Genomic DNA, 136,410 nt, shown 5'->3' with positions numbered 1-136,410 from the left:
GTTGCAATGGGCCAAGATCATGCCACTGCACTCCAACCTGGGTGATAAAGTGAGAATTCAGTCTCCAAAAGAAAAAAGGAAGTAACTATACACAGCCCACACTTCAGAGGTGGGAAGTTACTCGTTGCCTCCTTGACAGCAGAGCATTTACATAAGTTATTTGCAATTCACTTGTATAAAAGAAAATAGGTTTCTGAATGATCAGATAATGAAAATTAAAATTATCTGTTTGAGACACTTACATTAGACATTATTGGTGTTTACTAATATTTCCAGTTTTCTTATTGTCTTCAGGAACATGAGATGATTACACATGCCCAGCCCCTTGTCGTTAGACATGGCCATGTGACTTGCAGCAAATAAAAAGATTTGTATTAATTTTTGAAGGAAAAAAAAAAGTTTGTATACTCTCCCTCATTTTATTCAATCATTTCTTTTTAATGATATGGTCTCATAGATATCTATTGTATAGTTTGGATTATAATCCAATACTACGTTATTTCATTACACATACTGTTTCAGTTTTAGCCATTGGGAGTTCTTTCAGTTGGCCCCAGTGTCCCTTTGATATACCCCATTGTGTGGTTTTTATTTCTTTAAGCACTTCCTTGCCTTCTGGCACTACAGGATGCTACAGGATCATCCTATATATTTCCAGATCCAGCTTTAGAATAATCTGTTGCACTAAGGAGCTGGTTCCTTCATGGAAGAACGGTATTAGAAGCCAAGATCTGGGTGCTGGGTGTGTTAATGGCTACCAGGGCATAATTGCTTTTGCGCCCTCTTAGCTGACAGAGCAATGGAAAATATGTGTGTATACTAAACCACTTATATACATACATTTATAAATATTTCCTTATGCATCAATCTGTATGGATGCTAAGCTAAATTGAGTTTATAGATTAATCCTTGACCACATGGATCATTCCACCCTTTGCTTCCCTGCTGTCTGTAACCTTCCACTCTAAGAGTCAAAAATCTGACTCCCATCCATCATTCATTTATATAATTCCAGTATATATTTATAATGACTTCAGAATTCTTAACTCAGACCACCATGAGAAACTACCAACTAAGAGTACGATGCTCATGTACAGTTCTTTTGCCTTTAGTCTTTGTCTCCACTCATTACAAAGTTAGGTTAGTATCTCCTCCCAGTCCCTAAAATATAGTTTATTTTTTTTCTCACAGCCTGCATTCTATCCTAAGATCCCAACCACCCAAATGATTTTTTTCAATTGCTAAACTAGGGTTCAGTCTTTATGCTGTAAAGTTCTATGGGTGGGTTTTAACCTATACATAATGTCATGTATTCACTGTTATAATGCCATACATAATCATCACCACATTAAAAAAAATCCCCTCTCTTTCACCAATTCAGCCCTTCTCTCTCCAAAAAGTTTTGGCAACCACTGATCTGTTTACCACCTCTATAGGTTTGCCCATTCCAGAATATCATACAGATGGAATTACACAGTATGTTGCCTTTTTCAGACTAGCTTTTCTTCTTCTTAGCAACATGCATTTAAGATGCACCCATTTTGTGGGGGTTGATAGCTCATTCCTTTTTATAGCTGAAGAATATTTCATTTTATGAATATACTGTTTGTTTATGCACTCCCCTATTCAAGGACATATTAATTACTTCCTGTTTTTGACAATTATGAATAAACGTGCTATAAACATTTGCAGGTTTTTGTGTGGACATTGTTTTCAAATCAGTTTGGTAAATACCTAGAAGCATGACTGCTGAATCCCATGGAAAGACTACGCTTAGCTTTGTAAGAAACTGCCAATTTTCTTCCAAAGTGGCTGTATTATTTTGCATTCCTACCAACAATGAATAAGAGTTCCTGTTGCTCTGCATCCTTGCCAGCCATTGGTATTGTCATTTTTTAAAAATCTAGCCATTCTAATAACTGTATAGTGGTATCTCATTTGTTTTAATTTGCAATGATAAATGGTGTTGAGCATCTTTTTGTATACAGACGGTCTCCAACTTAGGATGGTTTGACTTATAATTTTCAACTTTACAATAGTGGGAAAGTGAAACACATTCACTGAAAACTGTACTTGGAGTACCCATACAGCCATTCTGGTTTTCATATTCAGTACATGATTTATTCAACACTTCATTATAAAATAGTTAGATAATTTTTTCCAATGTTAGGCTAACGTAGATGTTGTCAGCAGATTTAAGGTAGGCTGAGCTAATCTATGACATCCAATAGGTTAGATGTATTAAGTGAACTTTTGTTTTACTTACAGTATTTTCAACAACAGATTTATCAAGAGGTAACCCAATTGTAAGTTTAAGACATACGTATTGATTTGCCATCTATATATCTCCTTTAGTAAGGTATCTGTTTAGATATTTTGCTAATTTTTCTATTGAGGTAAAATTCACATTTAAAAATTCATTGTTATAACCATTTTAAAGTGTAGATTTTAGTGGCTTTAAGTGCATTTGTAATGTTGTACAGTCATCACCAGTGTCTAATTCCAGAAAATTTTCGTCCCACAAAAGAGACAGCATACTTATTAAGCAGTTACTCCCTAGTCTATCTTCCCCCCAGTCCCTGGCAAACTCCCCAGTCCCTGGCAAACATTAATCTATACTCTGACTCTATTTTGGATATTTACTATAAATGGAATCATACAATATGTGTCTTTTGTGTCTGGCTTTTTTCACTTAGCACGTTTTCAAAGTTCATCCATGTCAAGCATAAATCAGTAATTTTGATTTTGATTAATATTAAGAAAATTAGAGCATATTCATGCAATGCAATATTTTTCAGCCATAAAAAGCAATGAATTACTGGGTTGTTTCTACTTTTTTGGCTATTATGAATAATGCTTCTTTGAGTACTTGTGTATAATTCTTTGTAGGAATATATGTTTTCAATTTTTAGGGTATATACTTAGGAGTGAAAATGCTGAGTTATATGGTAATTCTATGCTTAACTTTTTGAAAAATTGCTAAACTGTTTTCTTCAGTAATTGTAACATTGTACACTCCCACCAGGAATGTATAAGGGTTCTAAGTTTTCTAGACTTATCCACACTTAATTTTTTCTGTTTTTGTTTTCATATAGCCATCTTAAAGTGTATGAATTGGTATATCATTATAGTTTTGACTTGCATATTTCCAATAACTAATGCAATTAAGTATCTTTTCATGTGCATCCTGGTGATTCATACGTCTCATCTGGAGAAATGTCTCTTCAGATCCTTTGCCCTTTTATGAATAAAGATGTCTTTTTGTTTAGTTCTAAGAGTTCTTTATATATTATATATAATAGATCCTTATCAGATATGATTTGCAAATATTTTGTTCCATTCTATGAGTTGTCTTTTTACTTTATTGGAGGTGCACAAAAGTTTTTAATTTTGGTAAAATTCAATTTATCTCTTCTTTTGTTTTGTTGCTTATGATTTGATGTCATGTCTAATAATTCATTGCCAAATCCAAGGTCATGAAGATTTATTCCTAGGTTTTCTTCTAAAAGTTTTATAGCATTAACTTTTATATTTAGGTCTTGGATCAATTTTGAGTTCGTTTTTGTACATGGTGTGAGGATCCACTTTTTTGCATGTGGTTATACAGTTGTCCAAGCATCATTTGTTGGAATGACTATTCTTTCCCTCATTGAATGAACCTGGCAACCTGGTCAAAAATAATTGACCATAGTTGTATGGGTTTATTTCTCGATTTAAAATTCATTAGTCCATTGGTCTCCATGTTAATCCTTATGGTAGTACTTGTAGCTTTATGCTAAGTTTGAAATGCTTAGTCCTCTACTTGTTCTTCTTTTTCTTTTTACTTTATTTATTTATTTTTAATTATACTATAGGTTCTGGAGTACATGTGCAGATCATGCAGGATTGTTGCTTAGGTACATACATGGCAAGTTGGTTTGCTGTCTCCATACCCCTGCCACCTATATCTGGCATTTCTCCCCATGTTATCTCTCCCCAACCTCCCCATCCAATGCTGTCCCTTCCCTAGTCCCACCCAACAGACCCCAGTGTGTGATGCTCCCCTCCCTGTGTCCACATGTTCTTATTGTTCAATACCCACATATGAGTGAGAATATGTGGTGCTTAAAATTCTATTCTTGTGTCAGTTTGCTGAGAATGATGGTTTCCAGATTCATCTGTGTCCCCAGAAAGGACACAAACTCATCGTTTTTTATGACTGCATAGTATTCCATGGTGTATATGTGCCACATTTTCCTTGTTCAGTCTATTATTGATGGGCATTTGGGTTGGTCCCAGGTCTTTGCTACTGTAAACGGTGCCACAGTGAACATACATTTGGATGTGTCTTTATAATAGAACAATTTATAATCCTTTAGATATATACCAAGTAATGGGATTGCTGGGTCAAATGGAATTTCTATTTCTAGATCCTTGAGGAATTGCCACACTGTCCTCCACAATGGCTGAACTAATTTACACTCCCACCAATAGTGGAAAAGTGTTCCTATTTCTCCACATCCTCTCCAGCATCTGTTGTCTCCAGATTTTTTAATGATCGCCATTCTAACTGGTATGAGATGGTATCTCAATGTGGTTTTGATTTGCATTTCTCTAATGAACAGTGATGATGAGCATTTTTTCATATGTTTGTTGGCCTCATATATGTCTTCTTTTGAAAAGTGTCTGTTCATATCCTTCACCCACTTTTGAATGGGTTTGTCTGTTTTTTTCTTATAAATCTGTTTTAGTTCTTTGTGGATTCTGGATATTAGCCCTTTGTCAGATGGGTAGATTGCAAAAATTTTTTCCCATTCTGTTGGCTGCCAGTTCACTCTAATGATTGTTTCTTTTGCTGTACAAACACTCTGGAGTTTAATTAGATCCCATTTGTCTATTTTTGATTTTGTTGCCATTGCTTTTGGTATTTTAGTCATGAAATTCTTGCCTATGCCTACGTCCTGAATGGTTTTGCCTAGGTTTTCTTCTAAGGTTTTAATGGTGTTAGGTCTTATGTTTAAGCCTTTAATCCTTCTGGAGTTAATTTTAGTGTAAGGTGTCAGGAAGGGGTCCAGTTTCTGCTTTCTGCACATGGCTAGCCAGTTTTCCCAACACCATTTATTAAACAGAAGATCCTTTCCTCGTTGCCTGTTTTTGTCAGGGTTATCAAAGATCAGATGGTTGTAGATGTGTGGCATTGCCTCTGAGGCCTCTGTTCTGTTCCATTGGTCTACATCTCTGTTTTGGTACCAGTACCATGCTGTTTTGATTACTGTAGCCTTGTAGTATAGTTTGAAGTCAGATAGCGTGATGCCTCCCACTTTGTTCTTTTTGCTTAGAACGGACTTGGTTATGCAGGCTCTCTTTTGGTACCATATGTAGCTAAAGGTGGTTTTTTTCAGTTCTGTAAAGTAGGTCATTGGTAGCTTGATGGTGATACCATTGAATCTATAAATTACTTTGGGCAGTATGGCCATTTTCATGATATTGATTCTTCCTAACGATGAGCATGGAATGTTTCTCCATCTGTTTGTGTCCTCTCTTATTTCCAAGAGTAGTGGTTTGTAGTTGCCCTTGAAGAGGTCGTTTACATCCTTTGTTACTTGTATTCCTGGGTATTTTATTCTCTTTGTAGCAATTGTGATTGGGAGTTCACTCATGATTTGGCTCTCTTTAAGTCTGTTATTGGTGTATAGGAATGCTTGTGATTTCTCCACATTGATTTTGTATCTTGAGACTGCTGAAGTTTTTTTTTTTTTATCAGTTTTGGAGATTTTGGGCTGAGACAATGGGGTCTTCTAAATATATAATCGCGTCATCAGCAAATAGAGACAATTTGACTTCCTCCTTTCCTAATTGAATACTCTTTATTTCTTTCTCTTGCCTGATTGCTCTGGCTAGAACTTCCAATACTATATTGAATAGGAGTGGTGAGAGAGGGCATCTTTGTCTAGTGCCAGATTTCAAAGGGAATGCTTTCAGTTTTTGCCCATTCACTATGATATTGGCTGCTGGTTTTTTGTGAATAACTATTATTTTGAGATATGTTCCCTCAATAGCTAGTTTATTAAGAGTTTTTAGCATAAAGGCTGTAGAATTTTGTCGAAGGCCTTCTCTGCATCTATTGAGATAATCATGTGGTTTTTGTCTTTGGTTCTGTTTATGTGATGGATTACATTTATAGACTTGTGTATGCTGAACCAGCCTTGCATCCCCAGGATGAAGCCTACTTGATTGTGATGGATAAGCTTTTTGATGTGCTGCTGCAATCAGTTTGCCAGTATTTTATTGAAAATTTTTGCATCTATGTTCATCATGGATATTGGCCTGAAGTCTTCTTTTCTTGTTGAGTGTCTGCCAGGTTTTGGTATCAGGATGATGTTGGTCTCATAGAATGATTTGAGAAGAATTCCTTCTTTTTAAATTGTTTGGCATAGTTTCAGAAGGAGTGGTACCAGCTCCTCTTTGTATGTCTGGTAGAATTCAATTATGAACCCATCTGGAACTGGACTTTTTTTGGATGGTAGGCTATTCATTGCTGTCTCAACTTCAGCCCTTGTTATTGGCCTATTCAGGGTTTCAACTTCTTCCTGGTTCAGCTTGTCAGGGTGCAAGTGTCCAGGAATTTATCAATTTCTTCCAGGTTTACTGGTTTCTGTGCATGGAGTTGTTTGTAGTAATCTCTGATGGTAGTTTATATGTCCTTGGAATCAGTGGTAATACCCCCTTTACCATTTTTTATTGCAACTATTTGATTCTTTTCTCTTTTCTTTTTTATTTGTCTGGCTAGCTGTCTATTTTGTTGGTCTTTTCAAAAAACTAGCTCCTGGGTTTATTGATTTTTTGAAGGGCTTTTTGTGGCTCTGTCTCCTTCAGTTCTGCTTTAATCTTAGTTACTTTTTGTCTTCTTCTAGCTTCTAGTTTTTTAATCTTGCTACTCTAGCTCTTTCAAGTTTGACAATAGGGTGTTGATTTTAGATCTTTCCTTGCTTCTCATGTGGCTATTTATTGTTATAAATATTCCTCTAGACACTGCTTTAAATGTGTCCCAGAGACTCTGGTATGTTGTGTCTTCGTTCTCATTGGTTTTGAAAAATATCTTTATTTCTGCCTTCATTTCATTGTTTATCCAGTCAACGTTCAGGAGCCATTTGTTCAGTTTCCATGAAGTTGTGTGGTTCTGAGTTAGTTTCTTAATCCTGAGTTCTAATTTGATTGCACTGTGGTCTGAGAGACTGTTATAATTTCTGTTCTTTTGCATTTGCTGAGGAGTGATTTACTTCCAATTATGTGGTCAATTTTAGAGTACGTGCAATGTGGTGCTGAGAAGAATGTATATTCTGTGGATTTGGGGTGGAGAGTTCTGCAGATGTCTATTAGGTTTGCCTAGCCCAGATCTGAGTTCAAGTCCTGGATAACCTTGTTAATTTTCTGTCTGGTTAATCTGTCTAATATTGACAGTGGAGTGTTAAAATCTCCCACTATCATTGTGTGGTAGTCTAAGTCTCCTTGTAGGTCATTAAGAACTTGCTTTATGTATCTGGGTGCTCCTGTATTGGGTGCATATATATTTAGGATTGTTAGTTCTTCTTGGTGCATTGATCCTTTTACCATTACGTAATGCCCTTCTTTGTCTCTTTTGATCTTTGTTGGTTTAAAGTCTATTTTAATGGAGACTAGGATTGTAACTCCTGCCTTTTTTTTTTTTTTTTTTTTTTTTTGCTCTCCATTTGATTGGTATATCTTCCTCCATCTCTTTATTTTGATTCTATGTGTGTCCTTGCACATGAAATGGATTTCCTGAATACAGCACACTGATGGTTCTTGACTTTATATCTAATTTGCCGGTCTGTGTATTTTGATTAGAGCATTAAGCCCATTTACTTTTAACGCTAATATTGTTATGTGTGAATTTCATACTGCCATTTTGATGCTAGCTGGTTGTTTTGCCCATTAGTTGATGCAGTTTCTTCATTGCGTTGATGGTCTTTACTATTTGGTATGTTTTTGGAGTGGCTGGTACTTGTTGTTCCTTTCCATGTTTAGTGCTTCCTTCAGGAGCTCTTGTAAGGCAGGCTGGGTGGTGACAAAAATCTCTGAGCAATTGCTTATCCGTAAAGGATTTTATTTCTCCTTCACTTATGAAGCTTAGTTTGGCTGGATATGAAATTCTAGGTTGAAAGTTCTTTTCTTTAAGGATGTTGAATATTGACCCCAATTCTCTTCTGGCTTGTAGGATTTCTGCCAAGAGATCTGCTGTTAGGCTGAAGGGCTTCCCTTTGTGGGTAACTCGACATTTCTCTCTGGCTGCCCTTAGCATTTTTTCCTTCATTTCAACCCTGGCGAATCTGACGATTATGTGCCTTGGGGTTGCTCTTCTTAAGGAATATCTTTGTGGTGTTCCCTGTATTTCCTGGACTTGAATATTGGCCTGCCTTGCTAGGTTGGGGAAGTTCTCCTGGATAATATCCTGAAAAGTGTTTTCCAGCTTGGATTCATTCTCTCTATCACATTCAGGTACATCGATCAAACGTAGATTAGGAATATCTTCCATATTTCTTGGAAGGTTTATTCATTTCTTTTCACTCTGTTTTCTCTAATCTTGCCTTCTTGTTTTATTTCATTGAGTTGATCTTCAGTTTCTGATATCCTTTCTTCTGCTTGGTCAATTAGGCTATTGAAACTTGTGTATGCTCACGAACTTCTTGTGCTGTGTTTTTCAGCTCCATCAAGTCATTGATGTTCTTCTCTAACCTGGTTATTCTTGTTAGTGTTTCCTCAAACCTTTTTTCAAGGTTCCTAGTTTCTTTGCATTGCATTAGAACATGTTCCTTTAGCTCAGAGAAGTTTGTTATTACTCACCTTCTGAGGCCTGCTTCTGTCAATTCATTAGACTCATTCTCCATTTAGTTTTGTTCCCTTGCTGGTGAGGAGTTGTGATCCCTTGGAGGAGGAGAGGTGTTCTGGTTTTTGGTGTTTTCATCATTTTGGCAGTGGTTTCTTCCCATCTTTGTGGATTTATCTACCTGTGGTCTTTGTAGCTGGTGACTTTCGGATGGGGTCTCTGAGTGGGCATCCTTTTTGTCAATGTTGAAGCTATTTCTTTCTGTTTTTTAGTTTTCCTTCTAACAGGCTCCTCTGCTGTAGGACTGCTGGAGGTCCACTCCAGACTCTGCTTGCCTGGGAATCACACATGGGGGCTGCAGAACAGTAAGGGTTGCTGCCAGTTTCTTCTTCTGTTATCTTCGTCCCAGAAGGGTACCTGCCAGATGTCAGTCAGAGCTCTCTTTTATGAGGTGCCTCTTTGGATATATTTGGGTCGGGGGAACCACTTGATGAGACAGTTTGTCCCTTATCAGAGCTCAAGTGCTGTGCTGGGAGCTCCATTGTTCCGTTCAGAGCTGCTGGGCAGCAGAACTTATAACCACCTCTTTTCCCAGGTGCTCTTGACCTGGGAAGGTAGAGCTTTATTTATAAGTTCCTGACGTGCTCCTGCCTTTTTTCAGAGATGTCTTGCCCAGCAAGGAGGTAGTCTAGTCACAGTCTGCCAGCAGAGGCATTGCTAAGCTGCCTCTGCCCAGCTACTGTGTAAACTTCCTTGCAGTTTTGTTTACAGAGGTACAGTTAGAACTGCCTCAGTAATGGCAGTCTGCCTCGGTAATGGCGGACTGCCTTGGTAATGGTGGACTGCCTCGGTAATGGTGGACTGCCTTGGTACTGGCAGACTGCCTCTGTAGTCGTAGACTGTCTCAGTAATGGTGGCTGCCCTTCCATCCACAGAGCTGAACCATCCTGGGTCCAGCTGTGCTTGCTGCGAACTCTCACCATAGAGTGTTTGAGATTGCTGGTCTTTGTAGGGGTGGGACCTGCTGAGCCAGATCACCTGACTCCCTGCTTTCAGTCCCCTCTTTTTCAGCTGAATGGGTGGTTCTTTGTCTCCCAGGCATTCCAGGCACCAGTTGAAATGGCCACCCAGATTTGTGTGTTTTTGTGCGGATATCCATAGCGCTGGCTGAAACAGCCCTGCTGGAAACTCATGGTGTGTTTCAGCCTGAGAATCTCCTGGTTTGTGGGCAGTGAAAACTGCAGGAGAAACACAGTATATGAACTGGACTGCTGGAGTGGATGGAAAAGCCCCTGATGGCTTCCATTGGAGGGAGGGAGGTCCTCTGGGGGCACTTCCTGGGTGAGGCAGCACCCTACCCTGCCTCTGCTCGCCCTTCTTGGGCTATACCCACTGTGCAAACAGTCCCATTGAGATGCACCTAGTACCTCATTTGGAAATGCAGTGATCACTCACTCTCTGCGTTGCTCTTGCTGGGAACTGCACTCCAGAGCTGTTCCTATTTTGCCATCTTGGATCTCCCTCCTTGCTCTTCTTTTTCAATATTGTTTCAGCTACTCAGGGTCCCTTGCAATTCCATAACTTTAGGAGCAGGTTGCTTTCCTTTGCAAAAAAAGGCAGATTCTAGAAGTATTGTATTCAATGTGCAGATTACTTTAGGAAGTGTAATGACTTTAACAATATGAAGTTTTTTGATCCAACACATAGAAGGCCTTTCTGTTTAATTTAATATTTAAATAATTAATGATACATAAGAAATTACTTTGCCATTTCATTTTGGTATTTATTTTCTATGTGTCTTATGTTTTTATTCCTCAGTTCCTCCATTACTATCACTTTTGTGTTTCTTCTTTCTTTTAAAATTTTAACGTTTTATTTTTAATTGACAATTATACATATTTATAGGGTATAATGTGATGTTATGATACATGTATACATTGTGGAATGATGAAATCAGGCTAATTAACATATTCTTCTTCATCACGTCTCACACTTGTTACTTTATAATGTGGTGAGAATATTTAAAATCTAAAATCTTAGCAATTTTGAAATATGCAATACATTATTATTAACTATACTCACCATGATATGCAATATATTACTAGAAATTATTCCTTCTATTTGAATTTTGTCCCCTTTGACTAATATCTCCTTTTTCATTGGTAGTTTTTTGGGGTTTTATTTGTTCACTTTTATTTGAGATTCAGTGGGTACATGTATAGGTTTGTCATCTGGGTATCTTGTGTGATGTTGAGGTTTGGGGTACAATTGATCCCACCACCTGGGTACTGAGCATAGCACCCAACAGTTAGTGTTTCAACGCTTGTCCCCTCCCTTACACCCCCCTCTAATAGTTCCCAGTGTCTATTGTTGCCATTTTCATGTCCATGAGTACCCAATGTTTAGCTTCCACTCATAAGTAAGAACATGCAGTATTTGGTTTTCTGTTCTTGCGTTATTTGTTTAGGATAATGGCCTCCAGCTGTATCCATGTTGCTGCAAAGGATAAGATTTCATTCTTCTTTATGGCTGTATAGTATTCCACAGAGTATATGTGTCACATTTTCTTTATCCAATCCATCATTGATGGGTACCTAGGTTGATTTTGTGTCTTTGCTCTTGTGAATAGAGCTGCAATGAGCATGTGAGTTCATGTGTCCTTTTGGTAAAAAGTATGCGAGTGCATGTGTCATTTTGGTAAAAAGATCTATTTTCTTCTGGTTATGTATTCAGTAATGGGATTACTGGGTCAAATGGTAGTTTTGTTTTAAATTCATTATCTCCAAGCTACTTTCCATAGTGACTGAATTAATTTACATCCCCACCAACAGTATATAAGCATTCCCTTTTCTCCACAGTCTTGCCAACATCTGTTGTTTTTTAACTTTTTTAGTAATAGCCATTTTGGGCATGTAATTCTCTTCCCTTTTGCGGCCATCACCTAAGCGGGGCTGCCAAAATGAAGTTCAAACCCTTTGTGACTTCCGACCGAAGCAAGAATCGCAAAAGGCATTTCAATGCACCTTCCCACATTCGCAGGAAGATTATGTCCTCCCCTCTTTCCAAAGAGCTGAGACAGAAGTACAACGTGCAATCCATGCCCATCCAAAAGGATGATGAAGTTCAGGTTGCAGGAGGACACTATAAAGGTCAGCAGATTGGCAAAGTAGTCCAGGTTTACAGGCAGAAATACGTAATCTACATTGAACGGGTGCAGCGGGAAAAGGCTAATGGCACAATTGTCCATGTAGGCATTCACCCCAGCAAGGTGGTTATCACTAGGCTAAAACTGGACAAAGACCGCAAAAAGATCCTTGAACGGAAAGCCAAATCTCGCCAAGTAGAAAAGGAAAAGGGCAAATACAAGGAAGAAACAATTGAGAAGATACAGGAATAAAGTAACCTTATATACAAGCTTTGATTAAAACTTGAAACAAGGAAAAAAAATAGCCATTTTGAGTGGTGTGGGTTTTGATTTGCTTTTCCCTCATGATTAGTCAAGTGCAGCATTTTTTCATATGTTTGTTGTATACCTTCTTTTGAGAAATGTCTGTTCATGTCTTTTGCCCATTGCATAATGGGGTTATTTGTTTTTTCTTGTGCAACTGTATAAAGTCCTTATAGATTCTGAATATAGATCTTTGTCAGATACATAGTTTGTGAATATTTTCTGCCATTCTGTAGGTGGTCTCTTCAATTTCTGGTAGTTTCTTTTGCTGTGCAGAAATTCTCTCTTTAGTTTAATTAGGTCCACTTGTGAATATGGGGGGTTTTTGCAATTGTTTCTGAGAACTTAGTCATAAATTCGTTCCAAAGTTCTATGTCCAGGATGGTGTTTCCTAGGTTGTTTTCTAGGATTCTTACAGGCTGAGGTCTTACGTTTAAATATTTAATTCATCTTGCATTAATTTTTGTGAATGTTGAAAGGTAGGGGCCCAGTTTCGTTCTTCTACATATGCCTAGCCACCTATCCCAGCACCATTAATTTAATATTTAATTTAACATTCCCATTACTTATTTTTGTCAACTTTGTCAAGGATTAGATGGCTGTCGGTGTGTGGCTTTATTTCTAGGTCTACTATTCTGTTCCACTAGCCCATGTGTCTGTTTTTGTATCAGTACTATAATGTTTTGATTATCATAGTCTTATAGTCTGAAAATTTGCCTGGGTGTGAAGCAGAGAGAGCCCCACTGCACCATGATCTCTGCATAAAAAGGGTGGAATGGGTCAGGCTGGTAATCCAGGTGACTGAGTGCTCTGAATGCCTGGAGATCTGCCTGGAATCATGGTGCAGAGAGAGCTCCACTGCATGATGACCTCTGCACAGGAAGCATGGGTCAGTCTGCTGAATCAGGTGAATTGGTGCTCCAAATGCCTGCATATCTACATGGGTATGGATCAGAGAGAGCCTGCTGCACCAAGATCTATGTCCAGGAAGGATGGGAAAATTCAGACTTCTCGTCCAGGCAAGCAGGTGCTCCAAATGCCTGGATTTCAGCCTAGGGATAGAGCAGAGAGGGCCCCGCTCCACCACTATCTCAGGGGAGCAGGATGGAGCACCCAGCAATGGCACACACAGACCAGTTCCAGGTCACCAAGCTGGCCCTGGCTGCAAGTCCTGCCACCCAGGAGAAACTGCAGCTATACTAGCTCTCCTCCCATCTTAGGCTTGCAACAGAGGAGAATATGATTCCTGAGCCTACTGCTGAGGCACTTTCCTCAGTTCTGGCTATGTAGGCTCCTACTCAGCTCCAGATCAAGTGCTGCAATCTCTGGCCTGGGACTAAAATGTCTGCCCGGCCATTGTGCTGGCTCACCCAGGCTGATTTCGTATGCACCCAGATTAAAAATGGCATCCTGCTCTCAGCCCTGGGTCTAGGAGAATGTCAGCAGCTCTTTCTGGTGTTTTTCACTCACAGTATCTCCAAGCCTCTCCCCAAGTTAGCTGTAGGGCTTGGGAGAAACAAATTGCTCTCCCACAGCCTGGGATGCTGAGATTCACAGAGGCAAGCTGAGTGCTCCACATGCTTGAACGAGGCCCTCTGCCTCTCTCACATACTGGGGCTTTACTTTTATCAGCTGGACACCATCATGGAAGCTGTTTGCTGGCATTCTCCTTTCTAGGACTCAAGCTGTCCTTCATGATTCCAGTGGATTCCCATGTTCCTTTTTAAATTAAAGCTCACAGAGTTAATCTTCATGTACTATTTTGCTATTTCCAAGTGGCTGAGGCATGCTGAAAGTCTCTAATCTGCCATCTTGGGAGAAGAAACCTTTTTTTGTTTCATAGATATTTTCTAGTGTGCTGCATCTGGCCGACACTGTCCTATTTTGATACCTACTCTAAAGCTAAAATAATCAAGCAGCATGTATTAACGAAAGAATAAACATACAGATTGATGAAATAGGATATATAAATAGAATCAGGAAATATATTGTCAGAAATATAGCAAAACAATTTTTGATAAAAATGCAAAATCAACTCAATGGAGAAAGAATAGTCTTTTCAACAAATAGTGCTGGAATAATCAGGCAACCATATGTAAAAATTTTTAAAAATGAACCTAGACATAGATCTTACTCATTACACATGTTAACTTAAAATGAATTATAGACCTACAAAATAAAAAATTATGAAGCTTAAAGAAGAAAACATATGAGAAAATCTACATGATTTTGAGTTTGGTGATGAGGTTTTAGATACAACACCAAAAGCATGATTTGCTTTCTCTCTAGCTGCCCTTCACATTTTTTTCTTCATTTCAACCTTGGTGAATCTGACAACTATGTGTCTTGGGTTGCTCTTCTTGAGGAGTATCTTCATGGTGCCCTTTGTATTTCCTGAATTTGAATGTTGGCCTGTATTGCTACGTTGGGGAAGTTCTCTTGGATAATATCCTAAAGTATGTTTTCCAACTTGGTTCCATTCTCCTGGTCACTTTTAGGTACACCAATCAAATGTAGGTTTCGTCTTTTCACATAGTCCCATATTTCTTGGAGGTTTTGTTCATTCCTTTTTATTCCTTCTCTCTAATATTGTCTTCATACTTTATTTCATTAAGTTGATCTTCAATCTCTGATATCTTTTCTTCTGCTTGATCAATCGAGCTATTGATACTTGTGTACGCTTCATGAAGTTCTTGTGCTGTGTTTTTCAGCTCCATCAAATCATTTATGTCCTTCACTAAACTGGTTATTCTACTTAGCAATTCCTCCAACCCTTTTTCAAGGTTCTTATCTTCCTTGCATTGGGTTAGAACATGCTCCTTTAGCTCAGAGGAGTTTGTTATTACCCACCTTCTGAAGCCGACTTCTGTCAATTTGTCAAACTCATTATCCATCCAGTTTTGCTTTCTTGCTGGCGAAAAGTTGTGATTTTTTGGAGGCAAGGCATTCTGAATTTTTGAATTTTGATTGAAATAATTAAATCAAACCTTGTATTTCTCATTGTATTTCTCAGTTCCAGGTTCAGGCTTCCATGAGAGGCAGAGTCACAATTCTTCTCTATGTAGAACATCAATATTCATGCAGAAGAAAAGGGGTATCTGTCTAATCTGAATAGCTGAACCACTGGGACAGGAATGAGTCTGGGTAGTAGACACCTTTCCTGCTGGTCTGTCAAAGGAACTCCCCTGTTAAGACCTCAGTGCATCTAACTGAGAGCTATCCCAGCTACCATCATCAAGGCTGGGATCTCTGCCCACCATTGGCTATTGCACTTACCCACCTGCTTTAGCTACAACCAGTTTCTACCCAGGAAAATATTTCCTACTTACCTAAGGCCTGAATCATCAACTCAGTAAATAGAATACTGGGGGATAATAAATACATACATACATGCACACCACAGGGGAATGGGATAAGTTTCATGAGACCTCTGCCATTCCAACCCCATAGGAGACAGTGAACTTAACCACACACCAAATATAGTTTCTACAGTCAGTATCTAAGGAAGCCATCATACAAAGACTCTCCATAACCAAGGATCTCATAGAGAGTCTTCACCTTAAAAGCACTAAGAACCAAATTAGGCTATAATAAACTACACACGTTAAAGGCACATCCTTAAGTGAAGAAAGAAAGAAAGAGAGAGAGAGAGACAGAGAGAGAGAGAGAGAGAGAGAGAGAGAGAGAGAGAGAAAGAGAGAAAGAAAGAAAGAAAGAAAGAAAGAAAGAAAGAAAGAAAGAAAAAATAAATCTTAAATTCAAGAATAATAAACAGCAATAGTCTACCCAAATGAGAAGAAACCAGAAAAGTAATTTTGGTGATATGAAAAAAAAAAAAAAAAAAAAAAAAAACAGAGTTCTATAACATCCCCAGAAGATCACACTAGCTCCCCAGCAATGGATCCACACCAAGAAGAAATCTTTGAAATACCAAATAAAGTTTCAGAAGGTTGTTTGTTAAGCTACTAGGAGAGATAACACAGAAAGGTAAAAACCAACATAAAGAAACTTTAAAAACAATTCAGGATATAGGCCAGGCATAGTGGCTCACACATGTAATTGCAGCACTTTGAGAGGCCAAGGCAGGTGGATTGCTTGAGCTCAGGAGTTCAAGATTAGCCTGTGCAACATGGTAAAACCCCATCTCTATAAAAATAAAAAAATATATAAAAATTAGTTGGGTGTGGTGGCACATGCCTGTAGTCCTAGCTACTCAGGAGGCTGAGAAGTCAAAGGATCAATTAAGCCTGGGTAGTTGAGGCTACAGTGAGCTGTGATCACACTGCTGTATTCCTGCCTGAGTTACAGAATGAGACCCTGTCTAGAAAGCAAACAAACAAAAAAATCAGGATATGAACAAAAAATGTTTTAGAGAGAGATATCATAAAGAAAAAACTGTCAGAACTTCTGGAAACGAAAGACACACTTAGGGAAATACAAAATGCAGTGGAAAGTTTAAGCAATAGATTAGAACAAGTAGAAGAAAGAATTTCAGAGCTCAAAGACAAGGCGTTTGAATTAACTCAATCAGAAAAAAGATAAAGGAAAAAGAATAAAAAGAAATGAACACAGTCTCCAAGAAATATGGGATTATGTAAAATGACCATACCTAAGAATAAATGGTGTTTCTGAGGGAAAAAAGAAAGCTATAAGTTTGACAACTTATTTGAGGGAATAATTGAGGAAAACATCCCTGGCCTAACTAAAGATTTAAATTTCCAAACACAAGAATCTCAAAAAAAATAAAAATAAAAAACTGAGAAATTCACTGTAAAAAGATTATCACCAAGGAACATGACCATCAGGCTACCTCAAGTCACCAAGAAGGAAAGAATTCCATGAGCTGTGAGATAAAAGCAGCACATAATTTATAAAGGAAAACATTTCGGAGTACAGTAACAGGAGACTTCTCAGCAAAAACCTTACAAACTAGACGAGATTGGAGTCCTACATTTAGCCTCCTTAAACAGAATAACTGTCAGTCACAAATTTTGTATCCAACAAAACTAAGTTTCATAAACAAACGTAAAATGAAATCATTTTGAGACACATAAATGCTGAGGAAATTTGCCACTGCCAAACCAGTACTACAGGAAATGTTAAAAGGATTTCTAAATCTTGAAACAATGCTTAATATGAACCCAAATAGAAACTCTTGAAAGCATAAAACAGGGCCTATAAAATAATAAGACAGGCTGGACGTGGTGCTCATGCCTGTAATCCCAGCACTTTGGGAGGCCAAGGCAGGTGGATCACCTGAGGTCAGGAGTTTGAGACCAGCCTTCACCAACCATGGTGAAACACCACTCTACTAAGAACACGAAAATTAGCTGGGTGTGGTGGTGGGTGCCTGTAATCCCAGCTACTCTGGAGGCTGAGGCAGGAGAATCACCTGAACCCAGGAAGCAGAGATTACCGTGAGCCAAGATAATGCCATTGCACTCCAGCCTGGGCAACAGAACAAGACTCTGTCTCAAAAACAAACAAACACAAAAACCAATAATACAACACAAAAGTACATAGGTAACATCTAACATGATGAATGGAACAGTACTTCGTATCTCAATATTAATGTTGAATATAAGTGGCCTAAATATTCCAATTAAAAGATACTGGATGGCAGAATGGATTAAAAAAATCACCAATCAAATACCTGCCATTCTCAAGAGACTCACCTAACATATAAGGACTCATATAAGCTCAAGGTAAAGGGGTGGAAAAGATATTCCATGCAAATGGAAACAAAAAGTGAGCAGGAAGAGCTATTCTTATATCAGACAAAACAGACTTTAAAGCAACAACAGCAATTTTTTAAAAAAGATCATTATGTAATAATTAAAAGATCAATCCAACAAGATTACAATCTTGAATGTATATGCACCTAACACTGGACCTTCCAGAATTATAAAACAATTACTACTAGATCTAAAAAAATGCAGACAGCAACACAATGTTAGTGGGGGACTTAAATACTCCACTGACAGGGCTAGAAAGACCATTGAGACAGAAAGTAAACAAAGAAACAATGAACTGAAACTACATTCTAGAACAAATTGACTTAACAGATATTTACAAAACATTCTATTAAAGAACTCCAGAATATACATTCTTCTCATCAGAACATGAAAAATTCTCCAAGATAGACCATAAAATAGGTCACGAAACAAGTCTCAATAAATATAAGGAAATCAAAATCATCTCAAGTATCTTTCAGACCAAAGTACAATAAAACGAAAACTCAACTGCAAAAGAATCCTCAACACTACACAAATAAATAAAAATTAATTAATCTGGTTCTACTGCCCACAGACCAGAGATTCCCAGGTGGAAAAGCACCATGAGCCTCCAGCGTGTCTATTTCAGCTGGCGCAGTGGGTCTTCACACAAAAACCTACACAAATCCAGGTGAAGTTTCAACTGGCAACTGGAAGCCTGGGAGACAAGAGTCGCCCATTCAACTGAAAAAAAGGGAGCTGAAACAGAGCCAGGTGATCTGGCTCAGCTGGTCCCATCCCCACAAAGACCAGCAATCTGAAATGCTCTGGATTGAGTTTCACAGCAAGCACAGCTGGACCTGGGATGGTCCAGCTCTGCTGGGGGAGGGGCGTCCACCATTACCGAGGCAGTCCACCACTAGCGAGGCAGTCCGCCATTATGGAGACAGTACACCATTGCTGAGGCAGACCACCATTACCGAAGCAGTTCTAATTATACAAAACAGATATAAACAAAACAGATATACACAAAACAGCAAAGAAGTTCATACAGCAGTTGGGCAGAGCCCACAGCAGCTCAGCAATGCCTCTGCTGGCAGACTGTGACTAGGCTACCTCCTAGCTGGGCAGGGCTTCTCTGAGAAAAGGCAGCAGAATGATAGGAACTTATAAATAAAGCCCCACCTTCCTGGGACAGAGCACCTGGGAAAAAAACGGCAGATATGAGTTCTGCTGCAGCAAACAAATGTACCTGGCAAGCAGCTCTGAAAAGAACAATGGAGCTCACAGATCAGCACTTCAGCTCCTATAAGAGACAGACTATCTCCTCAAGCAGCTCCCCAACCCCCATATAACCAAAGAGACACCTCATAAAGGAGAGCTCAGGCTGACATCTGGCGAGTATCCTTCTGGGACAAATATAACAGAAGAAGAAACTGGCAGCAACCCTTATTGTTCTGCAGCCACTGCAGATGATCCACAGGCAAGCAGGGTCTAGAGTGGACCTATAGCAGTCCTACAGCAAGGGGGCCTGACTGGTACAAGAAAAAGTAAGAAACAGAAAGAAATAACTTCATCAGTAAAAAAAGGGATGTCCACTCAGAGACCCCATCTGAAAATCACCAACCACAAAGACCACAGGTAGATAAATCCACAAGATGGGAAGAAACCAGCACAAAAGGATGAAAATACCCAAAATCAGAGCACCTCTCCTCCTCCAAGTGATCACAACTCCTCACCAGCAAGGGAACATGGTGGATGGAGAATAAGTCTGATGAATTGACAGAAACAGGCTTCAGAAGGTGGATAATAACAAACTCCTCTGAGATAAAAGATCATTTACTAACCCAAGGCAAATAAACTAAGAACCTTGAAAGAAGGTTTGATGAAATGCTAACAAGATTAAACAGCTTAGAGAGGAATATACATGAATTGATAGAGCTGAAAAACACAACACGAGAACTTCACGAAGCATACATGAGTTTCAATAACCGAATCGACCAAGCAGGAGAAGGGATATCATAGATTGAAGATGAACTCAATGAAATAAAATGAGAAGGCAAGATAAGAGTAAAAATAAATGAACATAGCCTCCAAGAAATATGTGATTATGTGAAAGACCTAATCTACACTTGATAGGTGTACCTGAATGTGACAGAGAGAATGAATCCAAGGCTGGAAAGCACTCTTCAGGATATTATTCAAAAGAACTTCCCCAACCTAGCAAGGCAGGCCAACATTCAAGTCCAGGAAATACAGAGAACACCACAAAGATATTCTTCAACAAGAGCAACCCCAAGGCATATAATCATCAGATTCACCAGAGTGAAATGAAGGAAAAAATGCTAAGGGCAGCCAGAGAGAAAGGTCAGGTTACCCACAAAGGGAAGACCATCAGACTCACAGTGGATGTCTCTGCAGAAACCCTACAAGCCAGAAGAGAGTGGGGGCCAATATTCAACATCCTTAAAGAAAAGAACTTTCAACCTAGAATTTCATATCCAGTCATACTAAGCTTCATAAGCGAAGAATAAATGAAATCCTTTATGAACAAGCAATTACTCAGAGTTCCTCACTACCAGGCCTGCTATACAAGAGCTCCTGAAAGAAGCACTAACCATAGAAAGGAACAACCAGTACCAGCCACTCCAAAAATGTACCAAATGGTAAAGAGCATTGACACAATGAAGAAACTGCGTCAACTAATGGGCAAAACAACTAGCTAGCATCAAAATGGCAGGATCAAATTCACACATAACAATATTAACTTTAAATTTAAATGGGCTAAATGCCCCAATCAAAAGACACAGACTGGTAAATTGGATAAAAAGTCAAGAACCATCGGTGTGCTGTATCCAGGAAACCCATCTCACATGCAAGGATACACACAGGCTGAAAATAAAAGGATAGAGGAAGATCTACCAAGCAAATGGAGAAAAAAAAAAAAAAAAAAAAAAAGCAGGAGTTGCAATCCTAGTCTCTGATAAAATAGACTTTAAACCAACAAAGATCAAGAGACAAAGAAAGGCACTACATAATGGTAAAAGGATCAATGCAACAAGTAGAGCTAATGATCATAAATATATATGCGCCCAATACAGGAGCACCCAGATACATAAAGCAAGTTCTTAATGACCTACAAAGAGACTTAGACTCCCACACATTAATAGTGGGAGACTTTAACAGGTATATTAGACAGATCAACCAGACAGAAAATTAACAAGGTTATCCAGGACTTGAACTCAAACCTGGATCAAGCAAACCTAATAGACATTTACAGAACTCACCACCCCAAATCCAAAGAATGTACATTCTTCTCAGCACCACATCACACCTACTCTAAAACTGACCACATAATTGGAAGTAAATCACTCCTCAGCAAATGCAGAAGAACAGAAATCACAACAGTCTCTCAGACCACAGTGCAATCAAATTAGAACTCAGAATTCAGAAACTAACTCAGAACGACATAACTTCATGGAACCTGAACAACTAGCTCCTGAATGTTCACTAGATAAACAATGAAATGAAGGCAGAAATAAAGATGTTCTTTGAAACCAATGAGAACGAAGACACAACATACCAGAATCATTGGGACACATTTAAAGCAGTGTCTAGAGGAAAATTTATAGCAATAAATGCCCACATGAGCTAGAAGAACAAGATAAAAAAAAAACAAAACTCAAATGCTAGCAGAAGATAAGAAATAACTAAGATCAGAGAAGAACTGAAGGAGATAGAGACACAAACAAAACCCTTCAAAAAATCAATAAATCCAGGAGCTGTTTTTTTGAAAAGATAAATAGACCACTAGCCAGATTAATAAACAAAGAAAAGAGAGAATAATCAAATAGATGCAATAAAAAACGATAAAGAAGATATCACCACAGATTCCACAGAAATACAAACCACTATCAGAGATTACTACAAACAACTCTATGCACATAAACCAGTAAACCTGGAAGAAATGGATACATTCCTGGACAATTACACCCTCCCAAGCCTAAACCAGGAAGAAGTCAAAACCTGGAGTAGACCAATAACAAGGGCTGAAGTTGAGGCAGCAATTAATGGCTTACAAGCCAAAAAAAGCCCAGGTTCAGATGGGTTCACAGCCGAATTCTACCAGATATACAAAGAGGAGCTGGTACCACTCCTTCTGAAACTATTCCAAACAATCCAAAAAGAGGGAATCCTTCCCAAATCATTTTATGAGACCAACATCATCCTGATACCAAAGCCGGCAGAGACTCAACAAGAAAAGAAAACTTCAGGCCAATATCTATGATGAACATAGATTCAAAAACCTTCAATAAAATACTGGCAAACCAATTGCAACAGCACATCAAAAAGCTTATCCATCACGATCAAGTAGGCTTCATCCTGGGGATGCAAGGCTGCTTCAACATACACAAGTCTATAAACATAATTCACCACATAAACAGAACCAAAGGCAAAAACCATGATTATTTAAATAGATGCAGAGAAGGACTTCAAAAAAATTCAACAGCGCTTTATGCTAAAAACTCTCAATAAACTAGGTATCAACGGAACGTATCCCATAATAACAAAAGCTATTTATGACAAATCCACACCAAATATCATACTCAATGGGCAAAAACTGGAAGCATTCTCCTTGAAATCTGGCACTTGACAAGGATGTCCTCTCTCACCAGTCCTGTTCAATATAGTACTGGAAGTTCTAGCCAGAGCAATCAGGCAACAAAAAGAAATAAAGAGTATTCAATTAGGAAAGGAGGAAGTCAAACTGTCTCTATTTGCAGATGACATGATTGTATATTTAGAAGACACTATCATCTCAGCACAAAATCTCCTGAAACTGACAAGCAACTTCGACAAAGTCTCAGAACACAAAATCAATGTACAAAAGTCACAAGCATTCCTATACACCAATAACAGACTTAAAAAGAGCCAAATCAAGAACCAACTGCCATTCACAATTGCTACAAAGAGAATTAAATACCTAGGAATAAATAACAAAGGATGTAAAGGACCTCTTCAAGGGCAACTACAAACCACTACTCTTGGAAATAAGAGAGGACACAAACAGATGGAGAAACATTCCATGCTCATCGTTAGGAAGAATCAATATCATGAAAATGGCCATACTGCCCAAAGTAATTTATAGATTCAATGGTATCACCATCAAGCTACCAATGACCTACTTTACAGAACTGAAAAAAACCACCTTTAGCTACATATGGTACCAAAAGAGAGCCTGCATAACCAAGTCCGTTCTAAGCAAAAAGAACAAAGTGGGAGGCATCACGCTATCTGACTTCAAACTATACTACAAGGCTACAGTAATCAAAACAGCATGGTACTGGTACCAAAACAGAGATGTAGACCAATGGAACAGAACAGAGGCCTCAGAGGCAATGCCACACATCTACAACCATCTGATCTTTGATAACCCTGACAAAAACAGGCAACGAGGAAAGGATCTTCTGTTTAATAAATGGTGTTGGGAAAACTGGCTATCCATGTGCAGAAAGCAGAAACTGGACCCCTTCCTGACATCTTACACTAAAATTAACTCCAGATGGATCAAAGGTTTAAACATAAGACCTAACACGATAAAAACCTTAGAAGAAAACTTAGGCAAAACCATTCAGGACATAGGCATAGGCAAGGACTTCATGACTAAAACACCAAAAGCATTGGCAACAAAAGCTAAAACAGACAAATGGGATCTAATTAAACTCCAGAGCTTCTGTACAGAAAAGAAACAATCATTAGAGTGAACTGGCAACCTAGAGAATGGGAAAAATTTTTGCAATCTACCCATCTAACAAAGGATTTATATGCAAAATCTACAAAGAACTAAAACAGATTTACCAGAAAAAAAAAACAAACAAGCCCAATCAAAAGTGGGCAAAGGATATGAATAGACACTTTTCAAAAGAAGACATATACGAGGCCAACAAACATATGAAAAAATGTTCATCTCATCACTGGTCATTAGAGAAATGCAAATCAAAACCACATTGTGATACCATCTCACGCCAGTTAGAATAGCGATCATTAAAAAATCTGGAGACAACAGATGCTGGAAAGGATGGAGAAATAGGAACACTTTTACACTGTTGGTGGGAGTGTAAATTAGTTCAACCATTGTGGAAGACAGTGTGGCGATTCCTCAAGGGCCTAGAAATAGAAATTCCATTTGACTCAGCAATCCCGTTACTGGATATACACCCAAAGGATTATAAATCATTCTGTTATAAGGACACATGCACACGTATGTTCACTGCAGTACTGTTTATAATAGCAAAGACTTGGAACCAACACAAATGCCCATCGATAATAGACTGGGCATTTATACACCATGGAATACTACGCAGCCATAAAAAACGATGAGTTCGTGTCCTTTGTAGGGACATGGATGAACCTGGAAACCATCATTCTCAGCAAACTGATACAGGAACGGAAAATCAAACACGACATGTTCTCACTCATAGGCGGGTGTTGAACAGTGAGAACACATGGACACAGGGCAGGGAGCATCACACACTGAGGTCTATCAGAGAAGGGAGTAGGGGAGGGACAGTGGTGGGTAGGGAGTTGGGGAGGGATAACATGGGGAGAAATGCCAGATATAGATGACGGGGACGGAGGCAGCAAACCACATTGCCATGTATGTACCTATACAACAATCCTGCATGTTCTTTACATGTACCCCAGAACCTAAAATGCAATAATATATATATTATATAATAAAGTATTGAGGAAAACAAAAAAACACAATGAAGTCAAGATGGAAATTTAAAAATTATTTGAAATGAATAACAGCCACACAAGTTATCAAAACCTCCGAGATACAGCAAAAACAATGCTAAGAAGATAGTTCATAGCATTAAATGCCTGCATCAAAAAGCCTGAAAGAGCACAAAGTGACCCTAAGGTCACACCTCAAAAAAACAGAGAAATTGGAATAAACTAAACCTAATGCCAGCATAAGAAAAGAAATAACAAAAATAAGAGAACAAATAAATGAAATTGAGATGAAAAAATAAAAGAGATAAATGCAATGAAAAGCTGTTGCTTTGAAAGAGAAAATTGATAGACCATTAGCAAGATTAATCAGGAAAATAAGAGAGAAGATCTAGATAAGCTCAATTAGAAATGAAACCAGACATATTACAACTGATACTATGGAAATATAGAAGATAATTCAAGACAACTATGAACACTTTTATGTGCACAAATTAGAAAATCTAGAGGAAATGGATAAATTCCTGGAAACATACAACCCTCCTACATTAAATCAGGAAAAAATAGAAACCCTAAACAGACCAGTAACAAGCAGCAAGATGGAATCAGTAATAAAAACAAAAAAATTGTCAACAACAACAAAAAAAGCCAAGGACCAGATGTATTCACAGCTGAAGTCTACCAGACTCTCAAAGAAGAATTGGTACCAACTTTACTTAAACTATACAAAAAGATTGAGAAAAGGGATAATAGCTAGAGACACACGCCAAATAAATACATAAAAGAGAAAGAGGGAACCATAAATCATTCTATGAAGACAGTATCACCATAATTCCAAAACCAGGAAAGGCATTTTAAAAAAGAAAACTACAGACTAATTTCCCTGATGAATATAGATGCAAAAATCCTCAACAAAATCCAGCTAATCAAATCCAACAGCACATCAAAAAGAAAATACATCATGATCAAGTGAGTTTCATCCCATCAAGGCAGAGATGATTTAACATATGCACGTCAGTAAACATGAGAGATCACATAAACAGAATTATAAAACAAAAACCATATGATCATCTCAATAGATACAGAGAAAAAATTGATAAAATCCACCCTCAATAAACAGAAGGGACTTACGTCAAAATAATAAAAGCCATATATGACAAACCCATAGCCAACATTAAACTGAATCAGGAAAAGTTGAAAACATTCCCTTTGAGAACTGAAATAAGACAAAGATGCCTACTTTTACCATTTTTTCTTAAGACAAAGTCTTGCTCTGTCACCAAGCTGAACCTCTGCCTCCTGGGTTCACACCATTCCGCTGCCTCCACCTCCCGAGTAGCTGAGACTACAGGTGCATACCACCATGCCTGGCTAAATTTTTGTATTTTTAGTAGAGACAGGGTTTCACCATGCTGGCCAGGATGGTCTCGATCTCTTGACCTTCTGATCTGCCTGCCTCAGCCTCCCAAAGTGTTGGGATTACAGGTGTGAGCCACTATGCCCAGCTTTTTTGAGAAAAAGTCTTGCTCTGTTGCTAGGCTGGTGGAGTGCAGTGGAATGATCTCGGCTCACTACAACCTCCGTCTCCTGGGTTCAAGCAATTCCTCTGCCTCAGCCTCCTGAGTAGCCAGGATTACAGGCACTCACCACCACGCCCAGCTAGTTTTTGTATTTTTAGTAGAGACGGGTTTCACCATGTTGATCAGGCTGGTCTTGAACTCCTGACTTCGTGATCTGCCCACCTCGGTCTCCCAAAGTACTGGAATTACAGGTGTGAGCCACCATACCTGGCCCACTTTTTCCACTTCTATTTCAGCATGGTACTGGATGTCCTAGCCAGAGCAATCAGGCAAAAGAAAGAAAGTACATACAAGGTGGAAAAGAGGAAATCAAACTAGCACTGTTTGTCAATGATATTATTGTATACCTAGAAAACCCTAAAAACTCATCCAAAAGATTCCTAGACCTGATAAATATTTTCAGTAAAGTCTCAGGTTACAAAATTAATGTACACAAATCAGTAGCCCTGCTATATACCAACAATGACCAATCTGAGAATAAAATCAAGAACTCAGTCCCTTTTACAATGGCTGCAAAAAGAATAATAAAAGTAAAATATCTAGAAATATCTTTAACCAAGGAGGTGAAAGATATCTACAAAGAAAGCCACAAAAATGACTGAAAGAAATAATAAATAACACAAATGAATGGAAACACATCCCATGATGATAGATGAGAAGAATCAAAAGTATGAAAATAACCAAAACTGCCCAAAGCAATCTACAGATTTAGTGCAATTTCCATCAAAATACCATCATCATTTTTCACAGAATTATAAAAAGCAATCCAAAATATCATATGGAAACAAAAAATGGGCCCAAATAGCCAAAGCAATAGTAAGCAAAAAGAACAAACCTGGAGGCATCACATTACTGGACTTCAAATTATACTACAAGATTATAGTTACCAAAACAGCATGGTACTAATATAAAAACGGGCACGTAGACCAATGGAACTTAATAGAGAACCCAAAAATAAAGTCAAATACTTACAACCAAATGATCTTTGACAAAGCATACAAAAACATAAATTGGGGAAAGGACATCCTATTCAATAACTGGTGCTAAGAAAACTGGCAAGCCACATGTAGAAGAATGAAACAGGATCCCCGTCTCCAACCTTATACAAAAATCAACTCAAGGCTGATCAAAGACTTAAATCTTAGATCTGAAACAATAAAAATTCTAAAAGATAATATTTGACAAACACTTCTGGGCATTGACCTAGGAAAAGAATTCGTGACTAAGACCCCAAAAGCAAATACAATAATAACAAAAATAAATAAATAAATAGGACCTAATTAAACAAAAAAGCTTCTGCCCAGCTATCTCTCTATCAAAAGAGATTACTCTGATGACTATCTCTCCATCAAAAGAGATAGTCATCAGAGTAACAAGATAGCCCACAGAACAGGAGAAAATATTTGCAAACTATGCCTCTGACAAAGGGCTAGTATACAGAATCTATAAGTAACTTGAATCAGAAAAGAAAATCCATCAAAAAATGGGCAAAAGACATGAGTAGACATTTCTCAAAAGAAGATATACAAACAGCCATAAAGTGTATGAAAAAATTCTCAACATCACTAATATCAGAGAAATTCAAATCAAAACCACAAGGAGATACCACCTTACTCCTTCAAGAATGGGCATAATAAAACAGTCAAAAAAAAAGCGATAGATGTTGCTGTGGATGTGGTGAAAAGGGAACACTTCTACACTGTTGGTAGGAATATAAATTAGTACAATATCTGTGGAAAACAGTATAGAGGTCCCTTAAACAACTAAAAGTAGATTTATCATTCCATCTAGCAATCTCACTACTGGTTATCTACCCAAAAGTAAAGAAGACATTATATGAAAAAGACACATGCACAAGTATGTTAACACATGCATAATTCACAATTGCAAAGATATGGAACCAACCTAAGTGTTGATTGACCAATGAGTAGATAAAGAAAATATGGCATATATATACCATGGACTAATATTCAGCCATAAAAAGGAATGAAATGATGTCTTTTGCAGTAACTGGAATGAAGCTGGAGGCCATTATTCTAAGTAAAGTAACTCAGAAATGGAAAATCAAATACCATATGTTCTCACTTATATGTGGAAGCTAAGCTATGAGGATGCAAAGACATACACAGTGATACAATGAACTTTGGGAACTCAGTGTGGAGGGGGGAAGAATAAAAGACTGCCTATTAGGTACAGCATACACCACCCAGTTGATGAGTGCACTAAAATCTCATAACTCACCACTACAGAATTCATTCTTGTAACCAAAAATAACTTGTACCTCAAAAGCTACTGAAATAAAAAATAAACAGAATTTTAAAAGAATCAATGAACTTGAAGATAGTATATTTGAAAATACATAGTCAAAGTAGAAATAATAAAAAAGAATACAAAGGAACAAAGATTGCCTTCAAGATATGGAAAATTACCTCAAAAGACCAAATGTAAGAATCATTGGTGTTCAAGAAGGAGTTGAGAAAGAGCAGGGGTGGAAACTTATTGAAAGAAATAATAACAGGAAACTCTCCACACCTTGAGAAAGAAAGAAATATCAAGGTACCAGAAGGTCAGGGAACACCAAACAGATTTGATCCAAATACAGTTACCCCAAGACATCTAATAATCAAACTCTCAAAGGTCAAGGACAAAGAGAGAATCCAAAGGTGACAAGATAAAAGAATCAAATAACATATAAAGGAGTTCCAATTTGTTTGGCAAAAGCCTTCTCTATGGAGATCATATAGGCCAGGAGAAAGTAGAATGGTAAGTTGAAAGTGCTGAAATTCTAAAAACTGCCATCAAAGAATACTGTATCCAGAAAAGCTATCTTTCAAATATAAAGGAGACATAAAGTCTTTCCCAGAAACACAAAAACAGAGAATTTAACATCACCCAACCCATCTTACAAGAAATATTATAGAGAATTATTCAGTCTGAAAGGAAAAGAAAAACACTAACATGCAAAAAGAATTATTTGAAGGTATAAAATCCAAAGTAAAATCAAGCACATAGACAAACCCAGAATACTCTAATAATGGTGTGCAATCAGTCCACTCACAACTCTAGTACAAAGCCTAAAATGTAAATCTAATTTTTAAAAAAAGGTGTAGCAACCTGTTAAGAGATAGGTAATTAAAAAATATGTACTTGAGGTAAAAATTTGTAAACATATAATATACATAATATATGTAATAATATGTTACATGATATATAATGTAAATAATTATTATATATAAATTATGTAAATTGAGACAACAAAAAGTCAAAATGTGGGATGTATGGAGCTAAAGTGTATTGCTTTCATTTTTTTTATATTTGATTGCTTCTATTGTCTTTTTGATCTAAGACAAATAGTCTTTTTAAAAACACTTGTTATGTTTTTTAAGCCTCATGATAATCACAATACAAAAACCCATAATAGATTCACTAAAAATTACAAGCAAAAGTTAGAACATACTACCAGAGAAAATCACTTACCTACAAAGGAAGGGGGCAAGAAAGGAAGAAGGAAAGAAAGATGTTACAGAACAACCAGAAAACAAGCAACAAATGGCAGTAGTAAGTCCTTACTTATCCATAATAATACACTGTAAAATGGACTCAAATCTCCAATTAAAAGGCACAGAGTTGCCGACTGGACAAAGAAACAAGATCCAACTCTATTCTACTTGCAAGAAACCCACTTCACCTATAAGGACACATATAAACTCAAAGTGAAAGGATAGAAAAAATACTCTATGCAACTGGAAGCCAAGAAAGAGCAGGAGTAGCTATACTTATTTGAAATAAAATAGACACATGAAAGACTGTAAAAAGAGACAAAGAAGGTCACCATACAATAATAATGGGGTCAATACAGCAAGAGGATCTAACAGTTATAAATATGTAAGCACCCGTTTGGGTGAAGTGGCTCAAGCCTGTAATCCTAGCACTTTGGGAGGCTGAGGCAGCAGGATCACCTGAGGTCAGGAGTTTGAGACCAGCTGACCAACATGGTGAAGCCCCATCTCTGCTAAAAGTACAAAATTAGCCAAGTGTGATGGCACATGCCTGTAATTCCAGCTACTTGGGAGGCTGAGGCAGGAGGCTTGCTTGAACCTGGGAGGCAGAGGTTGCAGTGAGCCTGGATAGAATCACTGTACTCCAGGCTAGGCAATAAGAGCAAAACTCCGTCTCAAAAATAAATAAATAAATAAATAACCATGCACCCAACACTGGAGTCCCCAAGAGTATAAAGTAAACACTAATAGATATGAAGGAGGAGATAGACTGCAATGCTATTATAGGGGACTTTCACACGCCATTGTCAGTAATGGCCAAATCATACAAACAGAAAATCAACAAAGAAACATTGAAATTAAACTGCACACAAGATCAAACTGCGTAAGTGACATGTACAGAACATTTTACCCAACTTCTGCAGATTATATATATATATATTTATCAGTACATGGACAATTCTCCAGAATAGACCATATCTCAAGTCATAAAACAAGTCTCAACAATTTCAAAAGAGCAGGCATCATATGACATGTCTTTTCTGCCCACAATGAAATAAAACAAGAAATCAGGCCAGGCACTGTGGCTCCCATCTGTAATCCCTGCACTTTGGGAGGCCAAGGTAGGCAGATTACTTGCAGTCAGGAGCTTGAAACCATCCGGACTAACATGGTGAAACCCCGTCTCTACTAAAAATATAAAAATTAGTTGACCGTGGAGGTGTATGTCTGTAGTGCCAGCTACTTGGGAGACTAAGGCAGGACAATTGCTTGAACCTGGGAGGCAGAGGTTGCAGTAAGCCGAGATCACACCACTGCACTCCAATCCGGGTGACAAAGTGAGCCTCCATATCAAAAAAAAAAGCAAATTAAACTAAAATTTTTTTATTTTTACTTTTTGTGGAGACAGGCTCCCACTATGTTGCCCAGGATGGTCTTGAACTCCTGACCTCAAGCAGTCCTCCTGCCTCAGCCTCCCAAAGTGCTGGGGTACAGGCGTGAGCCACTGTTCTTGGTCTCCCATATGTTTTAATGAAGAAAATTTTGACTATGAATATACATTTGTCTAATAAATCTCAATGTGTTTTTTGAATTATCAGTGTTTAAGAAAGTATTTCTTTTTATTTCCTAAAAGAGCTTCCAGAAAATAGCCATAATTTTTAAAGGGCAAAAAATCTCACTTAACATTAAATTTTTTAATTAAACAAAGTACCACTAATTATGCATTACTGCTTCGAGTAGAACCACCATCTTTTCTGTAGCCTATTTCCTTTAATTAGTTGTAAGACCTTAGGCAAGTCATATTACCAATCTGGACATCAGTTTTCTAATTTTTAATGACTTACAGGTGGAGAAAAAAGACAAGTAAACATTTATATGATTTTTGTGCCAAAGGCAGTGGGGACAGCTTTTCTAAAGATGACATGAAATCTAGATGTCATAAAGGAAAAGCTTGAAAGCATTTATTTCTTAGAAACAAAACCAAAAATTCTGTTTTGGTTTTTAGAAAGACAAGCAAAACTTCATCATAAACAATGTCGAATAACAACCTGGGAAATGATTTGCATTTATGTTATGTACTAATATTCCCTGTATATGAAGAGCTTAAAAGAATCTACAAAAGAATAAGAAAAAGACTAATATTCCAACATGGAAAAATGGTTAAAATCACAGGCAATTCAGAAAAGAAGAAATCCTAGTCTTCAATTCTGAAAAATCCAATAGATTGGGTGTAGTGGTTGACGCCTGTAATCTCAGCATTTTGGGAGGCTGAGGTGAACAGATCACCTGTGGTCAGGAGTTCAAGACCAGCCTGGTCAACATGGTGAAACCCTGTCTCTACTAAAATTATAAAAAAATTACCCAGGCTTGGTTGCGGGCACCTGTAATCCCAGCTACTCAGGAGGCTGAGGTGACAGAATTGCGTGAGCCCAGGAGGCAGAGGCAGCAGTGAACCAAGGTCGCTCCACTGCACTCCAGCTTGGGTGACAGAGTGAAACTCCATCCCAAAACAACAACAACAAATGCACCAAATGTGAGTTTGTATAAGTGTGGTATCTTTTGTTACCTGTCAGACTGGCAATGACAAAGCAACATGGAGTTCTAATGTGGTGGTCTGTTCTGCCACTGCTATAAAGAAATACCTGAAACTGGATAATTTATAAAGGAAAGAGGTTTAGTTGACTCACAGTTCCACATGGCTGGGGAGGCCCCAGGAAACTTACAATCATGGCAGAAGGGGAAGAGACACATCTTACACAGCACCAGGTGTGAGACAGCCAACAAGAGCAGGGAAAACTGCCTTATAAAACCATCAGATATTGTGAGAACTCACTATTACAAGAACAGCATGGGAGAAACTGCCCCATGATCCAATCACCTCCCTCAATCAACACTTGGGGATTACAAATCCTTCCCTTAACATGTGGGGATCACAATTTGAGATGAGAGTTGGGTGGGAACACAGAGCCAAACCATAACAGCTAGGATGAAAAAAAGGGGAACCATTTTGTTTTAGGAAAAGAGGTGTCTTTACTTGTGAAAAGTTCTTTAAAACTTACTTAGGATTGGCAAGAAAAAAGAGATAGATAAACTCCTTTACTTAAGAAATGATCAAGGATTTAGGGATGGAGTCAGGAGAAGAAAATGTAAAGAGAATGGAGTAAAGCACCTTGTGGAAGAAATGGACAAGTAAAGCACCTTGTTGGGAGAAATGGACAAGGCTATTCTTTTAAAAATGAAAGTCGAATATTCAATTTTAAATTATTTCCCATATGGTTCTTCATTGATATAATTTCTGACATCATCTCCTGAATTACTAGTATAAGTCAACTAATGACAATGCCATGTGCGAGTGTTTTATCTGACAAGGCTACTAGTTGCTCTTAATAAAAGTGGACCCTGGCTGAGTTAAGGCAAAAGGGGCTTATTTAAAGGAAATTGTTTGCTCATGGTGATCAAAAAGAAACACAAAAGTAAAAACATATTAAGCAGTGCCATGAATTACTAAGAAAGCTAGAGAACTAGTCTTGAGACTAAATAGTGGAGAAAAACACCCTAAATCATGCCTCAAGCCTCTGCTATGCAAACACTATCACTGTAGAAAAAAAAGAGAGACCTTACCTTAGGTGTCATTCACTCCCAAATTAAATATTAATTAATGTGTGTCTGAATGATCATATGCCTCTTCCCTAGCACTAAGGAAGATTGCAAAAGTAAATTTTTTTTTCTTTTCTTTTTTCTTTTTTTTGAGATAGGTTCTTGCTCTGTTGCCCAGGCTGGAGAGCAATGCAGTGGTGCGATCACAGCTAACTTCAGGCTTCACCTCCTAGACTCAAGTAATCCTCCCACCTCAGCCTCCTGTGTAGCTGAGACTATATGCACAAGCCATTATGCCTGGCTATTCCTTTTCTTTCTTTCTTTTTTTTTTTTTTTGATATGGGGTTTTACGTTGCCTAGGCTGGTCTTGAACTTCTGGGCTCAAGGGATCTGCCCACTTTGGCATCCAAAAGTGCTGGCATTATAGGCATGAGCCACCATGCCTAGCTTTTAATTCTTATGGTAAGAAATAATATTAAACTCGTATGATAATAAGAGAATTAAGGGTCTAGAAATAATTAATTCTTATAGTAAGAAATGGACTTTGCCCCCTAGCAAGACTTATAACGAGTTGAATTTCCAGGCACCAGAATGAGTGAAAAATGACCACAAGAGTCTTATCTGGGGAAATATCAGGAAGTGGACATGTCCCACATTTGGCCTAATATCTGGACATTGACAAAGAATCAATTGCAAAACACAGAAGAAAACTAGCAAACTGAATCCAGAAACACACACAAAAAAGAATTATATACCATGACTAAGTGGGATTTATCCCCGAAATGCAAGCTGGCCAATATCAGAAAATCAATTAATTTAATATACCTTATCATTAGAATAAAGAACAAAAATGACATAATTATATCAATACATGTGGAAAAAGCATTTGACAAAATCCCTTCAGGATGAAACATTCAACAAAGACTAGAAAGGAACTTCTTCAACCTGATAAAAGATATGTCTTTTATCAGTCATCTCCCTCCAACTTCTCCCTCCTCAACTAAAATGTTAAGATTACAAGCATGGGCATAGTGGCTCACTCCTGTAATTTCAACACTTTAAGAGGCCAAAGCGGGAGGATTGCTTGAGCCTGGTAGTTCAAAACCAGTCTAGGCAACATAGCGAGACTTCCTCTCTACCAAAAAGAAGAAGAAAAAAAAAAAAAGTCCGGCATGCTGGCACAGGCCTGTGGTCCCAGATACTCCAGAGGCTAAGGTGGGAAGATTGCTTGAGCCTGGGAGGCTGAGGCTGCAGTTAGCCAAGACTAACTTTACACTTAATGATGCATGACTGAAAGCTTTTCTCCTAAGATCAAGAAGAAGAAAAGAATGCCTGCTCTCACCACTTTTATTCAACATTGTATTGGAAGTTGTAGAAATGGAAAATAGGCAAGAAAAAGAAGTAAAAGGCATTCAGACTGGAAAGAAAGAAATAAAACTATATTTGTAGATGACATAATCTTGTATATAGAGAAGTCCTAAGGATTCCACTAAAACACTATTACAACTAATAAATAAGTTCAGCAAGGTTTCAGGCTACAAGATTTATATGCAGAATTAGTTGTATTTCTATATGCTTTAATAAACAATCTGAAAACAAAAGCAAGAAAACTGATGTAATAGCACCATAAAGCATAAAATAATGACAAAAAAATAAACCAAAAAACTTTAAAACCTATACCCTAAAAACTACAAAGCATTATTAAAATAAATTAAAGAAGACCTACATAAATGAAAAAGCATGCCGTGTGCTGAATTGAAAGACTAAAATGGCAATACTTCTTAACTGATCCACAGATTCAACCTATTATTGTCAAAATCCCAGAAATTGAGAAGCTGACCCTAAAATTTATATGGAAATTATCTTGAATTTCCTTTAGAATAAGTTTGAATTTGCTTTAGAATAAACAAAACAATCTTGAAAAGAAAAAGCATATTTGAAGGACTCATACTTCCCAATTCCAAAATTTACTACAAATCTATAGTAGTCAAAATGGTAAGGTACTGGCATTAAAAATAGATATATAGATCGATGGAAGAGAATTAAGCATCTAGAAATAAACTCTCAAATTCATGGTTAATTGATTTTTTAAAAGGATGTCATGACAATTCAACAGGGAAATGATAATCTTTCCAGCAAATGATGCTGGTACAACTGCATGTCCACATGCAAAAGAATAAAGTTGCATGTACCCAAAATTTATGCATATACATAGGCAAAAATACATGGATCAAAGACCTAACTGTATGAGCTAAAACTGTCAAATTATTGGAAGAAAACATAGGCAGAACTCTTTGTGACATTAGATTGTGACATTAGATTCTTAGATACGACAGACACCAAAGCACACGCAAGGAAAAAAAATAAAGGATAAATTGGGCATCATGAAAATTAAAAATATTTGTGCCACAAAGGACACCATCAAGAAAATGAAGAAAATCCATAGAATGGGAGAAAATACTTGCAAAGCACATATCTGATAAGAGATTTGTATCTAGAATATGTTAAGAATTATTATAACTCAATAATAGAAAACCAAATAGCTCAATTAAAAGTGGGCAAATGATCTAAGTGACATTCAAAGAAGTACACAAATGACCCATAAGCACATGAAAAGATGTTCAGCATCATTAGCTAACAGGGAAAGGCAAATTAAAACCACAATGAGATACTAATTCACACTCAACAGAACGGCAATAACCAACAACACAGACTATTACAAGCGTTGTTGAGGGCATGAGGAAATTGGAACCCTCATGCACTGCTGGCAGGAATCTCAAATAGTGCAGCTGCTTTGGAAAAGCAGTTTGGCAGTTCCTCAAAAGGTTAGACACAGAGTTACCATATGACAATTCACTCCTAGATATATACCCAAGAGAAATAAAAACGCGTCTACACAAAAACTTGTAAATGATGTTCATAACAGCATTATTCATAATAGCCAAAAAGTGGATACAACCCAAATGTTGTGGAGGTTGCAGTGAGCCAAGACTGGCCACTGCACACCAGCCTGGTCAAATGAGTGAGACCCTATCTCCAAAAACAAAAAAATAAAAGAAAAGGAGAAAATAAAAGAAAAAATGTTCTAAAATTGATTGTAGTAATGGTTGCACGTCTCTGTGAATGTACCAAAAACCACTGAAGTGTACACGTTAAATACGTGAATTGTGTAGTGTGAGAAGTATATCCCATTAAAATTGTTATTTTTACAAAACGGAAAACAGAAATCAATTAAAGTGAGAAATTAAACCCAGAAATTACTAGAAATAAACTCCTGGAACTTTCAGAATCCCATGAAGGACTCTACCCCAAGACAAAGAACAGAAATTTTAAGAAAATCTTTACTCGTTTTTAAGGGACGAGTGACGTGTATATATGCAAGAGGACTACATTTGTCATAGTCCACTTAGTGTCATAGTCCACTTTGTGTAATGGAATATCTGAAGCTGGATAATTTATACAGAAAGTAGATTTATTTGGCTTATGATTCTGGTGGCTGGAAAGTTCAAGATTGAGCAGCTATATCTAGTGAGGACCTCATATTGCTTCCTTACACTCATGGTAGAGAGTGGAAGGTGGGGCAGGTGTATGCAAAGAGGTCACATAGTGAGAGAGGAAGCAAGAGAGAGAAACCGAGGAAGGCAGGCACTATTTAGCAAGCTGCTCTCTCCAATATAAAATAATCCAATCCTGAGAAAGGAAGAGCTCACTGCAGCTGGAAGGCATTGATAACAATGTGGTCCCGTAACCCAAAATCTCCAAGTAGGTGTCACCTCTGAATGCCGCTGCCACATTGGGGATCGAATTTCAATATGAGTTTTGGGAAAATAATCACAACCAAACCATGGCAACATTATTGCTGGTGAGTATATGAGGAAACTGGCACTCTCATGTCCTGTTGGCATATGGGTGAATTGGTACAATGTGTCAAATTTCTACACACGTGTACCATTTGGCCTAAAAAACTCAGTGCAAGACATGAATATACAAAGGTGTTCATCAGAATATTTTAGCAATATTGAAAACTGAAGATACTCTGTGTCCATCTACAAGCAGTGCTTCTCAATCCTAGCTGACTTTGTGCCCTTTTCATGATAAATACTTTCTAACACTCTCTTACAGTCCTGAAAGGAAAGTCATAGGCACATACAACAAAATATACATAACTGCAATGAGAAAAAAAGTAATTTATAACAAAATATGCATTTATCATGTAAATAGTCTAGACACAAAACATACTCTAGAGGGCAGTACCACGCAATTAAGAACTCTTTACCTATAGCAAACTGGTTAATTTATGTTACATCTCCTCCCACCCAAAAAAGGAATGACATACATCTAAATTCATTGACATAGTGTTTAATCAAAAAGCAGAAATTTGGATGGGTTTAGTAGCTCATGCCTATAACCAAAGCACCTTGGGAGACTGAGGAGGGAGGAATGCTTGACGCCAGGAGTTTAAAGTCAGCTTGGGCAACATAACGAGACCCTGTCTCTACAAAAAGAAAAACAACAACAACAAAAAAACAACCAGACATGGTGGTGTGCCTATAGTCCCAGCTACTCGGGAGGCTGAGGTGGGAGGGTCATTGATCTCAGGAGTTGGAGGCTACAGTGAGTTTGATTCTGCCACAGCATTCCTGCCTGGGTGGCAGAGCAAGACCCTGTCTTTATAAACAAAGTAAATGACAAATAAAAAATAAATTAAAAAAAAGCAGCAATTATGGCATAGTTCTATTTGTATAAATATACAGAAAAAGGTTTAAAAGAATGCCCACTAGGATATTGATGAATTGGCAAATTGTCTCCAGTTATGGGATTTAGAAATATTTGTATTTTCTTATGCATTTCAATGTTTGAATTTCCTTGCCTTTGTAAAAATAAAGAAAGTTTATGCCAAGTCCCATCTGAAGAATCACAACACAGATCTCTATGGTTCTGGAGCAAGGTCATGCCATCTGCAGTACCTACTTAAATCCTTTTGGTAAAATAGTTCCTGGCCTTTTCTAAGTGGCTGTTGAAGATGAAAAGGCAGGTTCTAGTGATCGGATGGCCTAGGCCTCTCCTGAGTTGTCTGGTGGTCATAACAGCCAAGCAGGTACCACTGGGCAGGAAGTTGGTGGTCCTGTACTGCAAGGATATCAGCATTTTCACCAACTTCTATAGAAACAAGTTTCAGTATTTAACCTTCCACAAGACCATAAGCATCAACTTTCTCTTTAGCCCCTACCACTTCTGGGTCTCTTCTATTTTTGGGTACCTAATCGCATCTTTTGGCTGAACCAAGAGGGGCATATTGCCCTATAAGACCGAGTGAGGCCTGGATACCTTGGACCACATCAAGGTATTTGATGGGATCCACACCCCCTGTGCCCTGCCCTTTGCAAAAGTGGATTGTGATTTCTACTCTACTCAAGGTTGTGCACCTGAAGCCCACACAGAAGTCTGTCTACACTAGTATTGGCCCAATAAGCACATGGTAAGGGTAGCCATAGGTGCACAGATGGAGATTACACATGGGCCTAATATTATGGCTTCCAATTAACAAGGCTGATCTACCTACCGCCATTGTCAAATGTCCACTTTGCCAGCAACAGAGGCCAATGCTTGGTCCCCAATGTGGCACCATTCCTTCAGCAGACCTACCAGCTACTTGGTGGCAACTTGTATACACAGGACCCATTCCATCCTGGAAGTAGCATCAATTTATCTTTATTGGAATTTAAACATATTCCAAGTGGGATCTCCTGCCTGAAGGGTCTCAGATAGTACCACTGTGGGCTTAAAGTGTTTGATGCACTGACCTAGGATTTGGTGCAGCAGTGGGCACAGGACCATGGGCTCCACTGGTCCTACCATATACTACACCACCTAGAAACTGCTACTGATTGAGCATTGGGATGACCTGTTAAAGGTTCAGCTGGGGTGCTAGCTTGCAAAGAATACCCTGTAGGAGGCACCATATGCAAGGACTCAGTGCACTCTAAACTGATATTCATTGTATGGTATTGGGGTCCCCACAATGAGAATGCAAGAGTCTAGGAGCTAAAGAGTGGAAGTAGGAATATTTCCGTATACTATGGTTCCCAGGGATTCACTTAGGGAAGTTGTACCTTTTTTCTCTATAAGTTAAGAGATTTTGGCTACCAGAGAGAAAACGTTTCCACTAGTAGACACAGGAAGAGTCCCATTAAACTAGAGCTGCTGCCTGGTCATTTCAGTCTTCTCATTCCAAGATACCAGCAGACAAGGAGAGGAGTCACCATTCTGGTAAGGGTAATTGATCTTGATTTAAGTAAGGTAGCTGTCCCACAAAAGATATAGGAAAGAGTATGTTTGATACCCAAGTGATCCATTTGTGTTTTTCTTGTTTTTTGCTTGCACAATTTACAATGTCCATGGAAAAGTCCAGCAGCTACAACCTTAGAAGAACAGCAATGAAGAACTTGGGCCCCTCAGTGAAGAAGGTTTGAGTTATTCTACTAGGTAAGCTACTGTCTTAGTGTGTTTCTGCCTATAACAAAAAGTTATTTCTTGTAGTTCTGTAGCCTATAAAATCCAAGATCAAGGTACAAGCCAATTTAGTGTTTAGTGAGGGCCCACTTCCTGGTGCCTTCTTGCTGTGTCTTCACATGGTGGGAGAGGCAAGGCAGCTGTCTGGGATCTCTTTAATAAAGACACTAATTCCATTCATGAGGGCTCTGCCTTCAAGACCTAATCACTTCCAAATCATCCACCTCCTAACACTATCACATTGGTGACTAGTTTCAACATACAAATTCTGGAGATACTCAAACATTCAGTCCATAGCAGCTACCTAGACCAGCAGAGAGGGCAATCTAGAATGGGTAGTGAAGGAAGGAGATGATCAGCATAAATTATGGCCCCAACCTAATCAAACTCCACAGATTCTGCACAGCAAAAGAAACAGTCATTAGAGTGAATCGGCAACCAACAGAATGGGAAAAAATTTTTGCAGTCTACCTATCTGGCAAAGGGCTGATATCCAGAATTTACAAAGAACTAAAACAGATTTACCAGGAAAAAAACAAACAAGCCCATTCAAAAGTAGGCAAAGGATATGAACAGGCACTTTACAAAAGAAGACATATATGAGGCCAACAAACATATGAAAAAATGTTCAGCATCAGTGGTCATTAGAGAAATTCAAATCAAAACTACATTGAGATACCATCTCACGCCAGTTAGAATGGCGATCATTAAAAAATCTGGAGACAACAGATGCTGGAGAGGATGTGGAGAAATAGGAACACTTTTACACTATTGGTGCGAGCATAAATTAGTTCAACCATTGAGGAAGACAGTGTGGCGATTCCTCAAGGACCTAGAAATAGAAATTCCATTTGACCCAGCAATCCCATTACTGGGTATATATCCAAAGAATTATAAATCATTCTACTATAAGGACACGTGCACATGAATATGCACTGCAGCACTGTTTACAACAGCAAAGACCTGGAACCAACCCAAATGTCCATCGATGATAGACTGGACAGGGAAAATGTGGCACATATACACCATGGAATATTATGCAGCCATCAAAAACAATGAGTTCGTGTCCTTTGTAGGGACATGGATGAACCTGGAAACCATCATTCTCAGCAAACTGACACAAGAACAGAAAATCAAACACCACATGTTCTCACTCATAGGCGGGTGCTGAACAATGAGAACACATGGACACAGGGAGGGGAGCATCACACACTGGGGTCTGTTGGGGGGAAATAGGGGAGAGACAGCAGGGGGTGGGGAGTTGGGGAGATAGCATGGGGAGAAATGCCAGATATAGGTGAAGGGGAGGAAGGCAGCAAATCACACTGCCATGTGTGTACCTATGCAACAATCTTGCACGTTCTTCACATGTACCCCAAAACCTAAAATACAATAAAAATAAAATAAAATAAAAAAATTATGGTCCCAAGAGCAGCTTTCAAGGCTGTAATTAATCCCACCAACCTTCTTCTACTAAATTTATTGGAAGCGCAACAGAACTTTGGAAGAGCTGCTCCTAGATCTTATATTTAGAGAGGTAGACAGTAGTGGGTATCTTGCATGGTGTAGAGTAGATTTCCCCGAGTCCAGGACTGAGGCAGTCATTCCACCAAATGCTGAAAGTGTTCAAGGCTGACAACTCTCAACTGAATCCTTCACCAGGACTTACCCTCTGCTGAAGAGGGCCTCCTCACATTTCTATGTACAGCCAAAATGATTGGTCAACGAGATGGCATAGTCTTCAGAGTTCCCTATAGGAATGACTGAGGCCTCTGCTGGACTTCACTGTAGGTCAACTTCTTCCTTTGTCTAAGACTGCTTTCTTTATTCTCTCTCTAGGTGGATCCTAAGAGCACCTCCCAGTGAAATTTCTGCACTCTAATACTTTATGTCAAAGTGTTTCCCAGGGAATTTGACCTGTGACAGTTTCCTTTCCTCACATGTCCCTTAACTGCCAAGACCCTTACTACTGTAAATTTTTAAAAAACCGAAATGCTTAAATAATGAAGGGGACTTACTGGCTCACATAACTAGTCAGGTACCAGAATTTATTTGATCAGTGGCTTACCCATTTCAACAAGAAACTAGTTTTGCTCCACCTCCCTGCTAGGCCTTCCACAGAGGCAGCATTATTCCATAGATAAGCTAGTTCATGATAACAGGGTAGCTGCAGTAATTCCAGGTTTAAATTCTCACCTCTCATCATCCAAACGGAAGAGAGCAAGCTTTTAGTAGCTTTATCTGAAGAACAAGAAAGTCTTTCTCAGAGTCACCAGCTCTTCAAGTATTACTGATGCAAATTGACCAAAGGAATGTTTGGGTTTCCTAAACTATCCACTGCAGCAAGAAGTGTAGGATTACCTTGAATGGTCTAAAATAGCCAGGGCTGATTCCTGGAATTGGTGTCATGTTTTAATCCTTACCCGCCCCCCACAATCACATGACTAGTACACAAGGGGTTAGAATGGAAGGGATGTTGTAGAGGCAAACTCTATTGGTTTGCTAGGGCTGCCATAAAACAAACAAACAAACAAACAAAACAAAACAAAACAAAACAAAACAAAAAAAACATAGACTGGTAGGGTTCAACAAACAGAAATTTACTTTCTCACAGTTCTGGAGGCTCGAAGTCCAAGATCAAGATGTTGGCAGGACTGCTCCTTCTGAGGACTCTCTACTTAACGTGTAGATGGTTGTCTTGTCTCTGTTTTTATATGGTCTTCCTTCTGTGTGCACACATCTGTGTCTGTATCCCCTCTTCCTATAAGGACATCAGTCATATTAGATTGAGGCCTACCCTAAAGAGTTCATTTTAGAACAATCACCTCTTTAAAGATCTTATCTCCAAATATGGTTACGTTCTCAGTTACTGGAAATTAGGGCTTCAACACATGAATTTCAGGGAACACATTTCAGCCCATAATGCCAACCCAACGTCGGCATCAATGACATATTAATTATGTTCATCTGTTTGACTGTTGCACTAAATTGTAATTTCTTTATGGGCACGGACAACATGCCTAGGATAGAGCCCAGTACACAGCAGGTACCAATATGAGATAATTGCTTGCTGAGGACTATAAAGAGTTCATTGTAGGCTGGGTGCAGTAGCTCATGCCTGTAATCCCAGCACTTTGGGAAGCCGAGGCAGGAGGATCATTTGAAGTCAGGAGTTTAAGAACAGACTAGCTAACATGGCAAAACCCCATCTCTACTAAAGATAGAAAAATTAGCCAGGTGTGGTGGTGTATGCCTAAAGTCCCAGCTACTCCGGAGGCTGAGGCAGGGAAAATTGCTTGAACCCAGGAGGCAAAAGAGGTGGCAGTGAGCCGAGATCATGTCACTGCCCTCCAGCCTGGGTGATGGAGGGAGACTTCATCTCAAAAAAAAAAAAAAAAAAAGAGTTCATTTTATTTGGCACTTATGAGGTCACAGTGACTTTTTCCAGATCAGACTTGACAATATTAAAATTAAAACTTTCTTATAACAAAAGCTACCATAAGCAAAGTCCAAAGATCATTATGAAAGAAAAAATAGTACCTGCCCATATGGAACGCTGTATGTGTTAAGAGTTGTAATACACAAGGGATCATATAGACAGATCAGAAAAGGATAAAAACTCAATACAAAAATACAACAATTACTATAAATAGTCCAAAATCATATGAAAGGAATTCAACCCCACTAGTAGTCAGCAAAAAGCTAATTGAAACAACAGAGAGCATTTAATGCTTATCAGACTGACAAAAATTTAAGATTTATGCATTAGTCCTGGCAAGAGAGTGGGAAATGGGTTTCTTCTACATTTAGATTGGAGTATGAACTAAAATAATTCTAGAGTAAAGATAATCTGGCAGTGTGTCAGTCATAACAGCATTAGCTATAAGTAACTGCAAACCCAACTCAAACAAAGTTACTTATTAAGTCACATAACTCAAAGTCTAGACACAGCTGTATTTAGGTTACCTAAATGGTATCATTAAAACCTAGTTGTTTTTCATGTCTTACTTTTGTCCTCCAAGGAGAAGTCATTCTCAGAAAGTATATCTGTTTGTGAAGGGAGCTTACATATTCACATTGACAAGTCCAGCACAGAACAAATGTCTTTGATCTAATTCTGCTTGGCTTGAACTGAATCACGTGCCCATCCCTGAACTACAGACCATTAAAACTAATGGGTTACTATATTCTTTTTTTTTTTTTAAGATGGAGTTGCACTCTTGTTGCCCAGGCTGGAGTGCAATGGTGTGATCTTGGTTCACCACAATCTCTGCCTCCCAGGTTCAAGTGATTCTGCCTCAGCCTCCTGAGTAGCTGAGATTACACGCATGCACCACCATGCCCAGCTAATTTTTTGTATTTTTAGTAGAGACAGGGTTTCTCCATGTCAGTCAGGCTGGTCTTGAACTCCCGACCTCAGGTGATCTGCCCACCTTAGCCTCCCAAAGTGCTGGGATTACAGGTGTGAGCCACCACGCCCAGCCAGGGTACTATATTCTTATTAGCCAGTTCTGAATCAAAGTCCAATGTGTAAGCTAATGGAGGACCCCATTCCATTTGTAACCCACAGATTAAGAGAGGAAGAAGACTAATTCATCTAAGGAAAACTGTTACCAAAAAAAACCAACAAAACAACAAAACATAAAACCTCACACCTCTCTACAGGCAGTATCTATTAAAATATATTTTTAAAAGCACATATGTAGGATTTTAACAATCTCACTTTTAGGATCAATTCTATACAAAAATGCATAATTTTTAAAAGATATACATATAAGGATATTTATTCTAGCATCACTTGTAATGACACAAAATCTGGAGAAATCTGTATTGTCAATAGAAAAGTTTCAAAAATTATGATAGAAGAGGCCAAGTGTGTGGCTTACATCTGTAATCCCAGTGCTTTGAGAGGCTGAGGTAGGAGGATCACTTGAGGATCCAGGAGCTGGACACCAGCCTGGGCAACACAGCAAGACCCTGTTTCTATTAAAAATAATTAAAAAAAATTAGCCAGGCATGGTGGCTCATGCCTGCAGTCTAAGCTACTGGCAAAGCTGAGGCAGGAGGATCACTTGAGTCTAGGAATTTGAGCCTGCAGTCAGCTATGATCATACCTGGATGATGACAGAGCAAGATTTCAAAAAAATAATTATGGTCAATTAATACTATATAATATTATGTAGCTAGTTAAAATAATGGTCTAAATATTTATAATTAACCGTTGAGTTAGAAGAAGTTGCAGAAAAACATATGTAGTGTGATTATTTGTCAAAATAAAAATAAAAACCACATATATGTTTCTAAAACACATTAGAAAAAATATTGAGAGAAACATCAATCTTTTACATTGGTTTTGTCTAGGACTGGGATAAAGAGAAGAAAATGATCTTTTTCTTTATATACTTCTGAATAAATTCTATATAGTTCTGTATTGTTACAATTGTTAAAATGAATGCTTATTACCTTTTAAAAACAGTAAACAGAAACTGAAATGAAAAAGTTTTAGAATTTTAATTGTTTTAAAACCTGGAGCAAAGAGACATAGGTTAGCTTTCAGTAAAGGAGGCATTAAACATATCGAAGGCAGACTAACTCATGGATCCACATCCTGAGGGGATAGAAGGGATCTGTTTCAGAGCAGAGTCCCAAATGTACTAGGGCTGTGACGGCTTCACTGTTCCACAGGGAAATGTAAACAAACAGAATAGTATTTCATAAAATTTAGTTTTTTGGGTGAAAATGCATTTCTTTTAAGAAATCATGGTGACAAAAGATGGAAAGACTTTACAAATATATACTGTTACTTGTCAAGAGTAAAAAGTTACCAGCCCTGTATCTGTTTTCAGACTGATAGAAATGTGAATGGCCTATAAATCCCAATGTCTGAAAAAACCAGATCTATGGCACAAGTAGAAAGCTAAGCCATACCGAGTATTCCATTATTGGAACACTAAGCACGTGCGAGTTATTTATACCCTACTGCTCAAGGTCATCACTGAGGTCTGACTGCAAAAATTCAAAAAATTGCAACCTCAGTTATAAATGGGTTAAACAAGGGAACAGAAAATTCTTCTGTGATAGAGGAAAACAAGTATGCATGGATGTACACAGTTCTAGATAGACTTTGTTGGTAAAAGGAAAGAAGTTGAGGAGTTTCTCTCTTATAATGACTGTGGTGAGATCGTTTGCTGAGTTCAGGGTTAAGGAGCTCAGCAGGAGTGATTGTGAGGTTGAGACTTGAGGGGAACAATAAACATGTAGAAGAGGTGCTATCGGGAATGGAAGATCAACCTGAGTGTGTACTAGAGTCTTCAAATTTGGAATAATACCTGTCTGAATTTGGTTTGGGTTACCTGCTCTTTAATGAAATTGTCTTTGGTTCCTGTATTAGGGTTCTCCAGAGCGAGTTCTTCCTGTCTCAAAAAAAGTATTGTACATTAATACTATGTAATATTATGCAGCTAGTTAAGAGAATGGGCTAGATATTTATAAGGAATTGTTGAGTTAGAATTGAAGAAAAATATATACGGTGTGATTATTTATAAATATACAAATGAAAACCTTTATGTGTTTTAAAACATTAGAAAAAGTATTGGGAGAAACTTCAATCTATTAACATTGGTTTTGTCTAGGAGTGGGATAGGGAGAAGAAAACAATTATTTTTCTTTACATACTTCTGAGTATATTTTACATACTTCTGTGTTGTTTGAATTGTTAAAACAAATGCTTATTACCTTTAAAAAAAAAAGTAAATAGAAACTGAAATGAAGAAGTAGACTGCAGCAAAGAGAACTACTAGGATATATAGATATATGACAGGGGATTTATTAGGGGAATTGGCTCATGTTTTTCAATCCAGTATACTTGTACCATGATTTCCTCCCTTAATTTGAATTTTACATTGTATTCTATTTATAATAGTTAAATTAAAATAGCAGTTATTTCTGACAAAGCTCCATCAAAATCAATATGTTGATTATCAATTTTAAAGATGCCACTGTGGATTTCTGTTGCTGTGATACAGGATTGGTATTTTAAGTTCCTGGTAAAGTGCAACACACCAAGCGGACATTCAGTTGAAGGCTGTTTTATGATGCATATCATTTGTGCTTTTTACAGTTAAAATCAAATCTAAAATGTTGACAGTGATGGTTGGTATATCAACTTTACTCCTCCATTTTATAGCTCATCTTTTACTGATTTAGAAGTCTGTACCTCTTTATTATATTGTAAGTTTTAAAAATATGACATCATAGAGACTAAATCTTTACGTGCAAACATAATGAGGAGGATGTTGCTTATACAGAAATACACATGGTCTTTTCTCTGGGGAGATTATTACAAACCACCACTCTCCTATTTGCACATGAAAGTAGAAACCAGCAGGGCACTGTGGCTCACACCTATAATTCCAGCAATTTGGAAGGCCAAGGTGGGCGGATCACAAGGTCAAGAGATCAAGATCATCCTGGCCAACATGGTGAGACCCCGACTATACTAAAAAAGAAATACAAAAATTAGCTGGGTGTGGTGGCACATGCCTGTAATCCCAGAAAGCAAGCAGAAACCACAATGACATTAAAAGTATTTTTCCTTAAGACATGCTCACATGATATCTAGGAGGCCAACAGTAAAAACGTGAAAACTGAATTCTCTTTTAGGAAATAAATACATCAAAACACTTGGCATCTTTTAGTTTTGATGAAACTAAAATTGTTGTTATCAATTTAAAATAGTGTTCTACTTGGCAGATTTTATCATTTGGGCTTTAAATTTTGAGAAAGAACATTTTCCTAAAACAAAACTGAGATTTTTAAAAATATAAAACATACACAGAAGAATGTTGCACCAGCAGTCCACATCAGGAGTTACACTCCTAAGGCAGGACTCTAGAGTGAATCCTAGAGATTGCATAGGTAACCTAGAGATTGTAAAGCTACACCTTATTCTGTTGGATGGCTCGTGTTGATCTGGTTATATCTTTCCACGCTAATTTTCTTAACAATCATCCTTTATAATCATTCTTTATATCAAATAATATATATTCTGTACTATTTGCTCTGATTGTGACAGGGAAAGGTTCTTCGTAAGAATTTTGTTCTTCCATCAGAAGAAAGTATTTTAACGCCTCTAGACCATTTTTCCCTCAAATATCCCAAATATAGTAAAGCCATCTAAATTCCCAAACCCCATATAAAAAACAGTACACTGTAAAACTCCAAAGACTTTGAAAGCGACAAGGCTGCCACTCATGTGTTCCTCCAGCAAGTGCCAGGCGCTGTTATGAAAGTGATAAGATACTGTTCCAATCCTCACAGTGTTAGACAGTGAGCAGACTCAACAGAATGCGTATGATGAGACTGCCAGAAAAGCGACGTCCTCAGGGCAGGAGGAGGGGACGCGGCATCTGCGCGGATGCGGCAGAGAAGCGGCCTGACCGGTGGACCGAGGAAAAGTGAGGAGGAAACATCCCGGGCAGGGGTCAGCTTGGCTGGGAGAGTGCAGCGCGCTCCGACAGGAAAAACGGGGGCAGCGACAGGAAAATGTGTGAGCGTGCGGATGAAAGCGACTGGGACCTGGGTGAGCCGCGCGCAGGGAGCAGAGCATAGTCCCGCGGGAGCAGCAAGAAGGACAATGGCGTGGGCAGGAGGACTGGAAGGACTGCTGGTAGAAGATGAGGGACACTGAGGGCAGGCAGGGCAACCGGGAGCTTGCTGCAGTCGACGAGAAGAGAAACTAGGAGATTGAAAAGTTAGTGACTTTGAAAAAGCCAAAATACTTCTGAGGTAAAACAAAACATTTAACCCGCCGGGAAGGAGTGGAGTATGGCACATGGGTCACTAACCACAAAGCAGAGGTCTTTAAAGTAAATCATAATCAAGTTTTTGTTGTTGTTTGAGACAGGGTCTCACTTTGTCACCCAGGCTGAAGTGCAGTGGCGCGATTTCGGCTCACTGCAACCTCCGCAGCCCACCTCAGCCTCCAGAGGAGCTGGAACCACCGGCGCGCGCCTCCACGGCCGGCTAATTTTATTTTTTGTAGAAAGGAGGACTACGTTGCTCAAGCTGGTCTCGAACCCCTGGGTTCAAGCGACTTGCCAGCCTCGGCCTCCAAAGTGCTGGGATTACAGGCGAGAGCCACCGCGCACCTGGCCCAAATCTAATTTTGTGATGTGGGATTAAGACGTGGTAAAGCCCCTAGGCTCGGCCAATCAGGAAAGCTATGCCCTCAGCATCTAAAAAAAATGCCCACCAGAAAGGAAGAAAGGTGCCGACTCTTCACCCCGCGGGCTGCATCTGGTGGGCAACGCCGCCAGGTAATCCACTGCAAACATACGGACACTCTTTTCAGCATCAGATTACCATAAAGATAGAAGAGCACACCCCACGCAAAATCCTTCCTGTCCAGTCCCTTTAAAGCCTCTTTCATTGTCCTCCGCGACGCAGCCCGTAAAGCCGCCAAAGGAACTCTGAAGCCAAAGTCCACGCGCGGCGCATGCGCACCCTCTGCGGTGTGGGCGGAGGGCGGGGCGGGAAGGACGTTTCCCAGAAGGCGCTTCCATCGCAGCTGCCCTTCCTCCCGCTCTCAGGCCTCGTGACGTGACTCCACCCACCACACTCCTCGGTCGCAAACAGCAGTTTGCCAGCGCCCCCCTGCGGTCTGGCTGGGTGCTGCGGACGTGCACGCAGGGCCAGAGTGCGCGAGTAGGCAGAGTGCTGCGAGTCTGGCCGCCGCCGTCGTCACCGTAGCGCGCCGACTGGGAGCCCAGCGGAGCGAGGGAAGGGAGGAGGAGGGAGACGCGCGAGGAGGGGAGGGAGGAGGCTAGACAAGGCGGGGTGAGGGGGAGCAGCGGTGGCGCAAGCCTCGCGGAGCAGCGCAACCTGGGTAGCTGCCGCCTCTGGACCGGGCCACCGGAGTCAGTGTCCCAGAGACCCTGTAACCCCTCAAAGCGGACGCAGGAGTCCATGTTGGGGAACTTGGCGGCGGATTGACTGGGACCTGTAAACCTACTGTGGGGCCGCCGCCGGACCGAGCGCCTCGACTTCGGCCTGAGGTAAACACGGGCCGACCCGCGGGGTGGATGGGCTTGGGCAGCTGTCGGGGCGAGGCCAGGGTTAGAGGCCGGCGCAGAGCGCTGGAGCTGGCCTGGAGCGACGCGAGAACTGACAAAGTTTCGGAATCTCGCGCGGCCCGGGCGGTGTCGAGCGCTGGGAGGAAAGTTGGAGCTGCCTCTCCAGGTGGGGGAGGCTGCGGCCGGGAGGGCCCCTTTCCCTGGCTGCCCCGCGAGGGAGGCCCGGCTCTGGGCCGCCGCGGCCGCCTCTCTGTCGCACTCCGTCCCATTTCCTCCTTGTGGCCTACGCGCCTCCCGCCGCCTTAGCTGGCGATGCCTGTCCCCGCCCGGGTGCAGGGTCCTGCGGGGGGAGAAGGGGATCCACGCCAGAACCGCCGCAGACACTCTCCTCCCTGCAGTGGAAACGTGTCTTGCTGAGCTTCCGGGCACTCCCGACCCCGGTATCGGCTTTTCTTGGGAGACTTTGGTCCCGAGCGTCCAAGCCCGCTTGTGAAACCAAACTTTACTACGCTGTGACCTCTCAAGTGCACGAATGGGGAAGAACCGGCGCTTCTAAGCATCAGCCTTTTCACTGGGTGCTCTGAACTACAAACTATTCTCCAACCCCCAATGTTTTAAACTCGCTGCCTGGGCTGACAACTACCGGGCCTGGAAATCTAAATTTAGCCTAATCCGTCGCCCCTTCTCAGACCTAGGAATTTTGAGTCATTAATAAGATTTCTTATCGATGTAACATGTATTTTGAAAAATTGTTTCAAAGTAGACGCCTAGTTTAGAGTACTTGATTTAGACATTCACAGATTCAAATGTTGAGTTTTGAAATACCCCCAGTATATTTCCGTAGGGTATTACATAAGTGCCTACCAGTTGAGTGTTTTTCATTCATTTTGGATTACATTTTGGCCAACACACTACCAGTGAACTAAGATACTTAGCAAAAATGCTGAAAAATGTTTTTAATGCGTTGTGTAGTAAATGCTGATGTTAAGTTTTCTCCGATTTGGGAATTTCCCCCGTATGTTGGGAAATGCTTGTTAATAGGTGCATTATTTTTTCATTTTAAAAGAAAAATGAATTTATACGTATGACTACCTATCTCAGCAGCAGAATATCAGGGCAGTACATTTTAAAATAACGATTGGTTTTTGCATTTTATTATTGTATTAAAGTTTTGACACGTAATTAAGTCTGTTTCTAAACAATTGCTTTCTCTTTCCTGTTTGGCAGTTGGCTTGATCATCTCACTATTTTGGTCAAAAGATGCAAGAAAAACTTTATGGGCCTTTTGTTTTTGTTGTTTCAACTGATTGGGCAAGAGAAATGAAATCTTTAAACTTTTGTATTGCTTTTGTTTTATATTCTATCGAATAATCTGAATTTATATTTTTTATGCAATGTGAGTTTTTAAGAAATACTAGTTCTCAGGGTAGCTGCATTTTAGCCATAATATTTTTTGGTGCTTGCAAATATTTTAACAGTCATTCACTTTTTCACATTCAAATAGTGACTTTTTGCCTGAGAGTTTGAGTACATTTTAAAATTTCATTGGGGTAAAATTTGAATGTTTGTTTACTGTAAGTATACTTGTGGTTTAAAGACATTTTTCAATATAAAAGGGAAGAAAACTAGAAGAAAATGTAAAATTTCTAAATATGTTGCCTGAAAAAATGTCATGGAGAAAATTTTAAGGAGAATTTTTTTTTTTTCTGTTAATGTCTTCATGTGGTAATGGGGACAGTGTGTTAAGATGGAAACTTTTCAAGAGTTACTCAGCTCCCCATCGTCCTTTGGCACCAACTAGAGCTTAAGACAGTTTTCTTGAAAACCTGTGGTTTTATTCAGCAGAGATAGGATGAATCAGTGCAGTTATATGATACTGTTGATTCATCATCAATAACATCTTTTAGTAATAAGGAAGTACAGTATTATACTATCCATCAACTTAATACTGAACTTTTAAGGTATATCAGAGATAGTTGTAGTGCCTTAATTAAAGAGGGTGGCAGGCATAAAAGGAATAAAAAGAAAGTCAACTGTAGAATAATTTTTATTGTAACGTCCCTTTAGCAAAGCTCTGCCCTCGTCTGCTCTTGTCTTTTAATGATGTTAATTGTGTCTTGACTTACCTTGCCCAGTGAAATAAAGAAACTTAAAACCCATATTTTTATTAGTCTGCCCCCCAAAATAAATTAATAGCTTTGCACCATGTCTTGCTTCTGAGCAGTAGTAACTGTTAGTACTACTGAGTAGAGCCCAGAGTTAAAATATCCGATATCATTCTTTTACTATTCTCAAAAGTCATCTTTGTATTGTATTTTTTTTAAGTTCTGGCTATGAACTTTATGAATTCCTGGTACATAGACACATTAGAAATTCAATGCAGAATGTAAAAACACAACCACTATTTTGCTTGCAGAATAACTTCCTAAAAAGTCACTGTGACCTTTGCCAATCTACAGTCTTTAACGCTCCATAGACAGAATGATCCTGATAAAATGTCAGGTCATGTAACTTCTATTCTCAAATGGCTTTCCTTCTCAATCATAGTAAATTCCATACTATTATGGCCAACAAGGCCCTATGATTTGAGTCTCTTCTTCCTCTCTGACTCCAATCTCCTTTCCCCTAAGTTATTGTGGTCTCCTCTAACTACTGTGTAGAAAACAACAGCCTTCCCCCCATCTCCTCAATATTTACTATCTATTTTTACACCAGATTTTTCTCCATAGCCTTTATCATTTTGCAACATACCGCATAATCTACTAACTCTGTTTATTGTGTATTTTCTTCACTGTAATGTATCTTCTGTGAGATCAGCATTTGTCAGTTTTGGTCACTGTTTTGCCCCTAAACACCTGAACAATGCCTTACATGTAAGTTAATGAATTAACTTGCTTTCAGCTATAAACGTTACAAATAATGATTGTGGTTTGAAACTTAATAGACTAAGCAAGTCTCAATCTGTGGCATAAAGTGCCAGGTTACTTATATCCATGCACATGGGCCATGTTCATTTGAGGGGTCCATGTTTTTTTGTTGTTGTTGTTGGTTTTGTTTTTGCTTTCAGATAGCATCTCACTCTTGTCTGCCAGGCTGGAGTACGGTGGTGTGATCACAGCTCTCACTATAGTGCCCAGGCTGGTCTCAAACTCCTGGGCTTAAGTAATCTTCCCACCTTGGCCTTCCAGAATGCTAGGATTACAGGAATAAACCAACACACCCAGTCCAAGGGTTCTATGTTTTTAGAGGAGTATGACGTTATGTGACCTTGAAACTATCATTTGTCTTAATATAGAAGGAACTAAGAATGCCTTAGCTAAGAATAGAGCAGTGTATTAGTCTGTTTTCACCCTGCTGATATACCTGAGACTGGGAAGAAAAAGGTTTAATAAGACTTACAGTTCCACATGACTGGAGAGGCCTCAGAATCATGGCGGGAAGAGAAAGGCACTTCTTGCATGGTAGTGGCAAGAGAATATGAAGAAGATGCAAAACCAGAAACCCCTATTAAAACCATCAGATCTTGTGAGACTTATTCACTACCATGAGAACAGTATGGGGGAATGACCCCCATAATTCAAATTATTTCCCACCGGGTTGCTCCCACAACACATGGGAATTATGGGAGTACAATTCAAAATGAGATTTGGATGGGGACACAACCAAACCATGTCAAGCAGTATAACTATCTTATTGTTAAAAATGTAATTTGGAAGCCATATTTATTTCCTTTAGCTCCAGAAGGCAGAACTAGGATTGCGATGATGTGTATTGAAAGGGAGGAGAGAGGTAGCAAGAGATCTGGGAGAAGTAGGAGGCTTCTTCAGTAGTCTGAGAGAGATGAGGATAACTTAAATTAGGATCATAATTGTGGGGATGTGCTCAGTGGATGGGATTTGAGACCAGCAGGCCTCAGTAGATTGAAAGTGAGTGAGAAATAAATTTCAAAGATTACTTCTGGGTTGCACTCCTGGGTTGGTAGTGGTACCGGATAAGGAACAGAGCTCTTTTTGGTTTTGACATATCAGGCTTAAGGTACCTTTGGAGTTTTCAGGTAGAAATTTCTGTAAGCAATTAGATATATGATTCTAAAATTCAGAGGAGGAGTACGGGCTGGACATGGAAAACTGGAGTCACCCATACAGGTGATTGGAACTATAGATATGGATGAAATTGCCTAGGGGAGGAAATATAGGTTGGAGTAAAAAAAAGCCTAGGATGGAATCACAATGAGCTCTAAGATTTAAAAAAGTTTGCTAGAAGATTGTGAGCTCCCAGAGAAGACTGTGAAGATCAGAGAAGTAGAGGGTAAACGGGGTGTTACAGAAACCAAAGGAGGAGAGTGTTACAAGGAGAGAGATGTCAAGGAGAGAGAGTTGGGTCAAGTGTTGATAAGAGTTGGATAAGGTAAGAACTAAAAAAATTTTTGTTGACTCTAACGATGTGAAGCTCATTGCCCTTTTGAACAAGCAGGACAGTAAGGTTCTTACTTTGAAACTGCTGCTTCTGTAATTGCTTAAAAGTTTTGAAATCAAAGTTTCAGAAATTATCACCCATTTTACAGAAGACAGCTAATGTTTATCAGGTATTTACTATGTGTCAGCCACTCTGTTGTAGACATTTTACGTATGTTTTCATTTGATCTTTTTAGTAGCCTTGCAATGTTGAATGTCTTAGTTCATTTTGCAGTGATGAGTCTGGGGCTCTGGAGAAGTTAAATGACTTGTTAAGTGTCAGAGAAGTTGCCAAGTATCTATACATTTCTTTTACCCTAGACTTCTCAGATGTATTTTTAGAGGTGTATTTTTGTTGTAATTTTGACAATAAGGTAAAAATTAATTGTTTTTTTTTCTTTTTCTTTTTCTTTTTTTTTTTTTTTATATAGGTTTAAGAATCAGTCAGACCTGGTTTTGAACTCTGGTTGTCCTGGATGACTGTCACCTTTTATAGCTGGGTCCATCTGACTTTCAGCCTTTAGTTGTTTATTATATTAGTTGCCTCTCAACCTCTAGATCAGTGCTGTCCAGCAGACAGTTCTTTAATGATGGAAGTGTTCTGAATCTGTATTGCCCAGTATAGTAGTTGGTAGTGATGTGGCTATTGAGCACTTGTAACAATGGCAGTGCAGTTGAGGTACTAAATAGTGGTTATTGTATTGGATGATGCAGATATAGATCAAAGGTCATTGAGAATCTTCTAAATAATAAAGCAGGGTCTTATAAAAAGAAGAGATGAAAATACATACTGTTCTTCATTTGAAAGGAACACTGCTTTATCTGCCGTAAGTGAATTTTTATAGGTAACTGTAAAAAAAATTCTTAAACTTTCAGAAAAGTCCGTAGTACAGTACAAAGAACTTTTCCCCCTTGAGTCATTTGAGAGTTAGTTGTAGAATCCCACTTAAGTTCCATGTACTCTACAAAGACCTTTTTCCTCCTAAACCAGTTGAGAGTAAGTTGCATGTACAGTCTCATCACCTCACACAAATACAAGGACTTTCTGTTGTAAAACTGCAGCATAATCACCAAAATTAGGAAATCGACATGGTATGGTGGCTCACACCTCTAATCCAGCACTTTGGGAGACAGAAGCAGTAGGATCACTTGAGCCTAGGAGTTTGAGACCACCCTGGGCAACATAGTGAGACCTTGTCTCTACAAAAAAGAAACAAAATTAGCTAGGTGTGGTAGCAAGCACCTGTGGTCTCAGCTACTCAGGAGGCCGAGATGGATCACTTGAGCCCAGGAGGTCGAGGCTGCAGTGAGCTAAGATTGTACCACTGCATTACGGCCTGGACAACACAGCAAGACCCTGTCTCAAAAAAAAAAAAAATCAAGAAATTAATCTTGCTATATTGTTAGAATCTAACCTCAGACCCCATTCAAATTTTGCCAATTTCCACAGTGGTTTCCTTTGTAACAAAAGAATTCAGAATTCTGTGTTACATTTAACTGCAATGTCTTTTTAGACTCCTTTAACCTGGAACAGCCCCTCAGTCTTGACTTTCATGACCTTGTTGGTACTCTTTAAAGCTTATAAATTAGTTCTGTTGCAAAATGTCTCAGTTTGAGTTTGATACTTCTTTTTTTTCATACCTAGTTTTTTTCATGTGTAGTTTTCTTTCTCTAGGATGCCAGATATTTCCTTATGGTTAGATTAAGATTGTATACTATTTGACAGTAATGATGCTGTGTTTTTCTCATTGTGTCCCATCAAACGGCATATAATTTCTGTTTGTCTCATTACTGATGATGTGCACTTTGATAACTTGATTGAGGTAGTGTCACCCAAGCTTCTTCACTGTAAAGTCACTTTTGCCCCATTAGTAATTAACATGCATTTTGTGGAAAAGTATTTTAAGACTGTATAAATAGTCCATTCCTTATGAAACTTGCCATTTATTTATTCCGAAAGGGTCTCAGCTTTGGCCAATGAAAGCCCTTCAAGCTAGTTTCTGTTTTCTTTTGAGTTGCTCTTCACACTTCCTTTTTTTTTTTTTTGAAGTGGAGTCTTGCTTTGTCACCTAGGCTGGATAGTGTGGTGATCTTGGCTCACTGCAAACTCTGACTCCCAGGTTCAAGCGATTCTTGTGCCTCAGCCTCCCATGTAGCTGGGATTACAAGCATGGGCCATTACACCTGGCTGAATTTTGTATTTTTAGTAGATACAGGGTTTTGTCATGTTGGCTGGTCTTGAACTCCTGACCTCAAGTGATCCACCTGCCTTGGCCTCTCAAAGTGCTGGGATTATAGGTGTGAGCCACCACACCCGGCTACTTCCTTACTTTTGACATAAGAAAACAAAGCTCATTTTGTACTTTCCCTGCCCCGGCACTGGAATCAAACATTTCTCCAAAGATTGGTTGCTTTTAGTGGAGAAAAATGTCTGGAAAACAAGACTTGGATGCTCTAATTTCAGTATCTGTGTGTAGAAAACCATGACTTGGTACCAATTTCTCCTTTCTCTGATTTCAGTCCACAAGATTTGTCCTCATTTTCTCCATTGCCAAATTTATAACTCCCTTCTAATGAGGAGAAATCTGACTCATTATCCTTACTTACTAAATTTGATCAATTCCCTACATGTGGCCAATTTCCCATTGCCTTTGCTGTTCTGTACCTTCTTTGCATAACTTTTTTCTCTACTTAGGCTCTGACATCCTGTCCTGGGATGCACCCCTTACTCCATACTTCTTAGATACCCTATACTGAAGATTTTACCATTCTGCTTGAGCTTTAATGCCTTAATCTGGGTTCCCTCACTATTCCTAACATGGATATTTTACTCACTATCTTGGGCTTCAGTGCCTCCAGCCAGAATAGCAGCATATAGACATGTTCTTTTAAAGTTTATGCTTCTTTTTGTAGATTATTATACCAACACTTTTAGTGAAAATTTTAAGTGTTCTCAAGAAATTTAAATCCTCTTGAGTAAATGTAAACCCTCTTGAGACTCTCACATCTCTATTAGGGATAAGACTAAACTTCTTCCTTTTTTACCCTTTCTTTTACCCTAGACTTCTCAGATGTACTTTTAGAGGAAGCTTTTTGTTGTAATTTTGACAATAAGGTTAAAAATTAGTTCATTTTTTTTTCCTCCTTTTTCTTTTTTGTATATAAGTTTAGGAATCAGTCAGACCTGGCTTTGAATTCTGGTTGTCCTGGATGACTATCACCTTTTATAGGTGACCTAATCAATATCTCCATTTCCTCACCTAACTTTTAAGTAACGTTTATCGAGGTCCAGTGGTGGTAACCACTAACTCTGTCTCTGTTCATACTCTTAAGTTAGCTTTGTTTAGTGGGCGATTTTTAAGCATTTTTAATGTAGTGTTCTGTTCAATTTTGATGGTGTTTTAATTTTTTTAATGTACCGTGTTGTGGTACGTTGAGGATTAAATGTGGAAAGGCATGCCAGAATATTTAGTTCATTGTACAGTATACTCATTGTGAGTATATTGTAAGCATTCACTCTACCTGTAGTTCTGAATTCCAGGTTTGTTGATATCTATATGTCCATTAGGTCTGTGCTCCAGGGGAACTTAGTCCTTATTAGGCCTTGTTTATTGATATCCAGTCGTTTTTCCATTTTCTCCTAACTAGTTTCCTGTGCTTTCCATCCGCACCCGCTAGCTCACCTTTCTGTTACTGCATGAAGCTCAAAATCCCGAATTTAAACATCTCATAAACCATTTTCAAAACAAATAAATGGGAGAGTGGTGGACTTCAAGTCTGCCTAAGGAAACACAAAGTCCTAACTTGGACTTAAGTACCTTAAAGTTTTTGCACTTTATTATCATTATTTTTCTTACTCTCCTCTGTCATTAGTTAACTCCCCCACTGGTATATTTAAAAAATGTCTTAGGAACTCTTTGCCTATTTCTCACATTTGGCACTTAGCATATGCTATGTTGTTCATCTTCTATATCCTATGTCTCTAGGTCTACTCTTTGTACCAGGAAGGGATACAGTATCTTAATCTGTCTTTATATTCCAATACCAAGTTCAGTTCCCTGGCCCCAGTAGTTATTTAGCACTTAAACCAAAACAGAAATACAGACATTAAAGAGAGCAGCCAAAACAACACTGTTTTGAAAATTCTCTAGGATCAGTGAAACAGTTTACAAATGATAGGTTTTGTTTTTCTGTTTTGTTTTTGAGACAGAGTCTCATTCTGTCACCCAGGCTGAAGTGCAGTGGCACGATCTCGGTTCACTGCAACCTCTGCTTCCCAAGTTCAAGCAATTCTCCTGTCTCAGTCTCCTTAGTAGCTGGTGTTACAGGCGTGCACTACCGCACCCAGCTAATTTTTGTATTTTAGTAGAGATGGAGTTTTGCCATGTTGGCCAGGCTGATCGCTGATCTTGAACTCCTGACCTGAAGTGATCTGCACATCTCAGCAGTGGGCACCTCCTGAAGTGCTGGGATTACAGGCATGAGCCACCTCACCTGGACCTGATAGGTGATTTTTTTAATGTAAATATACTTGTAATGCTGTTTTGTATACCTAGGTGGCTTGTCAAGAAGAATGCTTCTATAAACTGTTATAATGGGGAATAAATGTTAATGACTCAAAAAATTTATAAGCAATCATTCACCTGAAAACCTCATCATAGAAAAGCCTTCAGATAGGACAGTTTTAATGTAATAGGTCATATTTCTTTAGGAACTGTTGTGCATGTCCAGTTACTTAATGAATCAACATGAGTAATGTGAGGGAGATGCGTGAAACAAAATATCTTCATTTTGTTTCAAAACTGCCACAGAATTAGATTTAATTAAAACTGAATGGAGGGTAGACAAATCCAGTTAGGCCCTTTAAAAGGTTTAAAATATAGTTTATTAATATAGTCATTCCAACCATCTTCTGTTATTGTTTGCATTGTTTATCCTTTTCTATACATTTAACCTGTCTTTATTTTTAAAGGGCGTTTCTTGTAGACAGTCATATAATTCATTCTTTCTTTAAAATCCAGTTTGATAACCTCTTTTAATTGGTGTGCACGATTATTTACATTTAATATAATTATTAATGTTTGCTCATTTAGTTCCTTCCTTTTTTAGGAGGTGTGGGGAGAGACAGGGTCTCACTCTGTCCCCCAGCTGGAATGCTGTGGGATGGCCATAATTCCCTGCAACCTTAACTTCCTGGGCTCAAGCAATCCTCCTGCTTTAGCCTCCAGAGTAGCTAGTACTACAGGTACATGCCCCTACACTCGGCTAATTTTTTAAATTTTTGGTAGAGATAGGTGTCTCATTGTGTTACTTAACCAGGCTGGTCTTGAACTCATAGCCTCAAGCAGTCCTCCTGCCTCAGCCTCCCGAAGTGTCTGTCCTTTTTTAGATTATATGAATATATTTTGGTATTTTATTTTCAATGTAACCCTTAATTTTTAAACTCTTATATCTCTGTATTATTTTTTAGTGGTTGCATTAGGGCTTCATGGTCCATTTGAGTAGCCAGTAACTATATATGTGAATCTTGAGCACTTGAAATGTGTTAATATGAGTTGAGATGTACTAGAAGTATAAAATACACACTGGATTTTACAAAAAGAATGTAAAATAGCTCATTAAACAATTATTACATTGATTACATCTTTAATAATGTTTTAATTGATTACATGTTGAAATGATAATATTGTGTACATATTGGAATCCGCCATTCAATCCAGCAGTCCCACTAGTGAGTATCTACCCAAAGGAAAATAAATCATTGTATGAAAAAGACACATGCACGCACATGTTTATAGTAGCACAATTTGCATTTGCAAAGGTATGGAACCAACCTAAGTGCCCATCAACCAACAAGTAGTTTAAGAGAATGTAGTATGTATACACCATGGAATACTACTTAGTCATAATGTCTTTTGCAGCAACTTAGACAGAGCTGGAGGCTATTATTCTAAGTGAAGTATCTCAGGAATGGAAAACCAGATGTATGTTCTCACTTATAAGTGGGAGCTAAGCTATGAAGATACAAAGGCATAAGACTGATATAATGGGCTTTGGGCCGGGCATAGTGGTTCATTTCCGTAATCCCTGAACTTTGGGTGGCCAAGGTGGGTGAATCACTTGAGGCCAGGTGTTTGAGACCAGCTCGGCCAACATGGTAAAACCTCATCTCTACTAAAAATACAAAAATTAGCCTGGCATGGTGGCGTACACCCGTAATCCCAGCTACTCCAGAGGCTGAGGCATGAGAATTGCTTGAGTCTCGGAGGTGGAGGTTACAGTGAGCCAAGATCACGCCACTGCACTCTATCTAGGCTGGGCGGCAGAGTAAGACTCTGTCTCAAAAATAAATAAGTAGAATGATATAATGGACTTTGGGGACTCAGGGTGAAGGTTGGCAGGGGGTGAGGGATAAAAGACTACGTACTAGGTACAGTGTAACACTGCTCAGGTGACAAGTGCACTAGAATCTTAGAAATCAGCGCTAAAGAACTTAATCCATGTAACCAGGAAGCGCCTGTACCTCAAAAATTATTGACATAAAAATAAATTTTAAAAAATGCTTTTTTCTTCACGTTTGCTTTGTCGCAGTTGATTATGATTTATTTATTTTTTGAGATGGAGTTTTGCTCTTTTTGCCCAGGCTGGAGTGAAGCGGCACGATCTCAGCTCATTGCAACCTCTACCTCCCAGGTTAAAGTGATTCTCCTGCCTCAGCCTCCCAAGTAGCTGGGATTATAGGTGCCAGCCACCGTACCCAGCTAATTTTTTCAGGTTTAGTAGAGACAGGGTTTCACCATGTTGGCCAGGCTAGTCTTGAACTCCTGACCTCAGGCAATCCACCCACTTTGGCCCCCCCACAGTGTTGGAATTATAGTCATAAGCCACATCGTCTGGCCTTTGATTATGATTTATAAGCATGTTTTACTTTTGCATTTATCTTATTTAGTGTTCTCTGAGCTTCGTGAATTTCTAAATTTGTGCTCTTCAAGTTTGGGAGGCTTATGAACATTATTTTTTCAAATATTTTTTTCTGTACCAATTTCTTTCTCTTTATGTTACTCACATGACAAATAAAACTTTTGATTTTGTCCACAGGACCCTGAGACTCTTCATTTTTTTCTTCATTCTTTTACTTCTCTGTTCTTCAGGTTAGGTCATTTCTATTGATTTGGCGTCATGTCCACTGATTCATTCCTTTGCATTTCTATTCTGTTACTGTCGCTTTTTTTAGACATCATATTTCTTATCTCTAAAATTTTAATTTTTATGCTTACTATTTCACTGCTGAGAATTCTATCTTTTCATTTTTTTGAAAGTGTTTATTTTTTTGTCCATGGAGCATAGTTATAATTGCTATTTTAAAGTCCTTGGCCAGGCACAGTGGCTCACACCTATAATCCCAGCACTTTTAGAGGCCAGGGAGGACGAATCATGAGGTTAGGAGTTTGAGACCGGCCTGACCAACATGGTGAATCCTTGTCTCTGCTAAAAATGCAAAAATTAGCCAGGCATGGTGGTGCATGCCTGTAATCCCAGCTACTCAGGAGGCTGAGGCAGGAGAATCACTTGAACCCGGGAGATGGGGATTTGCAGTGAGCTGAGATTTTGGAGGTTACAGTGAGCCGAGATCGTGCCACTGCACTCCAGCCTGCACGACAGAGCGAGACTCTTGTCTCAAGTAATAATAATAATAAAATAAAGTCCTCAGTAATTCCAATATTTGAGTTATCTTGGGGTTGGCAGTTATTGATTGTTTCATTGAGAAATGGCCATATTTTCTTGTGCTTTGTATCTCAAGTAAGTTGGAACTGTATCCTGAACAATATTATGTTATACAGACTGTAGGTCCTATAAATAGTCTTTTAGATATGTTTTGTTTTTGTTTTGTTTTAGCAAACAGTCCATAAGATTCAGACTGTACATTTTGGTAGTTTTTTTGTTGTTTCGTTTTTGAGATAGGATGTTACTCTGTCGCACAGGCTGGAGTGTAGTGGCAAGACCATAGCTCACTGCAGCCTTGATATCCTTGGCTCAAGCGATCTGCTGCCTCAACCTCCTGAGTAGCTGGGACTGCCTGTGTGCACTACCACGCCTGACTAACTTTTTTTTTTTTTTTTTTGGTAGAGATTAGGTGTTGCTATGTTGCCCAGGCTGGTCTTGAATTCCTGAGCTCAAGCAGTCTTCCCACTTTACCTCCCAAAGTGCTAGGATTATAGTTATGGACCACCATGCCTGGCCTCAGACTACAAACTTTGTCTTGCCTTTTGGGGGTGATAGTTCACCTTTAGTTTCAAAGCCTTTGCTGTATTGGTCTGGGTCTGTCCTGTGCTAACTGAATGCTTGCATAGTTCAGCTAAGATGTGTGTAGATTCATGTGGAGAATTAAGGAATCCCCTTGATCAGACTCTCTCCAGGATTTTTTTCCTCCCACCCACCTGCAGTGTCCCCTTTCCTGGCCCTTTTGGCTAGAAACACACAGAAAAATGGGGCTTCTCTCAGACTTTTAGCCACCTGTTCCACTGCCACTATGTAGCCACCCTTAGGACAAAGCTATGAGAGAAAAGATGAAAAATAAAGTAGGAAGACTCAATGCAGTTCACTTCTCCAGATTTTTACTTCCCTCCACATTCCACCTACTTTTATTTATTTCTCAGAGTATAGTACTTAGATGAATACCTTTAGTATTCTGCCTGGATTTTTTGAGGTAGGCTATAGTGGGGGCCTACTTCATATTGGGCAAAACCATATTTGGTAATATATCTGAAAATAAAATTTGAATCAAATATTTATAAAACTTAAAAAATTTGAAAACCAGTGGACTAGGGAGAATACTCCAAATTTTCAGGCTGAATAGCCCTGTGAACAGCCTAGAGTTAATCTGTAACTAGACTAACTGGTTGAGGGGAAATGAGATTTTTAAAAAAGTAGTTATTCAAGGATGACAGATTATATTTATTCCTCAGAAAATGGGAGTATGGTGTTTCAGTTTTTGGATCTTTTTGGGAGACAGGACTCTTAGAGCTCTAAGGGGCTCTTTGTTTAGGGATTATTTTGATGTAACTTTAAGGGACTTGGGTTATTATCAGGGTTATTTCTTTGGCATGGATTTATAAGACTTTTCTAAATTATCACATCATTTAGAGTATTTTGTTTTAGGGCTAAGTTCATTTTTCGTTTTTGACTTTTCATCCCTGTTTCCTTTCTCATTAATATATCTTACTGATATACTTTATGGTGTTGAACAAGTCATTTTATGTGTTAGTCATAACGAACATAGCAGAAGACTGACTAGTTAGAGATTTCACTTGAAAAGGTAGTTGGCAGTTTGTAGCGTTTATAATAAGATTACATTTGGGAGACAATCCCAATATCACTCTATCTTTGAAAGCGTTATTTTGGTCTGAGTTGGTCTCTTCCAAAAACCAACTATATATACTCTTTGACAATATTTATTTTGTTAATTTGTAAATCACCTGCCCTGTTTCTTTTTTAACCTTAGACATTGATACCTAGTATCTTACTAATAACAGTTTTGTTTTCCCTATTAGTGTATTTTGGGAGGGGGAATACTAATGGTGTTTTGGAACCTGGTGGAGCAGGATGGTCTTGATCCAGTTATTCTACTCTCAGGTTCTTTGCACTAAAAGGGCTTGGAAATCACTCACTAGAGGTAATTTAAGAGAATGGAACATAGAGTTAACTGCTATTACCACTGGACTCAGATAAATGTTATTTAATTAGTTACTTAAATACTGTAGGGAGATGGTATTCAGGTGTGTCGTTGGATAACTTACGACCCTTACAAAGCTATTTTGTTAGGCAGTTTAGTGTCATGGTTAAGAGCATAGGGGAGCCTGATTACCTGAATTTCAGTCCCAGCTCCACCACTCGCTAGGTGCTTCCAAAATAAAATGAAGGTAATGACAGTATCGCAGTAAAATGAAGTTAATCTCTCAAGATCATAGTGTTTTTTTAATATGTCATACATAGAGAGAGGGGCTACGTGTAGGTAGAATCATACCTGACAAATAACATGTGCTGTGGTTGTTGAACATATTTATAATTCATTCAAAGCTGTTTATTGGACACTCCCTTGAAGGCATGCTGTTGGATCTGGCAATATAGTGATAAAGAGGGCAGGTAAAAGCTTACCATTTTTGCAGTCCTTTGAATCATTAAGAATATTACCACTTCTTGTTGTTTGAATACTTGTAATTTCTGGTGACTTGTATTAATATTTGTGTTATTTACTGGTAAATTGCTAATGGGTTCCAGTCCTACTACTTAACGCTGGCTTGTTGATCTTGGGCATGTTACTTACTTTCATTGTATGTAAAATTGACATATCTCTTTTACCAGGTTCTATAAAAGTTAAAGGAGATAATTCATGACCTGTGAGAAAGTAGTAGCTAAAAATAATGTGAAAACCTTACACAAAAATCCAGTTTGTGAGTGTTTGTAGCATTTGTAATATGATTACATTTAGGAAAAGAATCCCATTATCTATTTATGCCTTAATGCTAAAGTGGCAGAATTTTCGTTAAGTTTGCATAATATGTAATATAATCAGTATCTGGGTTAAAGTTGTAGTATTTTCTAGGAGTAGGATTGTGAAATGCTTCTTTAAATTATGTGTAAAATATTTACATGAGGGCACATTGATTTACATACGTTTATGTAACATAATTGTGCTTATCTCTGAGATACCTGGAAGGATGAGTTGGTGTTTTAAGATATTCAGATAATAGGCATAGCTAAAGAAAACAGTAGATGTCCTGTTTACTATGCAAAATAATTGCTTTTTCCCCTCTTCGTTTCATAATAGCTACTTGTACCAGTTTTTAAGGGATTAGTATGAAGAAAGTTAACAATTCTCAAGGAATCAGCCAAAGAGTAACTTTCAGCATTTGTGCAAGAGAAACTAATTTCTGGAGTTGAAACTCTGTAATGTAGAGTTTTTAAAATCTTGTTCAAATAGAACAGGGTGAAATTTCAGAATCAGTGTTTTGAACATCATCCCTTTTTTCCTATTGTAGATTACATCCATTCTCATTCTTCTGTAACACGCGTTTGTATGTGGTCATTTATTTTCACTAATTCTGCCCCTTTAACCCTTAGGATTTTTCTGTGGTTTCAGTGTTCCTGCCCTCTGCAAGATTCGTGTTGAAACTTAATCCTGAATTCAGCAGTATTAAGTGGTGGGACTTTTAGGAGGTGATGAAGCTGTGAAGGCTCTGCCTTCATGGATGGAATTGGTCCCTATTATATGGATGGAATTAGTGCCTTATATAAGGGCTGGAGAGAACTAGCAGACCCCTTTTATAAGGCCATCCATGAGAACAGAACCCTCACAACCTAATCACTTCCTAAAAGCCCTACACTTAATACTTGAAGATGCAGTAACAGGTGCCATCTTGGAAGCAGGGACAAGATCCTTACTAGGCACTGAACCTGCTAATGCCTTTGATCTTCCTAGCCTCCAAAACTGTGAGAAATTTCTGTTTTTCATAAATTACCTCAGGTCGTTTTTTTTTTTTTTTTTTTTTTAATACAGCAACACAAATGAACTAAGAGAGCTTTGTTTGTTATTTGCAAGTATTTTCTATGTCCTACATAATTTTCCCATTTCCCTTTATTGGGAGGTGAGCAGATGGACAGGTATTGTCATTTCTGCTCAGAAGTCTTTCCAAGGTACACCAAGTGTTAAAGTAAAAATATAGTTGACAGTTTTCCTGTTTTATTAAAAGGATGGAAATTCACCAGTTCTTCCTTTGCTTCCGTACTTCCGTCCAGAATGCCTTTCTTCTTTTTACTATTCTGCCTGCCATATGTGAAAATACAGTGCTGTTGATCCCAAGTGCTCCTATGATCTTGGGAGGCTTGGTTGTAAAAATGAGTCTGTAACATCTCACTGCTCTTTTGCTTTCTGTCTCTAATAGGCATAAAGTTTAGTTTTCTGTATGTAAACTCTACTTGCCCACACATACAACTCTTCCCTTTAAAGTACCTGCAGTAGGCATTCAGAAATTGCCTGGCGGGAATAAATATAAGAGAGCTTCAGGTTTGACCTTACCATATAAATTAGTTATGTCATTGTACTTTAGTAAATGGGAATGAGAGTCTTGAGTTTAAATGAAGATTACGTCATCAACTCTTTATATTCTGTCCTCCATACCTTATGCAGGGGTGGGATTATTAGACAACAATTGCATAAATATAGTTATCGAAGGACATATACTACTGTTTACAGTTGTTTTTTATTTGGAGAAATAATGGAAGCCTGTCATATATGATAATTTCTTTATCAGACTCTCATGGTAAACTATCCAGGCACATAAAAGGCACTCATTTTTATTTTCTTAAAGTACTGCATTGTAAATATATTCTTCCCATAGAGTAGACAACTGTCACCTAAGAATGTAACCTAACAGAGTGTCACCTAAGAGTCATAATGGAGGCCTTCCTCCAGTGATCCCCCATGCTATCATTATTAGTGTTTTGGAACTGATCTGTTTCTGCAACTCTGCCTTAGAATTTAGTGGAGCTGTTAAATTGAGCCTGTTTTTAATCTCTGTATCACTACAGGTTATAGGTCTCCGTTGTCTCTCAGACCTGTCAGTGCTCCAGAAATGGAGAAAACAGAGAGAAAACATTCAAACACCTCCTCCCCAAGCTCATCTTGTGGCAGTATAATTTGGGTAACTTCTGTGTTGGCAATAGTTATAAGCATTGGAATGACTGAGACTATGAAGTTCACAGTGAAAAAGTGCCTTTCTTGAAAATGTTAACAATTTATATTTTAGTTCATAATATTTTTAAAAAATTGCTTTCATGTTAGTCTTTTTAAGAAAATGTAAATTTTATTATATATGGTAAAATTGAGCTTTTTTGAGGTTTATAGTTCTGTGAATTTTAATACATGTATAGATCTGTTTTGCCACCACAGTCAAGATTTGCAATGGTTCTATCCCTCTCCAAAATCTATTGTGCTATCTCTGTAGTCATATGTCCTCCTAACCCAGGTAACTGCTGACAAGTTCTTCATCAGTATAGTTTTGCATGTAAATGCAGTTCTATAATATGTAGCCTTTTAAGACTGGCTTCTTTCACAAAATAGAACACCTTTAAGATGCATTCAATTTGTTGACTGAAATGCTAGTTCATTTCTTTTTCTTGCTGAGCAGTATTTCATTATGTGATTGACTGTACCATAGTTTTTATTTTGATGAGCAGAATATAAATGTGTTCTTTTTTTGTACTATCTTTGTTTGTTTGTTTTTTGTATCAGGATAATGCTGGATTCATAAAATGACTTGGAAAGTGCTCATCTTCCATTTTCTGAAAGAGATGTGTTGATTTGGTGTCACTTCTTGTTTAAATATTTCGTAGAATTCACCAGGGAAATTACGTGGGCCTAGAGGTTTCTTTTTTGGAAGGCTTTTAACTACAAATTCAGTTTCTTCAAATAGTACTAAGACTATTTGGGTTATCTACATCATCAGTCTGGCAAGAAATTTAAATTGTATTGATATTTTCAAAGAATGAGCTTTTGGTTTTGTTGATTTTTATCTGTTTTTCTGTTCTCAATTTTATTGATTTCTGTTCTCCTTATTTTCTTTCTTCTGCCCGTTTTCTATATATTTTGCTCCTTTTTTAGTTTCTTAACATGAAAGTTTAAATTACTGACTTGAGACCTTTTCTGATAGAAGAAATTTAATATTGTAGTGTTTTTGCTGCATCTCACATGTTTTAACTATGGTTATGTTTGGGTTCAGGTCTGTTTTCTGTGTGTTTCCTCTATTTTTGTTCCTCTGTACCCTCCTTCTTTGGGTTATTTGAACGTTTTTTAGTATTTTAACTGACCAACCTGGACTGATTTGAAGGAAACTGGGTATAGTAGTTACCACTTGTCCATAGGAGCTATGTTTTAAGTAGATGCCTGAAACTACAGATAGTAACAAACTCTACGTATATTATGTTTTTCTATATGTACATATTCATGATAAAGTTTAACTTATAAATTAGGCACCAGAAAGATTAACAATAACAAAATAGAGCAATTATAACAATATACTGTAATAAAAGTTATGTGAATATGGGCTCTCTCTCAAAATATCTTACTGTACTTTACTCACCCTTCTTGAGATGAAGACAGAGTGACACAAGACATTGACTAATGTTTTTAGTGGTAGCTCTAAGAATTACACATACTTAAAAATTGTAGCCTACTTGGCATTTGTATTTTACCACTAGAAATGAGATAGAGGTCTTGGCCGCCATGTATGTCCCTTTCCTTTTCTCCCTTTATGTTGCAGTTGTCTTGTATTAAATGTACACAATATAGGCATACCTCTTTTTATGTAGTTCCATTTATTGGGTTTTGTAGATACTGCATATTTTACAAATTGAAGGTTTGTGGCAACCCTGCATCAAGCAGGTTTGGTGCCACTTTTCCAACAACTTCTGTTTACTTCATGTTTCTTTCACATTTTGGTATTTCTCACAGTGTTTCAGATCTTTTCATTATTATTATATTTCTTGTGTTCTGTGATCAGTGATCTTTGATATTACTATTGTAATTAGTTTGGGGCACCACAAAGAGCACCTATATAAGGCATAAGTTAATATGCTTACGTGTGTGCTGACTGCTCCACTGATCAGCTGTTCTCTCATCGCTCCAGTTCTCCTCGGATCTCCCTGTTCCTCGACAATATTGAAGTTAGACCAAACAGCCTTATCGCTGATATCAAGAAAGATTGATCTGTGTAGAAGGTCAAACCAATCATAACATTATCTTAACACAAAGCCTAATCCAAAGCAAGGCTCTTACTCTCTTCAAGCCTATGAAGTCTGAGAGGGGCAAGTAAGCTGCAGAAGAAAAGTTTGAAGCTGGCAGAGGTTAGTTCATGAAGTTTAAGGAAATAAGCCATCTTCATAACATAAAAGTGCAAGGTGAAGCAGCACGTGCTGATGCAGAATCTGCATCAGGTTATCCAGAAAGTCTAGCTGACATCATTGATGAAAGTGGCTATACTAAGCAAGAGATGTTTAACGCAGATGAACCAGCCTCCTATTGACAGAAGACGCCATCTAGGACTTTCATAGGTAGAGAGGAGAAGTCAATGCCTGGCTTCAAAGCTTCCAAGGACAGGCTGACTGTCTTGATAGGGGCTAATGCAGCTGGTGACTATAAATTTATAAACTGGGGCTCATTGACCATTCTGAAAATTCCAGGGCCCTTAAGAATTATGCTAAATCTACTCTGTGCTATATAAATGAAACAACAAAGCTTGGATGACAGCACATCTATTTACAGAATGGTTTACTGAATATTTTGAGCTCACTGTAAGAACGACTGCTCAGATAAAGATTCCTTTCAACATGGTATTTAATAATTAACAGTACACCTAGTCAAGAGCTCTGTACCCAAGAGCTCTGATGGAAATATACAGAGATACATTTTCATGCCTGCTAACACAACATCTATTCTTCAACCCCTTGATCAAGAAGTAATTTTGACTGTTAAGTCTTATTCTCTTAGAAATACATTTCATAAGGCTACAACTACTTTAGACAGTGATTTCTTGGATAGATATGGGCAAAGTAAATTGAAAGCCTCTGGAAAGGATTCACCATTCTAGATGCCATGAAGAACTTTCTTGATTCATGGAAAGAGATTAAAATATGAACAGGATTGTGAAGAAGTTGATTCCAACCCTCATGGAAGACTTGTAATGGTTCAAAACTTCTGTGGAGGAAGTAACTACAGAAGTGGTATAAATAGCAAGAAAACTATTATAGAATTAGAATTGGAGCCTGAAGATGTGACTGAATTGCTGCAATTTTATGATAAATCATGAATGAAGAGTTGTTTCTTAGAGATGAGCAAAGAAAGTGGTTTCTTGAGATGGAATGTACTCTTGGTGAAGGTGTTGTAAACATTGTTAAAACAGTACATAAACTTCATTGATAACACAGTAACAGAGTTTGAAAGGATTGACTTTAATTTTGAAAGACGTTCTGCTGTGGATAAAATGCTGTCAAATAACATCTCATACTACGGAGAAATTTTTTGTGAAAGGAGGAGTCTGTCAGTGTGGCATACTTGATTGTGGTCTTATTTTAAGAAATTGCCACAGCCACCCTGCCCTTCAGCAGCTACCATCCTGTGATTAGTCAGCAACCATCAATATCAAAGCAAGACTCCCCACTAGCAAAAAGATTATGACTTGCCGAAGGCTTAAGTGATTGTTAGCATTTTTAGCAGTAAGGTATATTTAAATCAAGTATGTACAGTTTTTAGACATAATGTTGTTGCACTCTTAATAGACTACAGCGTTATATAAACCTTTATGTGAACTGGGAAACCAAAAATTTAATGTGACTTGCTGTATTGCAATATTATTTTATTACTCTGGTCTGAACCTAGACTCATGGTGTCTTTTGGGGTATGTCTGTATTAGAAATCTTATCAGGAAGTGTTATAAATATTTGCTTTTAATGCCAAACATTTTTTAAAGAATTCAAGATGAGAATAGTTAACTATGTTTACCTAGACATTTACTGTGTTGATCTTCCATAATTCCTAATATTATATCTCTTCTGACAGAACTTATATTTAAGATTTTTTTTTTTTTAGAGCTGGAAAAGAGTTCTCATTTTTCTTCCGCTTTGAATATCTTCTGTTTCACATTCATTGCCGAAGAATATTTTCACTAGATAGAGGATGAGTTTGCAGTTCTTTTCCATTTTAGCACTTGAAGGATATTGTTCCCCTTTCTTCTGACTTGCATGGCTTCTGATGAGAAATCACTAGTGATTCAAATTATTAAACTCTCTCCCCCTCATGAGTAATGTATCGTATTTTTTTCTGGGTGCTTTCAAGGTTTTCCTTTGTAATTTTCAGCAGCTTGACTCTAATGTGTGTCCCGGCATGGATTTCATTGGAATTATTCTGTCTGAGGTTTGTGAGAACTTCTTAAACATAGAAGTTTATGCCTTTCACCAAATTTCAGGAAGTTTCCAGCCATTATTTTTTCTTCTTTACTACAGTGATTTTCCTTTTCTTGCATTCTTGACATGAATGTTGGTTTTTTGATATTGTATCACAGGTCCCTAGGCCTTTAATATGTTTTTCCCCAGTATTTTTCTCTTTGTTTTTTAGATTGAGTAATTTCTATTGGTTTATCTTCAAGTTCACTGACGCTTGACTCTTTTATTTCCATTCTGCTGTTAAGTCTTTCCAGTGTATTTTTATTTCCATTCTCCCTTTTTTTAGTTTCCACTTGGTTCTTTATGTCTTCTATTTGTTTGCTGTGATTGTTTGGCTTTCCATTTGTTTCAAAAGTATTTACTTATACTTATTGGAATATATATACTGGCTTTAAATTTTTGTCTACTTGTTAGATAATTCATTTTAGATAATTCACCTAGCTGTGTCATCTTGGTGGTGTTTTCTTTTAATTGTCTTTTCCCATGAGAGTGTTATTTTCCCATTTCTCTCTGTGCCAAGTGCTTCTGGATTGCGTTCTGTACATTTTGAACATTATGTTACAAAACTTTGTCTGTTGTTTAAATGCTATGGGAAATGATGTTTTTGTTTTTATTTTTTGTATTTTTTTTTTAAGAGACAGGGTTTTGCTGTAGCATCCAGGCTGGAGTGCATGGCATGATTGTAGCTTACTGCATCCTTCCACTCCTGGGCTCAAGGGATCCTCTTGCCCCAGTCTCCTGATGAGCTGAGACTGCAAGCACATACCACCATGCTTGGCTCTATATTTTTTATTTTTTGTAGAGAGAGGATCTCCCTTTGTTGCCCAGATGGTCTCTAACTACTAGCTGTAAGCAGTCCTCCCACCTTGACCTGTTAAAGTGCTGGGATTACAGGCTTGAGTCACTGTGTCCAGCAATATTTTTATTTTTACAGGCATTTGATCCAGTTGGGTTCAGGTTGGTCATAAGTTCCAACCAGCTTTCTGTAGGTTGTAGTTTTTTAACCTCAGTTCTGTTTTCACAACTTTACAGTACTATTTGTACTTTTTCAGTATGCATTACCCAGTAGCCAGTCTGTGACGTGTGGAGGTTTATCCTGTATTTTAGTTTTCAGAGTCTGGTAAGCTGCTTGGGTTTAAATCCACATATGTTCAGCTTGGGTGAGTTAGGAGTTCAAAAACAGCTTACTGTTACTTTCTTGAGTTCTTTCCTGTCTGTTATATCCATGCTATTTTCTAGATCCCTGGGACACTCTTTTGTCTTCTGGCCAGAAAATTGGTTTTCATTTACTCCATTTCCCACATCTGTGTCTGGATCCAAGTAACAGGAAGACAAGAGAGAAGTCAACAAGATTGGGCCAGAGTGCTTTTATTTGGTGAGGATGGTTCTTGTCTCTCTCTTTCTTAAGAGTTTTAGGTTCCTGCTGCTGCCATTGTTGTTTCCTCTATTACCCAGCTCATTTAGGAATTTGGACATGAGGAATGAGGAACAGGGAAAGAAAAAAAAAAAAGGGAGCAGTTTACCCCTTCTTTCTGAACATTGGGAGACACTCCTTCCCCGTACCTCCCCCTTATTCACCTTGCTTTATATTTAGAAGAATTCTCTTAGAACTTGCTGTCTGTCATTACCAGTGCCTTGTTACTAGGTTTTAGGCTTTATTAATCCCAGACCAGGAGATTCTGGATGGGGAAAAGGTGGTAAACTTTTTGTTGTTGTTGTCTGAGACAGAGTTTCACTCTTGTTGCCTAGGCTGGAGTGTCAATGATGTGATCTTGGCTCACCGCAACCTCTGCCTCTTGGGTTCACCTGCCTCAGCCTCCCGAGTAGTTGGGATTACAGGCATGCACCACCATACCTGGCTAATTTTTAAAATATTTTTAGTAGAGTTGAGGTTTCTCCATGTTAGTCAGGCTGGTCTCAAACTCCCAACCTCAGGTGATCTACCGACCTCAGCCTCCCAAAGTGCTGGGATTACAGGCATGAACCACTGCACCTGGCTTTTGATGAACTTTCTAAATAAATATATTAGCCTTGAAAAACTTGTTCTATTTTGAATTCAATCTTTATTGTCTGGCTGAGGATTTCTGGCTTGCCTTTCACTTTGAAATGTTTTATTCTTTATTCATTTTACTCTTTTAAAAATGATTTGTTTCAAAAATTAGGTTTTGATCATTGTAGAGCTTAGTGTGAGGTGACATTTATCATGGATTATTTTGGCACTCACTTCCTGTTGCAAACATTGAATGAGAATTTGAGGGACATTCTGAAACATACCCTTCCTGGATTGATATAGGAAACTGATTTTATTAAAAGACCTGTAAGTGTGGGTGACTTCAGCTTATTAATTTTCATTTTATTTAGTAAGCCTCAAGATAATAGGATTATTTGTTCATCATTGAATTGTGCTTGGTCCTTTTCTGAATATAGGTCCATAGTGGAGGAAGTGAATATAAAAGATTACTAGAAATTGCTTTTGTTGATCAACTGCTAACAAGCAGTCAGATCAGTGATAATCTTTTTAGAAACTGAACTAGAAAGTAATTCCGGGAACTGATAGGAAATAGTAACAGAAAGCAGAGCATGTAAGTCTATTAAAACAAATATTGATTAAGAGTTTTTTGAGTTTCATATCAATCTCAGTTTTAGTAGTTATAAAGTTTGGGTGAAATTGAAACTGTTGGTAGAAATGAAAATATGGGAAGAAATGAGTATATGTGTGCTCCAACAAAACTTTAAAAAACAGGCAGCTGGATTTTAGACCGCTGCTCTAATAACGGATAGTAGTCATCCCTAGACATCACTAAAAGAAAATAGCCTTGTTTATCGTTTCTCCATGGAGAATCACATTCTTTGAGGGAGGACCAAAATTTTGGTGAATAAGTGGGAGGAACTTAATGTTTTTGTTTAAGACTAGGATTGAGGTGATAGATCCTGGGTTAGTAGTAATGGCTAACGTTTGATTATTATTGCTAGACAGTATCATGAGCACAAGTTTGCCTAGTGTCCAAGTCTTTAATAATTGAAATACACCACTGAATGCCCCCTCTTTTTTAAATCAAATTTTGTTGGGCAGAGAGTTGAATTTGTGGACCAATTTGTCTTGGATAGAGGATGGGAGATAAAGGATAAAGAGAAATAGACTATCTAAGAGAGGTTCCTGGAGTTATTGTGAATTCTCTGAGGATCTTATGTGAATCAACATAGTATTTAGGATCGGGCATGATGGCTCACGCCTGTAATCCTGGCACTTTGGGAGGCTGAGGTAGGTGGATCATTTGAGTTCAAGACTAGCCTGGCCAACATGGTGAAACCTCGTCTCGTCTCTACTAAACTTATAAAAATTAGCCAGGTGGTGGTGACATGCTCCTGTAATCACAGCTACTTGGGAGGCTGAGGCAGGAGAATCACTTAAGCTTGGGAGGAGGTTGCAGTGAGCTGAGATCACACCACTGTACTCCAGTTTGGGTGACAGAGTGAGACCCTGTCTCAAAACAAAACAAAACAAGAACATGTAGTATTTAGCATCTTCATGAATGGTGCTTCGTCCTTGGCATAAGTGTGCCTATCATAGAGACTTCTCCTACTTTCCCTTTTATTCAACTCTGTCTTTCATTTATCATATCAGTGTTCTTCCATAGTAGGGTCTGTCATGGCAAGATTGGTCTTGGGAGTAGGGTTGGTAATACTGTGATATTTCCTCATGGCCATTTATATTCCTCTTCTTTCTTTGTAACCAGAGAATCTAATTCTACCCTTTTGACAAAATATTACTAGAAGGCTGGGCACAGTGGCACATGCCTATAATCCTGGCATTTTAGGAGACCAGGGCAGGAAGATTGCTTGAGGTCAAGAGTTTGAGACTAGCCTGGGCAACAGTGAGATTCCATGTCTACAAATACAAAAAATTAGTTGAGGCCAGGTGCAGTAGCTCACATCTGTAATTCCAGCACTTTAGGAGGCCAAGGTGGGTGGATCACAAGGTCAGGAGTTCAAGACTAGCGTGGCCAAGATGGTAAAACCCTGTCTCTACTAAAAATGCAAAACTTATCCAGCATGGTAGTAGGCACCTGTAATCCCAGCTACTCAGGAGGCTGAGGCAGAGAACTGCTTGAACTTTGGAGGCAGAGGTTGCAGTGAGCCGAGATCACGCCACACTCCAACCTGGGTAATAGACTCCGTCTCCAAAAAAAAAATTAGTTGAGTATGGTGGTATGCACCTGCAGTCCTAGCTACTTGGGAGAGTGAGCTATGATCATGCCACCAAGCACGCTCCAGCCTGGATGAGAGAGCAAGACTGTTTCTCTTAAAAAAAAAAAAAAAATACACACACATTCATAGGAGACTTGATCAATTTAGTTGTTATTTAGAAATATAGATTTATCTTTTTTCAGTCCTTTCTTTGGATTTGCTTTAGGGAAAACAAAGAAAGTGTAAAGCAACAGTTCTGTTACCATTTTCTATCTCTCTGTTGTTTCTGACAATAATAATAATGATCTTGATAACCAATAATAACCAATGATCTTGATAAATTGCCATTTATTGAATGATGGTAGAGTCAGGATTTGATTCTAGACCTGCTAGACTCTAAAGTTCGTAGTATTAACGAGGATGTAGATATTTTTAGATACTATGGGCTTACTTGAAGAACTGTAGGAGTAAGCAGGGAGAGGGAATTTTGAAGTGAACTGGAAGGGAAAGGAGTTCTGTTTTGTAATAGGCAGAAAGAAGCAGACTTTGGAAGAAAAAAGACAGAGAGAAGGAAAGAAGGGTAGTAATTAGAAACCAAACCAGACTAGGCCAAAAAGAATAGTTTACGTTATTAGGAACCCCTGGCTCCTTCTGATTCCCTGAGGCTTGAGGTGGCCAGCAACTGTTAAAGTGGAATGTACATTCTTAGCATCCCAAATATAACTTGAAATAATTTTTTAACAGCTGTGCTCTACAGTAGCAGTGCAGCTATAGCTGTACAGTAGCCCGTAGCACATTGGGCTATTTAAATTAACTAAAACTTCACTAAAATTTAACAGTTTGTCACATACACTGACCACACTTAAGTGCTTGATAGAATAATTCCTTGTTGGGCAGCACTATTCTAAAGAACTGAAATGCCTTAATCCGCTACCATTATTTGTTTGTTTGTTTGTTTGTTTTTGGGGGAGTGGTGGTTCTTTGAGATGGAGTCTCACTCTGTTGCCCAGGCTGGAGGGCAGTGGAGCAATCTCGGCTCACTGCAACCTCCGCCTCCCAGGTTCGAGCAATTCTCCCGCCTCAGTCTGTAGCTGGGATTGTACCATGCCTGGCTAATTGTAGCTAGGATTGCACCATGCCTGGCTTATTGTTTGTATTTTTAGTAGAGACTGAGTTTCACCATGCTGGTCAGACTAGTCTCGAACTACTGACTTCAAGTGATTCGCCCGCCTCAGCCTCCCACAGTGCTGGGATTACAGGCATAAGCCAGTGTGCTCTGCTTCACTCCCATATTTGAATGCACTGTAGTGGCTGGCCTAGGACTCTCATTTCCATGTATTCCACTGTGGGAAAATGAGTTATGAGTTCCTTGAAACTGATTTGTATCAGTGCTTTATTTGAAATTTCAAATTCCAAACTTCAATACCTTCTTATATGATAAGTAAAATTTAAAACTTAGACCATTCTTCCCCAATTATTATATTAACGTATATGGAGAATCACTTTCAGTATCCAGCAGAAACAGTATGTTATGAAATGGAAAAGGGCAGCTAGAAAATAGAAGTGTGTTAGATCATTATCATAGGAGTAACAGACTAAAAGGATAATTTAACATCAAAAGGTAAAGCCTAGGAGGAAACATTAAGGATAGACATTTGTAAATTAAAATCATTGGAAAAGGTAAGTTTACCAAAGATCTAGAATTAACATCTATTTAGTAAATTTAACCATTAAAAGAAAATACAGTTGAACTTACAGTTAATTTAAAGAACTTATTAGTAAAACTAATAAGTAGTATAGGTAGAATATGACTTATGATTATAGAGCCATAAATAGTTAAAACACAAAATTGGGGTATATCTAACTTCATAGGTAACTACAAGGAAGGGTATTCCTACTTACCCACATGTTACCTCTAAGGTCTGTTGACCACAAATTACTGGCTAGGACAATGGCTCTATGTGGTATTACTGTGTTCTGCTACTGGATATTCAAAGCAAAGCTTTTATTAAAAAACGCAGATGGATCCTTGTATTGAAAACTGGCAGATAGAACAGATAAACAGGACAAGTTACAAGTTTAGAAGTTGTTGAACTGAGACTTAGGACTTTCACCTAGCAAAATGCTAAGTTTCTGTCATTTTAAATGACTAAATTAGTAACATGGCATAATCATTTTTAGGTATAAAGGTAGTTAATACAGGACATGTTCAGGAACAAAAGCATGGAACTTCTAACAATTTGGAATGCTTAAACAGTTTTTAAAGTGGATTTCTTTTCTTTTTTTTCTTTTTGAGATCTAGCCTTGCTCTGTTGCTCAGGCTGGAGTGCAGTGTCACAGTCTCAATTCACTGCAACCTCCGCCTCCCAGGTTCAAGCAGTTCTCCTGTCTCAGCTTCCCAAGTAGCTGGGATTATAGGTACATGCCACCACGCCTGCCTAATTTTTGTATTTTTATTTATTTATTTAATTTATTTATTTTGAGACGGAGTTTCTCTTTTGTTGCCCACACTGGAGTGCAGTGGCGTAATCTCGGCTCACTGCAACCCCTGCCTTCCCGTTTTGAAGTGATTCTCTTGCCTTAGTCGTTTTAGTAGCTAGGATTACAGGCATGCACCACTATGTCTGGCTAATTTTTTGTATTTTTAGTGAAATGGGGTTTCATCATTCTGGCCAGGCTGGTCTCGAACTCCTGACTTTGTGATCCGCTTACCTTGGCCTCTGAAAGTCCTGAGATTACAGGTGTGAGCCACCATACCTGACCTAATTTTTATATTTTTAGTAGAGACAAGGTTTCGCCATATTGGCCAGGCTGGTATTGAACTCCTGATCTCAGGTGCTCCTCCCACCTCGGCCTCCCAAAGTGTTGGGATTACAGACATCAGCCACCGCGCCCCGCCATTAAAGCAGCTTTCTAACAAAGGCAGTCTGTAACTTGATTGAGTTTCCTCAATTTCTCAGTGATAAACTTAATGTGTACTTCACTGTATGGGTCTTAAAATAGAGAAGACAGTGCTTTCTGTATATATAGATATATATATGTGTGTGTGTGTGTGTGTATTTGTGTGTGTGTGTGTATATATATATATATTTTTTTTTTTTTCAAAAACAAGGTCTTGCTGTGTTACCCAGGCTGGTCTTGGACTTCTTGGGCTCAAGCAATTCTCCCACTTCAGCTAGGATTACAGGTATATACCACCACACTCCACTTTAAAACATAAATTATAAATTATATATAAAGTTAGTATGCTTAAAGGAGGAAATGTGAAAATAGCATAGGTAAGACTATTAAATGGGACAAATAAATCATTTAATTACATAAAAGGATAGTATATTACCTCTGAACATCTCTTAGGTTTTTAAAATATTGTGTTAACTTTCAAATGACATTTTATCACATTGATTTAACTCCAACCTTATTTTTTTTATTTTCAGATATTTAGGATAAAAGGAGATAGTATAGTATGAATTTCCCCAAATAAAAAATTATACTTACTGAATATATATAGGAGTGCAATATAACTGTAAAAGCAACTGAATTGGGAAGTTGTCTGGCATGGTGCTTCTCAGATTTTTAATGCACATAGAAATAATGCAGAAATCTTGGCAAAATGCAGGTTTTGATTCACTGGGTATGGATGGTGCCTGAGATAGCCTGCATTTGTAATAAGTTCATAGGTGATGATGCTGCCTTTCTGCATGAATAGCAAGGAAAGTAGCCTGTAACTCTGAATTTTTTAAAAAAGGTTTTTCTTGATACATAATAGATGTATCATTTGATACAAAGATGTATCAAAATACATGTGCATACTTTTGGGGTGCATGTAATTTTTGATACATTCGTATAAGGTATGATCAAACCGAGGTAATTGGGATATCCATCACCTTAAACATTTATCTTTTCTTTATGCTGGGAATATTTGAATTCTCCTTTTCTAGCTGATTATGAAATATACAGTAGAGTATTATTTACTCTAGTCACCCTACTGATCTTATGCTGGATCTTATTTCTCCTTTCTTAACTGTATTTTTGTACCCATTAACCTCGTTTCATCCCCTGGCCCCCAGCCTCTTATAACCACCAGTCTATTCTCTATCTTCATGAGATTCACTTTTTTAGCTCCCACATATGAGTGAGACAGTGCCATATTTGTCTCTCTGTGCTTGCCTTATTTCGCTTTACATAATGACCTCCTGTTCCATTCATGTTGCTGCAAATCATAGGATTTTATTCCTTTTTGTGGCTGAATAATCTTCCCTTGTGTATATATACCCCTTTTTTTTTTCTTTTTCTTTTCTTTTTTTTTTTTTTTTTTTTATGGAGTTTCACTCTGTTGCCCAGGCTAGAGTGTGTTGGCTCAATCTCAGCTCACCACAACCTTTACCTCCTGGATTCAAGCAATTCTCCTGCCTCAGCCTCCCGAGTAGCTGGGACTACAGGTGCGTGCCACCATGCCCAGCTAATTTTTGTATTTTTAATGGAGACAGTGTTTCACTATGTTGACCAGGCTGGCACATTTTCTTTATTCATCCATTGATACATACTTGGGTTGATTTCATATTTTGACTATTGTGAATAGTGCTGCAGTAAACATGGGATTGCAGATAACTCTTCATTATATTGATTTCCTTTCTTTTGGATATATACCCAATAGTGGAATTGCTCGATTATATGATAGCTCTATTTTAGGTTTGTTTTTGTTTTTTTGAGGTGGGATCTTGTTCTATTGTGGGGACTGATCTTGAACAACCTGGCTCAAATTGTCCTCCTGCTTCAGTCTCCTGGGTAACTGGGATTACAGGCGCACACTATAGCACCTGGCTTATTTTTAGTTTTTTGAGGACCCTTTATGCACTTTTCCATAATGACCATACTAATTTCATATCTGAATTTTTAAAATAATAATCTGGCTAAGCAACTCTGAGCTGCTTAGATCAAAATACTTTGGAGTTATCCGGGATCCTTGCTCGCTAACAAATACTCCACATTGAATTTACCAGCAAATCCTGATGGTTGTATTTTCAAAACATCTGAAATCTGAGTACATTTCATCACCTTTGCTACCACTGTGGTATAAGCTACTATCATCTCTCCCCTAGATTATTTCAGTAGTCTCCTTACTGGCCTGTTCTTTTCCCCTTGCTTCCTCTGTTCAGAAACCCCTAGTCACCTGTGTTACTCAGAGAAGCCAGTCTTACCTTAGCCTAGAAGATGCTACATGGTCTTATATTACCTCTCTGTCCTCATCTGCCACTCTTCCTCTTTCACTGTATTCTAGTCACTCATCTCTTTGTCGTTCCTTGAACATTCTAGACATGTACCACTGTCTTAGGACATTCATATTGGCTGTTCTCTCCACCAAGAATACTCAGCCTGGAAGCATTGGATGGTAGTCACATAACTTTCTCCCTTGCTGCTTTCTGATTGCCCGTTCAAATGTCCCTTTATCACAGAAGCTTTCCCGAGTATTCTGTATGAAACAACAGCTTCCTCTTTTTTCATTTCTTATTAGCCACACTGTTTTTACTATTTGTTTATTTTGTTTTCCCCACTAGAACATAAAGGGAGAGATTTCTGTCTTGTTCAGTACTAAGAGAATTGCCTAGTAGTATACCTATAGTATTCAATAAATCTTTGAGGAAAAAAAAAAAAAATCCTGCAAAAGGCCATTGGGCCTTTGCTTGAATACTTTCATTGATAGGTTTCTCTACCTCCCTTCAGAACAGTTCATTTTCTTTGAAGATTGTTGCTAATGTTCTTAAGCTTTTTATTCTTCCAAACTAAATATTCTTACTAGTTTACCTTTCTGCATATAATAGATGTTCCAGGGCTGTCACTATTTTAGTCATCTTCCTTGGACATTTGTTTGTCCTTAAACACCAGAACTAAAACAAGTTAGTTTGCACCAGAACTAAAACAAATGTTGCACATATAGGCTAAGAGTGAGAAATTTTCCTCGTCTAACTTTTATTGTCAGCTGATCAGATTTTTAAAAAAAGTGGGATTCTAATGCTGACTCACTGTGAGGTTGTATTTAATCCGCTACAACCTTTAAATCATTCTTTATATATGCTAGTAAGTTTCCTCTGCTTTTACAGTTGGTTTTTGAACGGTAAGTATGGGACTTTGTGTTTCTCCTTATTTAACCAAATAGGGAATTATTTCTTGGGCAGTTCATACCTTTAATGTAGTGACTACCATGTGTAAATTATTTTAGAAACTAATAGAAAAATTCAGATACATATAGGAGAATCACAACTAATGAAATCAGTGATTTCTTGTGACTAGATACAAACATGTATATGGACATTTCATTGCAACTGTGTGTCTTGCATCAAGCCAGGAAGGAATATTTTAAGAGTTTATTTAAGGCCAGGTGCTGTGGCTCATGCCTGTAATTCCAGCACTTCAGGAGTTGGTGGCAAGAGGATTGCTTGAGCTCTGGAGTTGGAGTCTGGCCTGGGCAACATAGCAAGACCCCATCTCTTAGGAAAAAAGAGTCGATTAAAAAAAATCGTTTTACTTTATAAATTTTTTCCCTTTGACTGCCAGATTAACCTCCTTTCCACATTTCTCATTTTTACCTCTTTATAAGCACCATTTTCCTAGTCTTTTAGGCCGGGATATTTTTTGTCTCCTTCACTGTATTTCTCACCAAATCTCAGAAATTCTTCAGCCATTAATTTCATGCTTTTCTAATTTACTTCACAGCCAGTTACTTTAGCTGTGCAAATCTCTGTGCTTCTAATCTCTCTCCATTGTAATCCATTCTATACTTGGCTGGCATATCAACCTTTTTTTAAAAAAATCACTTTTATCTTTTCACTCTTCTTCAGAGGATCTGTAAGATTAAGGTTCTCAGTCAGTCATTAGCGATCCATGTATAATCTAACCCTACTTGATTTACATTGCTTTGCTTATTTCTTTCATTACCCTCACTGTGATTTTTTTCAGATGAAATTCATGGCTTACATGCCAACCCCCTCCTCAGTAGATACACACACATATACACACACAACTGTCTCCTTAGTAGACACACACACATACACACACAACTGTCTCCTTAGTAGACACACTCTCTCTCTCTCTCTCTCTCTCACTCAATCACTCTTTTCTCTCATCCACTCTTTTCTCTCACTCAATTGTGAGATTGGCTAGCTAAATGCTATTTTATTTCTCCATACGATGTTGCTTCTTGAATGTCTAAGTTCCTCAACACATACAACCTATCACATTCTCTGAAAACTCCATTCCAAATTGATCTCTGTTCCTTAAGCTTCAATTGCATTTATGTCTGTGCCACAAAAATATATCATTTAGGCTTGTTGCTTAATAGTTACATGAGGCTTTTCCTTTCAGTAAGACTGTGCACTTTGATAGCAAGGAATATAAAAGAGTACTGGATTATCCACAAACTGTTTGGCTTGGCTTGTACTGTGTCCTTTTATGTGTAAAATAATTTCTTACTGTATAGAATTATGTTTTTTAAAATTGATATTATTGGGAGAAGGCAAACATAAAAAATCTCTATTATAATTTATCTTCTAGGAAACCCTTTTCCAAAGAGAAATGAAGAGGAAAACTGTATATACCTTAAATATGGGAGATAAGAAGTATGAAGATATGGAAGGTAACTTTTCATTTCTATAAACTTTTCATTCTTATAAAGTTTGTTTGTTGAAAGCAAAACGGTGTTTCCAGACTGTCCACTTGTATACATTTCAAAATACACAAGGAGTTTTTTGTTTTTACTTACTTTTGTTGTTCTTAAATTCTGAAATAAGCTGCCTAAGTATATACATTTTTTTTCCTCCCATATTTTATTTTCAATTGATAAGTTTTTTGGTTTGTTATTCCCATTTTTCTTAAGCTTTATTCTCTACTGGTTTAGGAATTACTGTTTCTGTTTTTGTCTTCGTCTTTTTTAAAAAGAAAAAAGCATTGACACTATCCTCTGCTTCTGAAGCTAATTTAATTTTCACTGCCAATAGAAGAACCCAAGTACGCCTTAACTCTACATCCTAATCCCAGTTTATAGATTATAGTTCCATTATTTGAGTTCTGTTACTTCAAACACCACCAATTAGATGATGTTTTATGCAGGCAGTGTTTGCTTATTTCCGCTTTATTTATTTTTTTTTTCTTGAGACAGGGTCTCACTCTGTTGCCATGCTGGAGTGCAGTGGCGTGATCTCAGCTTACTGCATCCTCTGCCTCCCGAGTTCAAGCAGTTCTCCTATCTCAGCCTTCCAGGTAGCTGGGACCACAGGTGCACGCCACCATACCCAGCTAATTTTTATATTTTTAGTAGACATGGGGTTTCACCATGTTGGGCAAGTTGGTCTCGATCTCTTGACCTCATGATCCAGCCAACTCAGCCTCCCAAAGTGCTGGGATTACAAGGGTGAGCGTGCCTGGCCTTATTTCTTTTCTTTCTGAAAATAAATCTGAGAAGCTTCTTTAGTGAAGGTCTATTGGTGGTAAACTCTTAAGTTTTTGTATCTATTTTATCCATTTTAAAACTATTCAAAGATAATTTTACTGAGTAGATAATTCTGGAATGATAGTTTTTTTTCTCTTAGCGCTTCGAAGATATTAATCATATTTTTTTCCTTGTTGTCTAGAAATTTCTTCACAGTCTAATTATTCTCTTGTAGGTGATCTGTCTTTTCCCATTTTCTGCTTTTAAGGTCTTGGTTTTATCTTTGACAGTTTACAGTTTTACTCCATTGTTTCTAGGCATGGATTATTTTTATTTCCCAATAGTATACATTGTGTTTCCTTTATTGGTTCATGTTTTTAATCATTTCCCAGCCATTACCTCTTTGTTGTCTTTATTCTCTTTTGGATTTCAATTAGCATGTTAGACCTTTCTGTGACCTCATTTCTTAACCTCTGTTTCACAAGCTATGTCTTATATTTCCTCTTCTGTTTCCTAGAGTCTAGCTAGTTTGCTCAAATTTGTCTTCCAGTTCACCAGTATTTTTTCTTTGGATCTAACCTGCTGATTATCCATTTTATGTGGTATTTGAAACTTCTGATATTTGAAGTTAGTGGATTTCTAAATGTGTTTCCTGCTGCTTCTCACTCAAGACAGCTTATTTTCTTAGGTTTGGTAATGTTTGATTATGAGCTCATACTGGATAAATTAAATTGATGAAGGCCTAATTTAGGTATTTTTTCCTTGAGAGGATTTGTATTTGTTTCTTCCGAGGCCCATGCTAGGACCTCTTTAGCCCCATTTAAGAGTCTTGTCTTGAGACTGGAGTCTGTCATGATTAGTTTTCCTTCCTGGGGTGGTTCCAAGGCTTAGTCTCCAGATGTAAACACTAGTGTGGACAGTTGTGCCCAGGACAATTCCAACTTTCCTTGATATTTACACTTCACATTTCAGCTGACCATTCCTTTATTTTTGTTTTATTTTTATGTCAAATTTCAGAGTATCTTATTTTCTTATGAATGAGCAATGCATACTTATGGATGAGGTGGTTACCTTACTTACTGGTGGGTGTTTAAAGTTGTACAAATCCCCCTCTAAGGAGAATAATTTGTTAATATCTATTCATATTACAAATGTATACACACATCACTCTAGCAGATCCATTTTAGGAACTTACACTACAGATATACTTTTTAAAATGTGAAGTAACTAAATTTTTATTGCAGCATTGTTTGTCATACCAATAGTTGAAAACAAGTGAATGTCCAATAGATTTGAATAATGAACAAAAAGCAGATTAGTGTGGATAGTATTCTAGCATTTGTGTGAAGGAAGGAATGTGGAAGAGTGTATTAGCATTTGTTTTCTGTGCATTAGAAATTCTTAGGAAGAACACAGAAGAAATTTAATAGTTGTTACTGGATTGGTTGGAACTGGATGGGGATAGATTTGAATAAGAAATTTGCTCTTAAATTTTTGAACCATGTGAATATTACACTTACTTTAAAATTAATGAAAAGTTTGTTTCAATCCCCTATTAAAAAATCTAAGAGAGTAAATTTTGGGCATGTTGGGCTCAAGCAGTATGTTTGTTACAATTTATCTAGGATCTATTTGCTTTATAGTAAGAGGGCCCTTTAGATTATCCAGTCCAGTATACTCCTAGAAGCACAAGTTATTTGGTCTGGAGAACTTGAAAGCACATATGGCTGTTTTACTTTAACAGGTGAAGAAAACGGAGATAATACTGTTCCCACTGGTCTGTTGTACAGTGAGGCTGACAGATGCCCAATATGTCTTAATTGTCTGTTAGAAAAGGAAGTTGGTTTTCCAGAAAGCTGTAATCATGTCTTCTGTATGACTTGTATTCTTAAATGGGCAGAGGTAAGTCTGACACATTAATGTATTTTAATTTTCTAGCATGATTTTATTTCACCTAAAGAGTTGTTACTGCCTTTCATAAATTATTTCACAGTAATGTATTTTCTTCCTACTTTGGTCAAATACTGGCATTATTCAAATTGTTATTTTCTTCTAATTTTCTTTTATCAGCTTTTTATTTAGCAAATAACATTTTTAAATGCATACTCTTTTTTAAAAAGTTAATAACCTATGCTGGGTGCAGTGGCCCATGCCTGTAATCCCAGCACTTTGGGAAGCTGAGGTGGGTGGATAACCTGAAGTTGGGAATTCGACCCCAGCCTGACCAACATGGTGAAACCCCGTCTCTACAAAAAAAATACAAAAGTAGCTGGGCATGGTGGTGCATGCCTATAATCCAAGCTACTCAGGAGGCTGAGGCAGGAGAATTGCTTGAACCCAGGAGGCGAGGTTGCAGTGAGCCGGGATTGCACCATTGCATTTCAGCCTGGGCAAGAAGAGCAAAACTCTGTCTCAAAAAAAAAAAAAAAAGGAAGAAAAAGAAAAGGTTAATAACCTTACAGGAAGAACAGATCAAACAATTTTTTTCTGGTACAAATGCAATAATTCATTTTTTAGTGTACTTGACTCTGTACTTAACAGGATAATATCTGTTTACCACTAATAACACCGTCTGTCTGCTTTTTGTTTTGTATTTTTCAGGGAATTTTCACATAGGTTATTTGATTTCTTCTTTATATCAGCCTTGTGGAATAACCAGAGCAGATACGATAGTGTCCTTCCATTTTACAGATGAGGAAACTTGGATTTTATGTTCTATGACTTGGTCAAGATCTCATAGTTTAAGAGGCAGAAGTGAATTTAGAATTGATTTTCTAATTCCTGTTTTTAATTTAGTATGGACTAATTTCAGAGTCTGAATTAGAGATATTACCATCACAGACAGTGAATAAGAAACTGGACATTTTTGACTTTTAATGTATTATGTTGACTCAATTTGGGCCAAATATTTTGAAGTAAATATTAATTTATTATAAGCCTTATTGTTATGAAATGTTAAGTAAAAATTTATTGTTTATATTAATCATGCTATATTTTTTGAGTTAATAGTTTGTCAATCTGTAAAAATTAGTAAAGAAGATAATATCAAAAATATTTTAACAGTAGCTCCATTCAAATTGTTAATGTTCTTAAATACATTGGAATTAATTGCATATCACATAATTCAGTTTTCAAAGTGCTGTGTTTTGCTTAAATTTTCATTAATAGTGTGGAAAGGAGAATATAACTGTATATTGACTCTATGGCTGAGTTCTGAGAAAAGGGAAGAGAAAATTTGTTAAACAAATTGAATTAATAATAGTATACATAGAAACTATTTTAGTAAAATCTAAACTGGTCTTTAACAAGAAGGGACACTAAGGATAGGTGAAAATGCATTTCGGGGAAAAGTATTTTGAGTTTTGCTGAATTACTATGGTTGGTAAATCTCTCCATGTGTTTGTAGGATCACTGTTTAATGGAATACTGCATGTTTTTTTCTGCCACCCAAATAAAGATTTTATCTGTGTTGAATTTAGTGCACATGGTTGCTTTGTGGTTAAATTTTTTTAGAGATTTTGCTTCGGGTAAATAAATAATATTGTTGGATGGGTGGAAAGTTTCAATACAATGCTTTTCATAAGATTGTATTCAGTGACCACATAATTGTGAACTTCAACAACTTAATCTGAGTATATGTTTTTCTCTAAGAAAATTATAATGTATATATAATAAGTAGATATGGTCCTCCATCCTTTTTTACAACTTCATGTGCATCTTTCACACAACCGTAAGTTTTACCCTGATGTACATATTCCAGATTTCTCTAGGTGTCTAGAGGTGGAATTGCAGGTTGTAGATTATGCACATATTCAACTCTACTAGATAGTGACAAACTTGTCTATATTTTTAACTCTTGTTGAATATTTTTAAGTTGAAAATACTGGATAACATACATAAGTATGGCACCCAACACCTTTCTCACATGTAATATTTTTCAAATTGCTTTTGAAAAGAAAGTACTTATCTGTTATACTGCTGTCATAAATTGGGATGTCAAGTGGGCAGGGAGGAGTTGTGATATTATTTAAACAAAGGTAATTAACCTTTAAAGGGAGAATAAACAGAATATTCTGAATTATTTCATTGTCCCTGATGGCGATAGCAGTCATCAGTTAAATAAACCCTTCAGTTGAGCAGTAACAAGAGAACAGTCTATTAATAAATTGCCTAATATGAATTATAAGTGAATGCTGGCTAAAAAAACTCTCGTAGACTTTAAGTTTTCAGTTTGAATCTTTTATTACCGTGATAAAAATAGCTATGTTTTGAAGCATGTAAGTGCTTTGACAAATAGAATCAGATTTCAAATTCCGGACTGTGTTTCTTTTTTTTTTTATCATTATAAATTAAGCTCCATCCTCTCATTTCCCTCAATCTCCTTCCATTTAAAAGCAAAATTTACAGTTTACTTTGTATTTCAGGATTAGGAATAAGTGTTTTCAGTCTCCTAACAGGCCATGTCTTATACTAAGGCTTTCTTACACATTCTGACATTTAATTTCATTTAATTCAGTATGTTAATCTTTATTTGCTATACAAGACAAGGATTCTAAAATTGTGATTTTTAAGTACCTCGGGGATAGCATGAAGTTAAAATCTTTTTTAAAAAAAGATCTGTGGCTTATATTTTTACAAATGTTTACTTTTTTTTTTTTTGAGACAGAGTCTCACTCTGTCACTCAGGCTGGAGTGCAGTGGCATGATCTCGGCTCACTGCAACCTCCATCTCCCAGGCCAAGCGATAATTATGCCTTAGCTCCTAAGTAGCTGGGATTACAGGCACATGCCACCATGCCAGGCTCAGTTTTTGTATTTTTAGTAGAGATGGAGTTTCCCTGTATTTGCCAACCTGGCCTCAAACTCCTTACCTAAAGGGTCCTCTCGTCTCAGCCTCCCAAATTGCTGGGATGAATGTTCACTTCTAGTAGAAGACTAGAAATCAAAGTGAGATTTACAGTGCTCAGAAATCTGCATAATAAGAGAACAGTACAATTTGCATTTAGGATCATCTTTCTAGATTTCTGTATCTTTCAAAATTTCTGTGCTTTCTGAGATTTGTGCCCAAGGTTCACTGAAATATGATTCAGAATGGATATCAGGCACCAAAAAAGGACTCATTTATTTACTTTTCATCTTAATATTTTAGGCATGGAACACATTCTTACAAACACTGGTCTTTAAGAAACTGGTGTTTTGAGTAATTAAAGTGTTTTGTGGTATAGTGTTTGTTTTGGACACACAGATCAAAGTTAGTTTCAGTCTTTCCAAGCTCTAAAATTTCGGTTTTGTGGTTATTTAAACAAAAGCTAGATAGGAAATTTAAAGTGATTAAGTAAAACTCTTTAGGTGTGTCATAGAATCCTCTTGGGGCAAAAGGATTCAGGGTGAACCTCTGATAGACTTCATGGCCCATAGCCTAATTGCCTGCCTTTAGGGACACTAGAACAAATTGAAATTAATCATGTCCACTGTGACTATTTTTAGTTTCTAGGAATCCATAGATGGTAAGCCTGTTGATTTATAAAATAATGATGATTATATAAAATAGAATATGGAACAGTGACACAATAATTGACATTAAGGGAGGCTGAAATTTTTGTTAATTTAAACCATCACTGTTAGAGCCAACAATTTGAAATTAAAAGACCTTTGAATGGATTAAATGTATAGAGAGCCAGTATACTAAAGTTTATCGGCTATTCAGTTAGAAAGTTATTTTACCCATACTGTGAGCAAAAAACAGATATATACTTATTGATAGCTTTTAATAAATTTATCTTAGCTTGCACAGTTTTATTAGGAAGGTAAAGGACAGAGAAGTCTTGACACACATTGTAGTAGTGACAATTGATTATAATTATGATTTCCTACAGACAAGATAATCTCCTACACACACACATAGTTAAGTAAATGGGATTTATTGACCAGGCATGGTGGCTCACGCCTCTAATCCCAGCACTTTGGGAGGTCAAGAAGGGTGGATCACTTGAGCTCAGGAGTTCAAGGCCAGCCTGGGCAACATGCTAAGACCTCATTTCTACTGGGGCGGGGTGGGGCGGTGGGGTGAGGAGTACAAAATTTAGCCAGGCCTGGTGGAGTATGCCTGTAGTGCCAGCTACTTGGGAAGCTGAGATGGGAAGCTTGGAGGATCACTTGAGCATGGGAGGTCAAGACTACAGAGAGCTGTGATTGTGCCACTGCACTTCAGCTTGGGTGACAAAATAAGACCCTGTCTCAAAAAAGAAAAAAAGATTCATTATTTACCACAGTTGCTGAGAAGTGATTAAAACTTTGACCCTTAAAGGGTCATGGTTTGAAGACATATGTTTAAAGCATTTAAGAGTTCTTACACTATTTAATGGAAACTGCAGCATATGTGATGAGGATATTTTTGATATCTGCTGGCATTCTTTTTCCTTTTAAGTAATATGAAATATTTCCCTTATTTTTTAAGTATTATTTTTAAAAATGTGATTAGTTTCCCATGGTAAGCAGATTATTCTTCCCCAATTTATTTATCTCAGTCATCTGTTTTGTATCAAATGCCAGTAGCTTCAATATGAGAGAGTAAGGTTAATGAAATCAAAATTGGGCAGTTGGAAAAAGCATCTCTCATGAAACTAGAAATAAAGTCTCATTTAGGTGACATGCAGTTCTTGAAGAAGTCAACAATGTTCAACATAGATGAGGATTATATTTTTGAATTAATAATGTATACCAAAAAATCAAGACATGAGTTGACTTACATCTGGACTACAAATATGCTTTATATACGTGTGTTTCTAAGTGGAAATTTCTCCATTCTGGTTATTAGACTACTTTTCAGTAATATAATTTAGTGAAGCTTTATTGTCTGGGATTTTTCGATCAGTTTTTCCTCAAATTCTAATTTAAAAAAAAATTAACCAGAACCCAGAACCCTCTCTGTTTTGTAGCGCTCTGTGAACAGTAATGTATATGCATCTGTGTAGTACTACTAACATTAGTCCTTTATAAAGTATTGTCAAATACATTTTAAAATTTATTACACCTGTGCAATAGGTAATCAGTGCTCTCTCCATCTTCATCCTTAGTGTGGATTGGAGTGATTGCTAGCTCCGCCAGAACTTGAACTTGTAGCTAATTTTTTCAGATCCACCACTGTTTTCACCCTGTGAATTAATCCTTTGTGAAATTTTTTGGTAGAGCAATGAGGATTTTTGAATTGTGAAGACCAATTACCTAAAGCATATATCTAAAAGAGTTTCAAGTACTCTGTTTACCAGTCAGGTAAATTAGTATGCATTTCTTTGTAGCCTAGTTTTAAATGTCAGAATATGCAAAATGATTGATGCAGGTAGTTTACTGAGGTTTTTGTTTTTATACTAGATAAAGTGTTAACTCTTAATTGTCAGAAGAAATTAAGATTAATATAATTCTGCCCAACTGTTATCAAGTGTCTTAGAGAACATGAAGAGATTTTCTTTGAGTAGTTTGATGAAATGCATTCTTAATAGGGGTTAATTTTATCACTGACAGCCATTTGACCTTTAGGGATACACTTCTGAAAGCTGTTATAAAGACCCACAGTTTCACTAATATGGACTGACAAAGACTGTCTTGAAAGAACTGGTTAAATGTGATAGGGAGCATGTAGACTGACTGCAGGTGAGCAATTAATTTGGAAGTCCAGGTGAGGTATTTTGTAGCCATAAATGAAAAAAGATAGATTCTGGAAAATAGCTTTAGAATAAGCATTAGCCTCTAACGGTATGCATTCCTACGTCATCTTTATTTGATTTTGAGCTAGAATTTTTATATAATATTCTCTATTTTGTTAGTAGGAGAGATGTTTGAGATTCCCCTGAGCAGGCGAACGTACCTATAAACATAGGTACTGAGATTTAGTCTTTAAGCACTTAACACTTGTTTCTAAGAGGGGCTGTCTATAAGCAGCCTATGTGATTGAGGATAGAGCAGCAGCAGGAAGCGAAAAATTGGAAATTGAGGATCCTGAATTCCCAAATAAGGAAGGTTTCCTGTTCTTATATTTAAATGTGAGTTTGAGCTGAGAATTTACAATGCTTTAGAATAGTAGCTTTTTCATGTTTTACTGAAATCATAAAGATTAGTTTTTTCCTGTCAAAATTGCCTCCTTAACTGATAGAACCTTAGTACAGAGCATTCACAGTAAAATGTATGTTCTGTTTAATACACATTACACTGTAAAGCAGTGAGCAAATCCTGTTAATTTTGTAGTCCAATTAACAGGATTTAACATAAAGCCAATGATGTTATTAGACTACTTGATTATGAAACTGAATTAGATAGTTTAAAAATTATTGAAATGAAAGTCATTAATTAAAACAATGAATCATTGAAGGATGTTTTGTTGTATATAAGGAATCAAAATAGTAAATAATTGGATATTTTTATTGTATTTAAGGAAACAAAATTTGAGATAATTTTCTTCAAAATTAAAATAATTTTTAAAAATACAGTATTAGTTAAAAATTCTCTACATTAGTTTAAAATGTGAACTTTTAAAACCTCACAACTTAGAAATTTAATCGTAAATTCTACTCTGAAAGCTGAAATTAAAACATCTTCAAGACCTTTCTGGATAGATATCTGCCCAATATAAGAGTGAGGCATCCTTGGGAGTTTCTTAACATTAGGCCAGTCAGGGTTGGGTGTGGTGGCTCACACCTGTAATTTCAACACTTGGGAGGCCAAGGTGGGCTGATTTTGAGCTCAGGAGCTTGAGACCAGCCTGGGCAACATGACAAAACTCCATCTCTGCAAAAAATACAAAAAAATTAGCTGGGCATGGTGGTACACATCTGTAGTCCCAACTACTTGGGAAACTGAGGTGAGGGCATCGCTTGAACCTGGGAGGTCAAGGTTGCAGTGAGCCATGATGCGGCTGCACTACAGCCTGGGCGAGAGGGTTAGACCCTGTCCAAAAACAAAAAAAAAATTCTGATGGCTGAGCCTGTGTCAAAGAAAATCATTTTCTGGTGTTAACTAAATTATCTTCAGGAAATTACAGTATATACAGACTGTGGTGATATATGACAGTGGATTTCCTACTACTACTTTTTTTTTCTTGTTTTTCCTTTATGTTTTTGTAATACCAGTGGAACCTTTTCTTAAAATGAAACTTTAGATAAATTTAAGGCAATCATGCTTAAGGAAGAAAAAGAAGGGAACTCTTACTCACAGCTCTATTATTTGAAACAGATCAAATTGAATGGCTCAGAGCAGGTATGGTGGCTCTACCTGTAATCTTAACACTTTGGGAGGCTGAGGTAGGAGGATTGTTTGAGCCCAGGAGTTCAAGATGAGCCTGAGCAACATAGTGAGACCCTGTCTCTATGAAAAATGTTAAAAAAAAAAAAAAAAAAAACACACAGGTATGGTGATACATGCATGTAGTCCCAGATACTTGGGAGGCTAAACTGGGAGAATCACTTGAGTCCCAGGGGTTCAAACCTGCAGTAAGCTGTGATCAGGTGACTGCATTCCAGCCTGAGCAACAGAGTGAAACCCTACCAAAAAAAAAAAAACAACAAAAAACCTTAAGTAACAGCTTAGATTAAAACCGTCATAATTCAAAATTATAAAAGGAATACTGGGCGCAGTGGTTCATGCCAGTAACCCCTCCAAGACAGGTGGATCGCTTGAACCTGGGAGTCCAAGACCACCCTGGGAACATGGTAAAACCCAATCTCTACGAAAAATACAAAAATTAGCTGGGCAGGGTGGCATGCACCTGTAGTCCCAGCTACTCAGGAGGCTGACCTGGGAGAATCATCTGATTTCAGTCTGGGAGGCGAAGGCTGTGGTGAGCCATGATAGCACCACTGCACTCCAATGTGGGTGACAGAGCGAGACCCTGTCTCAAAAAATAAATAAAAATAAAGAAATGAAAGAAAAAATTGTAAAGGACAGAATGCAGTTTAGCTGATGTTGACAGAGGAAATTTAATAAAGAAAAAATGAGTTTGCATGATTTGAGAGTTTTTGAAAGGTTTGATGCATCTGATTAAATTTCTTGAACACATGGCTTTCTTTGGATCTTAGTGTCAAAAATCGAAACAGCTAAAATAATAAAGTACTTGGATTTCCTTATATGTCATAAGCTTTGCAAATTCCAATAAAAATTCTTAGGAACTCTTTTGTCTCTCATGTGTGTATGTATCATATTGTGGTTGTCTTTTGTTAATTAAGTTTTTTGTTACTAAAGCTAGTTGATTACAAGACCTACTTAATATTCAGTATATGCCACACTTTCTTCTAGGAATTATAATTCCCACAAAAACCTTAGAAGTAAGTTCTTTTCTCATTTTCACAAATAAGGTTACTGAGGCACAGAGAGACTAACTTGCTCAAGTTTACACAAACGACAAGATACGAATGTCATACAGTAAATTCACAGCCTGTATACATCTTAGTAGATTTTACCAAAAAAAAAGGAACAAATTTTCATTTATCACGGCATAATCTTTTTATTAATGTCTCTAAATTTACCTTTAAAATAGGAATAAAAAATATATTTTGAAGTTTTTGTAAAAATAGGAAGCACTAGAAAGTTTTCACTTTTTATTTTATTTATCTGTATTTCAGAGATAGGATCTCACTCTGTTACCTAGACTGCAATACAGTGATGTGATCATGGCTCACTGCAGCCTCAAACTCCTGGGCTCAAGGTATCCTCCTGCCTTGGCCTCTCAAAGTGTTGGGATTACAGGCATGTGCCACCACGCTCAGCCAGATTTTACTTTTAAATATTTTTGAAAACTGTAAATACAGCATTAATAAATTCTCTAACATAAGAAATCATACAGTGTATGCCATCAGGATAAACAACAATAGTTAATAGTTCTTTGAACTAGACAATGCATTATTAAAAAATATATGAACTTCTTTGTTACTGAAGCAAAGCTTCTTAAGGTCAAGTTTTCTACAGGGAAAGTAATAGCCTTCTAAATCCATAGTACTTAAAAGTAGGCTGAACTGGCTTTTTCTAGTCTGAACCAATTTAATATAGTAAAGTCACATTTCTTAATTCAGATGTGGTAAAGCTGTTTTCCCACTGAAGTCCGTTTAAAAGAGAAAATGGTAACTCAGCTCATGTTTTGGCTGCTTCTAGAGTGACTTGTGAGCTTTGTGAAAATGTGTAAAATAATCAAGGACCATACACAAACTGTCCTACCTTTATCTGTATAAGCATATCTTGATACATGATAAAACCCGAAAGGCAAAGATCACGTTTTTTACATAATTTATCTAGATTCCATTACTATCTTTCCTCTTTAAGACTTGCTATTAGATTGTTAAAATTCTGTTTTATTTTAGTAACAGTAGGTATTAATAATATCACCTTTTGGTATGCCCTTTGCAGAGTTTTCCCTTCTACCCTAATAGAAAATATACTCCATTTTAGATTCTTTAAATAATGTAAACCCATTCTTATACAAATATTTAATAATTTTATCAGAGAAACTCTTACAGTCGATGCACAGGAATTTTAAAAGGACAGGAAATAAAGCAAGATAATGTTGATTTATAATCAGAATGATTTAAGGACCAATTTCCTTAATAAATAACACCTACAACTCAATTTGAAAAAGAGTAGCAACCTAATAAAAACCTAAGCAAAGAACATGAATAGACAGCGTAAAGAAAAGGAACTCTGAATAGTCCTTAAAAATAGGAAAATATGCTCAACTTTACTCCTATAAAAGGAAATGTAAACTAAAAAACCCTTATTTATACCATGCTGTTAAGGATGAGGCAGCTCTGAATTACTAATATGAATCAGTCTTAAGTGTATGTGTTAAAAAGATACACATATATGTATATGCAGTGGATATCCACAAAAGGTTATATATAAGAAACCCTCTGGAGTGGCCATCTAGGTGGCTGAGCAGAGGGGTGGAGGAGTACTTCATTTTCTTCATATCTTTTAAATATTTTTATTGCTGGTGCAACTGTCTATTTAATGTAACTAATATTGGGGAGAAATATTAAGTCACAGAATATTAACGTTTGGGAAGGACCTTTCTAAGCCATTTGGAATGGCCTAAGTTTGGCATAGCAGCCAGCTTTACATCACAGAACTGCTGCTGTTAGCCCAACTCATCTTTCACTATACCAGTAGTTCTCAACTGGGCAGCATATCTTAATGGGATTTTAAAAACAGATTCTGTCTTGTTCATCATTGTATTCCAATTATCTAACATACAGGAGGTATTCAGTAAATGTTTGAATGAATGAAACAAATTTAAGATATAAAATATTTTTCTTTCAAAGATAGAGATGAAAATATTTTTCTTTTTTATGGAACATTTATAAGTATATTTATAATTTTGATCTATTCTAAAGAAGCATTTGTAAGATATAATTTGTTAATCACTTTTCAGACACTGGCTTCATGTCCTATTGACCGAAAACCTTTTCAGGCAGTGTTTAAATTCAGTGCATTGGAAGGTTATGTTAAGGTAAGTCTTAGATTTTATTCTGTAACATTATGCAAAAATTAATTGAAGCTGTTTGACTTTGATAGATTGCCAGTTTGTGTATATTTGAAAATTGTTCAACATAAGGTTTAATATGTGATTTTAATCCTCCTTAGCATGATAAATGTATACCTTTCAACTAGGATACTTAAATTCTGAACCTTTTTTTCCTTTGCCCCCTAAAGAGGGCATATCCACAATGATTTATCTTATAACACAAAATGTATTAGATCTCTGATGCTCTGAAGGAAGTTTCATACTAAGGCTTAATTACGAAATACTTAACATTTTAGAATATCTTGAATGTGAGGACTTCTTCCTGTATTTCAAACAATTTTTTAATTGGATAGCACTTTGAATACTTGTTTTCCATTGAAAAAATGTTTGAAATGGAGTAGTAGATTCAAAGACTAACTCTCAAAAAACCTTAAGTCCAAAATAACTAAAACTGTTTTCCTGAAAAACATTATAATTTTGAAATTAGCCAATAAAATTAAAGTCTGGTTACCTCATTGATGTTACTTTTGTGAGCCATGATTACGATTTGTGTTTATGTTAACTTTTGGCTTGCCTGAGAAAACAAAGAAAAAAAATATGTGTGAGTTGAGCAAGAGTTAGAAGAAGAAAAGGAGAAGAGTGGTAGTTAAGTATATGAGAAAGATTTCTTGAGGTATCACTACCAAGTCATGAATGAAAAATAGCTAAAAATGAGAGTACTCAATATAAACATAAGTGATGCTGTTAATGAGAGAAACAAAGCATTTTTAGGTAGCACTGTTAGTCTGTGTCCACTTGGTTACTGTCGTCTATATGTTAGTAGAAAGGGAATGGAAGCAATGTACAACTATTTAAGCATTTGTCTTTCTCAGTGCAGGTTTTTATAATTTGCTTTGATACATTTTTACCAGATGAATCTTGATGCAAGTTACAAACAGAACTGCAATTCAAATAAAATGGTTTGCTTGTTGTAATTGTATAACTTTGCCATGAATGTAAATTAGTGTATAAAAGATAAAACATTGTAGAAGTATAATATATAAATGTGGCTTTTCCTGAAGACATATTCTCCATTTTTCCAAACCCTGTGTGTGTGTGTTTGTGTATATAGTTACACTGCTAAAGATTTGTTAGTTTGAACTAGATTCCAAATATATTTTTCTGTGAAATTTTGTTTTGTTGCTTAGAATAAAAATGTGTTTGATGGAGTTTGTATTTTACCTAAAGGTTTAGTACAGTGCTAATTTTATTTTGTTTAACTTAAAAGGTATTTCTTGGCTCATAAGATATCGTCCACATTCTCTTGCCTTCCCTAGACCTTTACTTCTTTCGAATCTTCACTTCATTATCTTTGCAACTGAACAACTTTTTTTTTTTTTTTTTTTTTTTGGTGACAGAGTCTTACTCTGTCTCCCATGCTGGAGTGCATTGGTGTGATCTTGGCTCACTGAAACCTCCGCCTCCCGGGTTCAAGCAATTCTCCTGCCTTGGCCTCTTGAGTAGCTGGGACTACAGGCACCCATCACCACGCCCAGCTAATTGTTGTATTTTTAGTGGAGACAAGGTTTCACCATATTGGTCAGGCTGGTCTCGAACTCCTGACCTTGTGATCTGCCCACCTCGGCCTCCCAAAGTGCTGGGATTACAGGCGTGAGCCATCACACCCGGCCGCAACTGAACTTCTTGAATGAGACAACTCCTTTTTCTCAATTCTTACTCACTTTTCAGTTTTCATAGAACATTTATCTTATTATCTTATTTTACAAACACTGCCCTCACCAAGGTCCAGACTCAGACTTCCACATTCCATGGTTTGTTTTCTGCGTGTAGTGCTGTTGACTACCCTCTACTTCCTTCGGCCTCTAGAACATCCTTCTCTTGTGGGTATGTATGTATGTATGTATGTATGATTGTTTTACTTCTCTGTCCTTTCACAATCTTCTTTGTCATATCCCTGCCCTCCTCTTCCTTTTCTTAATCATTAGGGCTCATTAGATCTTCATTTAAAGTGTCTCAGTATACTTACTTTCTAAGTCGTCTCAACTATTATACTTCAGTAGCTTTAAGGACTACCTATCTTTGGATAGTTCTAAAATTCTGTCACTGGCTGGGCACACTGTCTCATGCCTGTAATCCCAGCACTTTGGGAGGTCGAGGCGGGCAGATCATGAGGTCAGGAGTTCAAGACCAGCCTGGCCAACATAGTGAAACCCCCATCTCTACTAAAAATACAAAAACTAGCTGGGCATGGTGGCGGGTGCTTGTAGTCCCAGCTACTCAGGAGGCTGAGACAGGAGTATCACTTGAACCTGGGAGGTAGAGGTTGCAGTGAGCCAAGATGGTGCCACTGCACTACAGCCTGGGCAACAGAGTGAGACTCCATCTCAAAAAATAAAAATAAAATAAAATTCTGACCCTATCCCAGACTTCTTTACTGAGAGCCAGACCAGTATTTACAACCACTTGTACATCTCCATCTGGAATACCAAAAAAAAAAAAAAAAAAAAAAAAAAAATCTAACATTAACAAATTTCAAATTAATCACATTTCCTACCCCTTTGCCCAGCTCCAATTGTTAATGGAATCACAACCCCAGTCACCAAGATCAGAAATAACTGGAACTTTTCCATTTTTCTTTCCCTCATTTATTTTTTTTTCTGTTGAATATCTTAAATATGTTTCTTCTTTATTCCTCCATTGTTGCCTCTTTGTAGGCTCCTATTCTGTCATCTCACTAGTGCTGTTTGATAGAAGTATACTATAAGCCACTAAATAACTAAAAGTTTTAGTAGCACCCTAAAATAATAAAAAGAAATGAAATAAATTGAATGATATATTTTATTTTTAATCCAATATATCTAATGTATTAGTTCAACATGTAATATTTTAAAATTATTATTGAGAGATTTCACATGGTTTAAAAAAATTATACTAGGTCTTTGAAATCTTGTGTCTATTTTATATTTGTCGGACATTCCAATTTAGACGAGCCATGTTCCAAGCACTGGGTAGCCATATGTGGCTAGTGACTATTGTCTTGGACAGTATAGATCTAGTCTATCTTAAGAGCTTCCTTTTTTATTTTCTGGTTTTTATAGTCTCTTCTTAACTGGCCAATTCTCCATATCGCTACCAAAGTTATCTTCCTAAAAACAAATTTGATCATCACATTTGCTTGCTTTAAAAAGTCCACTTACTCTCTGATGCCTGTAGAATTATTTTCTTATTCAAGAACTTTTACAATCAAGTCCTAACACATTTCATCAACTTTATATCTAGCTACTCTGTTTTTCTCTGTCTACATTGGCTTCTCACATTCCTTACAACTCTGTTCTTTCCTCCACCTAGAATTTTTTGTCTTAGACCAATCAATTCCTAACTATCCTTTAAGACCAACTCATACATCGTCTACTCATTAAAGTCTTCTATGACATCCTCAGTTAATTTCTGAGTCCTTCATGTATATACAAATCTGTGCTCATATCTCTGTTATAAGTACTTAATTTACTTATGCTCATCTCTCACTATTTTATTTCCCCAGAGCTAAGCACACTTACTAAGCTTATGGTTTAGCATGCTTGAATGAATAAGCATATGTATTTGGACTATACTTTTTAAACAGAAAATTTTGTTTCTGTAATTTTAATCATTTCAAGGAAGAATTATAAAGTTATTTGTAATGTTGGATTGTTGCTCTAAATTGATTTTGCTTTTCTCATAGGTTCAAATAAAAAAACAACTGAGAGAAATAAAAGACAAGAAAAATGAAAACTCATTTGAGAAACAGCTCTCCTGTCATGAAAATTCTAAAAGCTGTATAAGGTTAGTGATTAACGTTAGAAGTGGAATGCAAATGAGTGGAACAGAAATTAAGTAGTACAAAAGGAGTATTCTTTAAAAAAAAAAAAAGAAGAGGGGTTTAAATGTATTTAATCACTTATTTGAAAGCACACACTTGATAATTTAAGGAGTAACTAGCTGAAATCTGAGAATCTAATTTGAGCTGTCCTCTGTTTTTGGTGAAGAATTGGTTCTGGCTGGGCATGGTGGTTCACTCCTATAATCCCAGTGCTTTGGTAGGCTAAGGTGAGAGGATCATATGAGACCAGGAGTTTGGGATCAGCCTGGGGAACATAATGAGGACCACCCTCCCCTCCTCCGTCTCTACTGGAAAATAACACAAAATAAAAAGAATTACAAGAATTTGTTCTTTTCAGTTTATTTCTGAATCTGTTTTAGACCAAAACTTTTGTAAAATAAAAATGTTACAGCAATGTAAAATTTCTGAATGCTGGCCAGGTGTGGTGGCTCACACCTGTTAAGGCCAGTATTTTGGGAGGCTGAGGTGGGAGGATCACTTGAGCTTCGGAGTTCAAGACTAGCCTGGGCAACATAATGAGACCCTGTCTCTACTGAAAATTTACAAATGAGCCAGGCATGGTGACACATGGCTGCAGTCCCAGCTACTCAGGAAGTTGAGGCAGGAGGATATCTTGAATTCAGGAGTCTGAGGTTGCAGTGAGCTATGATCACACCAGTGTACTCTAGCATGAGCAACAGAGCAAGACTGTGTCTCAAAAACAAACAAAAATTCTGAATGCTTACCATCATTTTTTGTACTTAATCACAAACCAATATTAAACAATACATAAGCGTTGGTGCTCAGACAACACTGTGAATAGCACTGATCAAGTTATTTATGGACAAAAAGTAGGGAGTACCTAATAGTATAGCACAACATTCTTCATCAGTTATAATTTAAACTGCTTATTAACTTTCACATATTGCTTTCCTGTGTTGTAGCAGGTACCAGCAAGTGTTTATGTTAAAACATTTTTTAATGTATATGAGTTTCCCTTTTTTTAGTTGCTATTAAAACCATTGCCTATTTTAACATAAATGTCTAGAAATTCAATGTTTAGTACTTGAGTTTAATAGGTGTTTAACACATTTTTCAACTAAATTGAATATGAGTAGTACACTGGAAATTAATTGATGCTTAGAATAACTTGTTTTAATGCATTTGAAACTTAAGCTCATTTTGATCTGAAATGTATTTAGAGCTGTCCAAAAGTTGTATTTTTAAGTCAATATGTTGTCAGATTCATAATTAAATTTATGATCCATTAGTACTTTTCATCAGAATATTACTGTCTTAAAAGAGTAAGGTTATTTAGTTCCTAAAACAGTTGGCAGTAGTCACTGAGGTTTATTGAAACTATCAGTATTTTATAACACTGTAGCTCCTTAGATGTTAACTTTTGGGTAGTTATGGCATACTTTGAGAATGTGAAGAATGATTCAGATCCCTTCTGCTAGAAAAATATGCATGTTTATAGACATAAATCTTTGTATATGATTTCAAGATATTCATGGACTACCTACTCCAAGAGCTTACCCATGAGCCCCAAAGTTAATAACTGCATTAGGCCAAATTTTATAATTGTTGCTGAAAAATAGTTATCACTTTTGGTTCTTGCATTTGTATTTACATAGTAGATAGTAGTACATTTTTCTCACGCATAGTGAAGAAATACCATTTGGTAGAAATACTTTCATTCTTGATACAACTTACATCACTGGCTGTGACAGTATCACAGATGTGCTTTTTTTTCTCTGTCTCTCCCTCAAAATTACCCAGTTCTCTTGGCTCTTGCCGAGTGTAGTGGTCATCACAGAAAATTACCTGTAAGACTCACAGCTCTTGTTTGAGTCTAACATAGTAGAAGTAGTCCCCATATTTAACTGGTTTTTCTCAGAGATTTTTCATAAGGAAATAACAGCTGTGAAATTAATATTTGCCTTTGCCCACCAAGGGGTAACTTAACTATTTTTCCCAAAATGGAATATCTCTGTCAGCTGTTGGATATTTACATTATACTCTTTTTTGGAGTCTTGGTTGTTTTTAGTAGTGCTGTCTTTCAGTCATCTTTTTGCTGGATATGCTTGATTTTTCAACATGCAGACAAACTCCATTCAGTTTTGCCTCTCCCTTCCAAAGCAATGAAACCCTGGTACTTCTCTCTTTCTGATACTTTTTACCAGTTTCAAAGAAGGCATTGCAGTGGTGTTTTGTTTCTTCATAGTGAACCTCCATTTTAAGTGGAACTGAAAGGCTTTCCTTGCTAGAATTTTCTAATGGTTCTTTTAAAAAAGGTAGTATCTACTCTGCATGGCTCAGTAGCCAGTCAGTCACACAGCCATTAAGATTATCGTTTAAACACAGATGAGGCCAGACATGGTGACTCATGCCTGTAATCCCAGCACTTTAGGAGGCTGAAGGGAGAGAATTGCTTGAGACCAGGAGTTCAAGACTAGCCCGGGCAACATAGTGAGACTTCATCTCTAGTTAAAAAATTAAAATAAAAAATAGATTAGCCAAGGCATGGTAGCTTACACCTATAATCCCAGCACTTAGGGAGGGCAAGGCAGGAGGATCACTTGAGCCCAGGAGTTCAAGAATAGCCTCAGCAACAAAGGCAAACGCTCTGTCTGAAAAAATAGAGAGAGATAAGCTGACGTGGTGGTGCATGCCTGTAGTCCCAGCTACTCAGGAGGCTGAGCTGGGAGGATCCCTTCAGCCCAGGAGGTCAAGGCAGCAGTGAGCCATGACAGCACCACACCAGTCCAGCCTGGGTGTCAGCAAAATCCTGTCTAAAAAAAAAAAACCCCCCCCCGCCAAAAAAAAAAAAAAAAAAAAAAAAAACTGAGATAATACAACTCATTAGATATTAAACTCTAACTTGTCACTCTGATATCTCATAGGAGTCTGTGAGAATATCCTTAAACTATTTACTGGACGTTCAGCATAGGTAATACAATCAGTGCATAATAGATTTCATTTTGATGGAGAATGAGTTGAAAATAAGTGAGCAAAATGATGTTTTTTTCCTTAATTCTTTCCTGTCTTTATTGATGTTTACAGAAGAAAAGCCATCATAAGAGAAGATCTATTAAGTGCAAACATTTGTGATTTGAAATTGATACATAGTAAGTGACTGTTTGCTTGTTATTTACCCTTTTTTGTTTGTTTGTTTGTTAATGATTGTGGTCAGACTTCTCATTAGTAACATTTTGGTCTGGAAAATAGTCCTCAGAGCTCTGCACATTGTGTTCAGTCCTACATAAATTTTGTTTTCCTGGAGCCATTTTTACTGTTTTCTGCCCTTTTTTTCCTTCTTGCTCCTCTTAAAAGGAAAGAGGTAGAGGTAGGGGTGTGTGTGTGTGTGTGTGTGTGTGTGTGTGTGTAGAAAAGAGTGTTTCACAATTTCTTGATGTTTACCAGCTTACATTGTGGTCTTATTCCACTGATTAGTGTAGAAGTCCTTAGGGGAGATGAGATTAAATACCCTGTGGGCCAGTAACTGTAAGCAGTAGCAAAGGAAGTCTGTGGCAGCAAGAAACTAATTCACAGTTCCCAGAGGAAATTGTACTTTGGCCTCTATTACTTCTAATTTGAAACTTTAGAAATAAAGCACCTTTAACATATTTATCTACTTTAGCCGTTAAATATTTCTGTCTCCTGTTTTTGTCTGGTACATGATTTTCTAATATACAGGAAGGCTTTGCAGCAGAGCCTGAATAAAAATGACAACATCTGTAGTGCTTTGTGACTCCTCCTTGGGGTTCAGGCTATTTATTCTGTCCCAGAAAACATCTTACTATGATCTATTTGTAAGCAGGAAGGTGAGCATTTATTTTCCAGACAAAGTCACAGTGAATTTCCACTTATAGCTGTAACTAGTGAATTAGTGAACTTGGAAATAATTGATTTATTGTGTTAAGCAGTGAATAACTTCATTTTATATGCATTATGGATACCAAGTTTTGTTGATTGTTGTTGTTTTTTTTAATTAGAATTAACATGATCCCTCAGGTTAGATTTATAGATTAACAAATGTTCTACCTTTGAAATTTTACTATTAAAGTGAAATTACAGCAAAGCTTTTGTGGTTAAAAAGGCACTTTCTCTACTTGGAGACTTTTTCGTAGAAAAAAGAAAAAATACATTTTTCTCTTGTTAGTTTTAGATATGAAAACAGTCTTTGCTTTTCCATCATTGCTGTAAATTACTATTCTTTTTTTATGGATAGCATTTGTTTGCCAATTCTAAGATCCAATATAAAATTTACTGCTGAGGAAGATTAAATGATGTTACAGATTTTCTATAGATAATTTGGCTCACTAAATTATGGTAGTCTTAGCTCTGTAATATTTCTTAAGTGCATATCTCTTGCCTGGGCTTATTTTTAGAGGGTGAAATATAGGAAAATCTTTAATCCCATGGTGCTTCAGTATAGTCATTTATAAGCATCTATGATTAATTCTGATTAGGAATTTTGTTTTACTGTTTCGAATATGGACTATTAGATTGGATAGGTATTTTTAAATTATAATTAGAAAAAAAAACCTCTTTCTGCCAGAAGGTTAACCTTGTCTAAGGCCTGTAACTCAATGCTGTATCTACTTAAGATGCCTGAAGTCATTTGTTTCGTTTAGGATAGACAGAAATACTCATCATACTTTGAGTGGATGATATAAGAGTGCTGATACCCAGGTAATTATGAGCAGATGTCTTCACTGACCAACCTGGACTGATTTGAAGGAAACTGGGTATAGGGGATATGTTCTAAATAGGTGCCTGAAACTGCAGATAGTACTAAGCTGTATGTATATTATGTTTTTTCCTATATGTACGTACCCATGATAAAGTTTAATTTATAAATTAGGCACAGGAAAGATGAACAATAATGAATAATAAAATAGAGCAATTATAACAATATACTATAATAAAAGTTATATGAATGTGGACTCTCTCAAAATATCTTATTGTACTGTACTCACCCTTCTTGTGATGAAGGTGGAGTGACACAGGATTTCATCATGTTATTCAGAATGGTATGCAATTTAAAACTTTGGAATTGTTTATTTCTGGAATTTTCCATTTAATATTTTTAGACTGCAGTTGACTATAGGTAACTGAAACTACAGAAAGAGAAACCGTGAATAAGAGGAGACTACTGTACTTACTGATTATCCATTTAGGTATTAATAGTTTTGCTGTATGTTACTTTTTACTAAGGAAATTGGTTAAGTCTAAAATGGTCAGTTTTTCTTCCTGTATTGAAATAGATTATTTACTAGATGAAGTAGCTTATATTTAGGTATTACGTTTGATGAAAATTACTCAGGTTTAAATTCCAGATTCATACTCGATACATACTCAGTACTGGATGTTCATACTCAGAGAGGCAAAAGGGAATTGAGATCACTCATACTTTCAACAAATATTTTACTGTGTGACTCTTAGGGGTATAGTAGTGAACAAAAACAACAAAGTGCTTGCCAGTAGGATCTTCTTGTAGACAAACAAAAATATAAATATATGTAAAACAGGTGGTAATAAATGTTTTAAGGAAGAATAAAGCTGAGTAAAAGGTTAAAGGGTAATGACATTATGGAGGTGACAGTTTATTTAAAATGTTAGGGAAAACCTCTTGAATAAAGATATATTTGAGCAGTGACCTTCAAGAAGTAAAAAGTTAAGCCATGAAGGTATCTCAGGGAAGATTGTTCCAGGCAAGGGAATAGCAAGTAAAAGCCTGAGACAGGAATACTCTTGGAATATGTCCAAGGAATAGCAAGGAGGTTAGTGTGGCTAGAATGACTGAGTTAGATGGAGGAGGAAGAGTAAGACACAAGGTGAGATCATTTAGGGCCAATGTGAGCTAGGAAAGTGTTTTCAGGAGTAACATGATCTGGTACATTTTAAAAGGATTGCTCTGGCTGTGAAGGGAAGAAAATCATAGGAGAATAAGAGTACAGGTGGAAATTGCCTACTTAGGTGGGTTTTTTCTTTTTTGTTCTTTTTATTTTAGGTGGTGTTTTTCTGTACCACAAATTATGGTGGCTTGAGCCAAGGAGATATTAGTGGAGATGAGAATTGGTTCAATTCTGTATGTACAGTTGAGCCTTGAACAACACAGGAGTTAGGGATGCTGACCCCTGCCCAGTCAAAAATCAATGTATAACTTTTGACTCCGTCAGAACTTGACTACTAATAGCTACTGTTGACTGGAAACCTTACAGTTAACATAAACAGTTGATAAACACATTTTGTATGTTATATGTGTTATATACAGTATTCTTACAATAAAGTAAACTAGAGAAAGAATCTTATTAAGAAATTAAGGATGAAGAAATATATTTATTGTTCATTGAGCAGAAGTGGATCATTATAAGGTCTTTATCCTTGTTGTCTTCACATTGAGTGGGCAAAGGAAGAGAAGGGATTGGTCTTGCTGTCTTGGATGGCAATGCAGAGAAGGTGGAAGGGGAGACAGGAGAGGCAAGCACATTCAGTATAGCTTTTATTGAAAAACATCCATGAATAAGCAGACCCTTGCAGTTCAAACACATGTTGTTCAAGGGTCAGCTACATTGTACTTGAAAGATGAAGCTAACAGGATTTGTTGATGGATTGAATATAGGGTACAAGGAAGAAGAAAGTCAGAGTTGACTACAAGGTCTCTACCTAAGGAACTGGTAAAATAGAAGTTGCCAGTTATTGAGATGGGGAAGGCTGGTGGGAGAACGTCTGGCAGGGTATAGTGAAGAATTCTCTTTTAGAAGTAGAATGGTGGTGGTTTTTGGGAGTGGGGGAAATAGGGAGATGTTTGTCAAGGGATTCAGAGGTTCAGTTATGCAAGATGAATAAATTCTGGCTACCCAATATATAGATGTACAGCAGTGTGGATATAATTAACAGTGTATTGTATTCTTGAAATTTGCCAAGCCTATAGATCATGTATTCTCACTACACGAAAAAGGGAGAATAGTAACAGTGAGGTGATGGATATGTTAGTTTGTGGTGATTATTTTCACAGTGTATACATACATCAGAACATCAAGTGGTATGCCTTAAATATATACAATTTTTGTCAATTGTACCTCACTAATGATGATGGGCAAATTCGTTTTTCAATAAGTAAGGTGTCTACAACCATATAGAGATGCTCTGAAGAAATTAGATGCTTACATATCATGTACAAATACCATCTATTCATCTTCATGTTGTTTTAGTGGTGAGCAGTTTGTGTTGACATGTGTTTGTTTATGCTTGACTCCTCAGTTTAATTGATAGTTTCTTCCAGTTGTTAGTTCTTTTCTCACTCATGAGTTCAGGCAAAATGTTTAAGACTATGATGATTAGATATAAGACTGAGGTAATCTGGTGAAACCCACCTCTACAAAAAATACAAAAATTAGCCAAATGTGGTTATACACACCTGTAGTCCCAGCTAGTTGGGAGGCTGAGGTGGGAGAATCACCTGAACCTGGGGAAGTTGAGGCTGCAGGTAAGTCATGATCATGCCACCACACTCCGGCGTGGGCGCCAGAGTGAGAGACCCTTTCTCAAAAAAATAAATAAATAAAAGGAAATAAGACTGAAAAGGAAGATTGCTATGCAAGTAGACACAGTTAAAAGCTTTTTTCATTTGGATACAATGTGGTGAAACTATTTTGGAAAAACTAACCTGGTTAAAGTATTCCAAAATGATGGGAAGCCAAGTAATCTGTTAGAAAGTTTCTAAAGATGTCAACGGAGGTTAATAAGCTGTCCTCTGAGATTATGTATCAACAGCATTTTGTAAAGTCTTTTTTAAAAAGCTAAATATCTTGTCCAAGATCACATTGGTAATAATTGGAGCCTCCAGAATTTGATCCAGCCTTCTGACTTTATATCCAATGCCACTTTTTACCACGAAATAATGCTAAAGCATGATATTGTTAGTGTTACTGATCTTAATTAAGCCTCTCACTTTATGGTTGTCCACAATCTCTATAACTTAAATTATTGCCATTCTGATGGATCTCATTTGGATGTACTGTCAAAAATAATTTTTAATGTAAAATCAGTGCTCTGTCATTTTGATAACAGAATAGCTGTCCCCCACTTACCAGTTAACTGTGTTTTTTTGTTTTTTTTTTTTTTTAGCCTCACCTTTCAGAAATGCGATATAGATATCAATCTTTTTTTTTTCCTTCAGACTAAAGGTCATAAATCATAGCTGTAAGATTGGAACCTTTAAGAGTTTTAACCTTTAATTTGGACATTTCTTTTGTTTTTAATTTTTCTTTTAATTTTTACATTTCTTATGAGGTTTTCTAGCCAGTATTAACAAACTGATTAGTTGAAAGACTCTAAGAGAATCCATAAGTGTAACTTGAAATTATCGCAAAGTTTAGGGAGAGTAATAAACCTGTCATGCAACAGAAAAGCCAGCTTGTACCCTTAAATGTTGGCATTTGATGACTAAGCAAGGAACCAAGAGAAAAAGTTAAGGTGAAGGTTGAGTTAGTGGGAGATTGTGCAAATTGAATACATCTTTATTTACCCAGTTACACTGAACAGAAACCATGGTATATCCTAAGGATAATTTAAATTTCTTTTTATGTACCAAAATTAGCCGGGCATGGTGGCCCACACCTGTAATTCCAGCTACTCAGGAGACTGAGGCAGGAGAATTGCTTGAACCCAGGATGTTGCAGTGAGCTGAGATTGTGCCACTGCACTCCAGCCTGGGAGACAGAATGAGACTCCATCTCAAAAATAAAAATTAATTTTATAAAAGAACTACTTGAGAAGCTGTTGTCTGTCTCTTTAGGAGTGATTGGTTAGATTTTAGAAGCAACTCTGCTTAACTAAGCTTCTTGTTTTTCTTTTCTTTTTTTTCTCGGAGATGGAGTTTTGGTCTTGTTGCTCAGGCTGGAGTTCAATGGCGTGATCTCGGCTCACTGTCACCTCCGCCTCCTGGGATAAGCAATTCTCTTGTCTCAGCCTCCCAAGTACCTGAGATTACAGGCATGCACCACCACGCCTGGCTACTTTTGTATTTTTAGTAGAGATGGGGTTTCACCATGTTGGTCAGACTGATCTCAAACTCCTGACCTCAGATCATCAGCCTGCCTCAGCCTCCCAAAGTGCTAGGATTACAGGCATGAGCCACCACACCCACCCAGACTTTAATTTCTTACAGTTTTGTGAAGCAGGATGGGACTGTTCTTTAAACATACGTGTGTGACTTTCTGTCTGAAGTCATTTGTTATACAGTAATCAAACTAATGAATAGAGCTTATGAAATTGTGAATTCTTATATCTTGATTAGAAATTAGTATAGCCTGTAAATATACTAGTTAAAACTTCAGCAGGTCTAATAGATGATTTCACTGAAAGTCAGGCCTCTCGAGTTTTCTACAGTTTTTTACCATTAAAACACCTGAAACTTTAGTAAAATTATATAAACTGTTTAGTTTTCTCATATAATGAAGATGATATCGCCACACTAGAGGTATTGTGAAAGGTTAGACAGCAAACCTATTGGCAAATTTCTTGAAGAAATATCACTTTCTTTCTTCTGTCATACTAGATAACTGAATTACACATTTTTGTTTTTAATCTCCTTTATATTCACTTTGTTTCTTGGAATGAACATTAATCTTTGGTTTGGGATAGTAGTTTATAATTGATATAGTTTACAGAAAGGATCTCCCTTTCAGGCATTTCTTAATATAGTACTTTTTTTAAGTTCATACTAGATCCATCTAATTATGTCTTTATTAAACTTCGGAATCAATTAAACAGACCTTAATTGGATGCCTGCCAGTAGTAGGTTCTAAACTCAGAGGCTTTATTATACTGGTTTGTATTGTACAAAAGGATGTTTTCATGAAACATCCTTTGGGATTAGTGTTTTATGAAACATGTTTGAGGATATGCTGAATTAAATAAGACAAGCTTCTAGTTAAGCATAGCAGACTGATCACTTGTTTAATGCTTTGATCCCTCGTACCCCAAATCTCTACTAAAATGGCAATAAAGGAATGAAAAGAAAAGAGTGGGATTATTTTTGAGATGGAGCCTCACTCTTGTTGCCCAGGCTGGAGTGCAGTGGCACAATCTCAGCTTGCTGTAACCTCCGCCCCCAGATTCAAGCGGTTCTTCTGCCTCAGCCTCCTGAGTAGCTGGGATTACAGGCACGTGCCACCACACCCAGCTAATTTTTGTATTTTTAGTAGATACGGGGTTTCACCATGTTGGTCAGCCTGGTCTCGAACTCCTGACCTCAGGTGATCCGCCCACTTTGGCCTCCCAAAGTGCTGGGATTACAGGTGTGAGCCACCGTGCCCGGCCAAAAAGTTTTAAGCCACAAAGTTTAAGCCACGCAGACAAGAAAGCTGGAGAGAGGGGGACAGCACATAAGACGTGTCCACAAAATAGGAAGTAAAATAGTATTAGAGGAATGGTAAATTATCTTAGCAGAAAGCTGATACATAAACATTTCATGGGGAGAGTGGAGTTAGGAATCTCAAGACAGTTCACATACCATCGAACCTTAGAAAGCTGAGTTTGGAGATGTCAAGTATCTGTGAAGGCAGAGATACGGAATGGTTTCAGAAAACAGAATTGGTTAAAAATTTTTAGATCCTGAAGATTCCTGGCTGAACAGGGTAGAGAAAGGGGTATACCCAATGAAAGACTGGAGATTTACTCTCTAGAGTGAGTACGTGAACGAGATTTAAATTTTAGCATAAATGATTATACAGGAAACAACAGAGAGGGAAATTAAGTCAAATGATGAAGGCTTCTAGTCCTCTACCCAAGATATTTTTCAAAGCACTAGCAGTATTGCTTATTATAATTCTCCAAAATAGGAGATAAGGGACATCTTTTGAAATACTGACTTGCCCAAAAGAAAAAACTTAGAGATAATGCCATTTGAGAGTCTCCCAGTGAAATAACCAGATGTCTGCTTGATCACCCTACAGTGAAACACATTAGCTGAAAGGCTCTGTCCAACCATCTGTACCATTTTCAATCAGTATTTTAGTATCCCGCAAACAATCAAGGATCTCCAGATATTTGAGGGAAATCAACATAATAGAGATCAAAACAGAGATAAAAGGAACCTGATGGGACAGACCCAATGCTGGAAAATAGGGAATAACTTAAAAAAACTTAATATCTTCAAAGCATGAAAGAAGGGATATTTTATCAATGATATGCGAAAAATAATATTTTAAAAAAGAAAGCTTTTAGAAATTAAAAATATTACAGCAAAGATATAAACAGGAGCTGCGCATGGTGGTGCGCACCTCTAACCCCAGCTACTCAGGAAGCTGTGGCGGGAGAATCGCTTGAACCGGGAGGCAGAGGTTGCAGTGAGCCGAGATTGCGCCACTGCACTCCAGCCTGGGTGACAGAGTGAGACTCCATCTCAAAGAAAAAAAATACATATATATATTTTATATATATATATATATAGTGTGTGTGTGTGTGTGTGTGTGTGTGTGTGTGTGTGTGTATAAACAGGAGTAGAAGATAAGCTGAGACGTCTCAGAAACTAGGACCAAAAGTGAAGGAGATGATACCTAGTAAATGAGGAAATAATTATAGCAAGTACTTCATAAAGTTCTAGAAGTCTGAGGATGATAAGAGAGAGAGAAAAAAAAAAACAGACCACATAGAGGAATAGGGTTACAGAGTGTCATCAACAATAGTTGGAGCAGTGGAGCAATGCCTTGAAAATTCTCAAAAAAATAATTACTAACCTAGAGAATTGTAAAACCTATCAAACTGTCCATCGTATATTAACTCAGAATAAGAATAATGATATTCTCTAATACATAAGAATTCAAAAATTAATTCCCATTCTTTCCCCCTTCTGCTGGAGGATGTGTATACTTCACTAAATGAGATAGTAACTGGAAGAACAATGTGAGATTCAGAAAATGAGTTCCAACTCAGGAAAAGATAAAAAGGAAAAAGAGGATTATCAGGATAATGACAGAGAACAATCCCAGAATGACGATTGAACAGCAGCTTTGAGAGTTACCAGTTCATATTGGAGCAGGACAAAGAGTTTTGCTAGGAGAGTGGGGAACAAGCTTTATGGATGAGTTGTTGTTTTTGAGTGTCTTAAACTTAGATTATAAATCTAAGTATAACTTTTTTTGTTGTAAATCTAAGTATAACTTTTGTCATAGTTAGCTAAATTAATGGTGGATAATACAGGAAGAAAAGGAAAAGAGAAAACAAATCCATTATTAACCCTAGGAAAAGCAAGAATCTATTAAAAATGTAACAATTCATTATATGGTTCAGCTGTTATTAATGCTTAAATGATTATAATGTAACACTGCTACATTGTGTTGATATATTTGTATATCAAAAAGGATAATATAGGCAGAGTAAAGATAGACGATAAGGCAGGATGGCATAAAAAGAAAAATCTTTATCTTCCATAGTGGAAAAAGGAAATCACCAGAAAATATCCGAAACTGGCCATGTGTGGTGGCTCACGCCTGTAATCCCAGCACTTTGGGAGGCCAAGATGGGTGGATCACCTAAGGTCAGGAGTTCAAGACCAGCCTGACCAACTGTATCTCTACTAAAAATACAAAAATTAGCTAGGCGTAGTGGTGTGTGCCTGTAGTTCCAGCTACTTGGGAGGCCGAGACGAGAATTGCTTGAACCTGGGAGGCAGAGGTTGCAGTGAGCCGAGATTGTGCCACTGTACTCCAACCTGGCCAGACTTCATTTCAAAAAAAAGAAACAAAAGAAAATATCTGAAACCGAAAATAAAGGTAGAGTAGTACAAGGATGTTATTTAGAAATAAAGAAATAAATATTAGAAGAAACAGCCAAAGGATTTAATGAGTGCTTTGGGGAAACAGAAATCAAGAGTGAGTATTTCTGCAATTTTTCTTTAGAAGATTGGAAATACTGTTTGATTTATTAAAGTATGTACATGCATTAATTTGATAAAAATTAAATGAAAAGGAATATCACTGCTCTCCAAAGACAGACAGGTAGGGTGGATTTGTGAAACGATCCTCAGGAAACCACAATTTAGACAAATTCACCAGTATTGAATACTTTAGAAACTACCATTCAAGCTGCTCAGAAATTATCTGAGAATTCCCCAGAAATACGTGAAATAGCTTTTGGACTGGCTTTTCACATGTAGCTTTGCCCAGAGAAAACTAACAGTTCTTTCAGTAGAGAGCATTTTATCTAATGATGGCTTTCTGAGATAGGCTTCCAAGTGAAAGAATGCTGTGTGAACACTACATACTTACTAAGTGTTGAGTGAATGAAACCTGAAACAAAACATCTCAGCATCCTTAGGGCATAAAAGACACTATGTAGGTATAGCACGGGGCAATTCTATGTCTAGCTGAAGGCACATGGTTCTTTCTAAGACTGTATTTGTATAACTACCATATATTTTTACTTCTTGCTTCTTAAGCAGTTTTAAAAATCAGTGTTACCATCTTTTAGATATAGATCAAAGGGGTAAGGCAGTAAGTGCTGGAACTCAGCCTGTCCCCCTGCCACCGACACTGAATTTGTTAATAGTAGTTCTGACAGGGACTTGTGCAAAACCAAACAGATGTTGTGTAATAACTTAAAAGGAAATTAGTATGCTATTAAGTAGAAAGCAGGCTATTACCAACTGGACTAACAGAAGTAAACCAAAATACATATGATCTTCCAGTGCAGGGAACAAGCCTCTACTTAGTGTGATTTATTTCGAACAATCTCAGTAGGCCCTTTGTGAGGCAAGCAAGGTGGAAAATTTGTCATATGCACTGTAGACAAGTCATAAACAATGCATCCACCAACACTGTTGTAACAGAAAGCTGTTTCAGTCAACACTTCCACTTTTTCCTTTAAGTATAAAATTTGAAGGAGATAACTTACTTAAAGTGGGTGCCAGTGGCTAAATGGTAATTTGTGGTTAACAAGAGCTGAAGGCCCCAGGTCCCCTAGTCAGCCCCTGCTTGAGATAGCTACCTGTTTTCTAGATGATAGCTGGAAATGTTAAGTGGATTATTGATGTTAAATAGTTTGACTTCTTGTGTATACCTTATGTTATAAGATAGTTTAAGTTTGCATAAGGTAGCATAAAATGTTGAGTAGAATTTTAACTCACATGTAAGGAAAGCAGGTTTTGCATACTTCACCCAATTTTCTCTATTGTGGCCTTTTGTATTTTACTTGTATTGGTAGCTTAACAAGATAAGATGAAATCAGCATTTGGGAATAGTGTGCAAAAAATTGTGTATTATTTGAAATGCAGCTATTCTACATATTTCAGCCCTTGCCAGTGTGCTAGTATGAATGCTGGTTTACAGCCTTTTTAATAAAAATTAATACAAGGTAACCAAGTCCTTTTGTGTCTTTGTACAGGCAACTCTTTATACAGTGAAACAGGAGGAAAGAAAAATGCAGCAATAAAGATAAATAAGGTTTGTTGACACCAAGAAAAATCTTTTTCTTAGATAATAACAGGTTATTTAGCCCATAAATAACCAGTGCTTCGGGTGTATCAAAATATTTAAGTATAACTGTTATTTACCTATTAGAGATATTTTTATTTGTTGTTTCACTAATTACTTTTTACTTTTCTAGCCTCAGAGATCAAATTGGAGTACAAATCAGTGCTTCAGAAATTTTTTCTCCAATATGTTTTCTTCTATTAGTCACCCTGGAGAATCTTCCTTTACCTATAGAGCTTATTGGTTAGTATTTTCTACTTTTAATTTATGCTGCTTATACTTGATGTTTAATGATTATAATTAACTTTTGCTAGAAATTTAAACTCTGGGCCCAATAAAAACTGAAAGGCCCACCTTGGTTTGTTGTTGTTGCTTTTTGGTTTTTTTTTTTTTTTTTTTTGGAAAGTAAACTAGCTCTATGCAAGAGAAAACCTGTTAATTTTGGGAGCTTCTCTGTTGTGCAATGATTATGCCAGTACTCTTTGTTTTCATTAATAAGTAGTTGTATATAAGCTTTCTATATGCTAAAGAAGCAGGTTATTTATTAAATTGCGGGAACGGTACCTCAAGCAGAATGCTTCTAGAGCTGATCCACTCATGTTGAATCCTAGTGACTGGCATGTAGATACTAAGTAGATATTTATGGAATTTGAAGATTAAATTGAAGCTTTAAAATCATGTACAGTTAGTTGAGCCAGCCACACAGAATAAGATTGTTTGATTTAATTTTAGAGCTTGGCAAGGTAACAAAAAAATAATTATATCTGAGGAGGCTTTTGAAAAGCTGTACTATACCCATTTTTGGTTGCAGTAATCATACCCTCCTTTATTTTCTTCTTTTGTTTTAGGCTTAGTTTCAACTGGGAAACAATTGCATCTAGAATTTTTTTCTATCAATAATGAGGATATTAGTCTGACTTGACTTTATTAAAAAAAATCTGTCAATATGGAAATTCAAGGGTTATTTTTAATAATCAAATACAATTTTGATTTGCAGTACACCAATTTTACTTATCTTAGGACTGAGTTTATTTTAAAAGTGTTTAAATAGAAAAAAGCTCTCATTCTTGTACGTGTGATTCATAATGCTAGGTACAAAAACAGCTGCTTTTTTTTTGTATGATCTAATTGTTTCTTTGAACCTAAAATTGTGAGATTCTGATGAATGTCTAAAATTTGTCTTTTAGTACAGAATTTCTAGAAGTCAGTGAAATCAGTGCATTGATTAGGCAGAAGAGACAGGATCTGGAATTGTCATGGTTTCCTGATACATTACCTGGTATTGGAAGGTAAAAATAAACAAATTATTTACTCTAGTGTTTACATGCTTACATGAACAAGATAGCATTAGTACTAAACAGGGGTACCTTACTCAATTGTTATTTTCCTAAGGAAGTTTTGTGCAAATTAAACTTTGGTGTTTCAAATGCCCAACAAAGATTGCTATATAAAGGACCCCTTAGAAAGTAAATAATTCTTAATTTATCTGTTTAACAAGTATAGCTATGTGTATGCTAGATTTATTAAACTATTTGATCAAGTGCCACTCTGACACTCATGACTTTCTGTAATCTAGTTTTTTCTTTCTTAGTTTAGTTCTGAAGCTACTAAGATGGTGGCTAGATATGTAATACATATTTAAATGAAGCTCCTAAGTAAAGATTAGGCTCACTGCCTGAGTTTTATATTAATTCCTGTAACATGTTATGACTTTATTTTATATGTCACTATATAGTCCTGTATAGGGCATTCACCCTCTAGGAATGATGGCAGAACATAATAGAAGTCAAATGAAGAAGTCCTGATGTATGTCCTATGAAACCCTTCTTTACAGTTACATATTTCTATACATGTACATGTTACATGTTTTTTTCCATGCTTCTCTTCTATTCCAGAATCTCACCTTATACTGAATCAGATAGTCTTTTGTTAGCAGATCTAAATGAATAAGAAAAAAAAAATGCTGAGAAGTGGTTTGGGTTTCAGTGCAGAAAATTTGAGGCGGAGGGGTCTTGACAGGTCTCTAGGGGACACTGAGACCTTTAAAGAGCCATCCCCAGGTCAAGGAATTTTAGAATATAACATAATGGTATAAATCAGTTCCTTGGTTCCCTGGAAAGGAGGGAGAAGAATACAAAGGAGTGTGAGGACACTTTCTGGAGGGACAGAAATATTTTATTTCTTGATTGGAGTGGCGTTTACACAGACATATACATATGCACACAGTTTGGTCAAAAGTTAGAAAATATACGCTTAAAATCTGTGCATTTTATGTTGAATTATACCTCAAAGTTGATTTTTTTTAGAGGAGTGAAGAATATGATGAAAGCTAGAAAAATTCTTGACAAAATACTACATAAATTATTTCAAAGAGAACTGTCTAAGTTTCTTTCATCTTTTCTTTGCCATGAGTTTATCAGAAAAACGTATTTTTAAAGGTTTTTTATTCTGAGTTGCAGCCAATTGGTAGCTATTTTTAGACAAGGAGTAACCTTGAATTTACATTGTTAGTTATTTGGACAAAAAATGTTTAAGCACTGTATTTTAATATTGCTAACCTGATTTAGAGAATTAATACTTTTAAATTGCTGGTTTAATTTTTTAAACCATTTAAACAAAAATGTCTTTATTATGTTTTCAGAATTGGTTTTATACCCTGGAATGTTGAAACAGAAGTCCTTCCTCTCATTTCTTCTGTGTTGCCAAGAACTATTTTTCCAACGAGTACCATATCTTTAGAAAATTTTGGTAAAGTTTGTGAAATCATTTTCTATTTTAAAAATTATTATTAGTTTCTTCAAGTTTCATAAAAATGTGTGTTTGATTACATACAAAAGCTGTGAAATAAGGTATAGTAACTTGTAAACTTCTATAAATATTTGGACAGTGACTTAACTTTAAAATTGCTTTGGCTGGGCGCAGTGGGTCAGGCCTGTAATCCCACCGCTTTGGAAGGCCGAGGTGGATGGATCACAAGGTCAAGAGATTGAGACCATCCTGCCCAACATGGTGAAACCCCATCTCTACTAAAAAATACAGAAATTAGCTGGGCGTGGTGGCATGCGCCTGTAGTCCCAGCTACTCGGGAGGCTGAGGCAGGAGAATTGTTTGAACCCGGGAGGCAGGGGTTGCAGTGAGTCGAGATCACGCCACTGCACTCCAGCCTGGCGCATGGTGACAGAGCAACACTCTGTCTCAAAAAAAAACAAAATGCTTCAACTAGAGTATATATATACAATGGAATATTTTTCTGCCACACACACAAAAAAGGAAATCCTGTTGTTTGTGACAACATGGATCAATCTGGAGGGCATTATGCTGGGTGAATAAGGAAGGCACAGTAAGACAAATACCACATGATCTCACTTCTGTGTGGAATTGAAAAAAGTTGATCTCATAGAACTAGACTGTAGACTAGGGGGTGGTGTAGTTGTGAGGTGGAGGTTGTTTGTCAAAGGATACAAAATTTCAGCTAGTAGAATAAGCTCTAAAGATCTATGTATAATGTGATGACTATAATAATACAGTTGACCCTTTAACAACACAGGTTTTAACTGTGTGGAGACATTCATATGTGAATTTTGAAAAATAAATATATTGAATTTTTTTGGAGATTTGCAACACTGAAAAAAAAAAACTCACAAATTGCATAGCCTATAGTGAAAAATTAAAAGTATGTCATTAATGCATAAAATATATGTAGGTACTAATCTATTTTATCATTTACTACCATAAAATATATACAAATCTATGATAAAAAGTTAAAATTTATCAAAACATATACACACTCAGACTACATGGTGCCACCATTTGAAGTCATGAGAAATGTAAACAACTATAAAGATACAGTATTAAATCATAACTGTGTAACATTAACTATAGCACATATTTACCACTGTAATAATTTTGTGGCCACCTCCTGTTGCTATTCTGGTGAACTCAAGTGTTGTGAATATCTGGGAGGTCGAGTGAGCCGTGATTGCACCACTGCACTCTAGCCTTTGCAACACAATAAGAGCCTGTCTCAAAAGAAAAAAAAAAAACACCTGGCTGGGCGTGGTGGCTCACACACCTGTAATCCCGGTACTTTGGGAGGCTGAGGCGGATAGATCACGAGGTCAGGAGTTCAAGACCAGCCTGGCCAAGATGGTGAAACCCTGCCTCTACTAAAAACACAAAAAAATTAACCAGATGTAGTGGTACGCGCCTATAGTACCAGCTACTTGGTAGGCTGAGGTTGCAGTGAGCTGAGATTGCGCCACAGCACTCCAGCCTGGGTGACAGAGTGAGACTACATCTAAAAAAAAAAAAAAAAAACAAAAAGAAAAAACACAAAACGTGGTGTAATGTAGTCATCTCCACGTAAGCGTTTGTCTTTCTAATAGATTGCATATGACAGTGAAATGTGATCTCTTGCAGTGCTTGCATATTTTTCAAAGTGTTTAGTGCTCAATACTGTAAACCTTGAGTAACACCTTGGGGACCCACATAAAGTGCCATTAGTGATGTAGGAAGTGCTCCCAAGAGGCACAGAAAAGTCATGGCATTATAAGAAGTTGTTTAATTCCTTGATAGGAACTTTAGATTGAGATCTATAGCTGCTGTTGCCTGCCATTTCAGACAGATGATTCGTCTTGCAAACGAATGATATAAGCTTATGGTATTGGTAAATACAGTACAGCACTGTAATGTATTTTCTGTTATGACTTTGGTAACAACCTCTTCTTTAGCTTATTGTAAGAATACAGTATGTAACATATATAACATTAAAAATATGTTAATTCACTGTTATCAGTAAGAAGTCTGGTGAAAATTTAAGTTTGGGGGAGTAAAAACTATGTCAATTTTTGGCTGTGTGGGGGGTTGGTGCTCCTAATCCCTGTGTTGTTAAAAGTTCAACTATATTGTATTGTTGAAAATTGCAAGAGAGTGGGTATAAACTGTTCTCACTAAATTATAACTATGTGAGGTGTAGTGCATTTATTAAGTAGCTAGATTTAGTCATTCCACAATGTATATGTACTTCAAAGCATCATGTTGTACATAGTGAACACATAAAGTTTTATCTGTCAGTTTTAAAATTAAAAAATATTCTAACTAGAAACTCTGTGCTACAGTTTTTAGAAATTACAATTTGGAGGCTTTGAAGAACTGATTACAAGTCTCCTTTCTGTTTTGGGCTTTCCTGTCCAAACCATAGATCTTTAGAAGTAACATCTGTTAATTATTAATAAATAGTTTGAGTCTTTGTTAATTCATGGATAATTTGACAGTTTTCTCTCACCTTTTGCCTAGATAATACCAGTTCATGGCCAGGCGCAATAGCTCACGCCTGTATGCCCAGCACTTTGGGAGGCCAAGGCAGGCAGATCACTTAAACTCAGAAGTTTGAGACCAGCTTGGGCAACATGGCGAAACCCTGTTGTATTAAAAATACAAAAATTACCTGGGCATGGTAGTGCATGCCTGTAGTCCCAGCTATTCGGGATGCTAAGGTGGGAGGATCACTTGAGCCTGGAAGGTTGAGGCGGCAGTGAGCCATGATCACTCCAGTGATCACACCATTGCACTCTAGCCTGGGTGACAGAGTGAGACCCTGTCTCAAAAAAAAAAATCATTAAGCAGGTAGCAGTTATAAGACCAAATATTATTTTCCTTTTTTCCCCTATAAAATTGCCCACTTGAACCAAATCTAGTTGTTACTTATTTCAGTGTCATTAAGAAAGATGATGAATACCTCACACTACTCTGATGTTAGTAGCTGTGCATTTATTAATAGTTTTAAGTATTTTGCTTCACTCTGTCGCAGAGTATTTTATGCTAAAATTAGCTGAAGCCAAATTACTGTTTCTTAAAACACATATTTTTTACTTTTTTTAAAAAAAAAATATTATTAGGTACTTCTTGCAAGGGATATGCATTAGCACATACTCAAGAAGGGGAAGAAAAGAAGCAAACTTCTGGTACATCAAATACCAGAGGATCAAGACGAAAACCTGCAATGACAACTCCTACAAGGAGGTCTACACGTAACACAAGAGCTGAAACAGTCAGTCAGTCTCAGAGATCCCCAATATCAAATAATTCTGGGTGTGATGCCCCAGGTAACAGTAATCCATCTTTAAGTGTTCCTTCTTCAGCTGAGTCAGAAAAGCAAACAAGACAGGCTCCAAAACGGAAGTCTGTAAGAAGAGGAAGAAAACCAGCTTTACTGAAAAAGAAACTTCGGAGCTCTGTAGCTGCCCCTGAAAAATCATCTTCCAATGATTCAGTAGATGAAGAAACAGCAGAATCTGACACATCACCTGTGTTAGAAAAAGAGCACCAATCAGATGTAGACAGTAGTAACATTTGTACTCTGCAGACACATACAGAAAACCAGTCTAACTGTTTGAAAAGTTGCAATGAGCAAACAGAAGAAAGTGAGAAACAGACTGCAAATCATGATACAGAGGAAAGAGTAGAATCTTTATCTTCTGAGTCTTGTGCTCAAGATCCTCCTGTGCTAGTTGGTGAGGAAGGCAAATTTCAAAAACTTGAGAATACAGGTATAGAGGCTAAAGTTTTGTGTGTGGAAAGTGAGATTTCTAAAAATATTTTTGAAAAAGGAAGTGATCCATTGGAAAAGCAAGACCAGATATCTGGATTTTTAGAATCAGAGGTAAAGGCAGATGTATGTACAGTTCATCTTCCAAATGATTTTCCTACATGTTTAACATCTGAAAGCAAAGTACACCAACCTGTATCTAGTCCTGTAAGTGAGTTATCTGAGAATGTAGAGTCAGTGGTTAATAAAGAAAAAATGACAGAGAGTTCCATAGTAGAAATTACTGAACATAAAGATTCTACACTAAAAACAGAGGAGCTTATAGAGAGCCCCAAGTTAGAATCTTCTGAGGATGAAATTATACAAACAGTGGGCAGAAGATCTATTATGAGCCCAGAGGTTCAATTGCTTGAGCATGTTGAAACTGAAGATGCAGAAATAATTGCAACATGTGATACATCTGGGAATGAAGATTTCAATAATATTCAAGACTCTGAAAATAATTTATTAAAAAATAATCTTTTGAACACCAAACTGGAAAAACCTTTAGAAGAAAAGAATGAATCACTCATCGAACATCCCAGATCTACAGAGTTGCCTAAAACACACGTTAATCAGATTGAGAAGCATTTTAACGAGGACAACAATGAAATGATACCTATGGAGTGTGATTCATTTTGCGGTGACCAAAATGAATCTGAAGTTGAACCATCTGTAAATGCTGATCTTAAACAAATAAATGAAAATTCTGTGATACACAGTTCTGAAAATAATATGTCGTCTTCAGATCTTGCAGATGAAAAGGTTGAAACTATATCTCAACCATCTAAATGCCCAATAGATACTGTAGACAAAGTCAAAAAGCCTCGTACTCGAAGATCTAGATTTCATTCTCCATCTACAACTTGGTCTCCCAACAAAGACACTCCACAAGAAAAGAAGCGGCCCCAGTCTCCATCTCCCAGAAGAGAAATTAGGAAAGAAAGCAAGAAGTCTGAATCACCATCTCCTAAGAATGAGTCTGCCAGAGGCCGGAAAAAATCCCGTTCTCAGTCCCCAAAAAAGGATATTGCAAGAGAAAGGAGGCAATCTCAGTCTCAGTCTCCAAAAAGGGATAATACTAAGGAAAGCAGAAGATCTGAATCACTGTCCCCAAGAAGAGATACTTTGAGAGAGAACAAAAGATCTCAACCAAGAGAGAAAGATTCCTCCCCAGGAGAAAAATCCAGGTCCCAGAGCAGAGAAAGAGAAAGTGATAGAGATGGGCAGAGGAGAGAGAGAGAAAAGAGAACCAGAAAGTGGTCTAGGTCCAGATCTCATTCTAGGTCCCCCTCAAGATGTAGAACAAAAAGTAAGAGTTCATCATTTGGTAGAAATGACAGAGATAGTTACACTCCCCGCTGGAAGGGAAGATGGGCAAATGATGGTTGGAGATGTCCACGAGGAAATGATCGGTACAGAAAGAATGACCCAGAGAAACAGAATGAAAATACAAGAAAAGAAAAAAATGACATCCACCTAGATGCTGATGATCCAAATTCTGCTGACAAACATAGGAATGACTGTCCCAGTTGGATAACAGAAAAAATAAACTCTGGGCCTGATCCAAGAACCAGAAATCCAGAAAAGTTGAAAGAGTCTCATTGGGAAGAAAAAAGAAATGAAAATTCAGGAAATTCTTGGAATAAAAACTTTGGTTCTGGTTGGGTATCTAACCGTGGTAGAGGCAGAGGCAACCGTGGCAGAGGCACTTACAGAAATAGTTTTGCCTACACAAATCAGAATGAAAATAGGTGGCAAAATCGAAAGCCCCTCTCAGGGAATTCAAACAGTTCGGGGAGTGAATCTTTCAAGTTTGTGGAACAGCAGTCCTATAAGCGGAAAAGTGAACAAGAGTTCTCATTTGATACACCAGCAGATAGATCTGGGTGGACATCTGCATCTAGCTGGGCTGTGAGAAAGACTTTGCCAGCAGATGTACAAAACTACTACTCGCGACGAGGCAGAAATTCTTCAGGTCCACAGTCTGGATGGATGAGACAAGAGGAGGAAACATCTGGACAGGGTAATGTATTCTTTTTTGTTTATTGATACTGTTTTATTTGAAGAATTATAAATTTAATATGTTTTTAATATGAGTTGAAATGATCCTTATTTGTAGTTTTTATAATGTTAAGCTGAACCCTAGTTGTTTACAAGTCACTTTGCATTATATAAATATATATACATGTACATTTATCTACATCAGTATATTTTTAATCCTATCTCTGCTCCAAACCTTGCCAAAGACTTAAATATTTTCAGCACTGTTTGCTACAATAGAATAGTTTGGGATATTCCTATGCAGGATTCAACAACTAATTTGTTTATTTCAGATATGTGCGCTTTTAATTTTTTTGATCATTGTTCTTATAGAAATAAAATAAGCCATTGTTTTAATAATAAAGATTTATCTTTCCTTTTTTTCTTGCTAAGAACATTGCAAGAAAAAGGCTGTTGAAGATATAAAAATTGAATAATCTTACTTATAATTTAGTAACTAAGTTTTATGTGATTTTTTTTAACTAGTCAGTTTCTTGAGCTACTGATTGTTGTTATATGTTTTTGCATAAACTTATTCTTAAAAATATTTTCAGTTGAATGTTTTCTTTCATTTAGAAAGTCAGTCCACATTATTTAGAAATGACAGGATTAAATTAAACAATTGGAGATTGGTATTGGTGTATTGAGCCTCTTAATTGCTGTTTAATTTTATTGTAACCAGTGGTTCGTTGTTTCTCTGTGTAAAGAGATTTGTGACATGAGTTTTTTCACAAGCTTTTTTTCTTTTGATAGATTCTAGCCTAAAAGACCAAACAAACCAGCAAGTTGATGGTTCTCAGCTACCTATAAATATGATGCAACCACAAATGAATGTAATGCAACAACAAATGAATGCACAACACCAGCCTATGAATATCTTCCCATATCCAGTGGGTGTTCATGCTCCTTTGATGAACATCCAACGCAATCCATTTAACATTCATCCTCAGCTACCCTTGCATCTCCACACAGGAGTGCCCGTCATGCAGGTAGCCGCTCCTACCAGTGTATCTCAGGGACTACCACCACCGCCACCCCCTCCCCCACCATCCCAACAAGTCAACTACATTGCTTCACAACCAGATGGAAAGCAGTTGCAGGTATGTTTTTAGCAACTCAAGTTTAATCAATATAGCCATTGTAAACATTTAGCTGTTAAGGACAGATGTCCAAAAAAAGGCATCCTGGCCTCCAAAAACAATTGTTTATTTTAGTTATGGTAAACCTTCATAATCCCTCTTTCACTGTCCTTCTCAAAACACTCCAACTCCCAAATTAGAAAATCAATTGAATACATATTACCAAATCCAGGCTACATATATGCTGTTATTTATATCTGAACAGGATTTTATTTTCACATTGAATAACCAAATTGGAATCAAGTGGTGGATGCTTTACATTTTTCCCATTTTGCATTGTTTAACCCATATGGGGCGGTGGGAACTAGTGATTAAGCACTGTGATGAAGGTTTATTGTCTTGTTTGGAGAAACACTAGATAAAGCTGTTCATTATCCATTACCATCTGTGTTTCATTTTCATGAATTTATCATGCTAAAAAGGAGAAGTGCCTGTATGAGCCACAGAAAATTTGAATAATTTGCAAACATTGTATTGCATATAATTTTATGTCTGCCTTTCCAAAAGTTTAGAACCCTAGGCCGGGCACGGTGACTCACGCCTGTTATCCCAGCACTTTGGGAGGCCAAGTTGGGTGGATCAGTTGGGGTCAGGAGTTCGTGACCAGCCTGGCCAACATGGCAAATCCCTGTCTCTACTAAAAGTACAAAAATTAGCCAGGCATGGTGGTGTGCGCCTGTAATCCCAGCTACTTGAGGCTGAGGCAGGAGAATCACTTGACTGGGAGTGGGAGGTTGCAGTGAGCCAAGATCGTGCCACTGTATTCCAGCCTGGGTGACAGAGTAAGGCTCCGTCTCAAAAAAAAAAAAATTAGGCCAGGCACAGTGGCTCATGCCTGTAATCCCAGCACTTTGGGAGGCCAAGGTGGGCGGATAACCTGAGGTCCGGAGTTTGAGATCAGCCCAACCAACATGGAAAAACCCCATCTCTACTAAAAATACAAAATTAGCTGGGCCTTGGGGGCGCATGTGTGTAATCCCAGCTACTCGGGAGGCTGAGGCAGCAGAACCACTTGAACCCAGGAGGCGGAGGTTGCAGTGAGCTGAGATAGCGCCATTGCACTCCAGTCTGGGCAACAAGAGTGAAACTCTGTCTCAAAAAAAAAAAAAAAAAAATTAGAATCCTGACAGTAAAATAGAATTGAAGAATGGGGAAATTGGATCTTAGTATTTGGGATCTTAATCTTGTTCTATCAATTTACTGCAAGCCATTTGACTTTACTACCTCATTTTTTCCAATCTTTAAAGTGGGCACACTTATTTTCATTAATATTCCTAAAGATTCTTGCAGGAAAGATACAGTTCTTTTTGTTTTGTATTGTATTGTATTGTAGTTTTGAGACAGGGTCTGACTCTTGCTGGAGTACAGTGGCATGATCTCGGCTCACTGCAACCTCTGCCTCCCAGTTTCAAGTGATTCTCCCCAGCCTCCCAAGTAGCTGGGATTACAGGCATGCACCACCATGCCTGGCTAATTTTTGTACTTTTAGTAGAGACTGGGTTTCACCATGTTTGCCAGGCTGATCCTGAACTCCTGACCTCAGGTGATCACCCGCCTCGGCCTCGCAAAGTTCTGGGATTACAGGCGTGAGCCACCATGCCCGGCCGATATGATTCTTTAAATACTGTTCTCCTTCTTCTTTTTAGTGTTGCTGTCAGAATGTTATAATACATATATATAAAATTTTAAAGTCATGTTGACATATATAAATAAGGCCCTGTTTAAGAGTGTTACTCAGTTTTCTTTAAAGAGCCCTTTAGATATAAATGACCTGAAATATGCATTTTTCTTTAGTCCTAAGGTTGGTTCACTTTGTGTTTTTTAATGTTATTTCTAATACATCACTAAAAGACATCCATCGAGTACAAGTAATTCATTAACTGATAACTCTTTAAAACAGGGTATTCCTAGTTCTTCTCATGTAAGTAATAACATGAGTACACCAGTTTTGCCTGCTCCGACAGCAGCCCCAGGAAATACGGGAACGGTTCAGGGACCAAGTTCTGGTAATACTTCGTCATCAAGTCACAGCAAAGCCTCTAATGCTGCTGTAAAATTGGCAGAAAGCAAAGTAAGTGTTACAGTGGAAGCCAGCGCAGATAGCTCGAAGACAGACAAGGCAAGTTCAAGGTTGAGAGCAACCTCCATAATTCTGTATGTTTTATAATGGTGAAAAAATGTCAGCTTTTTATTGTATGAGTGGTGAAAGGAATTTCTTATTGGCAGTCTGAATGCCAGTATTATTTGAAGGATTCTGTCTAGATGTGTTGATGTCCAGTAACTTACTGGTAGTATTTTATAATTGTTTTCAGAAATGTTTGATATGTTTTAGTAAATAAACTGTTTTATATTTGTCACATTAATAGTTGGAGAGTTTCTTATTGTAAATGTCAAGTATTTCAGTTTCTTTTTTGGAATTCTGTGAGAGTATATGATTTGTAAATAACAAATTATACATTTTCTTCTTATCAGAAATTGCAGATTCAAGAAAAAGCAGCACAAGAGGTAAAATTGGCCATTAAGCCATTTTACCAAAATAAAGATATCACCAAGGAAGAATATAAAGAAATTGTACGGAAAGCAGTAGATAAAGTAAGTTATGGCTTTAGTGAAATGTATGCATATTGTTTTGAACCACCTGTTTTAATACATGAATTCTGAGGTTTAATTAAAATAATAAAAGCTAGCTTCTACTAATTCTTGTCTGCCTTTTGCCTTTTGAATAGTTTGTATAAGATAATGAAACATGAAAATAAGTCTGTTTATCTCTTTGAGGTTGTTTTTCACAAAGCTTTCTATTTTGGCTTTAATCCTTTAAGCATGAAAAAAGTTTACTGTCCCCGCCCTCGTTTTTTTCTTAGGTTTGTCATAGTAAGAGTGGAGAAGTAAATTCTACCAAAGTGGCAAATCTGGTTAAAGCCTATGTAGACAAATATAAATATTCACGGAAGGGGAGCCAAAAGAAAACTCTGGAAGAACCTGTGTCTACTGAAAAAAACATAGGCTGAAATGGGGAACGCTGTAAAGGACATTATCAGGATATCTGCAAAGTGCAATTTCAACATGTACCATTAACTGAAAATCATGCATAACTGTGATTGAAATTTGGTTTTGATAAAATTATTTTTTTAACATAGGATATGATGTTTTGTTCTAAATAAATATAGTTCTGCACTGCAACTTCTGTATCCTTCCTTCCCCTCCACCCTCCCTGACAAAATTCAAGGGAAAGTAAAGGGTTTAAAGGAATGTGCATCTTTACTAGGACTGTATTATAGTGTGGATACTGGAAGATGTATAGCTTTCTGATTAGAGCAATGGAGTGCATAAATTAGAAACTGCTAAGTGCACTGGTTTAGAAGAGATTATATATAATGCATTTATTCTGTCAGGTTAAAATATAAAATATGATCTTTATGATTTTTCCCTCTAATTATAGAAAGTTAAATAATGTATTACAATGAAAAATATTTCTAATATTAAATAGAACATATCAATTGCAGGGTTCCTAATGTGTATTTTTAAAGCACATATCAGAATAAATCACCTAGATAGAAAAAAAATTATCACGAGTAAAATTTAGTGTTCAAAATGTTCAGACACTCTTCACCTATTGTATGACCAAATAAAGGTTATGCTGCTTGTTTTTCTTTTGTGCCTTTTTTTTTAACCCCTTAATTGAGGTAAGCAATTTGACTTACTAGATACAACTTCGGCAGTTCAAAGTCTTTGTTGAAGACTTTGAGGAAAAAGATTTGGAAGAAGTGTTGACTTTCAGCCAGGCATGATAGCTCACACCTGTAATCCCAGCACTTTGGGAGGCCAAGGCGGGTGGATCACCTGAGGTCGGGAGATCAAGAGCAGCCTGGTCAACATGGCGAAACCCTGTCTCTACTAAAAATACAAAAATTAGCCAGGCGTGGTGGTGCACACCTGTAATCCCAGCTACTTGGGAGGCTGAGGCAGGAGAATCGCTTGAACCCAGGAGACAGAGTGAGCAGAGACCACACCAGTGCACTCTAGCCTGGGCAACAGGAGCAGGAAAAAAAAAGTGTTGATTTTGTAGAAATTATGTTCTTTCATAATTTCTACATAAAACCCATCATAGATGATAAATTGTTTGTACCAATTCGAGAATTGCTGTTAAGTGTTACCCCCCCTTCCTTGGGACTAAGAATTTATGAGACTCCACGGCATTGGCTTCAAGTTGTTTTTTAATCACTGATGAAATTATTTTCACACTTGAAAATCCCAGATGCTTTACAATGAATGTAGTCTTAATTTGATGACCATATGGTAGCCATTAGCCATGTTGCAAAATTCTAGACAGTAAAACTTGTGTGTTAGAAAGAGAGGGGAAGATTAAATAATTAATTTGGATAATGAAGTTCCTTCTTTCAGGGACTAAGGATTTGGGTTTTGTTTGTTTTTTTTCATAAGTACTAGAATATGTCAGGTTTTCTAAAAGGTAAGTTTAAAACGTTTATCATGCCATTATTTTAACTGGCATCTTGAAAGAACGGAGTTTTCTCCATGATAAACTCTGATTCCAGTAAAAATTTTTAATACCTACCAAGTAACTGGAAAGCTCTTCAGATAAGTTGTTAATGGATCCAAGGAGATACATGCCTCAGTGAGATAAACTGACCCTTTTACTAGCTAAACTCTAGCCAGAGCAATACTCTAGAGCTGTGCTTTTCTAAAGTAAAGATTATTTGTTTGTCAATTTTATGTGCATAATACTTTTCCTGGTGCTAGCTTTGATAGGCATAATATTTCAAAATGTTGGCCCCATAATGATTGTGCTAGTTCCTAAGCTTCGTTGTGAGTGTAATCATAAAAATATTTCCAAGCAGTTTTTGATCTTCATTCTACGTTTCTGGGCATTTGTAATATGGTATTCTACTGGCGTATATATTTTTAAAGTTTGTGTTTAGATTATGATAGAGAAGTTTCAAGCCTATTTCTTCTAATAAAATATTAAGACAGTGTTTTGGCATATGAAGGCACACCTTCTTAGTTGTTTTAGTTCAGAACCCTAGAAACAATTTTGTAGACTTTTTGAGTTAAGGTTAGTTCATACTTTGAAATTTTTGCAGCAAATTGCTGTGCCTAAGCTGATTAATCACACAATCTGTACTTTTACTGCATTTTCTTTCGAGTGACTTTTTAAAATGTGTTTTATACCATTTAGCTTTTGCAAACAAGTTTGAAAGTTCTGGAGAAAAAGAAGTGGTGTGGTCAAGAGTTGAAGTCTCATATGTCATTTTTTGTTGCTGTTGTTGAGATGGAGTCACGCTCTGTTGCCAGGCTGGAGTGCAGTGGCCATCTTCTCAGCTCACTGCAACCTCCGCCTCCCGGATTCGAGCAATTCTCCTGCCTCAGCCTCCCGAGTAGCTGGGATTACAGGCACCCGCCACCATGCCTGGCTAATTTTTGTATTTTTAGTAGAGATGGGGGAGTGTCACCATATTGGCCAGGCTGGTCTTGAACTCCTGACCTTGTGATCTGCCCACCTCGGCCTCCCAAAGTGCTGGGATTACAGACGTGAGCCACCACGCCTGGCCGATTTGAGGTCTCATATATCTTTAGTAGCACTCCCATGAATTATTTCCATGAAAATAACAAATGTGTGTTTCATATCTGATTGGGGCACTGGTTAGACTGCATTAATAGCTATAGAAAGGTGTTACTTGATTAGAATTCGAACTTTTAAAATTTTGAAATGTTTAAGATTAATGTATTAGAAAATGCATGCTTTATGTTGAAAAAATATATTGCTTTATCATTCCTTATTCTTTAGTTCTTTGAGAAATTTAATTTTGCATGTGCACAAACTTAATTAGGAACATTTTGTGTGATTACATTTCCTCTTGTAATATTTCTAAAGGTTCAGTACTGACTTGATCTTTGAAACCTTGGTCCCTTTAACTTACTATCACATTGACCGATGTTTTACAGAAATGCCTAGAATTTTGAGACTAATAGTTATCCATTAACATTCCAAAAGTTTTGTGCTTTTTACAATTTGTTTTGGTAATTACCACATTTTTTCTCTTAGTGTCCTTTAAATGGCCACAGTATATACTGGTTAAGTGTTCCATCCAAAAGATGTAGTTTCAGAAGCACAGTAGTTGCCCCAGGGTCTATGCTATATTGTCTGTATTACGAAGTTGGAGTGCTGTCTACTGAAATTATACTCTTAACTAAATATGTAGTGTGTAATATTTTCTAATAAATTCTTTTGATAAACAAAATGATGTCTTTAACATTTTATTATTAAGGTTCCTGGGAAATGGTGACTTTTCATTATAATCCCTTATGAACGTGTTCAGTTATTACTTGGATTTGTACCAAAGTCACTAGCATCATGATTATGTAATATCCAAGCTCTAAAGCAAGCTTAGAGTTAGCTATAAGCATATACTTTAATAGCATTTCCCCTAATTACGTGATTATTGTAAGAAATTAGAAAAACTTTAGCAAATAAAATGTGTAAGAGAAGAGACTGAAAAAAGGAGAAAAATCACCTGTACTCCTACTAAAGGTAACAACTAATACCAAGCAAACTGCACATAACTATGTTGTAACCTTTCGTTTTCACTTGATGTAGTGAGTTTTCCATTTTAATAAAAATTACAGTATGATTTATACTGGCTGTATAGTATTCTTTTTTTCCTTCTCTTTTTGAGATGGAGTGTTACTCTTTCACTCAGGCTGGAATGCAGTGGTGTCAGCTCACTGCACCCTCCGCCTCCTGGGTTCAAGCAATTCTCTTGCCTTGGCCTCTTGACAGGCACCCACCACCATGCCTGGCTGAGGTCTGTCAAATTTCTATTAGTCCTTAGAATCTCTCATTAAAAGACATTTTCCATTCTCATGGGCCAGGTGCAGTGGCTCACACCTGTAATCCCAGCACCTTGGAAGGCCGAGGTGGGCAGATTGCTGGAGCTCAGGAGTTGGAGACCAGCCTGGGCAACATGGCAAAACATCATCTCTAAAAAAAATAAATACAAAAATAAAAAATTAGCCAGGTGTGGCTTGCACCTGTAATCCCAGTTAGCTCAGGAGGCTGAGGTGGGAGGACTGCTTGAGCCTGGGAGGTGGAGGTTGCAGTCAGTGGAGATTGCACCACTCCACTCCAGTCTGCGTGACAGAGCCAGGACCTTAAGAAAAAAAAAAAGGGTTTTTTAAATAGTGCTGCAGGAGGATCCAAGATGGCCGTATAGGAACAGCTCAGGATTGCAGCTCCCAGTGAAAGCGCAGAGGGTGAGTGGACGCCGCATTTTTATTGCCCACAGACTAGGAAATTCCCAGGTGGAGGAGCTCCACAGGTGACCTGCGCGGCTGTTTCGGCCAGCGTGGCTGTGCCAGCCGGCGCCGCTGCTTTGCCCCGCGCTACTGCTTTGTCGGTGCCCCGGAGCAGCGGTTCTCCGTACAAAATACACTGGTCTGGATGCCCTTTTAGCTGGCGATTGGAGCCACGGGAAGTCTTCCATTCGTCTGTTTAAAAAGGGGACGGAGCAGAGAACCAGGACAGTAGATTCCAGGGCAAAAAAAAAAAAAAAAAAAAAAACGCCACAAACCTCAGTGCCACTGTTTAAGCTAGCGCAGTGAGTGGCCACAGGGGAAAACAAACAGACCCCGGCACCTCTTCAACAGGCAACTGGAACACCAATGTAAAAAAGGCTCTGAGGCAGGGAGCCAGGCGATCAGGCTCGGCTGGTCCCACCCCCACAAAAGAACAGCAACCAGAAACTCTGGATTGAGACTTTCACAGCAAGCGCAGCTGAACCTGGGACGGTCCAGCTCTGTGGGGGAGGGGCGTCCGCCATTACCGAGGCAGCCTGCCAGGACGGAGGAAGTCAGCCAATGCTGAGGCAGCCCGCCATTGCCAAGGCAACCCGCCACAGCAGAGAGACTCTGCCTCAATAGAGGCGGGCCACCATCACCAAAGCAGTTCTAACTACACCCATATAAACAGGACTGCAGGGAAGTTCACTCGGCAGCTGGGCGGAGCCAACAGCAGCTCAGCAAAGCCTCTACAGGCCGACAGTGACTAGGCTGCCTCCTTGCTGGGCAGGGCAGGTCTGAAGGAAAAAAAAAAGAAGGCAGCAGCATAACGGAAACTCATAAATAAAGCCCTAAATCCCTGGGACAGAGCACCTGGGAACAAAAAGCAGTTTATCAGTTCTGCTGCAGCAGACCTAACCGTACCTGCCCAGCAGCTCTGACTGAACAACAACAGAGCTCACAGCTCACCATTTGAGCTCCTATAAAGAAGAGACCGTCTCCTCAAGCAGCTCCCTGACCCCTATATATCCAAAGAACCACCTGATAAAGGAGAGATCAGATTGACATTAGGCGGGTATCCTTCTGGGACAAAGATAGCAGAAGAAGAAAACTGGTAACAACCCTTACTGTTGAGCAGCTGCTGCAGGTGAACCCCAGGCAAGCAGGGCCTGGAGTAAACCTCAGCAGACCTACAGCAGAGGGGCCAGACTGTCAGAAGGAAAACCAAGAAACAGAAATAACCTCATCATCAACAAACAGAATGTCAATCTGAAAGATTTGAGACCCAATCTGAAAGACAGCAACTACAAAGTTGACAGGTGGATAAATCCTTAAAGATGGGAAGAAACTAGTGCAAAAAAGATGAAAACACCCGAAACCAGAACACCTCTCCTCCTAACACCTCTCCTCCTACAAGGGATCACAACTCCTCACCAGCAAGGGAACAAGGTTGGAGGGAGAACGAGTGTGATGAAATAACAGAATCAGACTTCAGAAGGTGGGAGTAAGAAACTTTTGTGAACTTAAAGAACATGTTGTAACCAAATGCAAAGAAACTAAGAACCTTGAAAAAAGATTTGACGAAATGCTAACGAGAATGGACAAAATAGGAATATAAGTGAATTGATGGAGCTGAAAAACGCAACACAAGAACTTCGCGAAGGATGCGCAAGTACCAACAGCCGAATTGCCCAAGCAGAAGAAAGGATATCAGAGGTCGAAGATCAACTCAATGAAATAAAACGGGAAGGCAAGACTGGAGAAAAAGGTAAAAAGGAATGAACAAAATCTCCAAGAAATGTGGGACTATGTGAAAAGACCTAATCTACGTTTGATAGGTGTACCGGAATGCAACGAAGACAATGAATCCAAGCTGGAAAATACTCTTCAGGATATTATCCAGGAAAACTTCCCCAACCTAGCAAGGCAGGCAAACATTCAAGTCCAGGAAATACAAAGAACTCCACAAAGATATTCGTCAAGAAGAGCAACCCCGAGGCACATAATCGTCAGATTCACCAGGGTTGAAATGAAGGAGAAAATACTAAGGGCAGCCAGAGAGAAAAGTCGGGTTACCCATAAAGGGAAGCCCATCAGACTCACAGCAGATCTCTCAGCAGAAACCCTACAAGCCAGAAGAGAGTGGGGGCCAATATTCAACATCCTTAAAGAAAAGAACTTTCAACCCAGAATCTATCCAGCCAAACTAAGCTTCATAAGTGAAGGAAAAATAAAATCCTTTGGGAACATGCGAGTACTCAGAGATTTCGTCACCACCAGGCCAGCTCTACAAGAGCTCCTGAAAGAGGCTCTACACAGATAAAGGAACAACAAGTACCAGCTCAACTAAAGGGCAAAACACCCAGCTAGCACCAAAATGGCAGTATCAAATTCGCACATAACAATATGAACCCTAAATGTACATGGACTAAATGCCCCAATCAAAAGACACAGACTGGCAAATTGGATAAAAAGCCAAAACTCATTGGTGTGCTGTATCCAGGAAACCCATCTCACATGTAAGGATACACAAAGGCTCAAAATAAAGGGATGCAGGAAGATTTACCAAGCAAATGGAGAGCAAAAAAAAAGCAGGAGTTGCAATTCTCATCTCTGATAAATTAGACTTTAAAGCAACAAAGATCATAAGAGACAAAGAGGGACAATACATAATGGTAAAAGGATCAATGCAACAAGAAGAGCTAACGATCCTAAATATATACACACCCAATACAGGAGCACCCAGATACATAAGGCAAGATCTTAATGACTTACAAAGAGACTTAGACTCCCACACAATAATAATGGGAGACTTTAACACCCATTGTCAACATTAGACAGATGAACCAGACAGAAAATTAACAAGGATATCCAGGACTTGAACTCAGACCTGGACCAAGCAAACCTAATAGACATTTACAGAACTCTCCACCCCAAATCCACAGAATATACATTCTTCTCAGCACTACATCACACCTACTCTAAAATTGACCACATAATTGGGAGTAAATCACTCCTCAGCAAATGCAAAAGAAGGGAAATCATAACAAACAGTCTCTCAGACCACAGCGCAATCAAGTTAGAACTCAGAATTCAAAAACTAACCCAGAACCGCGCAGCTTCATGGAAACCGAACAACTTGCTCTCTTGAATGTTGACTGGATAAACAATGAAATGAAGACAGAAATAAAGAGGTTCTTCGGAACCAACGAGAATGAAGACACAACATACCAGAATCTCTGGGACACATTTAAAGCAGTCTCTAGAGGAAAATATATAGCAATAAGTGCCCACATGAGAAGCAAGGAGAGATCAAAAATGGACACCCTATCGTCAAAACTGAAAGAGCTAGAGGAGCAAGATCAAAAAAGACTTTGAGAACTCTAGCAGAAGACAAGAAATAGCTAAGATCAGAGCAGAACTGAAGGAGATAGAGACACAAAAAACCCTTCAAAAAAAATCAATAAATCCAGGAGCTGGTTTTTTGAAAAGATCAACAAAATAGACCACTAGCCAGATTAATAAAAAAGAAAACAGGGAATAACCAAATTGATGCAATAAAAAACGATAAAGGGGATATCACCACAGATTCCACAGAAATTCAAACCATCATCAGAGATTATTACAAACAACTCTATGCACATAAACTAATAAACCTGGAAGAAATGGATAAATTCCTAGACACTTGCCTCCTCCCAAGCCTAAACCAGGAAGAAGCTGAAACCCTGAACAGACCCATAACAGGGTCTGAAGTTGAGGCAGCAATTAAGAGCTTACCACCCAAAAAAAGCCCAGGTCCAGATGGGTTCACAGCCGAATTCTACCAGACATACAAAGAGGAGCTGGTACCATTCCTTCTGAAACTATTCCAAACAATACAAAAAGAGGGAATCCTTCCCAAATCATTTTATGAGACCAACATCATCCTGATTCCAAAACCCGGCAGAGACTCAACAAGAAAAGAAAACTTCAGGCCAATATCCATGATGAACATAGATGCAAAAATCTTCAATAAAATACTGACAAGCCGATTGCAACAGCACATCAAAAAGCTTATCCACCATGATCAAGTAGGCTTCATCCCGGGGATGCAAGGCTGGTTCAACATACGCAAGTCTATAAACGTAATTCACCACATAAACAGAACCAAAGACAAAAACCACATGATTATCTCAATTGATGCAGAGAAGGCCTTTGACAAAATTCAACAGCCCTTTATGCTAAAAACACTCAATAAGCTAGGTATCAATGGAACGTATCTCAAAATAATAAAAGCTATTTATGACAAACCAACAGCCAATATCATACTGAATGGGCAAAAACTGGAAGCATTCCCCTTGAAATGTGGCACCAGACAAGGATGCCCTCTCTCACCACTGCTATTCAATATAGTATTAGAAGTTCTAGCCAGAACAATCAGACAAGAAAAAGAAATAAAGGGCATTCAAATAGGAAAGGA

At 37.5% G+C, this 136,410-nt stretch overlaps 3 protein-coding genes and 2 long non-coding RNA genes across 9 annotated transcripts; 4 read left to right on the top strand and 1 right to left on the bottom strand.

Annotated features, from left to right (window-relative positions):
• Positions 1 to 11,760: 11,760 nt before the first annotated feature.
• LOC116530421 (60S ribosomal protein L26-like) lies at positions 11,761 to 12,271 on the top strand. The gene has a single exon (XM_032248519.1). The coding sequence runs from the start codon at positions 11,784 to 11,786 to the stop codon at positions 12,219 to 12,221; it is 438 nt and encodes a 145-aa protein (XP_032104410.1). The 5' UTR covers positions 11,761 to 11,783; the 3' UTR covers positions 12,222 to 12,271.
• A 30,195-nt stretch (positions 12,272 to 42,466) lies between these two features.
• Positions 42,467 to 50,253, bottom strand: LOC116530391. Its single transcript, XM_032248462.1, has 3 exons — positions 49,924 to 50,253; positions 49,275 to 49,669; positions 42,467 to 42,672 (listed from the first exon to the last, which is right to left on the bottom strand). The coding sequence occupies exons 1-3, from the start codon at positions 50,251 to 50,253 to the stop codon at positions 42,549 to 42,551; spliced, it is 849 nt and encodes a 282-aa protein (XP_032104353.1). The 3' UTR covers positions 42,467 to 42,548.
• SCAF11 (SR-related CTD associated factor 11) lies at positions 49,648 to 128,307 on the top strand. Of its 5 annotated transcripts, XM_032248386.1 has the most exons (16): positions 49,718 to 49,966; positions 72,673 to 72,808; positions 83,170 to 83,251; positions 85,788 to 85,945; positions 96,453 to 96,530; positions 100,267 to 100,367; positions 103,471 to 103,535; positions 114,802 to 114,860; positions 115,024 to 115,133; positions 116,078 to 116,179; positions 117,532 to 117,638; positions 120,788 to 123,502; positions 124,273 to 124,619; positions 126,559 to 126,777; positions 127,131 to 127,250; positions 127,520 to 127,952. In XM_032248386.1, exons 3-16 carry the CDS (start codon positions 83,191 to 83,193, stop codon positions 127,664 to 127,666), a joined length of 4,389 nt encoding a protein of 1,462 aa, XP_032104277.1. In that variant the 5' UTR covers positions 49,718 to 49,966; positions 72,673 to 72,808; positions 83,170 to 83,190; the 3' UTR covers positions 127,667 to 127,952. The 5 variants fall into 5 exon arrangements, with proteins under 5 accessions (XP_032104279.1, XP_032104276.1, XP_032104280.1 ...); XM_032248388.1 differs by lacking the exon at positions 72,673 to 72,808 and having other exon boundaries at positions 49,648 to 49,966; positions 126,559 to 126,729; positions 127,520 to 128,307; XM_032248385.1 differs by lacking the exon at positions 72,673 to 72,808 and having other exon boundaries at positions 49,648 to 49,966; positions 127,520 to 128,307.
• Positions 93,480 to 94,491, top strand: LOC116530329. Its single transcript, XR_004259944.1, has 2 exons — positions 93,480 to 93,872; positions 93,917 to 94,491. It is a non-coding gene; the product is annotated as an uncharacterized LOC116530329 (long non-coding RNA).
• On the top strand, positions 118,082 to 120,768 carry LOC116530330. Its single transcript, XR_004259945.1, has 2 exons — positions 118,082 to 118,853; positions 120,412 to 120,768. It is a non-coding gene; the product is annotated as an uncharacterized LOC116530330 (long non-coding RNA).
• Positions 128,308 to 136,410: the final 8,103 nt, after the last annotated feature.

Source organism: Sapajus apella, unplaced genomic scaffold (genome assembly GCF_009761245.1).
Source record: "Sapajus apella isolate SASKATOON/1434 unplaced genomic scaffold, GSC_monkey_1.0 scaffold66, whole genome shotgun sequence".
Classification (NCBI taxonomy): domain Eukaryota; kingdom Metazoa; phylum Chordata; class Mammalia; order Primates; family Cebidae; genus Sapajus; species Sapajus apella.
The sequence above is the reverse complement of the archived record's forward strand: the minus strand, read 5'-3'. Positions and strand labels throughout refer to the sequence as shown.

Coding starts and splice junctions, on each gene's coding strand:
- LOC116530421 (XM_032248519.1), top strand. CDS start 11,784: ATGAAGTTCAAACCCTTTGTGACTTCCGACCGAAGCAAGAATCGCAAA.
- LOC116530391 (XM_032248462.1), bottom strand. CDS start 50,253: ATGGGACGGAGTGCGACAGAGAGGCGGCCGCGGCGGCCCAGAGCCGGG. Junction 49,670..49,923: donor GGTCCGGCGGCGGCCCCACA/GTAGGTTTACAG, acceptor CTGGGCTCCCAG/TCGGCGCGCTACGGTGACGA. Junction 42,673..49,274: donor TGTGCTCTTCTATCTTTATG/GTAATCTGATGC, acceptor ATGTCCTTATAG/GAAGAGGGGATACAGACACA.
- SCAF11 (XM_032248385.1), top strand. CDS start 83,191: ATGAAGAGGAAAACTGTATATACCTTAAATATGGGAGATAAGAAGTAT. Junction 96,531..100,266: donor CATTGGAAGGTTATGTTAAG/GTAAGTCTTAGA, acceptor CTTTTCTCATAG/GTTCAAATAAAAAAACAACT. Junction 127,251..127,519: donor TACGGAAAGCAGTAGATAAA/GTAAGTTATGGC, acceptor TTTTTTTCTTAG/GTTTGTCATAGTAAGAGTGG.